The sequence below is a fragment of the Engystomops pustulosus genome, chromosome 5 (genome assembly GCF_040894005.1).
Source record: "Engystomops pustulosus chromosome 5, aEngPut4.maternal, whole genome shotgun sequence".
In the NCBI taxonomy this organism is placed as follows: Eukaryota; Metazoa; Chordata; class Amphibia; order Anura; family Leptodactylidae; genus Engystomops; species Engystomops pustulosus.
The window spans coordinates 75,938,846-76,083,024 of record NC_092415.1 but is presented as its reverse complement, the minus strand read 5'-3'; the positions used below and the strand labels follow the sequence as shown (position 1 = coordinate 76,083,024).

Sequence of the window (144,179 nt, the reverse complement as noted above, 5' to 3'; positions counted from 1 at the left end):
ATTTAAAGTACAAAGTGTCACAAGGAAACAATCTTATATCGTTTGAAAGCTATAACCACTTATAGTGACACAGGGCAGATTTAAAAAATGGGGCCATGTCCTAGAGGCCAAAAAAGGCAGAGTCCTGAAGGGGTTAAAGGAGGTTTTCATATTTGCTTGAGGTTTGTTATTTTGACCGACAAAAATTAGTTACAGTGCACAAATATAAATAGTCTTAATTTTTTCTTGTTCCCAAATCTTTGGGAATCAGTTTTACCATCATCTCTACTGATCTAAGGTTAAAATAAGTGATGACAGCAGATATGCAAACACACGACATGTTCCCACATATAAACGCTTTCTGCCCAACATTGTCCTCACTCGGCGCCCGTCAGGGATGTGTGCACTACCGCGTCACGTGTGACGAGAGGAAAGCTGTGTGATTCAGGTCGCATGGAGTTGGCGGCTGGTGTGGAACAGTGGGAGCCGTTAGAGGAGGCAGGAGGCGGCATCTCCCGCGGTAGTCCCGGGGATAGCGGTCATGTCTCCCAGAGTCAGAGCGTCTGCAGCGGCGCCTCTGTGGGGCTCCTGAATGACGAGGATCCGGCCTGTACACAGTCATGTGACGCTCTACTCCGCTCTACAGCGGCTCAGCTGTCCACCTACCTCCTCCCCGCGCAGCAGAGCTCTGAGGTGAGGGCGTGGTCTGCAGAGGTCATGTGACTACATGCCGCTTATTCTCTCTGGTTGTGTTTACACTGGTAGCGGGAAGGTGCTGCGTCTCTGGGCGCCAACTCGCTGCCAGGTCAAGTGAAATGTTTGTTACTTCCACCATTTTCTGTGAAACGACAAACCATTTTGGGTTGTAACATACAATGGTACAGGGTGGCAGGTACAGCCGGACCCTAATGTGACCCTACTACCATACGTATAAATATACACCATGTGACTGGAGGGATAGTAAGTGTGCTGGGTGTGAATGTACATTACAATCAATGCAACTTTAGATGAACGTCTACAGATTTTGGTAATGTGTGGTAAGCTGCCGTGGCCACAACACAAGGCTGCACTAATTCATATGCTAATTACACACCGCCCAACTTTTGGGCTAAAGAAATAGGGACAAAAAGTCCCCTTTACAGGAACCACACCCATTGTGCCACCCCAAACATAGTATAATACTGACCTGAGGCTGGTGCCACACGTAGCGCTTTGTCTGACGTTTTCAAACGCAGACAAAGCGCTACGTGTGTCATCACCCTAAGGCCGGCGCCACACAGGGCGCTTTGTCTGCGCTTGCAAACGCAGACAAAGTCGCGCCCACCGGGGCGGGCCTCGGCCCGATCGCATCAGCGTTTCTATGGAAACGCCTGTGATCGGGAACGAGCCGCCGGTGTTTTGCGTTAATTTATAGGGAAAAAACGCCTGTTCTAAAACAACATTCATGTGCAGGGGCATAAGGATGCCTTCTATTCATTTTAATGCATGCCTTTCAAAGCGCAATTCAACAGCTGAAGAGAGGTTTGCCTAATTAAGTTTCTGTTAACATCAGCATTTACAGAATACAACCATTAATGCAGGTGTTAACATGTATGTTAACATTGCATTAACAATCACGTACATTAACATTGTTAAATAACATTGTATTAACATTAGTGTTTTGTAAATGCAAATGTTAACATCAATTTAATTAGGCAAATCTTTCGTTAGCTGTTGTACTGTGGTTTGAAACGCATGCATTAAATGCCGCATGTGAATGTAAGCCAACAGGGATGGCCGAGGGCCTTGCCGTTTTTAAGCAATCCGTTTAAAAACGCAGTGGCATGTGTGAACGCGCCAATTACAGGGTACACACAGTTTCCACATGAACACATACAGCAGACACATGATACGCATGAACATACACTGGAATATATGCAGTACACACAATAGATATAATAATAGATATAAACATATGCAGTACAAATACAATATATAGACCTTACATTAATAATTCACATACTTACATGTCTGACAGGACTTCAGCAGGGGACTGGGGACGGCATCAGAGGAGCACCAGGAAGCACAGTGTCCCTGCTCCCCTCTCCCCTCTCTGTCCATACATCTGCCATTTCCTGTATGGGAGGGGTGGGGCAGGAGCCTGGGAGGAAGCAGCAGTAGCTGCTGAAACAAGTCTCTTAGTGCAGAGAGGCTGCACACCCCAGGCACACAGCAGGTTACTGTATAAGGTCCCTTCCACACTTGTTAGTGTGATGCGCCGCCTGGATCTCCCGGCCCGAAAGTTGCAAACAGAACTCAGCATGTCAGTTCATTTCCGGTTTGCAGCGTTCGGGCCGGGAGATCCAGGTATCTCACAGTGTGGAAGGGACCTATCCCTTAAAATCCTCACTCCCTGCCTGGAAGAAAGCAGCTGCAGCACCCCGTGCTATGCATCAGGAACCTGCGGCTGTCTGCTGGAAACTCAGAGCAGATATAAATGGTTACAGCTGCGGACCTCTCCCCTCTTAAGGGCCCGGTTACGGTCGCACACCCTGTGACCGCGATTGTTTCTCCCCTGAGCAGGTGTGTACAAGCTGTATGGTGGCACGATCCCACGGGCTGCACACAGTGCAGTGGACGGGATATAGAAATATAATGCAGGGACGTTCCCTCTGCCGGCCGCCCAGAACTGTACTATTCGCATGTAACTGGCCTTAATGGCCCCCACGTAGTATAATTCCCGTTGCCCCCCCCCCGCCCCACTCCCACATCATGCAAAGGGGTGTCAATTTGCTGGATTGGCTGTTCATTCGGCAAACTAAAACTACTCTCATCTTTAATCATCAACTTCTGAAGAGAAGAGTCAGGTCTTCTTGCCGGCTAGACCACGCCTCCTTCTGTTGACTGGTGAGAGGTAGCAAGAGTCACAAATCGGTCCATATAAAGAGAAATCCACACCAAAAAAACAAAAATATCAATAACAACAAGCCAGTGTGGTGTGTAAAAATGATCCTCAAAGATATAAATTGACTTAAATAACAAATGCAAATTTTATTGAAAACACCAATAAAAACATTTAAAATTGCATGAGTAAAGTTCATACAAGAATGGTTATGATGCAACCAAAAACCCTCCACACAATAACAAAATCCACTTGTGAATATCTATGGCTGGAATAAAGCAAGTTAGCAAATAGATCCTCACTTCAATATGGGCTAAGATAGCCTACCAGTATACAAATCACCACATGCTAATGCCAGTGCCACATATTACCAAAGTTGAGACTGCATTCGGGGGGAGTGTGGGTCCTCTGACTGTGTGGGAATCTGCAGATCTTCCCACCATTAAATGCATCCCACGATGGGTGGGAACAAGTGGTAGTGGGTGGAGCTAGCATTCAAAGGCAGAAAACGTTTGGGGATTAATTTTACTGCTGGGAGATGGCAGATTTAAGCTGGGGTTCAAGTGAGGTTTATTGTGCCTGTTTTTGATGATGGGTTCCCTTGAATGATAAATTACACCTATGCAGTTATAAATCTAGGGTGATTGGTGTGTGTGTGTGTGTTTGTTTCTATATTGGCTTTGAAAGTTCAATTAATTAAAAAAAAATAGATTCTGAAATCTCCTTAAATATTTTTAAAATTTCCAAAACTGTAATATAACAAAGGAAAGGGAATGAGCCTGGTCCTTAAAACAGAACTTAACTGTTCTTAAATGGTGCGACTGGGAAGTACAATTTGTACCCCAGAAAACAAGCCCTTTTATAGCATTATGAATGGAAAGATGAAAAACTTCTGGCTCTTGGAATATGGGGAGCATAACACAGAAACACAAAAATAGAAAAGGGAACCTGTCACTTCCAACCAATAAATTAACCCCACACAGTAACTTATAGAAGGCTGTACATGTGTCTGTACAGCTGTGGTCTAAAAATTAGTTTTGATCCCCATGTCTAGTTATCCAGTCAAGCTCCCCTACTTCCTCACTGCCGCTCTGGCTCGGACCCACACCCATCCAAACTGTCTTAAGCCCATGAGAAATACACTCCAGTTAAAAACTTTGTGCATGCGCGGTGCACCTGTTAGTTCAGCACCGGCCTGCACGTCCACAGCCGGCTCCGCATGTGCCAGTAATGTGCCCAACGTACAGGAACCACATTAGAACATTCTGTACAGCCTACTGTAAGTTACTGTCTGGGGTTTATTTAGTTGGTTTAAGTGCAAAAAACTCTACATAGGAAGGAAACACACAAGAGAGGAAAGTATAGATGGAAGGAGGTCCTGTGTGTCTTTTAACAACACTATTTTTTTGTGTTTTTCTTTAGATGGAGAACTTGGATAAAAACTTGGAAGATCTACTTGTAAGAGTTGATGAGTTTGTTGGGATGTTGGATATGGTAAGTCTGAGCATAGATGATGGGAGAAGGTGATGTGTCATATAATATATATGAACACCTGTATGACTGAATACAGAAATGCTGTCATCCCTGATATGATCGCCCCCTACTCAACTACTGTTTCTTACCATTAGCAATAGCAGAGATATCAATGAATTGGCCCATTAAGACGTACATGTACGTCAGGAAATGCAGTCCAGTTGCCGTACCCCAACATGAACGTCTCTGCTACTGAGCTCGGGCGATTGCGGCTGGACCTCAGCTGTATGTGAGAGCCGGGCTCCTGTACTAACAGCTGGGATCGAGATACTCACAATCCCGGTTGTTATGTTGACTGTGGCATCTAAGGAACAGTGCCGGGTGCTGACTCAGCAGTGCGGCATCCTCTGTGCTGGGCATGGAGGTGCAAACCGCTCCCATAGCTGTCCTGAGGTCCGATGAAGGACCCAAAGGCTGCCGGCAATAAGTGCCTGCTCTATTGCAGCACGATTTAACAGTGATTGTGTCATCCTATGCAGATTGCCACTGCTTCCTGCAACTGTGTATAACACTCTGCTTTCTTTTATACATATATTTTATTTTTACATTTTCCCATCTTTGGTTTGCAATGCATTATCACATGACCATGTCTTCTAGCTCAGTGTGTGCTGTGATTATTCTTCATCAATATTATACATAACATAAGTATGTAACTGTGATAACAAATAGCTCATATAGCAATATGATATACAAAAATATATTTTTGTATATCATATTGCTATATGAGCTGTTTTTAGCCGTCAACATTAAAGGATTGATTTTACTTCACGTGGTATTCTATCGGAAGCTGGATTGAATTTGTTTGTATACCGAGTATAAAATTGTTACATGTCTACCAATTCCAATTGACTCTACAGCTCCAGTTCTACTCCAGTGACAGGAAAACCTTGTGCTTCTGATCTGTCATGATATTTTTAATGTTTCTTTTTCCACAGGATAGGACTGTTTGATTGTAGTTGTCTTTCTTGCATTTATATTCTAAAATACTAGTATGTAGAGAAAAGACTATGCAAATATCTGGTCATCCTGGCAGACGGTATACTGTACACCAACTTCATGCTATACATATCTTGGATAAACTTTACATGTGTTTGCCACTGGACTATTTAAAAGTGATTGCAACATATTTTTCTATTTATTCATGTGGTTCTTTTTCAGATAAGAAATGATACTTCTCAAGTAGTTAATGAAAAAGTGCCTCAGATTTACAGTAAAGCTGCAGAAATGAGAAAATTGTACCAGAAAATTGACTTGCTTGAGGTATGGATTTGGAAGATACTCTGTATAAATGCTGAATTAATGTTATCAAGTTACTTGACAAAAAGTACTTTTAGCACAGCTGGAGAAAGCCTTTGACAACAATCCCAACAGAAGATATATCATGTTTCTGACGCCTTCCTATCGTGAGATATAGGCTGATATATCTATCGGCCCTATCTGTAAAATCCTCTCAGCTTTTCCTGCAGTGGTCAGGACTTCCTTGTTGTGACATCAGGGGCACTGAGGGCATTCACGTGAAGGTGCACAAACAGCCTAGGCAATGAGGACACAGAATCACCGTTACTGCTTTTCCAGAAATCTAGTGCAGAGGAAAGCAGGGAAGACACAGAAAACGGATGGAGAGGAATTGGTTTATTTTGATGATGGATATGGCTATTGGCTCCTACCCAACATTACTTACAAGAGAGGATGATCGCTGAGGGACCGTGTGGTCCATAGCCATTTTTCTCAACCGCCTACCACTACCTGGTTACATCCCAATGTCAAGGGTAGTTATAAATGTAGCGGGTGGGTTGCTTGTCCAGCAGTGTTGGTGGCAAAACGATTATGACTAATGTTATGGGGAGAATCTATCAAATCTGCTCCTTTATTAACTGTCACTGGTGTTCTATATAGAGCTGTCTGCGAATGCGGGTTGGCAAGATGATACAAGAAATATATAGTGGGTGCTTAAAGTATTCAGACTCCTTTAAATTTTTCACTCTTTTTTTTTTTTTTTCATTGCAGTCAAATGGTAATATCAAAAAACTTTCTTTTACTCTTTAAAGAGAACCTGTCACCCTTCTCTTTAACTAACTGATACCCTTCTTTTAGCTATAAAAAGCTTCCCTTACATCCACATAAATCAACTTTTATGTTCTATTCCCTGGCATCAGAGTAGGCTTGTCTTCCTCACCCAGACCCTCCCATCTACTCCTGACCCATGACTCTTCTCAGAATGTCATGTGACCAGAGTTACATCCTCACAGGTCCTTTAGTCTCCTAACATTAGCAAACTTTACACCATGCGTATATCAAATGACATGAAATTCCAGCTGCCCTTCATGGACTTCTACTCCTCCCCATCTTCCATGGAGGCTTCTGTGATTTTATGTGATCAGATACATACGCGAGGTAGATGTTGCAGATGTAACAGGATCTTAGATGATGTCATCCTTGTCCCATAACTTTAAGTGCCCATTGAGCTTTCTGTCTGTATGTTCCATAAAGCAAAACATCATAGCCCTGAGACCTCTTATTCAGGAACAAGGAGCCAGAATAGTGTAATTAAATTTTAATATGCATAACTCAATTAGTGTGAATGACTCACGTCAGGTGCGCTGCATATAAGTTTACAAACTGATTTTTGTAACATTGCTGCCATGGAAAGGAACCATTTAGAAATGCAATGCTTTTTAAAAACATAGTTTTTATTTGGGGTGGGTAAATTTGCTTAACGGGTTCTCTTTAACCCTGTAACCGCTTTCTGAACATTGGACGTAGTAGTACGTCACGGGCGGAAAGGACTTGCCGCATCGTGACTTAGTACTATGTTCTAGTCGTTAACCCCTTACACTCCACGGTCAGCAAGGGTCTTCTGTACTAGCCCGGGGCTGCGGGATCCTGTCCAGGAGCTGGGTCTCCTAGCAGGACCCATGCTCAGTGTGTTACATAACACATTGGGGCACATTTACTAAGGGTCCGCAGCCGCGAATCCGTCAGGTTTTTCCCGAATATTTCCGCTTTGCGCTGTATTTCACTGTATTGTGGCGCACGCGATTTATTTTTGGCGCAATCGCGCCGACTTTCGCGCGACAGAAATCGGGGGCGTGGCCACCGGACAACCCGAAGGATTCGGAAAAACTGCAGAATTTAAAAAGCCATTTGTGTCGCAAGATCAAGCACTCACATACACCGGAAAAAAGCAGGTGAACTTCGGCGGACCTCGGCGCAGCAGCGACACCTGGTGAATATCGGCGCACGGACCTTAGTGAATCCCGGCAGAACCCAAATCAGCGCCGGCGAACCCGCCGCTGGATTGTGACTGGACCGGGTAAGTAAATGTGCCCCATTGTGATACATCTGTATACACTGTGTTATAGGAATAAGAGCTTGAACAAGCGATCAGAGCATCAGAGCTTGTTCAAGCCAACCTGTAAAAGCAAAAAAAGTTAAAAACACTTTATAAAAAAACGCTTTTTAATAAAAATAATTAAATAACGTGAAAGTCCCCTAAACACCATCATTCCCTTTACATACCTAATAAAGTACAAAAAAACACAAAATCATGAATGCCCCCCAAATATTTGGTATTGCCGCATTCGTAACAATCTGTACAATAAATCAGTAACATTATTGAACACTGTAAAAACAAAACCCCCAAAATTTGCCAAAAATGAAAACTTTTCATAAAATCCATTCACAAAAATGTTCCAAAAAAGGACAACTCAGCTCGTAAAAAATAAGCCCTAAATCAGCTTGTCAACCAAAAAATATAAAAGTTATGTCTCCGAAAAGATGGCGATAGGAAAATAAATTAGATTTTCTCTATATTAGGGTTTTTTCAGTAAAATTGTAAAAATATATTAAACTATATAAATGAGGTTTCACTGTAATCGTAGTGATCCCTAGAATAAAGATAGGTTAATTTTATGGTACGGTGTGCGGCCCTCAAAAAATACAAGAAGAAAGGAAACCAGAATTTACGATTTTCTTTCCCTACAGACATTTAACAGTTAATAAAATCTCATCAATAAGCCAATAACAACTAAAATGAAGTATTTGTAAAGTGCATCTCAACTCGCTGAAAAAAGGTCCTTATATGTTCAAATTGCCAAAAAAATAAAGATTGTATAGACCTTATAAAGGGGCATAATCTGCTCTAAATGGTGCAGTTCCTTTCAATGCCCTGGAGTGAGTAACCTGCTGTATGGGCAAACACATATGTTGCACTCATGAGAAATTGGGTATCAAACGTTGTGGAGCATTTTGGTATTTTAGCCACTGAAAATGTGCACATTTTTTGAAAAACACATTCGTTTAGTCCAAAAAATGAAAATTTCTAAATTGTGCACGATTTTGTTTTATCCCCTGTAAAACAATTAAAGCGTTAACAAACTTCATGAAAGTTGTTTTACATACGTTAATGGGTGTTTTTTCTATAATGGGGTAATTTATGGGATTTTAGCGTGATTTTGTGTTTTTATGAAAATGTGGAAAATCGCACCTAAAGCCCCATAACAAAAACGAGAGGATACATAAAAAAACCATGTCCACATAAAGCAGACATTCGGTTAATGTTAGTTATCAAGTTTTTTTTTGGTCTTATGACTATGTATGAATAGAATTTTTCACCAAATATCCGTTTTTCATAAATAAACGCAAAACATACCACCAAAATTTTTCAACTAACATGAAGTACAAAGTGTCACAAGAAAACTATTTCAGGCCTATTTCTCCATAGCCAGTAAGTCTTGGCTGCATGTTGCTAGCACCGATGGCAGGTGTGTTCCTGCAGTTGGCTTCAAAAAGATGGCGACCCAAAGCTGTCTCGTTTTAACCAATTCATTACAATGTGCTAATTGCACATTGTAATGAATTAGGAGGAAGACCCCCATATACTGCCATACTGTGGTATGGCAGTATATGATAGGGTCGATCAGACAACCTAGGGTTAAAGTTCCCTAGGGAGTAAAAAACCATAGTAAAAATAAAAAAAGGTTTAAAAAAAAAAAATTAAATCACCCCCCTTTCCCTAGAACTGATATAAATATTAATAAACAGTAAAAATCATAAACACATTAGGTATCGCCGCATCCGAAAATGCCTGATCTATCAAAATATAATAACTGTTTTTCGAGTCGAAAATGGCACTTTTTTTGCCATTTTGAAAAATATAAAAAAAATCTATAAAAAGTGATCAAAATGTTGCACAGTCCTAGATATTATAGCAATGAACACGCCATCAAAAGTCGAAAAAAATTACACCACCCACAGCTCCGTACACCAAAGTATAAAAAAGTTATTGGCGTCAGAAGATGGCAACGATGAAAACATTATAAAACCTATACAAATTTGTTATCCATTTTATTGCACCAACCCAAAGAATAAAGTAGACCTGTCATAAGGGGCGTACAGTGAAAGCTGTAAAATCCAAGCCCGTTGAAAAAGTGGAATATTAAATATCATCATTATGCAGTGCAATTTGTTACGCAAAAAATAAGCCATCACAGAGCTCTTTATGTGGAAAAATCAAAAATCTATAACTTTTTAAAGGTGGTGAGTGAAAAAAACTAAAAAGGGCCAGGTCGTTAAGGGGTTAAAGTGTTACAAAGTTATAACCATTTATAGTGACACAGGGCAGATTTGAAAAAAATGGGCCGTGTCAGGAAGGTGAAAAGTGGCTTCGGAGTTAAGGGGTTAATGCCGAGACCCTTTTTAGTTTTTTTTTTTTTATTTCCATTTTCTCTCCCCACCATCAATCTATAACTTTTTTTATTTTTCCATGTACAGAGCTGTGTGATGGCTTGTTTTCTACCTAACAAATTACACTTCATAGTGACGGTATTTAATATTCCATGCCGTGTACTGGGAAGCCAGAAAAAAATTCCAAATGCAGTGAAATTGGTGAAAAAACGCATTTGCGCCGTTTGCTTTTGGGTTTGGATTTTACGTCTTTCACTGTGCACCACAAATGACATGTCTATTTAATTCTTTGGGTCGGTGTGATCACGGGGATACCAAATTTATATAGGTATGGGTTTTGTTTTCACAGTTACAAAAATTAAAACCTCCTGTACAAAAAAAAATTATTTTTACTTTTTATTTATGACTGCGAGGGAAAGGGGAGGGATTTTTTTTTTTTTTTTTTTTTTTACTCAGACCCCCTAGAGTACTTTAACCCTAGGTTGTCTGATCCTACAATTTACTGCCATATACAGTATGGCAGTATATGGGGATTTTCCACCTCATTCATTACAATATGTGAATGAATAGGTCTTCGGAAGACCCAAGGTTGTCATGGCAACAGATCGCCCATGTGGCTAGCACCAAGCGTGGATGTTACCGGTAAGTGTTTGCATAGCTGGAATGTCTTTGCTGCATATTGCAGCAGTGTGCTCAGCCCGTGAGCCATCTCCATTTACCCGCAGGCGACTCGTGACATACTACTACGTCACGTGTTGGTAAGGGGTTAATGTACATTATGCACCCCATCTACGTAAATGTAGATATTTTTGCTAAATTATTGAAGAAGAAACCTGAAATATCACATTGCTTGTCAGTCACAAAAGGTAAAGCATGAAACAAACTGCTCCCTTGCTATATGTAAATTAGGTGATACTCACCATAGTTGTTGTCACCTGTCACTTTCCTCACAAAGTCCTCTTTCACATGACAGGCCTCACAGCCACCATATACTAAGGCTACATGCTTACAAACATTTTTCTTGGCTGTGTGCTAGCAAGTTTTTTTTTGTTTTGTTTTTTTTACAGCTGCCCTATTGACTTTAATGGGAAATCTGGGAATTCATTTGAACGGCCATATTTCCATAGCACAGCGTTTGAGCCCGCAGTCTGCGCTTCAAAAGATAGAGCAGGGTAGCTACCTGGCACCCTATGGAGAGGGGAGAGGTGAGGAGCGTTCACCCCTTGCCTCTCCAGCCAGCGGCACGCTTCCCCTGGATTCCAGGTCATGTTCACCAAGCCTTATGTATATGTAGGAATCATCCAACACCAGACATAGCTGTGATTGTAACACTCCAGTGTGCATTGCATCTGGTTTACAGGCCTGATATGTGGGCAGATCATTCAATTTAAAGTGTTCAGGATCTCAGTACTAAAGACACAACAGCATTCGTTGAGGGCTGCGGTCACTATACTTATTGTCAAACATAAGGTCAAAAATGATACAGCACATTTTAAGCCCAACTCCCTTGTTATTTTTGTGCCCCACTGTTATAAATCGGGCACTTTTGTGTTTGTTCCTATTCAGGCCTTTGTGAAAACAGTTGGAAGCAATGTGGCTCAGATGGAGGAGCAGGTTACACAGGCTGAAACCAACCTTGGGACATTTCCAAATCCACTTAAGAAAATATTCCAGAATTTCAGTTCTTCGCCTCTCTTTTCTCCTTCTGTAAGTATAACCGTAGAAGGAATTTCAGAGCCATTTTAACCTGAAACTAGGATGAAATTTATGTTGGAGTAAGAGGTTGTACTAATGCCTTTACAAGCTTCATAGACTCTAGCAAAGGCAATTTTATGCTTTGAAAAAAGTGTCATGTGTATATGCATGAATATGCAAGAAACTTTTCTCTCCCTCAGTTGAGGCTGTGCGCTAAAGTCCATTCAGGTTTCTTCACTGCAGCTCACGGTCCTGATAGGTCATGTGAAGCAGGGGAGATCCCTTCCTGTCCACACTATGCAAGTGAACAGGCTGGGAACTGGTTTGTATATCCGCTTCTTGTTCATTTCACATACTGTACTTGGGTTAAGATCTGAGAAAGGAATAAACAGATAAGGCCTAAATATTATATCCATGTTTTTGTTTTACTATCCAAACAGAAAGCAGCTTCTCCAAGAACTCAACCTACAAGATATGAGCCTCCCACTGTGTTCAGAACTGAAGACTACTTCCCCAGCACCTAAAGACTGCAACTAGGCTCGGGACATTGCCACAGACAATACAGCTTTGCACTTTTTACATCCGACTAATCACTGTTACACATTATAGTCTTCCTGAACAAGAACATCTTGAAAAAAAAGTATTAATTTTGTACATACTGTAATATCAAAGTCTTCCATTAAAAAATTCTGTATTAGTACTGGGCTTTGTTTAACTAGTTCTGTGCAGTTCCTTGATCTTTTCCTCTTTTAAATTTATGAAAACTGTTACTTTGGGAAATCCAAAATCTAGTATTGTATAGTACAGTCACATTAGAGATTTGGCTGTAATGCATATGATGTTACACCAATTAGTGAATATTACTTGCATTGTGATGGCACAGGTCAATTTTTGAAGTTGTGCTGGCAGCAAATGAATTGAAAAGAGCATGTATGAGGCCAAAGCATCCTCAAGACAGCAAACATCCCTCCAAACATCAATCCACCACATCGACTAGAAACTGGCCAACCCCTTGGCTTACCCCCAGCCACATTCACCAACATGGTCCATAATTCCTCCCCCCTCTTAGACCTCACCACACATGATGAACATACCCCCACCTCCATCTCTCCAGGTAACAACACAGGCCTGGAACTCTTACCCCCAATATTCCACTCGACAAAAGCCCGATCAGAATCAACACTATCCATCATTTTTTTCAGCAAGGCTCCATCAAAAGCCAAAAAAGAAAAAATGTCGAAGAGGATGTAGAGGTGGCAAGCCCAAATCCGACCCTGCTGGAACCACAGACCGTAACACAAAAAGTAAAAAAGAACAAAAAACTGAAGTAAAAATTAAGATTTTCAATCTTTCCTCTCATATTTTGAAACAAAATGAGACTTCCCTCCTAACGAAAGGGCTCTCATTTTGCCCAACCACAAAATTCAACGAATTTGATTTATTTAATGACCTCCACTTCTATGTTAGAAAACTGACCCTCACCCGCCACTTCAACATCTTGGCAGAGAAACCCACTGAGAAAGGACCTCACACCAAAGAAAATCCAAGTTCTACCCGACACATCACAGAGGGAGCCATATTGAAACATTCCTCTCCATGGTTGAAAATGAGTTTAGAAGTATAGGTAAAGATGTTAAAATCAAACACAATTTGAAACCTACGGAAAGATTGGCCCTTAAAAGTTTGACGGACAACCCCAATCTAATCATTAGAAACGCAGACAAGGGCGGGGGGATAGTCCTACAAGACAAAGAAACATAATTGTCAGACGCCCTAAGAATCCTCTCCGACAAGGAATTCTATGAGATTCTGCCCATGAACCCCATTATCAACTATACATTAGAACTAAAAGCACTACTAGATAAAGCCACCACATCTGGTATTATCAACAAGAAAGAAAGAAATTACATCTGGGTAGAAACTCCGGCTACCCCGACATTTTATCACCTTCCAAAAGTTCATAAATGCATAAAAAACCCACCCGGTAGACTCATCATATCAGGGATCTCATCTCTAACTTGAAATCTCTCTCACTATGTAGATGTCCTTCTTCAGAAACACGTCACCCAACTGGACTCTTACTTACGAGATTCCACTAGTGTTTTATTAGCACTGGAGAAAATCAAATGGGAACCCACTTACATGTGGCTATCCCTCGACGTCACAGCCCTGTATTCAAATATCCCCCACCAAAAGGGCCTGGAAGCAATCCATTACTACCTAGATAAGGATCCCTCAATGCCCACCCAACAAAGCACCTTTGTTATAGAAGCAATAAATTACATACTCACCCATAATTACTTTTCATTTCAGAATACCACTTACAGACAAAAGGCACAGCTATGGGGACACGGTTTGCCCCTAGCTTCGCCAACCTTTACATGGGTAAACTCGAGGAAGATTTGGTCTATAAGAACAACACCTGGAATTCCAACATCGTACTGTATAAACATTACATAGATGATTTACTCTTCATATGGAATGGCCCCGCCACTTCCATCGTCCAATTCATTAACCATCTTAACAATAATGATTTAGGGTTATCATTCACTGCCTCCTTCTCTCCAACTGAACTTGAATTCCTGGACCTACACTTGTCCATCGAAAATAACCGGATTACCACCAGCACCTATTTCAAACCGGTAGATACCAACAGCTACCTTGATTACAGTAGCGCACACCATAACAAATGGAAAAGCAATATCCCCTTTAGTCAATGTAGGAGGAGACGAAAGAATTGCACAGACACCAACACCTTCAAGAAACAAAGTTTAACTTTAAAAAAGAGATTTAAGGACAAGGGGTTTCCAAAACCACTAGTTGAAGCAGCCTTCGATAGAGCTCTTAATCTCACACAGGTGAATGTTTACGACCATCTAATTCAAACTCAAAACCCAACCAGGAAACCACCCCCCTCCCAACAACTGCCCAACATTCATCACGACCTACAACAGCAACCATTCAACTCTCGGTAAGATTCTCAGTAAACACTGGTCAGTACTTCAGAATGACCCTTTTCTCAATAAGGATCTACCTAGACACCCAAAAATAATCTACAGACGGTCACAAACACTAAAAGGATTATTGGCACCCACTAAACTAAGGGTAAAGAAAAATACAGCTAGTACGATCTCCCTTTTTCCACAAACAAGGGCAGTTTTAGATGTGGTCACACCAGCTGCAAATGCTGCGTCAATATTCAACACCGGAAAAACTCTTTTACGAGCAATCAGACCAGTGAGACCTTCAGGGTGCTGTCACACGTCGCGTTTACCGCATGCGTTTAAAAACGCATTGCAATAGCTGGAGAGTGATTTGCCTAATTAAACAGCTGCTAACACCTGTGTTTACAAAACGCAACCGTTAACGCATGCGTTAACGTCGCGGTTAACGCATGCGGTTGTTAACGCATTGTTAACGCATGCGTTAACATCGTGGTTAACGCATGCGTTTTGTAAACACAAGTGTTAAGAGGTGTTTAATTAGGCAAATCACTCTCCAGCTATTCCAATGCGTTTTTTAACGCATGCGGTAAACGCGACGTGTGACCGCACCCTGAAAATACATCAATTTCTTAACTGCTCATCAACTTATGTCATTTACATGATGGAGTGCACGTGTGGCCCACAATATGTGGGCTGCACGTGCCTCACCTTTCGCACCCGAATGAATGGACACAGAAGTAAGATAACAAATGGCTACACCAAACATAGCGTCTCGAAACATGCTTTAATCTGTCATGACAAAGACATTACAGCATTTAAAGTCACACCCGTTGAATCCATACCCAATGATGGTAGTGACTGTTTTCAAAAATTGCGCAAACGCGAGATGTACTGGATCTTCAAATTAAAGAGCCTCCATCCAGCAGGTCTCCATGAAATGTTTGAAGAAAACTTCTAACGACAGAGAGCGGACTAATTTCTTGCATTAATTACATTTCCCTTTTTTTATCACTTTTTAACCTTCACTTTTTAAGAAGTAGTTTTTAATCACTCCGCCCTTCATGACCATATGATCGACCAATTATCCACCTCCCATATGCTCCTCTCTATATACATTCCTATACATTACATTATCCACTCAAATCAAATTATCAATCACTCAAATATACAGTGCTCCAATTGTCATCATTCCCATCATCATCATAATCACTTCGTTCATCAATTACTTATACATTACAATTTTTCATATTTATATATTTATATATTCTTTCATTTTTTTTATTTATTTAATTATTGTTTATTTATGTATTTCCATTTGAATATCTCCCTAATCATATGCCAGTTTTTATATTTGATTCCTAACTTCAATCTACCTATTCACCACCCAACCAAACCCCTCTATTCTTTGAGACACTGCCCTAACGTTTTTAAATTTATTCTTGACTACTGATCCAAAACAGGCACTCAAATCACTGACCCAGTGATTCGTGCTGCACACCTGGTATGTCTATTAACGCCTTACTGCCGGACGCCATCTTTTCGGCCCCCTCGACACTAGTGCGCATGCGCACATCTCACGCCATACTTGTGTGCGTGCACATGCCAGCGTCGGAGGTTTCGTGGCTTTTTAACTCAGAACGCGAACCTCCACGCGCACACACTGGAGCGATCCACACGCCTCTCCAGCGTTTGGTAAGTCCCACTATCTCACTCCTTAGCATCCTAAACTATAAGATATCCATTTCCTATCTATTTAATTATTAATCCAATTAATTATTTAATTGTTTTTATATTTTTGATCATTGGAATATTTATTTGTTTATTTATTCAGTTACTTCTTACATCATCTATGTACCTTCTTCTGCTGTATGAATTATTTATTTATGAATTTTATTGATATATAATTACTCTTTCAATCATCATGTCTCCAATAATGTTATATGTATGTCAATTTTACTCAACCCCCATCCTCACCCTGATATTTACTTCTATCCTTAACTGTTATGCTACATTTTTCTTATTCTCAAAATGGGACTTTCTATCTATGGGATTATCGTCCTAGTTTATTTTATTCCATAGTAATTCACCTACTTGATAGTCTCCACATCCTCTATACATATTTATATCCACCTTCCTTCCCCATGATCTTCACACAGATCTTTAATCTTTTTGCATTTATATTATATTATATTTTGTGTATATATACCTTTGTCCATCGTCAATTAACAGATCACTCATCCACTTGAAAAAGGGGACCTCAGATCCCCGAAACGCGTTGTGTCTTTTCCGTGTACATTTTAACATCAAAATAAAAAGAAAAAATATTTTGGAAACCAATACCCGGTCTTGCTGTGCGCCATCTGCTCTTGATTTCACTGTACCTAAGACAGCAAGTATGGCTGGTTACATCCTACTAAATGTGGTTCAAGGAAGGACAACTATTAATTTGGTGAAAGAATCATTAGCATGTAAGGTTTCTGGATGCACATGAGAAGCAAAGGCTAGTCTGTCTTTTCTTATCCTACATAAGAACCAATGTAGCAAGAGTTAAAGAGAACCCGTCATGCAAAATAACCCCCCGAATCTAAATAGATTTTCATAAACTGCCATTAGAAAGCATTGCCTCTATGCCTTCATTGTCCCTCTACATGCCTGTAAGCCTAAGCAATGAGGTCCTAAAGGTGTATGCAAATGACCTGTGAAATGTCCAATGAGTCATTAGCATATTCAAGCTGTCCATCTTATTCATGAGTGGGAGGCACAGCCACACCCCAGTGCTTGACTGACAGCCTGTATAATGATGTATAATGGTGTGCTTCCTGGTGCTGGCGCCCCCTGCAGCCTGTGTATGTGTATAGGAGAGATACAACTGCTCCAGGCAGCCATGTTATAGCAGAACATGTCAGGTGTAGCTGATATCTGTGTCTCTGTGTATTAGGAGGATGCAGCATGTCAGCAGATGCAGCACACACACTACCAATGCTTTACTATACATTGCACAGAGACATGAGCAGGGGGAGGAGAGGGGATGGGTAACAGGGGTTGACATCACTACCTCTGCCCATGTGGCCAGTCTCATTTACATAATAAAGAAAAGATGATTTTATAATGATTAACGTATAAATTGACTAGATAAAAGCTGCGATGGATCCTTGTGAGCTGCTCCAACAGGTAGAGGTGACAAGACAAGTGACACAGACCTGATGACAGGTGTCCTTTAAGGCTGGCTGATTGAAAAGATGTAAAATTGGTGTTCACACAATTCTACTGGTAGCTATATAATCATCATCTCCTCAGACTCCTTTGATCTGGGTATTGGCCCTTCCATACAAAAATATCTCTTAACTCCAATATGATGGCCATCCTGATGGAGGTCCCGCTTTGCACAATGCAAATCAGGGAGGCCATGTGCCCCTATGTCATCCTCTCTTACTATAATAGCACTGCTGTGCTACTGTGTCACAGTAATACACTAGGACAGTGATGGCAAACCTTTTAGAGGCAGAGTGCCCAAACTGCAACCCAAAACCCTGCTTATTTATCGCGAGGTGGCAACCAAAAATTAAACCAGTAACTGATTGCTCCCCGTTCAACAACTTTCAATCATATTGGCCTCCTGAGGACAGCAACACAGTAGAAAGATGGAAAATGTTCATCTAATTCTCACTCTTCCTACAGTCCCAAGTAGCAAAGTCACTATCAAAATAGAACTGAAAGCAGCATCTTTTAAGTTGCTTGGAACTGCAGGAAGATTCTTTGAGTCTTGTCTGGTGTGCTGGGGCGATGGCCCGGGTGCTCCCAGAAAGAGCCCGGAGTGCCGTCTCTGGCCACCACTGCACTAGGATTTTCACTAGGATTGGCCATCTAGTTATTGAAAATTAATCTCAAATGGTTTCTAAATATCCGCATTTTAAGAGTAACAATCCTTCTACTGGGCACATGACAGGGCTCAGAAGGGACAATGTGGCATGATGTATATGATGTCAAGAGTACATAATGGTAAATCATCCAGTAAAAAATAACATCCAGGGAGGTGTGATATATCATAAAACATTTCTTTATGCACTGTCCAGGTTTATTGGGACACGTGTCACACTAGTATATGGATTCCCTTATTATGCCCCTTTTTGAGCACTTTTTTGATTCCTTCCCTTGCTGACAGTTTGGAAAACATCTGGAAAGTGCTGCCCTGGTACAATAGGTGTGGTCTCGCTTCCAGATGTACTAGCACTTCCCCTTTTCTGGTCTCCAAAAATCAACTGCTTGACTACCACCTCTTGAAATTCAAGGAACGTTCCCCTCTGGCCTGCACATGGATTGAACATGTATGAATTATACATATCTGCATGATGTGCACGACCAGCTTCTTGTACCACACCCAGAATTTCCACATGCTGTTATATGGCTGAAGCACCAACAAGGCAACCCCTCCCATGTACCTACTACACTCCAATATGCAGGCAGGTTTGGGGGTTTCTGTACTGCTACCTCAGAGGGACAGGGGTGCTGGTGTGCCCATGTATTGTTGTTAACACAAGGACATCTCTCTTGTACTTAACGCACAATACTGAGTTCCCCTAGTAGCGACTTCGGAAGACCTCTCAGATTCCTTCTTACAGTGCCACATGCTGCAGTATGTTTGGGAGCGAGGCACTTGAACAGTGTAGTGCTGGTGAAAAAATTATCTAGGTACGTGTGGTAGCCCCAGTTCAGTAGTGGATGCACAAAACAACAGGCGGTCCCCTACTTAAGAACACTCGACTTACATACGACCCCTAGTTACAAACGGACCACTGGATATTGGTAATTTATTGTACTTTAATCCTAGGCTACAATAATCAGCTGTAACAGTTATCAAATGTGTCTGTAATGAAGCTTTAGTGTTAATATTGATTCTTATGACAACCCAACATTTTGAAAATCCAATTGTCACAAAAGTGACAAAAAAGTTCTGGCTGGGGTTACAATGATAAAATATACAGTTCCGACTTACATACAAACTCAACTTAAGAACAAACCTACAGACCCTATCTTGTATGTAACCCGGGGACTGCATGTACTTTTATAGCAAATCCCAGGAAGGGGGGCATTCTGGGGGGGACTATTCTAAATTCCTTCCCTTCATACACTCTGAACTTATAGGTGTACCCTGATGCACTCTCACACAGCTTTCACGCCGTACCTTGACCTCTTATTTGGCAGGTACTGGCAGAAATTAAGTCTTTCTTTAAAATGTACCAGGGACTCATCAATAAATATGTGAATCTCAGGGGTAAATGCTTCCATAAATGTGGCACTCAAATGGTCTATGATGGGCCTGACCTTACCCAATCATATCTGGGGTCATCTCTGAGTGGGCAACGTGTGTTAACAAAATGTAAAAATATATGTATGGCTTCAAATCGCGTCCTGCTCATGGCCATGGGGAGCATCAGGGTGTGGCGCAATGGGGGTCATTTACTAAGGGCCCGATTCGCGTTTTCCCAATGTGTTACCCGAATAGTTCTGATTTGCGCCGATTTTCCCTGAATTGCCCCGGGTTTTTGGCGCACGTGATCAGATTGTGGCGCATCGGCGCCAGCATGCAAGCGACGGAAATCGGGGGCGTTGCATTTAAAAAAAAAAGTGTCGTGGCACTCGCGCTTACCTTCACCAGGTATAGGTTGGTGCATTCCGGCGGACCTCGGGGAACTTCAGCGCAGCAGCGACATCTGGTGGACGTCGGAGGAACTGCCTTCGTGAATCGCCGGAATACCCGAATCCACCGCACGGAACTCGCTGCTGGATCGCGAATGGGCCGGGTAAGTAAATCTGCCCCAATATGTCCATGCTCCAATAGTCCCTGATTTTGGGCTTTACTACTCCCATAAGCAATACAATGACCCAATATTTCTCCATCTCTTCCACACTGACAGGGGTCCACCTGTGGCGTTATGTGTAAAAGTGGGGTTTTGGGCAATATGCTGAGCAGCATAGATGTGTCTGGGATACTATCATAATAATTAGATTCTCAATTTTTTCACTCATTTCTCGCTCTCTACCTTCAAAAATCCTAAACTTTTTCATTTTTTGGTGTACAGAGCTATGTGTGACAAATTTTACTTTTTTGTGATGTTATTTTTTATTCCCTACTGTGTACAGGGAACTTGGAAAAAAAAATTCCAAATGTGGAAAAATAAAAAAAACTGCATATGCGTTTTTATGACTTTCACCGTGTGCTCCAAATAACACCTTTAATTTATTCTCTAGTGCGGTATGATCACGGTGATACCAAGTTTATACAGGTTTTATGGCCTGTTAATAGTTGCAAAAATTAAATGAATGTGTACGAAAAAGGAAAAAAAACTGCCATTTTCTGACGTTAATAACTTTTTAATGCTTTGGTGTACAGAGCTGTGTGATGCGTTTTCATTGCTATCATTTTGAGGACTGCAACATTTTGATCACTTTTTATTACATTTTTATGTCATGTAAAATGGTGTTCAAGTCGCACTTTGGACATTTGGGCGCCATTTCCCGTTATGGAGGTCATCGCTGGCAATAACAGTTTTTATATTTTGATAGATCAGACATTTTTGGATGCGGTGATACCTAATGTGTTTGTGATTTTTACTGTTTATGTTTTATATCAGTTATAGGGAAAGGGGTATGATTAGAATTTTTTATATTTTAATTTTTTTACATTTTTAGACCAGTGGTGGCGAACCTATGGCACAGGTGCCAGAGGTGGCACTCAGAGCCCTCTCTGTGGGCACCCAGGCCTTCACCCCAGAATGAAGTTCACCAGAAAGGATTCAAAGAATCTTCCTGCAGCATCTTCCTACAATGATAGGCGAATTTGCCCTCCTCCTTTCAACTGGGTTGGTGTCTTTAGGAGGCTGAAAGATTGAAAGTTGTCAAAGAACAAGGAGAAATAAATTACTGCTTAAAATGCTGTGCTGGCACTTTGCTATAAATAAGTGGCTTTTTGTTAAAGTTTGGGCACTCAGGCTCTAAAAGGTTCGCCATTACTGTCTTAGACCATCTAGGGTGCTTTAACCCTGTATTACTGTATTGCAGTATATGGCGTTTTTGCATAGGATTCATTACAAATCTTTTAAAGCCATGCAGCCGCGGGTCTGACAAAGAACCGAGGCTGTCATGGCAACAGATCGCCACCCCCCCTCCCCCGATAACGTTCGGGGGAGCTATGATCGCAAGAAATATGGAGGCGGCGCAGAGTTTAAAGTGCCACCGGTAGCATACAAGAGGTTGACACCACTGACCACGGGTGTTAGCGATTGGTCTTTGCTGCAATATGCAGCAAAGCCTATCTCTGTATGAAGAGGGATCAGCCCGTGAGCCCTCTTCATACACCCTTCATAGCACTGCGGCAGATATATCTGTCACAGAGCGTGAAGGGGTTAAAATAGTCCACAAGTCTGAGCCCTGCCATGTCTCTGTGTATCCCAGTACTGGCAGTAAAATCAGGGACCTGAATTTTCTTGGGTATTCCTCTTGGTCACTATGGGATGACAAATAAAATGGACACTCATCCCCACTAGCAAATTCTGTATAGGAGACAAGCAGACTGTATGCCTGCACTGCTGAAAGTTTCACAGACCTTGATTTTTCCTTACCTAAAAGAAAAACAAAAGAACAAAACAAAAAACAAAAACACATGTCCAACTCCCGCCTCCTCACAGAGTATTACTTATACGGCACAGCGAAAAACACATCCAAAGTGAGTACAACAACAGCCCACTTAGAAGGTCGGTTGGGGGGGTGAGCAGGGGGGGAAATAGTACAGGGAAAAAAAAAAAAAAAATTGACAATAAGGGGTAGTACAAAGGATGAGTATGATCACTCAGATGGCGAGAGATCGCACACAATATGGGAATACACAGGGAACAGGCTAGGGAGGGGAGGATAACAGGTCAAGTAGTGATTCTTTGCAAAACCGTGTAGGACATTATTCTGCTCTCCAACACCACCAAACGCAGAATGGCAGCGCTGGAGAGCATTGGATACTTGGATCTGCCCCCAAGTGTCATAGATCAGTCATTGGCCAGTCTCTTGTCTGACCAGTAGCAGCAATCGACATCGCAGGACCGATCAGAATGGTCTTGTGATGTCATGGGGGGAATTTCCCCTATCTATCCCGGGATACATTGTCGATCTGTTACCCTGTCGCGAGACACAGTGATTTTATATGCCAAGACAGTGCCAGTGGCTGACATATCAGATGCTGAGAGCAAAGTTACAGCGCTCCGCATGGGCAAAAACCCCTTCTTTTAGTTAAAAATAGTTGTTGTTACATCCCCATAAATTAACTTTAAAACTTTTTAAATTAACATCTACAACGCCCCATGTCTCTTCTCAGCAGGTCATGTGACCAGTGTGATCTAAGGTCCTTTACCTTTATCACTTGAAATCACAGCATGCCTCCATGGACTTGTACAACTCCCCATCCTCCATGGAGGCTGCCGTGATTTCATATGATCAGATACATACATAGGGTAGATGTTGCTAACTTAATTGGGTAAAGGGCCTTAGACGACATTTCTCTGGTCCCATAATATGAAGTGCCCCTTAACAGTCATGTTCATGAGGAATTAATGTATACTACATTTGTAGCAGAAAGTTGGGTTTCTAAGTGACAAGAGAAAAACTAGTCAATTTATTTGGCACAATTTGAAAAGGTTTGCAGACATGTAAAAATGAGGATAGACAGCAGCTTATGGCCAAAGAAAACCAGAGTCCCCTTTCCATAGGTCCCTCAGTTACATCTAGAAGGCTTCCAGTCCCCATTATACATGTGACTTCTACATCATTTTGCCTCAACTCTCACATGTGCCACATACAAACCCTGCTAAAAATCACAATATCATGATGCTAACTATTACAGCCTTACACCACCTGGTGTGCTGAACAGTGTAGTGTGGCCCGTTTCTGGCACAGGTTATACTGCAATTCCAGACAGGTCTTGGCCAAGTTTGTCCGGAGCCTCTTGATATATTGGGAGGAGCCGGGATAAGCTCAAAGGATGGCGCACAATGTTTGGAGATGGGGAGGGGTTTATCAAAGTCAGCAATTACATCACACATCAAATGACTGCTCTTTCCAGGAGACCTGAAGTTACATGTGCACTTTTTTTCTCCTAAAGCCAAAGCCTGCTATCTTAGCCCAATACATACAGGTCAGGACACACAAGTTATAAAGTGATTAGAGAATCAGTATATAAAAAAACCCACAAAATTTTTTTTTAAGGTTTATTTTAAACAAAAGGAAGTCCAATTTTCCAAAGTAATATTTTCTTTGTACTACACTTAATACAACAGAGTAGAAATGGGGGAGCCCAACTGGCACCATAGATACATATTCTACAACTAGGGGTTCCTGATTTCCCAAAGTTACTAATAAATTATATAATATTTATATATGTATATAAAAGTGTCCTGTTTTATACATTAAAAAATTAAGTTGCAGAAATCGGAATTAGAATTTCCATACTGGGAAAAAAAAAAAAAAAAAAAAAATTATTGTCAAGTACACCCAAAATAATGTAGAAATCATGTTCCACCCAGTATGTAGATTAATTTATTTATGGTTCTCATACCATTTGTAGAGATGCTAGAGTCATAGTTCAGCACATGTTCAGCTCAGCTGGTAAAGGGTCTCCACAGCGGCACATTGGATGTATTATACATACAGAGGAGTAATCTCATCTTAGATATTTAAAGAATATCCACAAGAAACAAGTCTGAGATGTAGATCCCTTCCCTCTTCTAAAAAAGGTGACTTGGTTACAGTGAATGCATCAGCAGCTATATAGCCCTCTCCTACAGGAGTACTGAATATAGCAGAGTAGAGCCAAAAACAGACCATTAATGTGTGCTGGAGGCATTACACAGTACCTAAGAGTACTGGCTCCTTACCCGGATTTCCCTACATTAGACATGTGCAGATACCTTCCATCATTCTGTTACCTCTGCATAGTAGCCATGAATTACCTCCCCTCATAGGTGCGCACACAATGACAACTGTCAAACATGGTTTTATTTCAAACATGAATAGTTTAAAAAAAAAAAAAACCTCAATTTTTAAAATCAATGTACAGAAATGTACAAAATGGTTAATGAAAAAAAAAAAATGGAAAATTCCTATGGACACAGAAAAGATTATACAACAGACACTTAGAAAGTGCTGTCTTAAAGGGCTGATGAGGGAGAGCACCAGAACAAAGGGAAAACGACAAAATGCAAACTGACCAAAATGAAAAAAAGGGTTAATATCTAAACTTTTTGTATGACGTTAAACACGTGGGAATGCTATCCAGGTGTTAAACAAAACCTGCCACCACGGATCTACCTATTAAGGTAGATCTGTTGGCAGGTTCCTCTAATGTAGAGTATTATAGCCCTTTTTAGGGCCAATTCGTTAGGGCCAAACTTTTATACATTTTGATCCCCCTAATATGTAAATCTTCTAAAGAAGCTACTGGGGCGTGGAGGAACCGGAGCTTGGGCAACACGGCACGGCTACCCCACTCCCCAGTAGCCGCTTGCGTTCCACCTACCAATGCATCTTCAGCGCACAACTACGAGGAGCTGCGTGCACACTCATCTGCAAAGCTGGGTTCTGCGCATACGCAGAGTAGGCTGCTCAGTCTTGGCTTCGCAGACGAGTGCTACCAGGAGCTGCACGCTGAAGATGCATTGGTAGGCGGAACGCAAGAAGCTACTGGGGCTTGGGGTAGACGCGCCGTGTAGCCTCACCTCTGGCTACTACACGCCCCATTAGACTCTTTAGAAAATTTGCATATTAGGGAAATCAAAATGTATAAAACTTCTGGGCCACTAAAAAGGGCTAAACTACTCTACATTAATAGATAGATCCATGGTGGTAGGTTTCCTTTAACAACAATTGCATCTAATAGTCTTCCGACAAGTCTATTTCATGTTCCACTTTTTTGAGGTCAGCCATTTTAAATCCAAGTAGCACTCTATGTTTTTGACCACGGAGCGCTTTCAGGCAGATATAGCGTTTCGTACCAAAAAAGGAGGCAACATCGCTTTTCCACATCTCAAGTACAACAGACAGCAATTCTATTTCTCTCTTGCTGGGGTATGGTTTCTTGTGGAAATACCTGGATAAAAACTCTTTCTTCGCCTCATGAGACACTGTCGCATTAGAGTCTGGAACCAATTCTAGGATATCAAGAGACTGCAAAGCATCCAGAGACTCTGAAGGATCCACTTTAATTTCGAGCCTCCTCCTCTTAGAGGGCACCTGATCTTTTGAGGCATTTGGCCCAGGTCTGTGTGTATTCTTAGACTCATTTGAGGCTCCCTGAGAATCGCCGTTTTGTTTTATTTTAGGCCCATTATTTTCAGCAACCAACTCAGCTCCTGAGGTAATATCTTTCGGTGCATTACGACAACGCTGAAGGTGGATTGAAATGGCCGGCAAAGTCATAGTGCCAGTGTACACACCACAGCAATGGATGCACTTAAAGGCAGGAGTCTTTAGGATTGTATGCACTGTGGGCATTATATGATGTTTTTCTTTCAAATGTGTCTCGTATACCTCAGACCTAGACAAAGCACCATTACAAAATGGACATTTTGAGACTTGCTGATCTTCTGCAGTAGAAATCTGTGGTGCAGGCTGGATTTTTATATACATTGGAGTAGCCGTGTTCGCAGAGTTTCCAGTAACTACAGCAAGGTGCATGTTTATGTCTCCAAGCTCTTCTTTAGTTAAATTAAAGGTAAAGTTAAAATGAGGGAAAATGGCATCTCCATACGCATCAGTTGATAATGTAATACCTTTCTTGATAAAATCTCCATGCACCTTCTTTTTGGCTACATGTAAAATTTTCATATGATAGATAAAGTTTCTCAGTTCAAAGAAAACAGCCTTGCAGTATAGGCACACCATGCCATGCATCAGTAAGTGTTTTAGCAGGTCCCCTTCTTGTGTAAACGTCTTGCAAATGACACAGCGAATTGTGTTTTCTTTCAGGACTTTCAAGAAGGAGGCCTGAGCAGCTATGACTACAGTTTCCTTTGCCTCATTGGTGGTAGAAGATTGTGTTGGTTTGTTAGGACTACCTTCTTGTTTAATGTGAGCAATTTGCATGTGTACCTCGTACACATTTGAGGGGAAGAGTTCACTGCATACAGGGCAGGTCTTCCATTGTTTAGCCTCCTTGCCTAATGCCCCAGGACTTTTTGCAGCAACAGACTTGGGCTGCTTTTTTGCTACAGTCTGAGCCTGCTGTACAACAGGAGGAGATGGAGCACTCGCTGGAGATGTTGAAACCTGCATCACTTTATCAGGCGGTGATGACACTTGTACTGGCACTGTTGGTGGATTAACAGCAGGTATAGCACATGGGCCAACTGGTAATGTTACCGAGATAGGAGCAAGTGTGTACGTGGGTATGCCATTTACTTGCTTTCCTGTTGGAATCAGCTGTCTAAGTATGGGGGCAGTAAGGATTGTGTTTTGAGGAATGCCAGGTTGACCGCCTGGAAGATTGTTAGGGCTCACAGTCTGATTTACAGGAAACCTTACACCAGGATTCACATTTATGACAGCAGACTGCAATGACTGCGGACAGGTTAGAACCGTTGACTGATTTAATGCCAAAGCTTGGTTGATGGGCAGAACGGCAGATCTCACACCAGCCTGAGCACCAGGGATAACTTGGCCTCCTGAAGGAAGGACAGCTGTAGTAACAGGCTGGTTTAAAGGAAATCTTGGGGACAGGAAGACAGATTGGGGAAGGGAAGCTTGTAGGGTAATGCTCTGGTTTTGAGGAAGTTGAGCAGTAACAAAGCCAACCTGAGCAGTAGGAGCAATAGTAGACAAGTTCTGGCCCAAGCCTCCAGCGGGATCAGAGATGTTTGATACTGGTACAATTTTCTGGATGAGGGGATTAGGTGCCCCTAATACAGGTGGTGGATTAGGTCCATTCTGTGGAAGGGAAGTTACTTGGACATCCTTAGAGGCTGCAGGTGCTATAGGAGAGGATTTTGGCAGCAACACTGACGATTTCAGGGACTGAGCTACAGTGGGACTTTTTGCATGGAACTTTCTGTACGGTCTTCTAGTAAGTGGTCGACCAATATCACAAACATCACTTCTGAGTTTCAGTTCCAAATCTCTGTGTTTATCAGATGTTAAAATGTGGTATATCAAAGCATCACGGTTACTGGTAATGAAACTGCATTTTTTACAATAGAACCTACTATCTATACTGATTTTCAGTGTAGAAGACTGTTTGATTTCCTCTTCAGACTTCTCCCCAAAATAGATTTCCAGTTCAGCTTGATGATGGGTCATAAGAACGTGTCGTTTTAAAGTATAATACAGCGTGTCAGAAAAGTTACACTTTCTACAGGAAAATTTGCCTGCATTGCCCGTTTTTGGACTCTCTTTTGGAGACTGGACTTTGCGGACACTGGAGTGAAATATTCGCATATGCTTTATAACATTCTTTGTTTGTGAAGTGTATGGGCAGCTCGGACAGGCAGACATAAGTTCCTGGTCCTTCTCATCTTCATGGTAGCGTTGCAGATGGCTTTTGAATGAAGAGAGCAGTCTAGTGGAAAATTTGCAGAGACTACAGCAGAACTGTTTTGATCGGTAACTCTGAAAAGAAAAAAAAAAACCCCATTAAAAAAGTCATTTTATAAGCTAACAATTGTGATAACATAACCAGAATAGAAAATTTATGTGAAAAGCAATGCATTTGCTTACTCATCTTTGTACCCATGTAAAACTCAAACTTCATACTATTAAATACACAGTGATCCAGTTTTTCTACTCGATCAGTGTTCATAAAAAAGGTGGATTGTTTGACATTAAATGGTTCCCCCTAAGTCCCCCTTGTGCACAAAAAAAAAAAAAAAACCCTCTTTGGCAATGTGTGCACTATTCTCTATGGGGACGTGAGGGAGCCAGAAAAAGGGCTCCTGATGAGAGTCTGCATTAAAGGGAACCTGTGTGCAGCTCTGGACATTCACTATGCAAGATGGGGAAATAAAACAATATATTTGCCATTTTTGGTTATTAGACACTATTACTAGAAAAAAAAAAAAAAAAAATAGGAAAAGGGTAAAAGCAAACACTTTACAGTTATACACTCGGCACTCTATGTTTGTAGGTTACAAACTTGGCTAGACCAAACAAATGAATGAATGGTCTTCTAAAATAAAGGAATAGACACCAGATCACCATGTTTAATACATTTGCAAAATCAGCTTCTGTTTTATGTGTTTGGGCAACAAAATTTAAAATTGAGATTGATATATATATATATATATATATATATATATATATATATATATATATACTAAATATACCAACAAATCCAGCATGATAAACCAGGGACACTTACTCATAGATCCAGGCACCGTGCTGCTATTACAGAAAGTGCAGGGCAGAGGTCACTATAACATTGTTCCAGAAGGATAATAATATTCCTCTCATTATTTTTAGGAGTATTTTTAGCTGTACACAATGTTGATAGATGCTATTCATACAAGTCATCTCTGTCAGTATTTTCTGTGTCTAAATAAATTGAAGCAGTTATAGTGAACTTACATTATGCATGAGACAGACCAGACTGCAGCTGGTGGTGCCAAACCCTCGCCCCTCCCACCCTGTGGCTGCACCACCAGACTGACTAATGCTGCCTACACCAAACGTCCAGCCTGCTGCTAATGCGAACACTGTATGCACCAAACAGCCTCCTCCTTAACCGACCCCATTTTTGAAATTTTTATTGCATGTTCGTAATTTTTTTTACATGTTTTTAGATGCTAATTATGCAGATCACATAACTGTGATCTTATGGTAACATCCCATAGGATCACTGTCATCAGTGATCTTGATACAGACAAGCAGAAAAGATGCACATTGCATCTTCTCTGCATTCATCTGGTCCCTCTTCTTGGGAAATCCCAGTCACAATACAGGATTGGACTGTCTGTGTGACAGCTGGGATCCTGGAGATGGTTCTGTGCGTATGCATTGCCATTGGGACACAGAGGGCGTCTACAAGCCGAAGCTTAGCTGTGCAAGGTAATGTGACTGGAGCATCAGCGGCCAATAGGGAACAATGCTGCTCCAGTCACATGACCAACTACCTGGGCAGCACGAAGCCGGGTGCTTGTATAAGCATTAACGCAATCTCTGGTGCAGGGCGAGTGAAACTAAGACTTACTGCTGCAAGTGCAACAGCCTGAAGCCACAGATTAGAAAGCTTCTGTAACATGGCCATAACCCTCATGGCATAACATTTTAAAACTGTAATTAGAAGGAAAGAAAGACATGGATAGCAAACAAGAGATTACCAATTTCAAGGTGCCTGGATCTAAGAATTAGTGTCCCTGTTTTTTTCATGGTAGATTTTATAATGCATCATTCACATTTACTTTCTACCTTTATAATAATAATAATAATAATAATCTTTATTTATATAGCGCCATCATATTACGTAGCGCTTTACAAATCATAGGAAACAAATACAAATATAATATAACATGACAGAGCACAACATTTGTATGGAACAACAGGAGTGAGGTCCCTGCTCGCCAGAGCTTACGGTTTGTGAGGATGATGGGGTAACACGAGGTAAAAGAATATTTAATGGTCAAGCCATTCTTCTTAGGGAATAGAACAAAATATAATAAATGGAATTGCTGTCGCTTGAACCACTCAGCCGTCATCATATATACCAGGTCCAGGGTGAATGGGACTGCAGAGAAGTCTGGTGCCTGTTGGTTGCTGGATAACAGATGGGAGGACGACACAGGACGGGTTAGTAGAAGAGTTAAAACTTCATGCAGTTAATGAGTGTTATAGGCTTGCCTAAAGAAATGGGTTTTAAGAGCACGTTTGAAACTTTGGAGGTTAGGTATTAGTCTGATAGTCCAGGGCAGAGCATTCCATAGAATTGGTGCAGCTCTAGAGAAGTCTTGGAGACGCGAGTGGGAGGTCCACACTAGGGTAGAGGTTAATCTAAGATCACTGGCGGATCTAAGAGCACGGGTTGGGCGATAGACTGAAATAAGAGAGGAGAGGTAGGAAGGTGCAGCATTATACAGAGCTTTATGGATGAGGGTTATTATTTTAAACTGTATTCGAAAGGAGACTGGCAGCCAGTGCAGTGACTGGCATGAACTGGAGGCATCCGTGTAGCGTTTAGTCTGAAAGACGAGCCTGGCTGCTGCATTAAGAATCGATTGGAGAGGAGAGAGTTTGGTGAGTGGAAGACCGGTTAGTAGAGAGTTACAGTAGTCTAGTCGAGAGTGAATCAGAGCAACAGTTAGCATTTTACAGGTTTCAAATGTGAGAAACGGTCGGATTCTGGAGATGTTTCTGAGATGCATCCGGCAAGAGCGAGCAAGAGATTGAATGTGTGGCTCAAAGGAGAGGTCGGAATCCAACACAACCCCAAGACAGCGGGCCTGATGCTTTGGGGTTATGGTGACCCCACAGACTGATATGGAGAGGTTAGGATAGGCTCTGTTAGTGGATGGTGGAAAGACAAGAAGTTCGGTCTTAGAAAGATTAAGTTTCAAGAAGAGAGAGGACATGATGTTAGAGACAGCAGAGAGACAGTCACCAGTGTTCTGGATTAAGGCAGGAGTGATGTTACGTGCTGAGGTATACAGCTGGGTGTCATCAGCATAAAGATGATATTGAAAACCAAATCTGCTGATGGTTTGTCCAATGGGTGCAGTATAGAGGGAGAAGAGGAGAGGACCTAGGACTGAGCCCTGAGGAACCCCGACAGAGAGCGGAACAGAAGAAGAGATAGATCCAGAAAAGGAGACACTGAAAGTGCGGTCAGAGAGATAGGAGGAAAACCAAGAGAGTGCAGAGCCTTTTAGGCCAATGGAGCAAAGCATCCTGAGGAGGAGCTGGTGGTCCACAGTATCGAACGCTGCGGAGAGATCCAGAAGAATGAGGAGAGAAGAGTCACCTTTGGATTTAGCAGTGAGGAGATCATTGGAGACTTTAGTAAGAGCAGTTTCAGTAGAATGCATAGGGCGGAAACCAGATTGCAGGGGGTCAAGGAGGGAGTTAGCTGAGAGAAAACGGGAAAGTCGAGAATAGACCAGGCGTTCCAGGAGCTTGGAGATGAAAGGGAGGTTAGAAACTGGTCTGTAGTTAGCAGCACTGGATGGGTCCAGTGAAGGTTTCTTTAGTAAAGGGGTAACAATAGCATGCTTGAAAGAAGAGGGAAAGACACCAGAAGAGAGAGAGAGGTTGAAGATTTTAGTGAGGTGAGAAGTGACTGCTGGGGAGAGAGACTGTACCAGATGTGAGGGGATGGGGTCACTGATGCAGGTAGTGGGGCGAGCAGAGGAAAGGAGCCGGGACACTTCTTCCTCTGTGACTGGCTCAAAGGAAGAGAGTGAACAGGGTAAGGTATCAGAGAAAAGTGGATTTATGGAGTTAGTGGACTGAGAAATTACTTCCTGGCGAATGCAGTCGATTTTCTCTTTAAAGTAGGTGGCCATATCTTCAGCCCCAAGGTCTGTGACCGGTGGCTGCACCTTTGGTGTTAGTAAGGAGTGAAGAGTATTGAAAAGCCTTTTGGGGTTGTTAGAAAGAGAAGCTATTAGATTAGTAAAATAGACCTGTTTAGCAAGATGGAGAGCAGAGTTATAGGATTTAAGCATAAATTTAAAGTGAAGAAAGTCAGAGGAAGTGCCCGATTTTCTCCACAGACGTTCGGCACTCCTGGCGCACTTACGAAGGAAACGGGTTAGTGCCGTCTGCCAAGGTTGCCTACATCTGTGTCGAAAGGCTCGAACCGATGGTGGTGCCATCTTGTCCAGGGCGCTTTTGAGAACATGATTGTAATGATTAGTGGCCAGGTTAGGACAGGAGAGAGAGGAGATGGGGGACAGCGATGGCTGCACAGTTTCTATGAGGTGGGGAACACTGATGGCACGTGGGTTCCGGTATGTGTGATAAATGGACTTATTCTGTACAGGACAAGAACTGTTTACAGTAAAAGAGAGAAGGTTATGGTCTGAAAGTGGAAAGTCATTGTTAGTAAAGTCAGAGACAGAAGAGAGTCGGGCAAAGACCAAGTCAAGGATGTTTCCCTCTTGGTGGGTAGGAGAATTTAACAGTATCAGGTTTTTAGTCTTTGGGTGTAAAGTCTAGGCAGGTTGCAGGCTCTCTCAGAATACCATACAATGATAATTTCTAGAACTAAAACTTTAAAGGGGTATTCCAGGAATCAGCATAATTCATATGCAAATGCATACTCAAAATATAAGCTATTGTGTAATTAGTTATTTAATTTTTGCTTCCCTTAGCAGAAAAATGCTGATGACATAGATAGACTGTAATGAAGAATTAAAATGCTACAGGCCCTTTAATTAGTCCGTTAATTTCCTCCGCGCGGTCCGCCGCAGAACAGAAGATGGCCGCTGGTCACATGTCCACATCACTGGTCATGCGATCACCACTATGTTTGGCTGTAGTCAGTTGGTTGCAGTGCATCCAGTACGGCCAGTGTTTTGGTGATGGCAGTTACACATCATTACTATGGTAACAGAGCAAGAAAACCTGTTACATCATCACTGGGAGCAGAGCCTGAGAGGTAGGAGGAGTTACTGGGAACTAAAGGATCATGGGACTTGTATTTTCCTGTGGAAGCCATCTTGTTGATAACTCCACCTACTTTAGAGAGGACATAAAATGTTGTGAATCATAAAATCTAACTATTTAAGCTCCGTTTTGTGACTAATGACATTGAACATTGTTGTATTCATTTATTTATCTCATCATGGGTTGCGTCAGACATTCATATTCCCGGAATACCCCTTTAAGGGGTTAAAATATTGATGACCCATTAGACATTGTGTAGGCAGACAGACCACAGTTCACTGTGTGCTGCCACTTCTACACAGACAGCTGGTCAGCAGGCGGTGGTAGGTCTAATATCTAAATCCTCACTGCAGGAATCAATAATTAGACTAAAAATAAACATTTGAAGTACATTGAATGACAACTTAAAGATAGAATCTTCTTAATGATAAAAAAGGGAGAGTATAGATTTTAAACAAGTTACTGTGAAACTATTGAGGGTCAGAAGAGAATATAGCATACAGATTTTCTATTCTTTGTGTGGGTATGGATAATCCTCATATGCATCTGTCTAGACTGCCTAAAAGCACAGTAACACCATCTACATGGGAAACCAAATCGCAAAAAATGGTACAACCACCAACTTTATTTATCCCATGTCCATAAAATAGGAGATACATACAGACAATAAGGGTTACATTTCTAAGTTTAAAAATTGCTGGGACCCCACTGAGTACTATAAATGGGTATTCAGTCCCCCATGGTTACTAGAAATGGAAATGAGATTAGAGTCATCCATCTGGCTGCAGAAGGAGGAGAAGAGGGAAGCCATGTTGGCTCATTCCATGGACATTGATGAAAGTCTATGGTCATTCCAGCAGTACATGCAACTAGAGCCAGAAAGCAGATTTATACATCCACAAAATCTCTTATTGAAATATGCACCAGCATTACACAAGGCAGTGACATCAAGGGAGGATCTACATTAAATTTTTGCAAAAGATTGCAATGTAAAAGTTTTCTGTTTAATTATACATATATGAAGGACCTGCTTAAAAGTAACATTATTAAAGTGGCTCCAACACTTCTTCATGCAGTGTAAATGTCGCTTATGTGCAAGAAAATCTCAGTGAGCACGTTAAATGGTTTCATAAGTACCTAATTTATCGTGATGGATAAGAGGGGTTTTTTTTGTTTTTTTTTTTAATAAGCAGCTCTTCTACCTTAAGTTATTTCTATAAGAGTTTTCTTTAATGCATTAAATAGTACAATACAGAACTATCCAAAAAAAAAAAAAAAACAACAACTTGTGAATGTTCATTTTTTGATGTCTGCATGTGACAATGCTACTTTGTGTACACGTCCAAGACTCTGCCAGAGGATCCACATGGAAACCTTGGACAGACCCTAATGCAGTTATGGATTAGCAATTACTTATGAAAAGGCATGTTGTGTAACAAAAAAAAAATGCACAGAAAACTTGTAGGAAATGAAAATAAGGAAATCCTAGAGTTAGATTTATGACTATCTGTGCATAAGTGACAGAATAGAAACCTGTTCTACTCTATTTTCCAACAGCTAGTATTAGACATACATTTCTGCGTCCAATAGCTTCCCAAAGCGAGACATCCTCCCATGATGTACTGGAAATGTGTGTGTCTCCTGGATTATTAGTTTCGATTTCCTAAAAAACAAACAAACAAAATATATACATACATATACACATTTTGATACTTAATGTATTGCAAGTGTGTAACTGTGGCGCCAAAGAATTCTCATGCACTATTGGAAGAAGCCAAAACACTACTGTACAGTATTTCAGCCCCATGAGCCCATAGCATCAGTGCTTTCTCTTTACAGTGCATGTGCCCATGTGATTCTACAGATCTTAATAATATGCAATAAAATAAGAGTAACCATGCACCCGATTGCATCAAACACTTAATCAAGTGTTTACTAGCTATCCAGCAAAAATGTAGTCACATTTAAAGGGAGCCCATCACCACATTTTCACAAATACAGCTAGTGAAAGCTTTCCATAGAGCCATATAGACTGACAGCCTTGTTTTAGCTAAAAATAGTTTCCCCATCATCTCCGTTAATCAACTTTATCTTATATTGGCATCAGAGGAGGAAAGTCCAGCTTGACCCAGGATCTCCCTTCTACAACTCTCCAAGTCCCATGCCTCTTCTTAGTACGTCATGAAACATTGAAGGTCCTTTGCCTCCATAGACTGCTACTCCTCTCATGGAGGCTGCTGGGATTTAATGTAATCAGATACATATGGGGTACACTGTACAAATGTAAATGACTTTAGATAATATCATCCTGGTAACCTGACACGAAATAGCCAATGTTGTAACAGAGCACTCTCAATGTACCATATAGCAGCCCTCAGTATTGTATCCACATTGGGTTTTTCCATTCCTCGCTTTTTTACACGTCCATACAGTCATCCGTTTATATGGTCATCCATGCACCATCCAATTTTTGCAATTTTGCAGATCCATTGACTTTCTTCTCTGTGGTCCGGAGAGAAATAGTGAATGGTGCTTTTTTTTTTTTTTTTTAAATGGCCACCACATCCACGAAAAAGAACGTATTACAGTCTATTCAGTTCTGCTTTTACAATGAATATCATATCTACTCTAGTATAAGCAGAGATTTTCAGCACAATTTTTTGTGCACTATAAGTTGAGCGGCCAAACAACAGGACAAAAATCGAAAAATAGAAACTGCCTTTATATTACGCAGACTGGCCGCCCATTTATTAATTTCATCGGGCTTTAGACCAGTACACGGTAGAACTAGACATTTCTCTTCTGTGCCAGATTAATATCCAATGCTGGGTGATTAATCCGGTGCAGTACAAGACTTGCAAGTCATAGTTTGCACCTCCTGTAGTTTGTCTTCCTTTACTGCACCACAATATTGAATTTTCTGGCACACAGGTTATTTCTTTCCCTTCACGTCCCTTTTCGTAGGAGTCAGTATACAGCCCAAAATTGTTATAACACCTTCAATAAAATGTGGTTCATGGCATTGCAGGTGCAAATTCCTGGCATAAACAGATTGATAAATCTTCTCCACTTTGCTCTCACCTTACCATGACCAGGTGTTCTGGCCGCAAACTTGCGGCTGGAACACAGCCCCAACACATTTGTGTTCATAGGGCCTTAAAGTGTTTTACAAGATCCTGTAAACCTCATTTACAGTGAGATGACAGAACAAAAGATGTATAACCTGATCTTGTATAAATTATGACAGCTTTTTTCTATACAACAGCTGACATTACATAGAAAAAAAAAATCACAAGTAGTCAATCTCATTAGAAAATGTACACAATTCACTGCAATATTGCAATATGTACTATAGCAGTGATGGTGAACCTTTTGGAGACATAGTGCCCAAGCTACAACCAAAACCCACTTATATGTTGCAAAGTGCCAACATGATAATTTAAGCAGTAACTTATTGATCCTTGCTGTATCACAAGTTTTAATCGTATTGGTGTCCCGAGTTCACCAATACAATAGAAAGATGGAGAAATTTGGATTGTAGCTTCCCTCCAAGGTCCCCTGAAGAGGAAGGATCGGGGGACCCAGAGTAGGAGGTCCAATAACCATCCTTCTCTATCCACACCTTCTTGCTCCTCCTTAGTACTGGCAGCGCTGAGCATGGCACGTCCTCGACTGTATTGAATCACAGGAGACAGCCTTGAGACCTAGCTGGCAAACTCTGTGTTTTGGGTGAAGGCCTGGGTTCCCACAGAGGGCTCCAAGTGCCACCTGTGGCACCCGTGCCATAGGTTCGCCACCACTGTACTATAGTGTTCTAAAACATTCCATAACAAGAAAGTCAACTTTTCTGTAAAGATCGACAGTGCAAATAACAAAGGGCAGATTCATACAGAGAAGCCGTGCTGAAGTGTTATCATGATTAAAGTTTATAGCTACTGGTCTGCAAGGATGAAGGGACTACTTGTGTAATATAAATCACCAAGATGTTTGTAGTCCCATCTGACACCGGAAACAGGACACTGCATGGTGCATAATCCAAGGACTGACCATGGCAGTGCGGAACAGCCATTATGTGACATTCACTAGCATAGAAATTGGATAATCCCATCCCCTCTATACAAATACGATAGCAACACTGTGTAGTGAGAAATGGAGAGTTAAATAATCCCAGGGTGCTCAGCTCAAAATAGTGAGGCAATCCGACATTCATGAATTGTATGTTAACTTATTACATCATCCTTATACACTGGGACACAAATGCTTTTCTTTGTTTACGGTCAGGAAACCAAGAAGAATATAGTGTAATAGTGTAAAGAAAATGTATCAACAACTTTCTTTTTCCTCAACAGATTATGAAAAGGTAACTATATTTATATAAGCACTCTCCCTAACAAGAGTCTATGTAACGCCTTATACACTGCTAGACAAAGGCTGGTATCACAGCTAAAACGTAGCTGGAGGCGGATTAAACACTTTTTTTTTCACTATATAAAACACTGCTGCCGTTTTTCCTTGGAGAGAAATATTATATATATAAATAATTTTTTTTTGCTCTATCTGCAGTCTATGACAAGCTTGTCTGAACTCTGATAAACCCATGGCCATAGGCAGCAGCAGTCTGTAAACACAATGAGGTCTTTAGAGAGTTTTATAGCCATGCTTTGTTCAGATAAGAGGTGAACATAGGTTGCAACTTCATCTACTGTCAGAATTCGGGGGGCAATACGGGCGTTTTCTTCAGAAGAGTTATAATCCCATCTGTGATAGTGACACTTTCCCTTTAACCCCTTAAGGACGCAGGGTTTTTTCACTCATTTCTCACTCTCCACCTTAAAAAATCCATAACTTAAATTTTTACATGTACAGAGCTGTGTGAGGGCTTATTTTGTGCGTAACAAATTTTACTTTCCCTTGATGTTATTTATTATTGCATGCCGTGTACTGGGAAGCAGGGGAAAAAATAAATAAAAAAAATTAAAAAAAAAATAAAAATCACATTTCGGACATTTGTGCGCCATTTCCTGTTTTGGAGGTCACCACCGGTTATAACAGATTTTATATTTTGATAGATCGGGTATTTTGGGACGCGGCGATACCTAATGTGTTTGGGATTTTTACTGTTGTTTAGGTTTTATATCAGGGAAAGGGGGGGGGTGATTTGAATTTTTAATATTTTATTAATTTGTTAAATTTTTCCCCCTTTTTTTCACAATTTCTTAGACCTTCTAGGGTACATTAACCCTAGGTAGTCAAATAGTTCCTACCATATACTGCAATACTACTGTATTGCAGTATATGGCGCTTTTGCATGCAATTCATGTAAATGCAGAAACCATGGCAACTGATCACTGCCCCCCTCAATGACGTTCGCTCATGCGTCGCCACATTTTAAGTGCTGGCAGCAGCAAAGAAGAGGTTAACAGCCCGTGAGCCCTCTTCATACACCCTTCATAGCTCTGCGGCGGATATATACGTCGCAGAGTGTGAAGGGGTTAAAGAACACGAAGCATTAAACGTCAATGCCATCTTACCCAAGCTTCTCTTGTGGTCTAATGACAGTTTTTAGATACCAATAAACTGTTTTTAAAGAAGATCATTTTTGGAATATGCAGCAGATGACTGGACCAACTGATACATTGCTAAATTTTGTCCAGTGATCCAATGCTGTCAACCCTGATCCTGCCGCCACAACTTTTGGCTTTTGCTTAGTTTAGGCAAGACTCTGTGTCAGTATCAGATAAGCGTCCAAAGAGGTCTAAAAAGGTTGATGGCAGACTGACCAATGCAATGCAAGTTAGTTTTTGGTACTAGTGACATGGCCATGAAAACTACCACTTAACCTTGCTTCCAAGTATTAAATCTCAAAATTTGACAAATTCTGCTCTCTTACCTCAAATTCTTCTCTGCAAGTTTCTAAACCAATCTGCAGTAGCAATTGCTTCACCCTTTTTCTTGCCTTCCTTATTTTCTCAAGATTATTTACAGGTGCTTGGAACATTTTGGAAGCACTAAAGAAAGAAATAAAAAAACATGTAGCATTGCACTATATAATATAGTCACAACTATAATTTCCTTAATAATTGATGACTTCAGAGTCTATTCCCATTAGGGTTAGGGTGCATTGTTGAGATGAAAAGAAGCCCAGACACTGCTAGAATAACAGACAGGAACAAGCCGGTGAGGATTAGGTGGTGGATATATTTAGGTAACACATTTCAACACTGAGGCAGCTAGCCGTAAAAAGGTGACCTGCTTGAACATACCCCTAATCACCAAATGAGGGACGATTTATCCGGATGTTTGTCCCTCATCAATGCAGGGTGGGTTTGGTTTATAGACATGCAGTCTAACCCTCTACATCCACAAAAGCTGCAATATCAGATAGGTGCATCTATAAAATGGCAGAGTGAAAACCTCAGATCGAGGAGATGAATTTTCAGAGAATTCAAATTGCAAAGTTTAGGAACTGTGTAGATTGTTGATCACAATCAAGTTTTCAGTCCTAGAACATCTTTCTTGTTGGCATCTATGATATGCTCTGACATTTGCAGAGGTTATTGCAGGAAGGAAATGATATGTGATCATCAATATCTGTCTCCAGGGTTACAATAGACACGTTCTTTAAATTGAAATTCAGGCTGTAATGGCGCCAAGATGACTGTCAAGAAGGAATCTAGCTAGAAAAGGAAGCAAAGTGTTACCAAAGTCAATTCTGTAGGTTTTTATTTTATACACTGCCGCTCAAAATTTTGGGGATCACTTTTGGTTGCTTATTTTTTAAAGAAAAGCACATTTTCTTAAATGAAGCCAATATTAAAGGGAACCTGTCAACACATTTGCACATTTACAGCCAGTGACAGGTATCTATAGAGCCCTATTAACTAACTGACACCCTTCTTTCAGCTAAAAATAGTTTCCCCTTACATCCACATTTATATTATATTCCCTGGCATCAGAGGGGGCGTGTCCTGCTGGACCAGCCCCTCCCATCTATTCCTCCCCATGTCCCATGCCTAATCTCAGCATGTGACTGCTGTGTTAACTGATGACTCAAGACGACAAATATAGATTGTCCTAACTAGCGGGCCATTGCAGCATGAGGACGATCTATACCGCCATCAGGATCATGCTGATAAGACAATATAGATCACATAAGACAATAAGGCGATATAGATCGTCCTAACTAGTGGGTGGTTTCAACACGAAGACAATCTATGCGGTCATCAGGATCAGAGAGATTGTTCTTTGCCGGGGAGTTTATACTTGATCGCGGCAGTTGAGGGCTTAATCAGGACAGCCAAGGAGAGAGACAGAGGGTGCAGTCACACGTCATGTTTAACGCTTGCATTTAAAATTGCAACAGCTGAAGAGAGATTTGCCTAATTAAATAGCTGTTAACACTTTGTAAACGCAAGTGTTAACAGCTGTTTAATTAGCAACTTTTTATACCCGGATAAACCCTTTAAAAGCCATTCCATGCGACATATTGCCTAGAAACCGAAGATTTTCTACAACGGCGTTTACTACTCCTTCAAAGGAGAGCACAATCAGGCTCTAACCAGAGTAGAAAGAAGTGGGAGGCCCCGCTGCACAACTAACTTGGGCAAAAGAACAGACATTGGACATAGGAAGATTGGGATAAAGAGGTTATTAACAGAAATCTAAGTTTGAGGTGTTTGGATCACACAGAAGAGCATTTGTAAGACACAGAACAAATGAAGATGCTGGAAGATGCCCGATGCCATCATTCAAGCATGGTGGAGGCAATGCGAAGGTCTCGGTTGCTTTAGTGCTGGTAAAGTGGGAGACTTGTACAAGGTCAAAGGGATTTTGAATAGTGAACCTCATCACTCCATTTTGCAAAGCCATGCCATACCCTGTGGACAGCACTTGATTGCAGTCAATTTCATACAATAACCCAAAGCGCTGTCAAATTATATATGAATTATTTAAGGAAGAAGCTGCCATTCTGTCTGTAATGGAGTGGCCAGCCCAGGCACCAGATCTCAAACCCATTGAGCCGTTGTGGGAGCAGTTTGACCCTATGGTAAGCAAAAAGTACCCATCAAGCCGATCCAACTTATGGGAGGGGCTTCTGGAAGCATGGGGTGAAATTTCTCCAGATTACCTCAGCAAATTAACAGCTAGAATGACAGATGTCTGCAATGCTGGAATTGCAGCAAAGGGAGAATTATTGGATGAAAGCTAAGCTTAAAGGAGAAAATTATTATTTCAAACCTTGTCAATGTCAGGACTGTTTTCTATTCAACACATTTGAAAAATAAGTAAAATTTAAGTGGTAGTGTTTAACTGTAAACGCCATTTCATCTTAGGTTATACATTGATGCTTTTCTACTTCTGCACTCTTAAAATTTTCAACAATAGGGGATACCAATGCCAAAATGGTAACACTAGAAAAAGCATCTCATCATGCCAAAAAAAAAAAAAATGCCGTCACATGGCCCCCAAAAAAAGTTAAAATGTTATGGCCTACAAAAGGGTCCAATGATAAAACTAAAATCCTGACAGCTGCAGGGCGCTCCTTCCCTTCTGCCTCTCGCTCTGCGCCCATAAAACAAGTAACGGCCACATGTGGGGGTCTCTGTACTCGGGAGAAAATGCATAATAAATCAGAAGATGGGTTCTCTTTATTTTTTGGAAATGTGTAAATTTTAGGGCTAAATGAACGCAAGACCGACACAATTTGTTCTAAATTTCACCTACATTTTGATATAATTACTCTGAAAATCTCAAGGGGTTAACAATCTTCCTAAAAGTTGTTTCTGATAGTTTAAGGGGTGCAGATTTTTTTTTTTTTTTTTAAATAAACACAAAAGTTATCAGCCAACATTTACCACTAAGATGAAGTAAAACATGTGGGGAAAAGACAATCTCAGAACCGATTTGATAAGTGACACAGTGTTCAAAAGTTCTAACCATATAAAGTGACGCAAGTCAGAATCCCAAAAATATGGCTGAGCCTTAAGCTACAAACTGGCTGCGTCCTTAAAGGGAACCTGTCACCAGGAGACCCATTTTTAGCACTCCCCAGTCCCCACAGAGCATAGTGCATACACTGCCAAAGTGTTTTTGTATAAAAAAAAAATTTGGTTTTACAGAAAACACTGCTCCTTTCCAGCCCCTCCCAATTGGCAACTGCCTAGTCACACAGCAGATGCTAATGAAAGGTACAATATAACATATCTTTTTTTCTGTAAAACCAATTTTTAATACAAAAACACTTTGGCAGTGTATGTACTATGTTCTGTGTGGACTGGGGGAGTTCTAAAAATGGGTCTCCTGGTGACAGGTTCCCTTTAAGGAGTAAATAGAATAGAAAAAAAAACATAAGCACATGAAAAATCTGTGACAAAATCTTGAAATAAGCTGGTTGGGATATGATAAAAAAATGACACATTCAGAGAAATTAGCAAAAGCTGTATTGAGGAACTGCTCTGCAGATGCTTTTTGGTGGAAAAAGAGGCAGAACAACTGAGACTCCACACCTACGTGTGACCAGCCCCTCCTATCACTTCTATTCTACGTGCACCATACATTGCAGCCTCACCCACTACTATTAACAACCAGAAATCATTCTCTATATGTTGAAGAAGCCGTTCAGATATTTTATTATGGACCAAGGGCAATATAGAGAGGGGTAAAACAGAGTGAACTATAACTCAACCTGTCCAGGCTGGGATAAGAGGACAGTATGTTCACAAAGACAAATGTAGCACAGATTTACCCAACAGAACACATGCCTGAGATACAACACTGCTACCTGTGAAGCATCCCCTACTAGATCTCTGGGATCTGTGCCTGCAATACCTAGACCCTTTTACACTGGCCATGTGGGGACATATATGCGATATACATCCACATAGACTTCTATGGATCCCAGCAGCGCTAAAGTCACCACAGACACACGTGTGTACGGAAAAAAAAAAAACAGAGCATGCACGTTTACACCAGTGCAACGTGCGTGTAAAGAAGCCTTCGGGTGATGCCACACATTAGTATTTTGATTCTGTTTTGAAACAGAATCAAAGGGCACTGGGGCAGCAAACGCATGTGATCAGCAATCAGCACCCAGTGTCTTGTAGAGTGTAAATGCAAGACACCGGGCGCCGATTGCATGCATTTGCATACAAACACATATGTGATTGACCGCGGGCCGCCCCAGTGATTTCATGACAAAACGGAATCAAAACGCCAACGTGTGGCATCACCCTAAGTCTGCAGATTTTGTCTTGTTGAAAATCTAAACTTACTGATATCAAACAAACTAAGATACGTATCAAAAACAAAGAGTATAAAGCACTGTGCCACCCTTGTGAACAGCTAGATGAACATACAATGGATTGGAGTATCCCACCAAGTATGGGTACAATGATGCCATGTTGTGCCCATTTACATCTGTACATTAAACGTTCCATTTCGTATGACATCCTTTTATTGCACTGCTAAGTGTAATGCTAAAGGTAAATTATAACCAGCAATCACTTTGGCATCAATTGTATCCTGAGCAGAATCTTCTCCTCTGGGATCACAATCTACAGCAGTAGGAGGGCTAGCGATTGCCAGCTGGCTCTTAGTAGTGGACAGCAGTGCACAGCGCTCTGCCGAGAGATCCTGCACGACTAATGCACAGCTCTGGAAATTACCAATGGCTGTTTTCTATCCACAAACTTGTCTCAGAGTTGCAACCCTCCAGAGTAACCAATTGGCTTCTTACACCCACGGCCTCTCTTCAACTGAGCAACGGCATGGTTTTTTTTCCTTTACCATTTTTTTTTTTTTTTTTTTTTTTTTAAACAAGAGACTGAATTTTTTTTCTTTCTGTTTACAGAGCCAGAAAAGGGCTTGTTATTTGAAGGATTAGTGGTACTTCCTAGTGTAGGTATTAAATATGTACTGGGAGTCTGGAATAAAAAATGTAATACAATTGACAAAAAGTATGGTCGCACCATTTATTTGTATCTACGGCTTTCACTGTGGAGTCTGAATTCCTACTCCGGGGCAGTACAGTAACAGACCATACCATACCAATTAAATATAGGAGGTTCCCCTCCATAATAAAAGGACATCTACAACAAGGATGAAGGATTGTAAACCAAGTACACTGACATACTGGTGTATGCTCCCTCTGGACCTGCCCTTCCTTAAAAACAAAGGCACAAGAAGCTTAAGAAAAATAAAGGCTTTACAAATTATGCAAATGAGGTGCTCCCAGCTCCATTCACATCTATGTAGCCCCTCAGGCTCATTTACTTAATTTTAAAAGCCTTTATTCGCAAAAACAAGGGCATAAAAAGCTTAAAGAAAAGCATACCCTGCCAGAAGGTCACACACACCAGTATGTAGGTGTGCTTGGTTTACAATCCTTAATCCTGGTGGTAGACGTCCTTTAGGTGCAGCGGTTGGTTTACAAACCCATAATCCACGCCATGTATTAGATTCAGATATAACAGCAAAAGGTGCAGATCCTCATCTCCGTTGGTCCACTAAGACCCCTAGCGCCCAGGCGAGCATACAGCTACGTGCCAGAGAGAAAAGAGGCAAATGCTTCTTTTGAAAGCCACTGGCTTGGTCACGGTGTGGTGAGACTGCACATGCTCATTGTTGTGATAGAATATGAAGTATGAATAGTCAGTCCACTTCAACCAGGTAATATCCATACAAAGAGCGGGTGCCATAGACCTCCATGGGGGCTGTGATATGGCTGTAGTAACGACCTCCATACGTTTATATGGAAGAGGCCTTGAGCCCACCCATGACGTGCCATATTACTAGTACAGTGGATCTTATGATGCCGGTAATACGCCATGCGAAAGCTTTGTCCACCGATAGGACAGCAGTCACCTGCCACATTCATGTAGAGCCGTAATGATATGGTAAACCCCATCTGACAGCTGCAGAGGTGACAATGGTGAACATCTCATCACTGCAAGAAAGTCACCAATAACTGGCCAGGATTTAGTAGGAGTAAAACTTATTTGCAGTATTTCTTGCCATTTCAGAACCCCCTCTAATGGGTATTTCCCAGGAAGCTCTTAGGCCCTTTTCGGGACTCTATGGCATCCGTTTGGGGGTTTGTGATGATGCTAGAGTAGTATACAGCCGCCCTGTACCGGGAAGGGTGTGCCTTTAGTATCCATCAGTACCCCCGCCCCTCCACCACATCTATCACCCTCCCCATACACAGAGGGACGATGTATACACCATGTGCGCCCTGCCTGGCGCAGGTCAGCTACATCCCGTATAGACATGTAACTAGTCGGCACAGCCTATGGAGGGGAGCCGGGAGACACTGCACATCCCCTGTATCCACCGAGAACATGGCGCTCCCGTCACACACCAAGGGGAGGGGCCAGCGGCAGGAGCACAGCTGAGAAAAGCCCGCGCTCCGCCGCCGCCGCTCCCCCTGTTATAGAGCCGCGCACACAATGGCCGCACGTGCTGCACTTACCCGGCGCTCACTGCCTGCTGGAGAGGGAGCTGCTCCCAGTTGTGGAGCCGCGGCGCAGGGTCCCGCCTCCCGCCGCGCTAAGGCACAAGCGCTCTGCCCTCCCCCTGGATAGCACCGGTATCAGTCACCGTGTGGGTGGGCGTGCTGGCCAAGAGGCTGTTTGGGTTCCTCTCCCGCCACCGGTGCGCCGTCCCCCCAACTGTCTCACCGCCAGAAAATGGCGGCCGGGTATATAGCTAGGAAGTGACGTCAGGGACCCTATAATCTGCATACGCTTAGAGCACAATCAAACCACGCCCCCTGTGCATTGTAAAATTTAGGGTTCCATTATAGTTCATATTTAGGGGGTTATTCAAGTATTAGTTGTTCAGCATGTTTAGAGGTTCCACAAAGTTCCAACGTGCACCCCCAAATAAGCCCACCCCCGCCCCTGCATTGTGCACAGTGCTGAGCTTACCCACAAAGGTCTCGCGTTGCTTACTCAAATCCAGTGACGTCAGATTGGAGGAGGGACATCATGACATAGTGGTGACGACGATAGGTCACGTGGTTTGCATAAATACCCGCCTCTTTTATGCTAATTCTATGGGTGGTATGAATAAACTCCACCCACACCCTCACAGCCAATAGGAACTTGTTTCTATGAATGAAGTGGGCGTTTTTTTTCTTATTGGAGGGAACCACTCTGGATTATTGGCAAATCTGAAAACACAACACAAATGAGGATAACATGAGGACAGGTCTGTAGGACCTTAAATATAGTCATTATATATTCTGCCTTTAGCAATAGATTGAACTAATTTATTCAGCACAGACATTTATTTGAATTCATTAACATAAAGTCACATTTTTTCTTACAATTTTCAATTTTTGTCTCTTTTGGGAAAAATATTACATCATACAAGTTATAGAATTAAGATATAGAATTAGCAATTTCCCATTTTTTTCTTTTATGTGCACAAATATTACCTTATGCCAGTTATAACTGACCATAGATAACTTTCTAGATACAACCTCATAGCTCTATACACCATAAGAACATATATACCATTATGCAAGCTTCATTGTCTAGATACAACCTCATAGCTCTGTATCATCCTATTCACCATAAGAACATATATACCATTATATAAGCTTCATCCAATGGGAGGTCATTGACTAGATACAGCATTATAGCTCTGTATCATCCTATACACCATATGGCCATATACATATACCATCATGTAAGCTTCATCCAATGGGAGGTCATTGACTAGATACAACCTCATAGCTCTGTACTATCCTACACACCATATGGCCATATATATATATACCATTATATAAGCTTAATTGTCTAGATACAGCCTTATAGCTCTGTATTATCCTATACACCATAAGAACATATATACCATTATATAAGCTTCATCCAATGGGAGGTCATTGTCTAGATACAACCTCATAGCTCTGTATCATCCTATACACCATAAGAACATATATACCATTATATAAGCTTCATCCAATGGGAGGTCATTGACTAGATACAGCATTATAGCTCTGTATTATCCTATACACCATAATGGGAGGAGGCACCTTGTCACAGATGGATTGCACATGGAAAATCTGTCTAACAATAGAAATTGCAATTGTTGTTACGCAGCATTTCTACAAACTAGAAATGTCCTTGCCTGTGAAATTGGAATAGAAATATGCAATTTAATACATTTTATACATTTCCCAGAAATAATTGTAAACTTGTACATACTCTATCATGTCCATGATGATGACTATTTACTGTTCTAGAGAAACACCAACAATACACCGTTCAATATATTAGAGAAGTCTGTTCTCCATTCTAGGTTTTCTTTAGGATTGGATCTATAGAACAGGGAAAAACCTGGTGGCACAGCACTGTAACGTTTCACAGAATTACCACTATGTACCTATTGTGTCCATGTAGATTGTCAGCTAATATCTATATCATCTATATTACCTTATGCCACTAACAATTTACACATATATTCTTAGTGTTTTATCTGACCATGTTACTTCTCTGTAATGTCAGCTATAAAAGAGAGAATTACTAAAGCAAATCAAATTATGGGATGTATCAAGAGAGGAATAGATTCTCATGATAAAGACATAGTTTTGCCCTTATACAAATCCCTGGTCAGACCACACATGGAATATTGTGTACAGTTTTGGGCACCAGTGTATAAAAAGGATATAGTAGAGCTGGAACGGGTGCAGAGGAGAGCAACCAGGATTATTAGGGGAATGGGGGGATTAGAATACAAAGACAGATTACAAAATTTGGGATTATTCAGTTTAGAAAAAAGACGACTGAGGGGAGACCTCATTACAATGTACAAATACCTGAACGGACAGTACAAGGATCTCTCCAAAGATCTTTTTATACCTGGGCCTGTGACAAGGACAAGGGGGCATCCTCTGCGCCTAGAGGAGAGGCGATTCTACCATCAACATAGACAAAGGTTCTTTACTGTAAGAGCAGTGAGACTGGGGAATTCTCTGCCGCAGGAGGTTGTTATGGCCGACTCTATGTACATGCTCAAGAGAGGCCTGGATGCCTTTCTGGAGAGAAAAAATATCATGGGTTATGGGGATAAAACATTTATTTAATTCTTAAAGGTTGGACTTGATGGGCTTGTGTCTTTTTTCAGCCTTATATACTATGATACTATGAAATAAATATATCATATCAGGAATATCATGTTAAAATCCAGTAAAGCAGCATGCTATCCAAGGAAGTATTTGACTCTTGAGGGTGAGTTGCAAAAAATGACCCCCAATTTATAACATAAACAGTCCCCCCTCAAATAAAAAATATTAAATACAGTGCTTACAGATGTATTATAGTGTTTTCAGCGCCACCCCATTTAGTATATACAAGGCTCCCCCCAAAAATAAATTTTAGAATACACAGTGATCTCCTGTAATTAAATTATGTGGTGTCTCTAAAATTATAATAAAGTGACAGTTGTGGATTTGTATAATAGCTCGGTACATAAATACAGCAAAAGAACCAGGGCTAGTTCATAGTATAGCAGCAGAACAAAACTCATGACATAAATACAGCACCAGAACAAATAAATTTGTAAATAAATACAGCACCAAGCATATTATATAAAAAGATAACCAGGATCTGTACATAAACACAGAACCAGGATCCTTACATAATTACTAGAACCCAGCTCAGTACAGAAATAGAGTATCTGGACTGAGATTAGTACATAGAAACATAGAAACAGCACCAAAACTGAGCTTGATACATAACTACAGCACCACAACTAAGACCTATACAGAAAAACAGCACCGAATCCAAGCTCAATGCAAATAAACAGCACCAGAAATTGGCTTCGTACAGAAATACAACAACAGACTCAAACTCCATACAGAATTACAGCACAAGAACCAAGCTCTATGCAGCCTCATGCGCAGCACTCTTATTATCAATAGCATCTGCATCCTAAAGATGCTTATGATATTGATTCTTGTAGAATGCATTCCCTCCTTTCTCCAAATGTCTGGTGCCTTGGATGGGTGCTCTTCTCACACAGTGCTAGAAAGGGCATGATGCCCTCAGGTACTTTACCTGTTGCCAATATATTGTAAAATGTGTATGTCTCCATCAACAGTGGAACACTGTTTGTTTCATAGTTGTCTATAAACTATATTCCTATTTGCATCTAGCTTATGCCCCCACCTTAATCACCCCTATTAGAAACAAATCAGTGGTCTTGGGTGTGAATTAAATTTGGAAGGTAAACGTTTGTCACTTTAAGAAAGGAAGCTGTGAAAAACCTTTCCTAAGCGGCTGGTTAAATCAATTTTATTTCATGCTCTGGTGTCTTTGTACAGCAATTTGATCAACAAAAAGCTTTCCTGTCTCCTTGTACCAAACAGCTCAGCTGTCAAGACCTTATGTTAGGTACCTTAAAGGGAACCTGCCACAAGGAACCTCATTTTCACTAAAAGCAGGTTGCAAAAGCTATTACATCTGGATTGCAAATATTTTTGCATTACAAATTTGTGTGTTTTAACTTAACTTGCACCCACACAAAATCCTGTTTTGAGTTCCAGGTTTGTTTTGGTTTTGATGCATTTAAAAAAAACATGTGACTCATCTGTGCTACTCACTCCTCAGCTCTCAGCCCCCACCTTTGTGCTCCTGTAAAACTCTTCCCCCTACTCATATCAGCTCACCAGACTGTGAGGTCTGTCCCTGTGTGAGTGAAGAGCAGGAGGAATGAGGGAGCATGGGAGAGTGAGGTGACATCACGCGTGACACCACCTTCCTCTCCGAGCATTAAAGAAGAAGGTGCTATTGACGTGCATAATAAGCAGCCCGGAGCGTCGGACATCTTGGCCTCACGCTCTGGCCTGCTAATTATGTCTTTTTTCTAGGCGATCCATGCAAGTGTCAACATTGAAAAAGACCACCACCGGGATCAGAATGAAAAGGAGTCCAGGTGAGTATGTCTGGTTTGTTTTTTTGTATACTAACTGGTAGTTTTAATTTAAAAAATAAATAAATAAAAAACCTAAAAATTCTCCCACTTTATATAAATATAAATAAACAGTAAAAATCATAAACATGTTAAGTATCACTGAGTTCCAAAATGTAGCGGTTATTCCTGGTGTTTAACCCCATAACGGAAAATGGGGCCCAAAGTCGAAAAAGTCCCTTTTGCAACATTTAAACAAATTTAATAAAAAGTGATCAAAAGGCCAGTCCTCAAAATGGTAGCATTTAAAACATCATCTCATCTTGCAAAAAATGATACCACACAGAGCTCTGTACACTGAAGAAAAAGTGATTAGCTCCAGAGGATGGCAAAATGAAGAATTTTTTTTTTGTACAGGTTTTAATTTTTGTAAATGTATGAAAACATTATAAAACCTATATAAATTTGGTATCCCCGTGATCGTACCGACCCAAAGTATAAAGTAGACATGTCATTTGGGGCGCAATGAAAGCCGTAAGAAAATGGTGCACATTTTTTTCCCCACTTTCCAGTACATTGCATGGAATATAAAATACCATCACTAAGAAATGCAATTTGTTATGCAGAAAAGAAGCCTTCACAGAGCTCTCTACATATAATAAAAAATATAGATATTTAAAGGTGGGGAGTGAAAAATAAAAACTCAAACCAAAAAGGGCATGATAGTTAAGGGGTTAAGAAAAGCTACCTTTTGTCATGCTAATGTAATTTATTTTCAAACAAGTGATAGATACAAGGCTCTAGATTGGAAGCAAGCACCACAATGCATAAATCAATCAAAAAATCAAACAGGGCAGGATGTGGGAGTCCTAAAAGAATGATTTCCAACTATGAAGATTCCATGTATATTCAGATTTTCTTGTAACTTCATGCAAAACATCCAAAAGCCTTTAATCATGACTGATGGGGAGGCATTATAAATTAAGAAACAACTTAAAAGTGGAAAATATTAGCTAGAATAATAAAAAATAATGATACATAATAGTGAAAGAATGTCAGAGATGCAAGGTCCAAGCAGATGGGAACCGGAACACAAGACGCAGGAACTCAGGAGCAGGAACACACAGGAGCAGGAACACAGGGTACACGGGAACATACAGGAATGCAGGAACACACAGGAACGCAGGAATATCGCAGGGGAGCTTTCACAATGGCATAGGCACATAAAGATCCGGCAGGGGACACAGGAATGGGCTGAAATATATGGTGGAGGTGTTCAGCCAGCGCACAAATCAGGGGTGCGCTGGCCCTTTACATTTCCTACAGGTGCCCTAGTAGGCGCGCACAAGGCATTTTGCTGGGGAACTGGACCCGGGACAGGTGAGTCACAGGTGAGCAGGGGCACACGGAGGAACACGGGATCCGAGATATCGCGGGAGCACCCGTGACAAAGAACAAAATATTTGAAGGGGAATTAGAAAAAAACTAATGCACAAATGAACCTTAAAAATATTTCAAAAAGTAAAAAGTCTATAATTTATAAATTGTTATGAATTAATATTTTATATATAACCAAAGTACAAATTTAATTGCATAATGAATGGAGTTATAGCATCATTGAAAAAATAAACATCTTTCAACTTTATGGGGGACATTCACTTACATGGTCCCTGTGCAATCCCCGATCTGGACTGTCCGGCGAGGATGAACTCTGCTGTGATTTATGAAGATCGTGTGCCCAATATCCTGCATGTGTCGCTCCCCGCTCAGGTCCGCTGGAGTTCACCTTCTTCTTCCTGGTGCATGAAAGTGCATTGCTTGCAACACAAATTTAAATGTTAAATCCTGCACTTTGTCCGAATCCGTCGGATCATCCGACGGTTCGCCCCTCGATTAGTGTTGTGTGAAAGCCGGTTCAATTGCGGCACAAAACGATCATGTGCGATAGAATCCCCGCCCCGATCCTCGAAAACCAACGAAAATGCGGCCGCAGGATTCTTAGTAAATAATCCCCTATTCCTCCTGCTCCAGAATCTCAGATTTCACATGTTGGAAAATATGATGTGTGAAAGATCTGTAAGAGTATATAGTTTAAGGAAAATGATTTAAAAGATTTAAAAACATATATACAATATAATCTCAATAAACCAACAATTATATCCTTTGCCAAAAGTTGCCAGTAGTGTAACAGAACATATAAAAAATGTGGAATGTATAAACGACAATCACACCAAAGGAACAAAAATTCCACCTCAATAAGGTAACTTGAATTTGTAAAAAATCGATTTTTATTTTTAATATATCTAAAAATCATTTATGCAATTAGACAAATATTGTCCCCTGAGCATTTGTCTAATTGCATAAATGATTTTTAGATATATTAAAAATAAAAATCGATTTTTTACAAATTCAAGTGACCTTATTCAGGTGGAATTTTTGTTCCTTTGGTTTGAATATAATCTCAATATACACAATATAATCTCAAGGCCTTTTGGCTACATTGCTTTGAGTCTACAAATTCACTTACATTTTTACTGCAATCATTTATGTATATCACCTTCCCTTTACACTAAATTCAACCTTAATTAATTCATGTGCAAGTTTGAAATACTTGGTTATGGTTTTCAAATTTATATGGCATCACATTCATCTCTTGATATTACACATGTTCTGCTGGTCTGCACTTTTATTTACTTCATATTCATGCCAAAGTAAACTTTTGGACAGAAGCATTTAGCATAAAAAATATGATAGTGAGATTTCAGACACAACTGGATCCGCCAATAGACTAGACCAGTAATTAACTATAGTTTCTTTTTATTATTTGCTATTGGCAATTGTAGTTGCTGACAATTCTGACCTTATCTCCATCTCTTACTAATATGTTATAAAATGCCCCCTTCTGTAAAAGTGTGTGAATAAGACCATAATTTCTTAAAAGTTTAATTGAGATATCAATAAAGTCTATTCCATCATAACTCAATGTACATGTGAGTTTCATGTTCTTCAAGTTACCATTAAGATTCCCTATAAATTGAGTTTCTCAGAAGATTGGTGCTAGATCATGCAGATATCATCTATGTACCAAGTCTCAAATAGGATTTCCAAACATTATGATCTGACAAGAATAGGTCCCTTTCCCAAAGCCCTGAGAAGGAACTTGGATTATGAGGGAGCACATGGTGCTCTGGAGTTGCAGGAAAATCAGAGAGACTCTCAAGTAGGAGGGGGGGAAATCAATAAATGTATTTGCAGATGTTCACCATCAAATAACCATATCCAGAGATGATATGCCTTCCTGGGTTTGGAGTACGTTTTACGTCCCTTAGTAGATAGAGAAGCCACTTTGGGTTCTAATACCGCTAAAAACCTAATCATTAATCATATCCAAAAGCATCTTATGAAGTTGTACAGGAGAAAAGAGTATTGTTTACAGATACTGCTAGTGGGAACAGCAGGCGGTCTGAATTCTAGTATATGTGGGTCGCCTGCCCTAATGAATTCTAGCCCCTTCCTGTGTCTCTTGCCGGATCTTTGTGCTTCCTGCCTGAGGAATATTTAACCCTATTCCTTGCTACTGTTTGCTAAATACCCATTGTGACACCTGTCCTGATCTCCTGCCTGTCCCTGACCATGATTCTGTATCATGATACTGTACTTCACCTTGGCCACCACCTGGTGGTACCACACCGCAGCAAATCCACCCAGTTTTGTAGCGGGCTCTCGTGAAAATCCTCCGCGGGGACCAGTGTATCCCCTATCTGTTCCCGAAACTGCAGCCATTCAGGCCTATGTAAAGGAGAACCTGCTTGTGAGGGAGAAGGGCTTTATACGCAAGTCTTCTTCTCCTACCATTGCTGGATTCTTCTTTGTGGCCAAGAAGGATGGTTCCCTCGCCCATGCATCGATTATTGCGTTCTCAATAAAGAAAAACCACTACCCACTGCCTCTGATGACACATACATGGTGCAAAGATTTTCAACAAATTGGACCTGCGGAGGACATATAATCTCATTGGCATCCATGAAGGTGATGAATGGAAGACTGCCTTCAATACTTGTCATGCCGTTTGGGCTCTGTAAGGGCATTTTCAGGGATTTTCTCTATACCTGCATCATGGTCTAGACAATATCCTGGTTTTCTCCACAGACCTTGAGTCCCATCGGACTCATGTACGGCAAGTTCTCAGTCACCTAAGGGCCAATCACCTATACGCCAAGCTCGAGAAGTGCCAATTTCACCAAAAGAGTCTTCCTTTCCTCAAGTACATCATTTATGACAATGGACTGCAGATGGAACCTTGCAAGTTAGCTGTGGTACTTCAGTGGCCTCGCCCAGTAGGACTACATGGTTTCCAGAGGTTCCTGGGCTTTGCTAAGTACTACTGGCAGTTTATACCGCATTTTTCCTCTCTCATTTCTCCCATCGTGGCACTGACTAAGAAAAACGATGATCCAAAACTCTGGCCTCCGGCGGTTGAAGAAGCTTTCTTCAAGCTGAAGTCTGCCTTTGCCTCTGCCTCTGTTCTCACCTCGCCGGATACTGAGAGACCATTCCTGCTAGAGGTTGACGCCTCATGGGTTGGTGCAGGAGCCTTTCTCACCCAGAAAGGGCCCTCACTTGCTTCTTCTCTAAGACCTTTTCTGCTGCAGAGAGGAATTATTTAAGGTGATGGAGAGCTTCTGGCCATAAAGCTAGCTTTGGAAGAATGGCGTTATCTTCTGGAAGGAGCTTGTTATCCAGTCTGTATCTACACAGACCATAAGAATCTTCTATATCTCCAGACTGCTCAGCACCTCAATGCTCGACAGGCTCGTTGGTCCCTTTTCTTCTCTGGCTTCAAATTCATGATACATTTTCATCCTGCAGAGAAGAATATTAAGGCCTCTGATGTAATTGGGGAAGAACCGGTACCTAGACATATTGGGGTTTATTTACTAAGGATCCTGCAGCCGCATTTTCGTCGGTTTTCCCAACTTTTCAGGGATTCCGTCGGGGATTGTGTCACGTGTTATCTTTTTGTGTTGCAATAGCGCTGTCTTTCACGCGACAGAAATCGGGGGACGGGCCGTCAGACGATCCGATGGATTCGGACTATGGCGGAATTTAACATTTAAATTTGTGTCGCAAGCCAAGCACTTATATGCATCGGGAAGAAGAAGGTGAACTCCGGCGGACGTGATCGGGGAAGCGTCACATGCAGGAAATCGGCCGCACGATCTTCATGAATCGTGGCAGAGTTCATCCTCGTCTGACAGTCCGGATCGGGGATCGTGCTGGGACCAGGTAAGTAAATGTGCCCCATTGTTCCTCCTGAATAGCTGGTTGTTGCTGCTCCTCTGGACCTACGGCAGCTTCCTCCTGGCAACACTTATGTCCAACCTGCTCTGAATAAAGATACTGACTTGGGGACATTGCTCTTGCGTGGCTGAGCACCCTGGGGTGCAGAGATCTGCCTCTCTCATATCTCGATTTTACTGGTGGCCAGATCTGGTCAGGGATGTACAAGCTTTTGTGTGCTCCTGCACTTCCTGTGCCCGTAACAAGTCACCACGTCTCAAGCCAGCAGGTCTGCTCCTGCCTTTGCCGATACCCAGTTGCCTGTGGACTTATATAGCCATGCACTTTGTTACGAATCTTCCACCATCTTCCGGAAATACCGTTATCTGGGTTATCTTATCACAGACTGGTTTTCTTAGATGTCCCATTTTATTCCTCTGCCTGGTGTACCATCATCTCCTCGTCTGGCTAGCCTCTTATTCGTCTAGATCTTCCAGTTTCATGGTCTCCCTCTACATATTGTATCGGACCAAGAGGTCCAGTTTGCTTCACGGTTTGAGGGATCTCTATGCAGACAACTTCAAGTGAATCTGGACTTCTGCATACCATCTGCAGTCGAATGGACAAGTTGAGAGGGTTAATCAGACCCTGGGCTGCTATCTCTGTCTCGGCCCGACAGGACGACTGGTCCAACTTGTTGCTATGGGCAGAGTTTTCTTATAAATCCTTGGATTCTGAACCTACCGGCTCTGCCCCCTTCTTCATTGTTACCTCCTCCTGCTCCTGAAGCTGATGCTACTGATGTCTTTGAGGTAAAAGAGGTCCTTGATATGGAGACGGTCAGAGGGAAGCGATTCTGTCTTGTGGACTGGAAGGGTTTCGGGCCGGAGGAGAGTTCTTGGGAACCCGAGTACAACATCCTGGGTCATGCTCTCCTGCACAGGTTCCTCCAGTCCAAGAAGGGGAGGCTGAATGGGGGGTACTGTAACGGTTGCTCATGCAACCCATATCCCGGTTCGCAGGTGCACACCTCCATGTGCCCCTGGAGCCACGCCGCAGTCTCACTCACCTTCCCTTGCTCCAGTGGCCGTTTCTGTGGTCCCCGCGCTCCGGCGCGCATGGCCTCATTTCCTAGGGGGCGCGCTGGCTTGGTAAGATTTAGAAGGCCGGCACACTGATAATTGGCACTGGCCAGCCACCTGCCCTGATAAATTCCAGTGCCTTCCTGTGTCCCCTGTATGATCTTTGTGCCTCGTGCCTGAGAAAAATCTTTATCACTATGCCTTCCCCTTGTGACCCCGGTTCTGTTTCTGACTCTGCTCCCTGCCTTGAACCCTTGCCTTGCTCTTGACTCTGATCCTGTGCCGCTTGTCCTGACCTCCTCCCTGTCCCCAACTATGATTCTGTATTTCGTCTTGGCCGTCTCTGCGGACAAAGTCACACCTGTGGAGCGAACTGGTGGTACCAGGCCACAGCAAGTCCAACCCACTTTGCTCTGGTGAAAATCGGGTGCCACTTAGACTCTGCTCACAGGTGTCAGCTTATGTCATCGTCCGACGTGGTACAGAGGGTCCACTACCACCATACCATCATATACATTCTCCTTCATTATGAAGATAGACAAAGCCTGAGTATCTATAAGGTAGTGTAGGGATTCTTGCACCACCTGGACCAATGAGTTCAAATTTTTGGCGGCATTTCCTATTGACATATACCTAGAGATAGCAAGGAATGGCACTATTGATGAGTAGGATACAACCTTTAAGGCGGGTCCTGATCCTTCCAAGACATCGCCACTTTCCAGGCATAATATGGAGTGAAGCAAAAAAAATCTTGTCATAGTGGCCATTAATTACTTCATCAAAACACCCAGGAGACAAACCATAGGGGACATTAAGCGCGGGAAAGTCAAAGTGCCTATTCGGGAACTCCAGGACCTCTGACCAAAGAACAGTAACCTTTCGCAATGCATGAAGGATCCAGGATCGGCCTGACAGCGGAAACATAAGTCATTGGGCATAACTCCTTACAGGGGTGGCATATACCCGATGTAGGGATTTAGACTGAATTAGAAAATCCCTCTCGCTCACCGCAGATTCGAAGTAGGTAAGCTCAACCTCCCTCCAGTCATCATCAGACAGATCAGGGATGTCAACTCTCCAACATTTAAAAGCTTTATCAAAGGGTCTGGTGCCCTGTGCTTGAAACAGAGCATTGACCTGGGTGAGCGGCTTAGGGAGATTCGGGATGCCGGGATCAGAGTTCCAGTTTCGTAAATTTAGCTGTCAGGCTGGTAGAGCCAAACTGGGCCCTGAAAGCATGGTGTAGCTGTGAGTAAAGTAAGGAGGTTATGTCAGGTAAAACATGTCTTTCCCGCAACTCTGTAAGGGCAAGAAATTCCCCATTTGTATTCAGGCGTTGATCGAGGGACTTTACCCCTGCCGCCCCCCACACCATTCACACCTGGAGGAAGAGAAAAGGGGAGAGCCATGGGTTAAGAGGGAGAGCTTGCCAACACACCACAACATTTCTTTAAGGGGGGGCCTGCTGTGGATATTTCTGTAAAGGTAGGCTCTGCTGTTGCCATTTCATTAAAGGGCTTCTCTGCTCTGGACATTTCTGTGGGGGGATATTTCACTATTGGGAGGCTCTGCAGTGAACATTTCTTTCACCCCTTCACGCTACGTGATGGATATAACCGCAGCAGAGCTATGAAGGGTGTATGAAAAGGGCTCATGGGCTGAGCCCTCTTCACACAGAGATGGGCTTTGCTGCATATTGCAGCAAAGACCCATCGCCTTCACCCGTGGTCTGTGCTTGCACCGATCGCGGGTGTTAATTTCTTCTTTGCGGCCAGCAAAGTCGCCGTGGCACTTAAAACGTGGTGGCGCCTGAGCACCATTGGGGAGGTGGGTGGTTGGCGATCGGTTGCCATGACAGCCTTGGGTCTTCGTCAGACCCGAGGCTGCATGATTGTAATGAATCACATGCAAAAACGCCATATACTGCGATACAGTCGTGTTGCAGTATATGGTAGGAACAATCTGACTATCTAGGGTTAATGTACCCTAGAGGGTCTAAGAAATTGTTGGGAAAAAAAAGAAAAAGAAAAGTTTAAAAAAATTTAAAAAATGTATAAAATATTTAAAATTCAAATCACCCCCCTTTCCCTAGAACTGTTTTAAAACATAATAAACAGTAAAAATCACATTAGATATCGCCGAGTCCCAAAATGCCCGATCTATCAAAATATAAAAACTGTTGTAACTGGCGGTGACCTCTGAAACAGGAAATGGCGCCCAAATGTCCGAAATACAACTTTTACACCTTTTTATATAACATAAAAAATGTAATGAAAAGTCATCAAAATGTTGCACAGTCCTCAAAATGGTAGCAATAAAAACGTCGGCTCATTTCGCAAAAAAATGACATATCACACAGCTCTGTACACCAAAGTATGAAAAAGTTATTAGCATCAGAAGATGGCAAATTTTTTTTTCCTTTTTCGTACACATTCGTTTAATTTTTGAAAATGTATTAAAACGCATTACAACTTGTATAACTTAGGTATCGCGACGATCGTACCGAATCAAAGAATAAAGTAGAGGTGTTAATTGGAGCACAGACTGAAAGTCGTAAAAACCGAGCCCACAAGAACTTGACGCACATGCGTGTTTTTAAATTTTTCCACATTTGGAATTATTTTCCTGCTTCCCAATATAATAAATTAATAAATAACATTACGGGAAAGTAAAATTTGTTACGCACAAAATAAGCCCTCACACATCTCTGTAAAAATTAAAAAGTTATGGATTTTTTAAGGTGGAGAGCGAGGAAGGATCTGCTGTGTTCATTTCTTTAAAGGGGGCTCTGTTGTGGACATTTCATTAATGAAGTGTGTTTGCTGCGGGACATTTCATTAGAGTAGCAGCTGCATTTCCCTCCCTAGGTCTTATAAGTCAATAATTTTTCCTAGTTTTTTTGTGGTAAACTTAGGTGTATTATAGTATCCTCTTTTTGTAGTCCCTTTCTTATATAGGCAACAGTAAAAGCAATACTATCAGGAAAAAGGGGCAGCTGCAAAAAAGGGGGGTCTGGGGATGCTGAGGTATTTGTGACCTATTTTTTTCCAAGGGACCATGGTAAGGGGGTTACCTGACCCAGTCCAACCCAGTCCCTGGTAAAAAAAAAAAAATCAGTATAGGCTGCAGTAGTGTCATGGGGCAGAGGAGATAAGGCCTCGGGGCATGGTTCTGAAGGTGGAGGGGGGAGTTCAGCTGTGGAATCAAACTGTACACTTAGTAAGCAACACTGATTGACAATCAATTTCACATGTTGTGTAAATGGAATAGAGAGGTGTAAATTATTGGCAATTAGCAAGACACACTCAATAAAGGAGTGGTTCTGTAGGTGGGAACCACAGACCACTTCTCAGTACCTATGTTTTCTGGCTGATGTTTTGGTCAATTTTGAATGTTGGTGGTGCTTTCACACTCCTGGTAGCATGCGACGAACTCTACAGCCCACACAAGTAGCTCATGCAGTGCAGCTCATCCAGGATGGCACATCAATGCGAGCTGTGGCAAGAAGGTTTGCTGTGTCTGTCAACGTAGTCTTCAGAGCGTGTAGGTGCCGTAGGAGGGCCACAACCCAACAGCAGGACCGCTACCTCTACCTTTGTGCAAGGAGGAACAGAAGAAGCACTGCCAAAGCCCTGCAAAATAACTTCCAGCAGTCACAAAAGTGCATGTGGCTGCACAAACAGACTGTCCAGGAGTTGGTGGATGCTTTAGTCCTGGTCTGGGAGGGGATCCCTCAGGAGACCTGATCAGAAGCAGAGGCGTGGTAGGGAGGTCATACAGGCACGTGGAGGGCACACACAATACTGAGCCTCATTTTGACTTGTTTAACGGACACTACAAAGTTGGATCAGCCTGTAGTATGTTTATACACATTAATTGTTTCAACTTTGTAAAGAACAAGGTATTCAATGAGAATATTTCATTAATTCAGATCTAGGATGTGTTATTTGAGTGTTCCCTTTATTTTTTGAGCAGTGCGTCACATCAGATGAACAACACATGATAAATTAGATTGTTCCATTAATTATTTATTAAAATGAAGCCATTGCTTATAGAATCACCTTTAGCTGCAACAACTTAAAAGCAATTATGTTTCTGTAAGACAATGACTAACATTTGTTTATGCACAGCTTAGGGGGCATTCACGTGTTCAGTTTTTCAGATGCAGTTTTTGACGCCAAAAGCAAGTGTGGATCATAATGGATAAGAACATATCATTAAGAGAAGCTGCGTCTCTTTTTTTCTTCCACTTCTGATTTTTGGCAGGGTATCCTGGTTTGGCATCCTGGTAAACTTTAATATAAGTTAATGTTGTAACCACAAATGCCAGAAGTGTTATAAATCTTTCATGGGCAAACCACTTTAAGGTCAAGACCAATTAACTGAGCCAATGCTACACCTTGATTCTTTTTTTCAGCCATTGGGGCACATTTACTTACCTAGGTCCCTCTTCGTCAGACCCGAGGCTGCATGGTTTCTAAAGATTTGTTACAATGAGGGCCCATGGTAATAAATCCTATGCAAAAACGCCATATACTGCAATACAGTAGTATTGCAGTATATAGTAGGTACGATCAGACCATCTAGGGTTAAAGAACTCTAGATGGTCTAAGAAATAGCGAAAAAAATTTTTTAAAAAAGTTTAAAAAAATGTAAAAAATTTATAAAATATTAAAAATTCAAATCATCTCCCCTTTCCCTAGAACCGATATAAAACATAACAGTAAAAATCACAAACAGATCAGGTATCACCGCTTCCCAAAATGCCCGATATATACATCTATACCAAAATACAAAAACAGTTATTGCTGACAGTGGCCGCCATAACGGAAAATGGCGCCCAAACTTCCTAAATGTGACTTTTACACCATTTTACATTGAATAAAAAATGGAATAAAAAGTGATCAAAATGTCGCACAGTCCTCAAAATGGTAGCAATGAAAACTTTGGCTCATTTTGCAGAAAAAAAAAAGACACCTCACACAACTCCGCACACAAAGTATGAAAAAGTTATTAACGTCAGAAGATGGCAACATTTTTTTTCTTTTTTGTACACATTCGTTTAATTTTTTAAATGTATTAAAACGCAATAAAACCTAAATAAATTTGGTATCACCACGATCGTACCAAACCAAAGAATAAAGTAGAGGTGTTATTTGGAGCGCACAGTAAAGGTTGTAAAAATTGAGCCCACAAGAATGTGACGCACATGCACTTTTTAAAAAAAAATGTTTCCACATTTGGAATTTTTTTGCAGCTTCCCTGTACACAGCATGGAATAATAAATAACATAATGGAAAAGTAAAATTTGTTACGAACAAAATAAGCCCTCACACAGCTCTGTACACAGAAAAATGAAAAAGTTATGTTTTTTTTTTGTAAGGTGGAGAGCGAGAAATGAGTGAAAAAAAAAACCCTGCGCCCCTAAGAGGTTAAGCAACTCTCTACCCCTCAGCTGTAGTAATTCTTTTTTCAAAAGTAATGTAAACGCCATGTGTGAACGTTACCTAAAACAATTCTTAATAGGTGGGATGAGGTGTTTGTCTAAAATGTCTGGTTATTACAAAATTTCTTGCAGGAAAATGAGGCTCTCCCCTAATTGTACTGTCATAACTAGAGATGAGCGAGCACTAAAATGCTCGGGTGCTCGTTACTCGAACCGAACATTTCCCGATGCTCGAGTGCTCGTTTCGAGTAACGAGCCCCATTGAAGTCAATGGGAGACTCGAGCATTTTTCAAGGGGACCAAGGCTCTGCACAGGGAAGCTTGGCCAAACACCTGGGAACCTCAGAAAAGGATGGAAACACCACGGAAATGGACAGGAAACAGCAGGAGCAGCATGCATGGATGCCTCTGAGGCTGCTTAATCGCACCATTATGCCAAAATTATGGGCAACAGCATGGCCATGACAGAGTGACAGAATGAAGCTAGATAGCATCTAAAACATCCAATAATTGACCCTGACACTATAGGGGACGGCATGCAGAGGCAGCGGCAGCAGCGGAAGGCTAGAGAGTGGCATGGCGACATACCCTAAATGGACTCAGGCTTCAAACCAATGGGTAGCAGAGAGGAACCAAAGGAGGTGAGCAAGAAGCGCTCAAATAATATCGGTACATGATAAAAGTTTGCCAGTATATTTTGTGGATTACACAGCAGGGTGGCGACAAAGTTAACATGGAAGCCATGAAAACAATCCAAAATTCTGCCTGACACAGCTCGTTTGATAAGGGGACGATGTATGGAGGCAGTGAACTAGTAGTAGATTAAAGGTGCTGCAGTTAAAACTATGTTAGTTGTTTCTTGGCATGGAGCTGGCGCTCCGCTGCCAGGCGAGCTTTCGCCAATCCAAGCCCCTGTCTCTAGGCTACTCCCCAAACAGCACTTCTAAGAACCTTTCGGATAAGATCAAGTGTAGTAGCGTTCTTATAAGTTTGGGATATGGCGGATGAGGGGAATGTAAACATCTGCGCAAGAAGCGCTGAAATAATATCCGTAAATGAAAAAAGTTTGCCAGTATATTTTGTGGATTACACAGCAGGGTGGCGACAAAGTTAACATGGAAGCCATGAAAACAATCCAAAATTCTCGTTTGATAAGGGGACCATGTATGGAGGCAGTGAACTAGTAGTAGATTAAAGGTGCTGCAGTTAAAACTATGTTAGTTGGATCTTAGGATGGAGCTGGCGCTCCGCTGCCAGGCGAGCTTTCGCCAATCCAAGCCCCTGTCTCTAGGCTACTCCCCAAACAGCACTTCTAAGAACCTTTCGGATAAGATCAAGTGTAGTAGCGTTCTTATAAGTTTGGGATATGGCGGATGAGGGGAATGTAAACATCTGCGCAAGAAGCGCTGAAATAATATCCGTAAATGAAAAAAGTTTGCCAGTATATTTTGTGGATTACACAGCAGGGTGGCGACAAAGTTAACATGGAAGCCATGAAAACAATCCAAAATTCTGCCTGACACAGCTCGTTTGATAAGGGGACGATGTATGGATGCAGTGAACTAGTAGTAGATTAAAGGTGCTGCAGTTAAAACTATGTTAGTTGTTTCTTGGCATGGAGCTGGCGCTCCGCTGCCAGGCGAGCTTTCGCCAATCCAAGCCCCTGTCTCTAGGCTACTCCCCAAACAGCACTTCTAAGAACCTTTCGGATAAGATCAAGTGTAGTAGCGTTCTTATAAGTTTGGGATATGGCGGATGAGGGGAATGTAAACATCTGCGCAAGAAGCGCTGAAATAATATCCGTAAATGAAAAAAGTTTGCCAGTATATTTTGTGGATTACACAGCAGGGTGGCGACAAAGTTAACATGGAAGCCATGAAAACAATCCAAAATTCTCGTTTGATAAGGGGACCATGTATGGAGGCAGTGAACTAGTAGTAGATTATAGGTGCTGCAGTTAAAACTATGTTAGTTGGATCTTGGGATGGAGCTGGCGCTCCGCTGCCAGGCGAGCTTTCGCCAATCCAAGCCCCTGTCTCTAGGCTACTCCCCAAACAGCACTTCTAAGAACCTTTCGGATAAGATCAAGTGTAGTAGCGTTCTTATAAGTTTGGGATATGGCGGATGAGGGGAATGTAAACATCTGCGCAAGAAGCGCTGAAATAATATCCGTAAATGAAAAAAGTTTGCCAGTATATTTTGTGGATTACACAGCAGGGTGGCGACAAAGTTAACATGGAAGCCATGAAAACAATCCAAAATTCTCGTTTGATAAGGGGACCATGTATGGAGGCAGTGAACTAGTAGTAGATTAAAGGTGCTGCAGTTAAAACTATGTTAGTTGGATCTTGGGATGGAGCTGGCGCTCCGCTGCCAGGCGAGCTTTCGCCAATCCAAGCCCCTGTCTCTAGGCTACTCCCCAAACAGCACTTCTAAGAACCTTTTGTATAAGATCAAGTGTAGTAGCGTTCTTGTAAGTTTAGGATATGGCGGGTGAGGGGAATGTAAACAGATGCGCAAGAAGCGCTGAAATAATATCCGTAAATGGTAAAAGTTTGCCAGTATATTTTGTGGATAACACAGCAGGGTGGCGACAAAGTTAACAACTTTGATGTGGAATCCATGAAAACAACCCAAATTTCACCTGACACAGCACGTTTGATAAGGCGGCCATGTATGGAGGCAGCTATATGGACGACTTTTGGAGGTAGCAATGTAGACAACGTGTGGAGGCTGCTATGGAGACAATTCAATTTGGATAGTGCCTGTATGTGGCAGTCCAAAAAAGTTTTCAAACCAGAGGAGCAGGTAGGTGGCCCTCCAGAAAAATGGAATAGATTGAGTGCCTGTATGTGGCAGTCCAAAAAAGTTTTCAAACCAGAGGAGCAGGTAGGTGGCCCTCCAGAAAAATTGAATAGATTGAGTGCCTGTATGTGGCAGTCCAAAAAAGTTTTCAAACCAGAGGAGCAGGTAGGTGGCCCTCCAGAAAAATGGAATAGATTGAGTGCCTGTATGTGGCAGTCCAAAATAGTTTTCAAACCAGAGGAGCAGGTAGGTGGCCCTCCAGAAAAATGGAATAGATTGAGTGCCTGTATGTGGCAGTCCAAAAAATTTTTCAAACCAGAGGAGCAGGTAGGTGGCCCTCCAGGAAAATGGAATAGAATGAGTGCCTGTATGTGGCAGTCCCAAAAAATTGTTTAAAACAGAGGACCGGAAAGGTGGCCCTCCAGAAAAATTGAATAGATTGAGTGCCTGTATGTGGCACTCCCAAAAATTGTTTAAAACAGAGGACCGTGTCGGTGGCCCTCCAGAAAAATTAAATGCATAAAGTACTATACCTAGAGCCAGTGGGCCCTGTCAAAAAACAGCCAGTTTCCTCTGCTTTACTGTAGAAAGAGGAGGAGAAGGAGGAAAATGAGGAGGAGGAGGAGTGGATAAATTATTCAGGTTGAGCTTCCTTCACCTGGTGGAGATTTGAAATTAGGAGAAATCCATGCTTTATTCATCTTGATAAGCGTCAGCCTGTCAGCGCTGTCAGTCGACAGGCGTGTACGCTTATCGGTGATGATGCCACCAGCTGCACTGAAAACCCGCTCTGACAAGACGCTAGCGGCAGGGCAGGCAAGAACCTCCAAGGCGTAGAGCGCCAGTTCGTGCCACATGTCCAGCTTTGAAACCCAGTAGTTGTAGGGAGCTGTGTGATCATTTAGGACGATGGTATGGTCAGCTACGTACTCCCTCACCATCTTTCTGTAAAGATCAGCCCTACTCTGCCGAGACTGGGGACAGGTGACAGTGTCTTGCTGGGGTGACATAAAGCTGGCAAAAGCCTTGTAAAGCGTACCCTTGCCAGTGCTGGACAAGCTGCCTGCTCGCCTACTCTCCCTCGCTACTTGTCCCGCAGAACTACGCACTCTGCCGCTAGCGCTGTCAGAAGGGAAATACTGTTTCAGCTTGTGCACCAGGGCCTGCTGGTATTCATGCATTCTCACACTCCTTTCCTCTCCAGGGATGAGAGTGGAAAAATTTTGCTTGTACCGTGGGTCCAGGAGAGTGAACACCCAGTAATCGGTGCTGGAATAAATTCTTTGAACGCGAGGGTCACGGGAAAGGCAGCCTAGCATGAAATCTGCCATATGCGCCAGAGTACCAACGCGTAAGAATTCACTCCCCTCACTGGCCTGACTGTCCATTTCCTCCTCCTCCAACTCCTCCAACTCCTCTTCTTCTGCCCATACACGCTCAACAGTGAAGGACTCAACAATGGTCCCCTCTTGTGTCTCGCCAACATTCTCCTCCTCTTCCTCCTCATCCTCCTCCACCTCCACCTCCTCCGATATGCGCTGAGAAACAGACCTAAGGGTGCTTTGGCTATCAACAAGGGAATCTAATTCCCCCGTCTCTTGTGAGGAGCGCAAAGCTTCCGACTTCATGCTGACCAGAGAGTTTTTCAACAGGCCAAGCAGCGGGATGGTGAGGCTGATGATGGCGGCATCGCCACTGACCATCTGTGTTGACTCCTCAAAGTTACTCAGCACCTGACAGATATCAGACATCCACGTCCACTCCTCATTGTAGACTTGAGGAAGCTGACTGACCTGACTACCAGTTCTGGTGGAAGTTGACATCTGGCAGTCTACAATCGCTCGGCGCTGCTGGTAAACTCTGGATAACATGGTCAGTGTTGAATTCCACCTCGTGGGCACGTCGCACAACAGTCGGTGAGCGGGCAGTTGGAGGCGGCACTGCGCTGCCCTGAGAGTGGCGGCGCACCTTCGTGAGCAAATCAGACAGATTGGGGTATGTCTTGAGGAAACGTTGAACTATCAGATTTAACACATGGGCCAGGCATGGCACATGTGTCAGTCTGCCGAGTTGCAGAGCCGCCACCAGGTTACGGCCGTTGTCACACACAACCATGCCTGGCTTCAGGTTCAGCGGTGCCAGCCACAGATCAGTCTGCGCCGTGATGCCCTGTAATAGTTCTTGGGCGGTGTGCCTTTTATCGCCTAGGCTCAGCAGTTTCAGCACCGCCTGCTGTCGCTTAGCGACGGCACTGCTGCTGTGCCTAGAGCTACCGACTGATGGCGCCATGCCCACGGATGGTCGTTCGGAGGAGGAGGTGGGGTGGGAGGAGGAGGAGGCATAGTAGGCCTGAAACACCTGGACCGAGGTAGGCCCCGCAATCCTCGGCGTCGGCAGTATATGACCAGCCGCAGGGTCACACTCGGTCCCAGCCTCCACCAAGTTAACCCAATGTGCCGTCAGAGATATATAGTGGCCCTGCCCGGCAGCACTCGTCCACGTGTCCGTGGTCAGGTGGACCTTGTCAGAAACGGCGTTGGTCAGGGCACGGATTATGTTGTCTGACACGTGCTGGTGCAGGGCTGGGACGGCACATCGGGAAAAGTAGTGGCGGCTGGGGACCGAATACCAAGGGGCGGCCGCCGCCATGAGGCTGCGAAAGGCCTCGGTCTCTACTAGCCTATAGGGCAGCATCTCCAGGCTTAGCAATCTGGAGATGTGCACATTAAGGGCTTGGGCGTGCGGGTGGGTTGCACTATATTTGCGTTTCCGCTCCAGCGTCTGGGGTATGGAGAGCTGAACGCTGGTGGATGCTGTGGAGGATCGTGGAGGCGACGATGGGGTTTTTGTGGCAGGGTCCTGGGCAGGGGGCTGACTATCAGCTGACACAGGGGAAGGAGCAGTGGTGTGCACGGCCGGAGGTGAACGCGTTTGTTGCCACTGAGTGGGGTGTTTAGCATTCATATGCCTGCGCATACTGGTGGTAGTTAAGCTATTAGTGGTGGAACCCCTGCTGATCCTGGTTTGGCAAATGTGGCACACCACAGTCCGTCGGTCATCCGGTGTTTCCTTAAAGAACCTCCAGACTTCTGAAAATCTAGCCCTCGCCGCAGGAGCCCTCGCCACGGGAGCTTCACTAGTTGACACATTTGGCGCTGATGCACCAGCTCTGGCCCTGCCTCTCCGTCTGGCCCCACCACTGCCTCTTCCAACCTGTTCTGGTCGAGGACTCTCCTCCGTCTCAGAAGCACTGTGTTCACCCGGCCTCTCAACCCAGCTTGGGTCTGTCACCTCATCATCCTCCGATCCCTCAGTCTGCTCCCCCCTCGGACTTCCTGCCCTGACAACAACTTCCCCACTGTCTGACAACCGTGTCTCCTCATCATCGGACACCTCTTTACACACTTCTTCCAGTACGTCAACAAGGTCATCATCACCCACAGACTGCGACTGGTGGAAAACCTGGGCATCGGAAAATTGCTCATCAGCAACCGGACAAGTGGTTTGTGACTGTGGGAATGGTCCAGAAAACAGTTCCTCAGAGTATGCCGGTTCAAATGGCAAATATTGCTGGGAGGGGGCAGACTGGGGGGGAGGAGGCTGAGGTGCAGGAGCTGGAGGAGTGCCGATTTCGGTGACATGGGTGGACTGCGTGGAAGACTGACTGGTGGACAAATTGCTCGAAGCATTGTCGGCAATCCACGACATCACCTGTTCGCACTGTTCTGGCCTCAACAGTGCTCTAACACGATTCCCAGTAACTTCAGACATGAACCTGGGGAGTGTAGCTCTGCGGCGTTCCCCTGCTCCCTCATAAGCAGGTGGTGTCTCACCCCGCCCAGGACCACGGCCTCTGACCCCTGCAGTAGTTGGACGCCCACGTCCCCGCCCTCGTCCTCTACCCCTAGCCCTCGGGTTAAACATTTTGAAAATGAGAGTTATAACTTGAATTTTTTTTTAACTTTTTTTTTTTTTTGTTTTGTTTTTGTGTTTTTTAGTTTTTAAAACCAAACGATGCTATCCTATTGCTATGGCTATTTTATAGCCAAGTATGAAAGCACACTGCTATGCCAGATGAGATGACGCTGAGTTATGAAAAAAATAAACGTAAAATAAAAAAGGAAATGGCAGACTGTGCCTAATTGAAATACAACCCCGGGCCCTAATAAATTTTCCCACTTCGGTCTTTGCGATGGATATGTGCGTCACTAAGCGCAAAACACAGTGGTCGCAAGTCTGACTCCAAATTGCTCACAATTTACTAGTAGATGCACTGCAGCAACTACAGCCACCAGCAGATCAACCAGAAATCAAATATATATAACGCTACTGTAGGCGTAATTAAGCCGTTTGTATTCTCCTATGGCTATTTTCTAGCCAAGTATTACAGCACACTACTATGCAAGATGAGATGACACTGAGTTATTAAAACAATAAACGTAAAATAAAAAGAAACTGGCAGACTGTGCCTAATTCTACTCAAACCCCTAATAAATTTTCCCACTTTGGTGTTTGAGGTGGATATGTGTGTCACTAAGAGCTAAACACAACGGTAGCAAGTCCCCCTGCAAATTCCTCACAATATGGTACTAGCTGCAAATAAAAAAAAAAAAAAAATTATAACGTTATTGTAGCCCTAAGAAGGGCTTTTGGGTTCTTTTAGAATCACTCCTGCCTAACAGTAAGCTAATAGAACAGCCTAACGCTTTCCCTGAGCAGCAGCAGCTCTCTCCCTAGCGGCATCCAGACAGAGAATGATCCGAGCAGCGCGGGCAGCGGCTAGTCTATCCCAGGGTCACCTGATCTGGCCAGCCAACCACTGCTATCTACGTGTAAGGGTACCACGTCATGCTGGGTGGAGTGCAGAGTCTCCTGGCTTGTGATTGGCTCTGTTTCTGGCCGCCAAAAAGCAAAACGGCGGGAGCTGCCATTTTCTCGAGCGGGCGAAATACTCGTCCGAGCAACGAGCAGTTACGAGTACGCTAATGCTCGATCGAGCATCAAGCTCGGACGAGTATGTTCGCTCATCTCTAGTCATAACCTTTAGTTTTTAGCATGGTAATTGAGGTCTATGCAGTCTCTTTTTTTGCTTTTGCAATTTCTGATTAATTTCTGATCTCATGTATAGCAAATTGTTGGGGTCATTGAGAATATAGCACACCCACTGTTTGGGTAGAGCTCCTTACTAGATATCACAGGTTGTCCAAATGTATTTTATAAAAAGTCTTATGTACATTGCGTACATATGTAACTCTAAGGGTGAAGGCCGATGGGGACTACTACGGTTTAAGAAAGGTATTACTAATGGCGCGGTCACATGGTGCGTTTTGTCCTGCGTTTCATTGCATTTTAAAACGCATTACAACAGCTGCGATGAGGTGATTTGCCCAATTACAATACTGTTAACATTTGTGTTTACAAAATGCAGTGTGAACACAATGTTAACCCATGTGTAAAATGTTAACAAAACAAATATTGTTAATGCATGTGTTAACATTGCATTTACACTGCATTTTGAAAATGCAATTGTTAACAGTAATGTTATTAGACAATCACCTCATCTCAGCTGTTATGATTTCAAAACGCAATGAAAATGCAACCAAAACGCACCGTGTGACCACACCCTAAAAGTGGCTGAACTTTTACACAGATAACACCGACAACAGATATTCCAAGAACATGTTTTATAGACAAATTAATAAAAAATTGGCCATGCATTGCATTTAGTAAATATGTAAATAGTAAAATGAAGCCTTCAAAGAAGAGCGCACCATGCAGGATTCATAGTACCATTGTTATGGCTTGCTGCCCCTGGCATTACATGTCCTAAATGTATACTGTGTTTCCAAATGTGAAAAAATTAGGTTTAAAATAAACTTTATGGCCCAAAGCGAACATTAAAAAGTACACAATAATGGTAAAAAAAGTAAAAAAAATACTTATTAAGAAATGCAGTGGTAGAACTTCCAACATCCAAAAGTGGGCTACCCACTCCGCCTGTGCGACCAGCAATCCATACTTGTAGCTCTAGTTCAAAGTTAATTTTAGGGTTAATAAGAAAAAGGCTAATTCACCTTTCCTTTGATCAATTGACCCAAATACAACCTACCCGTCCTTGCACAAGGCCTTAGTTCTGCATAAGATCCTACTTTTTGTCACACCAACTTATGGCCTAACTGAGGGTTGAGGAGTTTTTTCGGAAGGAGTTGTGGAGATCAAAAACAAGTTGGCAGGGATCCTGGTAAACTTTAATATAAGTTAATGTTGTAACCACAAATGCCAGAAGTGTTATAAAAACTGGAGATATGCTATTTATTGTATGTGGTAACATTGGGGAGGTTCAAAAATTGTCTGGTGTCTGTGACAGGTTCCCTTTACCAAAATTATCCAGTACTAAATGTACAACCACAATTCTATAAACTGTTTGTTAGGTGGACAAACGTGTGTGTATGTTCATTTATACATTTCTTTATTAATAAAAATCAGAAAATATGGATAACATGGAAAATATAGACATTTCTGCACATTTCATGTAGAAGTAACAGGTTACGTTAGATGCTTAGCATTCCCACCATCTTCTTTCTCCTCCATGTCTTCTTTGGCGTGCCCCTCCTGGTTGTCAGAGTACAGGCTATTCTCCATGGCCAATAAATCGTCTTGTGGGGCCATGCTATCATGTTCAGACCACCTTTGCTTTTTAGATTTTTTCTTTAGTAATTTTTGCTTCTTAATTTCTGCAAGCTGTTCCTTCTGCTGTACTGAAAATTCAGTATCGGAGTTCTCGATTTGATTTTCTTTCATTTTTTTCTTGTAATCTACAATTTTCTGGTTAAAGAGTGTATGGTCAATTCCAAACAAGCTTGGAGTAGAGGTTGTCGACAGTTCAGCAACAGATGAACATTCAAGTTCGCTGAAATAAGAAAAGTTTACAATTCCAAATTCGTGAAAATAGAAAAATATATAGCAACACTACTTCAAAAGTTTCAGAAGGTGATGGCAAGCACACAGGAACTGTTTCTACAAGGTCGAGCATTAAATTGCTTACACTTTATCTAACTCTTCATTTTCTGTCACACTAGGAAACTTCAGAAAGCAAATGCTTGATCGCCAACATAATCATTTGGTATAATTAGTATAGGAAAGCAACACAAGATGGGCGTTCTTGCCCATACAATAGGTAATATGAGATAGAATTAGATAAAAACAGCAGCACAGTCCTTAACAGCAATTGTAATGGGTGCTATCCTCTACTCTCACCAGCCAGATTCCATTAGATATCCAAAAATAAAGAAAACGGCGGCACTCCAATGTGGTGAAAAACTTTGTGTTTATTCCACCTCCAGTAAAGTTTCGGCTGTGTTCCCAGCCTTTGTTAAGCAATGTGTGTCAGGGTACATACAAGTATATATAGTCGCCATGCAGTGACATCATACAGAAGGTAAACATCACAATTCTTTTTTTTTTTTATATATATACGAGATGGATAGATAGATAGTTAATCAAACAAACACATATCTATCTATCATATGAGAAACATCTTTACAAAATACAAACAAAAAATAAGAAGATTACCTGTTATCATCACTTGTGATTGTAGAGTCATTATTGTCTCCAAAATCTAAAGTTGCCAATAAATCTTCAATCTATGCAAGTAAATAAAAGCACTAATTTCACTTTGAAATTAAAGGATGCATAATAAGAAATAATATATGTAACATATTTTTCTTGAATGAACACTTTAAATATGGCTACATTTTGGTTCTGGTGTAATTATAACAACATATTAAAAGCTATTTGGGAAAAAAAAAGAAGACTAACAGAGCAGTAAAGCAAAATTAACCATGCTGTTATAAACCCAAATCAGAAGTACTTGACTTCTTTTCTAGCTTCCCAGCACATTGCACGTGATATGAACTGGTGCCACAGGAGGTACAATTTCTCCAGTAGACAAGAAGGTTTGAAATGGTTTTCAGCCATTACTTTCACAGGTTAAACACATTATGGGTTTTGAAAAGCAGGCAGAAAAAATGGAAATGTGAAAAATTGCATTTATGAAAAAGTATCTACTAAATCACATCCGAGTGGTGATCAAAGACATTTTGTCTGCAGGATTAGACGACACAGGGCATGTCAGTCACCATAGCATAGGTCTGCTTAGGTATTGATAATGCAAAATGGTTGGATTTCCAATGAAGCGTTAGTAAAGTTCTTTCATATTTCTTTTTACATACACCAACCAGAAGCACTAGTAAATGTAACCTGCGCCTTCATGCAAGTCTAGGAAAAAGCATCTTATTGCAGATTCCTGAACACAACAATACCTCTTGTCTTCTAGCTTCCTCTTGGTCTTTCAAAAATACAATGGTTGGGACATTTCCAAGTACTTGATGAGTTATCAGGAGATGTCTGAAACACATAGATCAAATCTCTTATGCAGACTAGTCAAAAAACTTCCTAAAATGGTCTAAAACCTTCCATCAATGTGGTGCCTGGCATTTTAGGTGCAAATTACTCAAGAATTCTGGTGAAGACAGATTAACATATCTCCCCCATTCTGCAGTGTGGCAGTGTGTATATTTCTGTGAGATTAGGCCAATTGTCACTATGAAATACTGTTCTAGGGGCTTAACTGTGTAACAGAGTTTCAGAGTGAGTATCAAAAACACATACACATAACTCGTACATGTCAGAATCCTGAGTTTCCTAGCACAATATTGCGTCCATCAGCTCTACCATTTCTTTCCCAGGTAAGAAACACATACCTAGTCATTCACAAGATGCAGCATCTTCTATTTTGGCAATTTTTTCTACAGTACTGGAATAGATAGGCAAGCCATTGACCCACAAGTGACCTGGACATTCAGGCACCATGAAAGGGTTAAAGGGGGGGGGGCATTATCTACAGTGTATCTGTGAAAAACCACAAACACACATTTAGCATTGGTGAGTTGTCTGTGATTTTGACATGTCCATTGACTTCAAAATAAAACAAGTCCCATAAATTTAACACTGACTGACCAGTCCATGAAAAAACATGAACTTCTGAATAGACTCATAATCAATGGTTGCATGTTCTGTATGCAGTGTCTATAATACAATATTATGAAACATAAATTTGTGAATAAGGCATAAGCCTGCATCTTTCAGTTTTGCATTTCAAAAAGCCAAATAACTCATAAGAAAATGCATAAAAAAAAAAAAAAACTCTACCGAAAACTAGGAGCATATTTCTGAAGAACAGTTTCAATATTGGCATCTGTTTCTTTATTGCCACTAGTTACCCAATAAGCTCGACAGACCGAAAAATCCACTGTAACAGACACCTGAAAATAAATGAAAATATATAATCATTACAAATATATTGTTCTACAATCAGAATTACTCATTAGTACATAAATACATATAAATATGAGAAAAGTTAGGATTACAAGCATTCATTTCAGTTTACCGTATATACTTGTGTATAAGCAGAGTTTTTCAGCACAATAAATGTGCTGAAAAACCTCACCTCGGCTCATACAGGAGTAAAAAAAAAAACAAACTTGAGTATATACCCGACGCGAGTATAAGCCAAGGTAGACAATTTTAACACAAAAAAACTGGGAAAACCTATTCACTGGAGTATAAGCCAAGGGTGGGAAATGCATTGGTCACAGCCTCCCAGCATATAGATAACCAGCCAGCCCCTGTAGTTTACAGCCAGCCAGCCCCTGTAGTAAAAAGAAATAATTTACACTGTACTCACCTTTTCGACGTCCCCCGTAGGTCCTCTTCTGCTTCCGATGCCGCCTCGGTCCTCTTCGGGTATTCACGTTCGACCAGCACACAAAATGTTGCGGCTCCGCTTCAGTCTTTTCCATAATGCTCCCGTTACTGTGGCTGCTCTTCTTTCTTTTGTCTGCTGTAACAGACATGGGCGCGGCTCTACAAAGCATCGGGGCGCCAGAAGGGGAGTATGCAAATTTTTTTTTTTTTTAAATGTGCTGGGCAAACTGGGGGCTCGCTAGCTACTACAGGGGGCTGGCTGTTTACGACTTGGAGGCTGTGACCAATGCATTTCCCACCCTCAGCTTAAACTCAAGTCGATAGGTTTTCCCAGTTTTTGGTGGTAAAATTAGGGCCTCATCTTATACCCGGGTCGGCTTATACTCAAGGAAATACGGTATTTTCAGTTTTCAAGAACATAACTGTGTACTAAAGGCAAGACATCCACCTCAGGGAAATACAAGGTACAATCATAGAAAACGGACAACCATTCTGTTTGAACTACTATTCCTTGATAAGAGTTGAGAACTGACACTGACTGACTGTGTTGTTTTTGGTAGATTACTGAGTCAGTAGCTCCTCACATTTGACTCTCCAGCTTCAGAACAGTCAATTTTCTACATTTATAGCTCTTTGGACAACCATGTAGGTTTGTTCTTATAGGGGTTTTCCCATGATAAATCATTTTTAACCCCTTATGTTACAAATTTATTCAGTTTTAATGATGTTTTAGCTCCTATCACTGAGTGATAATCAGTTTAAGATTCCAGAGTGTGGGTGGGGACTCTCTAAGCAGACAGGTTATGATTAGAGATGAGCGAGCACTAAAATGCTCGGGTACTCGTTATTCGAGACGAACTTTTCCAGATGCTCGAGTGCTCGTCTCGAATAACGAGCCCCATTGAAGTCAATGGGAGACCCGAGCATTTTTCAAAGGGACCATGGTTCGGGAATAAAATGTGTTAATTAACTGAAAAAGAATGTCTTCTGATAAGTTAGCAGATGTATGCAAACATCTGCAATCTATTCTTCACTGTTCCGTGCGTATATTATCTCCCGACAAGTTAACAGATGTGAAGAACAGTGAAGAATAGAATAAAAACAGTGAACACAGGATGATTTAAGTGAAAAACGCAGTGAAGAATAGATTACAGATGTTCTGCACATCTGCTTACTTGTCGGGGTGATACGCTGTCCCGGGATCCGCTCCTCTTCTTCCACTGAAGTCTCCCCCGGGCTGCTGCCCGATGTCTGTGTCCCCCGGGCTGCTGCCCGATGTCTGTGTCCCCCGGGCTGCTGCCCGATGTCTGTGTCCCCCGGGCTGCTGCCCGATGTCTGTGTCCCCCGGGCTGCTGCCCGATGTCTGTGTCCCCCGGGCTGCTGCCCGATGTCTGTGTCCCCCGGGCTGCTGCCCGATGTCTGTGTCCCCCGGGCTGCTGCCCGATGTCTGTGTCCCCCGGGCTGCTGCCCGATGTCTGTGTCCCCCGGGCTGCTGCCCGATGTCTGTGTCCCTGCTGCTTGATGTCTCCCTGCTGCCGTTCCGCGCATATCTTCCGACAGGTAAGCAGATGTGCCGAACATCTGTAATCTATTCTTCACTCTGTTTTTCACTGTGTTTTTAACTTAAATGATCCTGTGTTCACTGTTTTTATTCTATTCTTCACTGTTCTTCACTGTGTTTTTTTAATTAAATGCTCGATCTCGAGCAGGGGAAATACTCGTCCGAGCAACGAGCCGTTTCGAGTACCTTAATACTCGAACGAGCATCAAGCTCGGACGAGTATACTCGCTCATCTCTAGTTATGATCCATCTAGTGTTGTATTGCTACACATGCAGCAGGAGATGGTCCATCTTTAGTTCTTACCTGGATTTTGAGTGTGGAGGGACAATGTGAATTTAAAAAAAACAAACAAAAAAAACCTTAAATTAAAGAAATATTTCACCTAATCACCAGTAAAAAGAAGGATGGCTTATTCTGTGTAGAACTTGGAATGCCACAAATTACCTTTGACAGTTCAATTTGAAGATCAAACACTTCCTCATTGACTTCTGATGTGCTCAGTAAGCCGTTTAATGCTTTATGCAGGATTGAATTGAGAATCTTAATACGTGCATTATTTCCTCGCTTTTCCTTCTGCTGTGCCTTCATCAAACTCATTAAGCCATGTGGCTTATCCTGCAGGCAATACAGTAAAATAAAACATGTAAAATTCTTCAGATACAAAGTATAATTACAGAGATGGAACCACTAGAGGTCACAAATAAACTCCATCTGAAAGTCAGCAGGGTGACCCTATCACCCACCCTCTAATACCAAGGATTAGGGGTGTTGGACTAGATCACTGAAGTAATTTACCAACCAATCCACGATTTATTTTGTCTAAAAAGAATCTAATACTAAGATGCATCTTATAGTTAAAAAAAAAATAATACTATATTGGGAGAACTGCTATATATTCTGCTATATTAGTGTAATGGGGTGAAAACTTGGGTGATAGATAAAGTACATACATTTATGCAAGCTATTAAAAGTGAAGAAAGGTTTGCTCAAAATTACACACTTCTTCAAAAACAGGTCATGACAAAGTTGGCCTTGTTGTGTAGTCTGAGTTTATAAGAATCACATCAGTTATTTCATCAGTATTTTTAAACCAGTCAGTGGCAGAGGACTGTTAAAAAACTGACCATGCCCTACCCGGATTCCATGAACTGAGGAGATGGGATGTGTAGGATCTCAATGCAGACATCCCATAGCACACCAAGTGCTGAAAAATGCTTGTATCCCAGTCCTGCTGCTACTCATAATACAAAATAAGATACAAATGACACAGATCTCTAGGAATGCTACATACTTTTTATTGAATGTGTTTAATACAATCCAATAACTGTGCAGAATACAGCAGCATTGCAGTGTATGGAATTTATTACAATTGCATCTGGTTTCTGACGCTAGGGGAATGGCTATGGGATTATTGCTGGGGTAGATCTTGCCCATGTGAAGTTACCCTAAAACTATCTACAGCTTTGCATGGTCAAGGTTGCGCCCTTTAACGTATACTTTAACCCAGTCTTCCCCAACTAGCGGTCTGCGGCCCAACCTGGTTTCGGGCTGCAGCCAACCTCTGTAAACAAAAAACAAAAGACAATACCTTCCCCATTCCCCTGCAGCAGTCTTCTTTTCCTTTAATTTACATGTTAACGCACTGCTCTATTTACGGTGAGCGTCATGATGTCATCACATCACGTCTGCCGACAATAGGATTTTAAGTGATATTAAGTGGGAAAAGTGATATTGGAAGCAGAGGATGGGGGCAACTTAAGGAAAGGAGACATGGGAGGGGGCATGCTGCAGGAAAGTGAACAATATAAGCTAGGCACACAGGCAGTTAAAGTTTGTTTACAGCTGGCCCCTGGGCAAAAAAAGGTCATCAGGGTGCGGTTAACCATTTCACGACCCGTGACGTAATAGCACGTCACAGGTCGGCCGCGGGTGCATGGAGAGGGTTCACGCGCTGAGCCCTCTCCATAGCCGGTAAGTCTTTGCTGCATATTGCAGCAAAGGCTTACCGGTAACACCCGCGGTGTTTTCACCTCGATCGCCGCCGGCAATGCTGCCGGCAGCTTCAAAAGGATGGCAGGGCGTGGGCGCCACCATCTTTTCGAGGATCGCCGCTCCCCGTGACATCATCGGGGAGCGGCGATCCGTCGCCATGGTAACCTCGGGTCTCGCGAAAACGCGAGGCTACTTCGGGTTAACCCATGCATTACAATGTGCTATCAGCACATTGTAATGTTTGAGTAGTAAAATCCCCATATACTGCCATACCCGGTCATGACGTGGTGAGCATACAGTCTCTCACCAAACATGGACCTGGCGAGATTAAAAAACAAACTGCATGAACAGTCAAAGCCAGAGACCTCTAAGCTAACAGTTTATAATTTAGTATATTTTTAAGTATATTTTTGTTTTTTTTACTAGTCCATCTAGGAGAAAAAACAAAAACATTGCAGTTGGTCGCCCTTACGGCACTCTGTGACAGATATAAATAGTTTGGAAATGAGGGCCATGGACAAGTCTGAACTAAACTGGCCCCCAAACGCTGCAATTGGCCAGTTAGACTTGCAAGAAATTGCAATTATTCATGAGACTACGCTACTTCACGGGGCACGGCTCGTCCACCGCTGAGTGTTTTTAGGTTTTTAGGAAAAACGACACCACAAAATGCAATAGTTGTTAACATATGTGTTTGTTCACATCTCATTTACACTGCGTTTTGTACACACAAATGTTAAAGAGGACCTGTCACCTACAAAAAAGGCACTAAGAGCTGCTCACTAAGGTAAGCGGTTCCTAGCGCTAGCCCATTTTTAGCAGTGATAAACTGCTAGCTTTATCGGAACCCTCCAGTAAAGCTAAGAGACAATGCCGCGTAGTACAATATAAATGCTGGACCACGCTTAAAGCTGTCTGTCATATTCATGAGGGGGAGGTCTGAGGCGCTACCTCTTCCCCTCACCGCCCTGCTCACTCCATAGGCCGGCGGTGACTTTCGAGCTTCATGCGGCAGTCACCACCCCCAGCCCTGGCCCCTCGTGAATACGCCGACCGCCTTGAGCTCTTGTACTACGCGGCAGTGTCTGCTAGCTTTATTGGAGGGTTCCTATAAAGCTTACAGTTTACCACTGCTAAAAATGGGCTAGTGTTAGGAGCCGCTTACTTTAGTAGGTAGCTCCTACCGTTTTTTTTTTTTTTTTTTAATTATAGGTGACAGGTCCTCTTTTTAGCAGTAATACAATTAGGCAAATCTCCTCCCTTCAGCCGTTGTAATGTGTTTTTTTAAAACAAAGATAAACGCAATGTGTAAGCGTGGTGGCAAGAGGTCTAAGCCTCTTCATGTATCCAATGTGATAAGGGCGTGGCTTGTATCGGGCTGGACAGCACTATAAGTTGTCCCCTAAGAGCCTAATAGCTGAGAGCGATCCCTCTGCACTTATGAAGTCTAGGTCGAAAATGACATATGACTCCAGCACTGGATGTCGTTTCGTTCAATCTTTATTCCCATAATTTTGCAATGATCATAGTGACACCCCATCTACCAGCAGGGTACTCAGCCGACGTGTTTCAAGACACTCTTAGGGCACGTTCACACGTTGCGTTTTGACCTGCGTTTTCATTGCGTTTGAAACGCATATACAACAGCTGAGGAGGGGTGATTTGTCTAATTACATCACTGTTAGCATTTCCGTTTACAAAACGCATCGTAAACGCGATGTTAACCCATGCGTTAACAACGTGTTAAACGGCAATGTAATTAGGCAAATCACCTCTCATTAGCTGTTGTATATGCGTTTCAAACGCAATGAAAACGCGACCAAAACGCAACGTGTGAACGCGCCCTTAGTCACATGGCTGATTGATATTGTGTCACTATGGTCACGCGCTATTGTAAACATTGCAAAATTACAAGAATAAGGACTGGCCGAAACGACATCCAATGCCGGAGTGATATGTCATTTTCTGCTCAAGTTAACAACGCAAAGTCCGGACACATTACATGAGCGCAGTGTCCCTCCTGTTTATTAGTTTTTAAATTAGTAGCTATGAAATCTAGACAGGACCTTGCAGGAGACAAGAGATACTTACTGGTCTCATAAAAATTGCAGTGTCATACCAAGGTTTCTTCCTGCAGGAAAAAAAAAAAAATCAGCACCCTGTCATTTCTATAAGGCCACCATAATACATGCACGATACAGGATGAGACCCTGTAGTAACACCGCTGGCACCGGCAGGGGGCGCTCTACTTACTTAGACTTGGGGTTGAATTTATGGAGCATGTTCTTGGCGGTCAGTACCGGGGAAAGGTGAACACATCGTGTGTGCTGGTGTGTGCACCCCCGGCCGGGACTGGGGCGTAGTAGCAGGACAGTACTCGGGCATGAGGAGACACGGAGCAGTCCAGAGACTACGGCTCCAGACGTCCTCATGGCTCTCCGGCTCTGTACCTTCTGCAGATCGGCAATCGTCTTGTGTGACTGATCAGACCTAACCAGAAGATACTATAGTGTGTGCATGGCCAGCAGATGGCAGTGTCCTAGTGGATCTATAACTATACATATGTGCGTATATGTCTGTATGTACTGTCTGCTGCTCCGTAGTCACGTGACGCTGTTATATATGACGCTATATATATATATATATATATATATATATATATATATATATATATATATATATATTATTATACTGTTTGTATTTCACTTCAAGGAATGATAAAAAGTGGACCCCTTCTGTATTTCTCATGGGCCAAGTTAACACACTGTCATTAACCCCTACGGGACTCAGCCTCTTTTAGCCTTAAGGACGCGGCCCCATTCTTCAAATCTGGCCTGTGTCACTATAAGTGGTTATAGCTTTGGAACGCTATGAGATATCCAGGGGATTTTGAGATTGTTTTCTCGTGACACATTGTACTTCAAATTAGTTTAAAAATTTGGATGAAATCTTTTGCGTTTAGTTATGAAAAAAAACAAAATTTGCCAAAAATTTGGAAAAATTCTTTATTTTCAACGTTCTAAATTCTCTACTTTTGATGCAGATAGTCATAGCTCCCAAATAAATTCATAACTTACATTTCCCAAATGTCTGCTTTATGTTGGCATGGTTTTTTAAGATTCCACATATTTTACTAGAATGTTATGAGGCTCAGAATTTAGGTATCATTTTTCACATTTTTTGTAAAATCACCAAAACCTGTATTTAGATGGACCTGCTCAACTTCTAATTGACACTGAGAGGCCTAAATAATAGCGAGACTCGTAAATTACCCCATTGTGGAAACTACACCCCTCAACGTATGAAAAACCACTTTTAAGAAGTTTGTTAACGCTTTACGTGTTTTCTAGGGGTTAAAAAAAATGGAGGTGCAGTCTGCAAATTGTAATATTTTTTCACAATACACTCATTTTGGGTGGAAAATTAAACATTTACAATGGATTAAATGAATAAAGACTCCACAAAGTTTGTTACCCAATCTCTCCCGAGTGCACGGATACTCTACATGTGGTGGTAACCTGCTGTATGGGCGCACGGCCGGGCATAGAAGGGCCATCCAGATCAGATTTGCTATGTCACATTGTACAGGCTATAATTTTTTTCTTTTTTTTTAATGTGGACCTATAGGGGCTTATTTCTTTTGCCAAATGAGATGCACTTTTCTGGTACGTAATTTGGGGGAATCTATAGGCTATTTGGTGAGATTTTATTAACTCTTTGTTGGTGGAGGAAATGAAAATCTTCACTTTTCAGGAAGATTTTTATGGGGTTTTTTTTGGCTGTTTACCATACCATAAAAATAGTATATTATTTTTATTCTATGGGTCGCCACGATTACAAAAAGACCTCATTTATATAGATTTTTTATTTTTTCCCATTTTTACTGAATAAAAAGTAATTTGGCAAAAATGTTGTTAATTTTAGCATCACCGTCTTTCATATGCATAACTTTTTTATTTTTCGCCTCAAAAATCTGTTTAAGGGATTGTTCTTTTTAGTGGTTTTATTTTAGAGTGCATAACATTTTTTAAATCCCTTTTTAGAGCATTTTTATAGGGTATTAATTGAAAATGATCTTTTTTCTGGAGCTTTTTTTTGTTTTGTTTTTTACGGGGTTCACTTTGCGGATCTAATAATGATTCTGTTTTATTATGCAGATTGTTACAGACGCAGGGATACCAAATATGTGGGGGTTTTGTGTATTTTATTCAATTGTACTGAATAAAAACCAATTTGGAGAAAATCTTGTTCATTTTAGCATCACCATCTTTTCATATGCATAACTTTTTTATTTTTCGGCTGACAAATCTGGTTAGGGGCTTATTTTTTGCGAGAAGAGTTGTTCTTTTTAGTGGGCTTATTTTGGAGTGCATAACATTTTTTAAATTACTTTTTAGAGCATTTGTTTTATAGGGTATTAATTAAAAATGATCTTTTTTCGGAACGTTTTTGCGTTTTTTTTCTACGGCGTGTACCGTGCGGGTCCAGTAATGATTCTGTTTTATTATACAGATTGTTACGGACGCGGCAATACCAAATATGCGGGGTTTTTTGTGTTTTAGTGTTTTTTATACTTTATTAAGTGTTTTTATAGGAAAGTGACATTTTAGGGGCTTATATTTTAATGCATTTATTTTTTATTTATTCTAATGTATTAACTTTAGTGTTTTTGACTTTTTTTTTTACTTATACATACTTGAACTTAAACCAGTGATGCTCTGATCACTGGTTTAAGTTCAATACACTGCTCTACAATACTATTTTATTGTAGAGCAGTGTAAACTGTCTGAGCAAGCTTGCGCATGCTCAGACAGTTTACAGTCAGACCCGGAAGGGGTCTGACTGCCATGGAGACCGGGCAGCTCCGGGGCACATGCCAGTCCTCGGAGCTGCCCAGAAGTGGATCGGATTCCCCGGTAAGCGACACGGGGGATCCGATCCACAGCGCAAAAACCCTTACACGCCGCGGTCATGTTTGACCGCGGCGTGTAAGGGGTTAACACCCGCGATCGGAGCCGGCTCCGATTGCGGGTGTTAGCGCAGGCTGTCAGCTGTACTAGACAGCTGACAGCCGCTGCTTCTGGTACCGGCTCCGTTCGTGAGCCGGTGCCAGAAGCAGGACGTTATAGAACGTCCCCGTGCGCTAAGCATCTAGCCCCGGGGACGTACTATAACGTCCTGGTGCGCCTAGGGGTTATGGAGGTCAGCAATAGGAATAAATTCGGAGCTTTTTAATCAATTCCTCCTAATTCCTAGGGAGGGGGGAGGAATTAAGGAAAAGACCATTTGTGCTGTTTGACTGCAACCCCCCCCTCCCGACGCACCTGAGTGAAGGTTCTTCTCAACAAGGGACTCTAGAGCCTTTTTTTTAAATATTGGCACCACAATCGCCTTAGATTGGCTGAATGTAGACATTATCCAATGTAGTATATTACAGGATGCATCACCCGCCGTGGCACTACCCACTAAGTATCTCTTGATCTCCAGTCAACAACATTTTCAACATATAGGGGTCCATCCTGCTCTGACCCATTTTTTTCGCATTGATATACTTCAAAAATGTCTTAGGATTTGTTTTGCTATGTTTGTCCACCTATCTTTCATTTTGTATTTTGGCTGATTTTTATTTCCTTCTTGCAGAACTTAGTAACCGTATTTTTATTATTAAAGGCTTCATGTGACCTGTCAGATTTATATTTTTTGAATGCCCTCTATCTTGTACAGGCAGTTCCCTGGGTTACATACAAGATAGGGTCTGTAGGTTTGTTCTTAAGTTGAGTTTGTATGTAAGTCGGAACTGTATATTTATCATTGTAATCCCAGCCAGAACTTTTTTGGTCTCTGTGACAATTGGATTTTAAAAATGTTGGATTGTCATAAGAACCAGGATTAACAATAAAGATTCATTGCAGACACTGTTACAGCTGTTTATTGTAGCCTAAGACTAAAGTACAATAAATTACCAAAATCCAGAGGTCCGTTTGTAACTAGGGGTCGTATGTAAGTCGAGTGTTCTTAAGTAGGGGACCGCCTGTATTGCTCTTAAAACTATAGCTGTAAGCCATGCGGGGTATAATCTAGCCCGTCTATAGTTGTTTCCTATTGGAATAAATTTAGAAGAATAATGACCCAATCTTTGACAAAGGCCATCTGCGGTTGAAACGTATGTCGGGGAGTTACACCAGGTAGTATTTTGCCCTTGTGATTTATGATCTTCTTATCTGTAATCGTAAATTAGTTGCTTTGTCAGCTTTGCTTTGTGTAGCCATTAAAGACAAGGTGTATAGTTTATTATCCTAGTACAGATGATACTGTATTCCATGTTTAGCCCTGCCTGTGCATCTATTTAACTGGTTAAGGACCGGGCCCTTTCCTGTTTTTTCATTTCCATTTTTTACTCCCCACCTTCAAAAATCTATAACTTTTTTATTTTTACACGTAAAGAGCTGTGTGATGGCTTGTTTTCTGTGTAACAGATTGCACTTCATAGTGATGGTATTAAATATTCCATGCCATGCACTGGGAAGCGGGAAAAACATTCCAAATGCAGTGAAAATGGTGAAAAAACACATTTTTTGTGGGCTTGGATATTACGGCTTTCACTGAGCACCCAAAATGACATGTCTACTTTATTCTTTGGGTTGGTACGATTACGGGGATACCACATTTGTATAGGTTTTATAATGTTTTCATACATTTACAAAAATTAAAACCTCCTGTACAAATTTTTTATTTTTATTTTGCCATCTTTTGGCGCTAATAACTTTTTTATACTTTGTTGTATGGAGCTGTGGGACATTTGATATTATTTTCAATGATATCCTTTTTAGGACTGTACAACCTTTTGATCACTTTTTTTTTTTTTTTTTTAAATTTGTTTTTATTGGCAGTAAGAGTACAAATAAAGAGCAGGAGCGCAGTCCTTGTAACATTGAGTACATACAGTCAAACATAAATCGTAATAAATGACAAAATATACTAGTATGCAACTCTTGGTGTCCTTCTTCGTGTATTCGCCCCCGCTCCCTCCACACTCTCACCATTTTTATGTAATTTTAGAAAACAATTACAAAAACCACTAGGGAGACCTTAGACCCAATTAAGTGCCCATAAGGAACTCCCTAAAGAGACATAGGGAGGGGAGTGATAGAGAGTAATAGGGTAAGGGGAGTAAGGGAACGGGATAGGGTTAAAGGGGGTAGTCAAGTAGGCGAGCAAGAGGATAGAGGGAGGCGCCCAGGCCGGGTGGCAGGAGAACAACCGGAGCAGTCCGGAGAGTGGGACTGCCTCGGATCTTTATAAGAGTTGTCTATACTCAGTCGATTGCTGAAAGAGGATCCATGGTTGCCAGGTTTTGCTAAATTTCGCACGAGTGCCGTGTAAGGAAGACGTAAGGTCTTCCATACGCATGATGTCATTTACTTTGTTAACCCACATAGTCAGTGTTGGAGGATTGGTTTGCTTCCATAGTGCTGGGATGCAAGAACGGGCAGCCATTATCAGGAAGTGTAATATTGATTTCTTGTATGTTTGCGCTGAAACATCACAATGATGGAGAAGTAGGAGGGGAGGGTCCAGTTCCACAGAGTCTCCACAGATCAAGGAAATGTAGTGTTGCAAGCTTTGCCAAAATGGGGCAAGGACCCGACAAGACCAGAACACATGGAGGAAGGATCCTTCCTCTTCTCCACATCTCCAGCATGTGGGGGGCACCAGCGGGAAGATCGTGTGCAGTCGAGTAGGTACCCTATACCACCTAGCCATGAGTTTATACCCCGCTTCCTGGTATCTCGAACTGATTGAGGCGCAATGGCAAAGTTCGAAGATGCGCTCCTTCTGCTCAGGTGTAAGTGTGACATGTAAGTCTGTTTCCCATTGCCTTAAAAACTGAGGGCCTGGGTCGTCCGGTACGGCTAGAAGACATGAATAGGAGGAGGAGAGCGTATGTCTTACAGTCCCAATGCTGGAACAAAGGCTTTCGAATGAGGTTTGGTTTTTAGAAAATTGAGAGCAAGGAGGAAGAGAAATTAAGTAGTGTCGTAATTGCTGAGCCCTCCATGCCCCCAATGGGCATGGGTCTGTGATTTCCATGAGCTGCTGAGTCGTTAACCAGGCTGAGTCTTTGCTGACATGCTTAGCCCTAAATTTACCCGCCCGTCTCCATTGGTTAAATACGGGGTCGTCACAACCCGGACTAAAATCAGGGTGGCCCAACACTGGTGTCAGTGGGGAGTGTTTGGGCAGTAGTCTTTCCCGAACGATCTCTAACTGGCAATGAGAGAGAGTAGGGCCAATCGTTGGGTGTGATTTTAGAGCTGCGTTCCTTTCTAAAGACAGCCAAGGTATCACCTGTAGTGGGGTTGTCGTGTAGGACTGCTCCAGCCGCACCCAAGGTTTCAGGTCTGCATTACAACACCAATCAAGGACTCTGGCCATATGAGCGGCCGAATGATAACCCTTGAAGTCCGGCAACCCAATCCCCCCTGCTATCTTTGGGCGATATAAAGTGGTACGCTGAATCCTAGCGGGCTTACCCGCCCAAATGAATTTATGTTGAATGGCATTCAGGGAACGAAAGTAGGCCTTTGGCAATTTGATGGGTAGTGCTTGAAATAGATAAAGAAGACGCGGGAGTATGTTCATTTTAAGTATGGCACATCTGCCAAACCATGAAAAAATCCCTTTGGTCCACCTGGAGCAGTCCTCTTGTATTTTCTTAAGAATGGGTAGAAAGTTAAGCGTGTAGAGCTTAGATAAATCGGCTGACAATTGAGTCCCGAGGTAAGTAATGCTTTGCGGAGCCCACCTAAAATTAAAGGACCCTCGCAGTGTCTCAACCAGGGCCTCTGGGAGGGAGACATTGAGGGCCTCAGATTTGGACCAGTTAATGCGGAAATTAGACAATTGGGCAAATACTTGTATTTCCTTCATTAGGTTAGGGAGGGAAACCTGTGGGTTAGTTATGAAGAAGAGCAGATCGTCGGCGTAAGACGCTATTTTATATTTAATCCCTTGGGTCTCTAATCCGGAAATATCTTGATTAGCTCTTATGAGTCGGAGGAAAGGTTCCAACGAGAGGACAAAGAGTAATGGGGACAACGGGCATCCCTGTCTGGTACCATTTCGTATCTCAAAGCTGTCAGAGAGAGTGCCATTCACGCGGATGGAGGCTGAGGGGCTGGAGTAGAGCGACATTTTGGTTCGGATACCGAACGCCCGAAGGACCTCGGACATGTAAGACCAGTTTACTCTATCAAAGGCCTTTTCTGCATCCGTAGATAGGAGCATAAGTGGGATTTGTTCCATTTGGGCCTTGTATATCAAATTAATGGTTTTTGTGGTGTTATCCCTCGCTTCCCTTCCCAAGAGGAAGCCAGCTTGATCCGAGTGAATGGAGCTCAGAAGTAGGGGAGCAAGTCTCATTGCTATTACTTTCGCAAACAGTTTGAGATCCTGGTTCAACAGCGAGATTGGTCGGTAATTTGAGCATTGGGTAGCGTCTTTTCCTGGTTTAGGAATGACAGCTATGGTTGCTCTCAGCGCGTCTCTAGGAAGGGATGCTCCCGAAGCTAACTCATTGAAAGCCTTTGTCCAGTGTGGTTCAAGGAGGCCTGAAAACTTCTTATAATACGGTAAGGAGAAGCCGTCAGGCCCCGGGGCTTTGCCCGATTGAGTCTCTTTAAGGGCCAGTTGGAACTCTAAATCCGTAATGGGGGCTTCTAGGGCTTCTGCCTCCTCCTCAGAAAGAGATGGTAGAGAAGAGTCAGATAGGTAAGTCTGAATCCTATCTCGTAGTGCATTTCGAGCTGAAGCTGTGTGAGGTTGGTCAAGATTGTATAGGGATTGATAATAGTCACGGAAGGTTGCCGCAATATCCGAATTTAAATGTTTAGGGAGTCCCGATGGTGTCATGATTTTTGGAATGTACGCACGCGATCGTTGAATACGTAGTGCTCTGGCTAGGGATCTGCCGCATTTGTCGCTATACTCATAGAAGTGTCGGCGACACTTCGCCAGGACTCCCTTTGCTTTACCGATTAACAGTGTTTTAAGAGAGTCACGTGCCTCAAACAGGGAAGTTCGAAGATCGTCGGTGGGCGTACGCTTGTGGGACGTCTCCAGTGCTCTAATTTTGTCTAACAGGGTAGTTATCTCTTTAGCCCTTTCCCGTTTTCGCCGGGCACCGTGTGTAATGAGTAAACTGCGGATGTTATGTTTATGGCCTTCCCAGGCAATACACGGGTCAATCCCCTCTTCTGTGGTCCTGGTAAAATGTGTCTGTAGGGAGTCTTGGATTTCGTCTGCGATGGCACTGTCGTCTAAGAGGGATGTATTCAATTTCCACTGCCATTGGATGTCAGATATGTCCGGAAGGTTAAGTACCGTAGAGACCAATGCATGATCCGAAAACGTGATATTGTCAATTTCCGCTTTCTGGATGAGGCCCAAATCGCTATGGCGAATTAGGAAGTAGTCCAGTCGGGAATACACGTTATGCACTGGAGAGTAGAACGTGTAGTCTCTGTCTCTCGGGTGCATTAGTCTCCAGGTGTCAATCAATTGATGGTCATGTAATAAACCTCTCAGTCTGCGTAAGCTATGCTGCGACAAGGAGGAGGAGCCCGAGGAAGTATCAATGCTGGGATCTAGAGCAACATTGAAATCTCCACCCACTACTAGGTGCCCCTCAGCAAAATCCTCTATGAGGTCCAAAAAGGAAGTCATTGCTTGGGCTTGTCCTGTGTTTGGCAGATACAGGGAGACAAATGTGTACATACTGTCCACAATTTTGCCCTTAACCATAATCACCCTCCCTTCCGAGTCGCAGCATGAATCTACAAATGACCACTGCACTGAAGCCGCTATGAAAATTGAGGTGCCCCTCGCTCTTGGGTCAGAAGTATAACTATGATAGGCATTTGGGTACCTCCTGTCTGTGAAATTGTACGGTCTAGCCTCACTAAGATGGGTTTCTTGTATAAAGGCAACCTGGATTTTCCTTCCTTTCAACATATTGAACAAGATAGACCTCTTTTCAGGACTGTGCAGTCCCTTTACATTAAGGGAGCCAAGTATTAGTTTGTCTCGTCTGTCCTCCGGCCTAGACGCCGCCATAGTGGGAGGAAGGGGAGATATTAGGATAGCAGGGGTAAAAGGAAGGAAGAGAGGAATAAAGACAATAGGAATATGGGGAGGTAAGTTGGGTAAAGTAGGAGCGACCTGCGGTCCCAAGGTTCAGAGGGGGGTAAAGGGATGGGTTAGGATACAGGAAAGAAGCAAAAAAAAAAAAAAAAAGGGGTCAAACCCTAGATCCCTGGAAAATAAAGCCAGGAAAACAACTCCCCCTACCAGGAGGAGAAAGAGTGGGGAACGTAGAAGGCAATAGCGCATGGCTCCATTACCAACAGGCATAAATGAACAATTGCAATCTTAGAGCGATCGACTTCTCTCACCCGCCTTTAGGTGCAATATTAGATCCAAAGGCCGGTGGGAGAGGCTCAGTACTTAATTTCTGAATAATAACTATAACACCTACTATCTTTCGTGTAACAGAGAAGTTTAGATTTTGTACACACTGGGAGGTATTTTGCCCAAATCTCGGATCATAACGATTACCTCTACATATAAGGTACCCCAAGTGGATCCATACGGATAGTGTCGCAACGGTGGGAAGGCATAGACAATACACTTTTACAGATGGCGTTGTATGCTGAGTTTTAACAGGTAACTTCCCAGGGTGGACAAAATTCACATAACAATATACACAAGTTGACATCATTTAGTCTGTAATCAATAATTGACTTCTGGGGCAAGTTATATCATATGACTATATAAGTAATTAAAAATATATGCCACTAGATGGCGGCATAATCCAGCAAGGGCTAGATCTTGTATTGGCATAAAAACTGAAGGAGGCCTGTGATGGAGAGGCCAAACCCAGAGGGATATTGGTGTGCACTGGGTTCAAGGCCATGGGTTCCCCTAAGGAGGGTATTGGCAGGGGCTGCTGGCTATTTTGTACCTGTGGCTGGGAGAGGGCATCCCAGCCTTGTTCTCCAGGCTGCACGGTCAGCGGGTCCTGCGGCGCCGGCTGCGCCACATCAGAGCGGGGGCTGTGTCCGGGCGCCATCTTGGGCGCACGTGCCGCTGCTGGAGGAGAAGAGGCCGCGCTCTGCGGCTGCAGAAAGCGCTCCATTCCCGGACCGGAGGCTGCCGAACGGGGGCCTACAGGGGTCACCAACCTCCCTGCGTTCCTGCCTCTCCTGGCAGACATAGTTTGCCGCGGGTGAGTCCCTCGATCACCGGTAATGGCGCCTGAAGGACGGGAGCTCGTGCAGGGCACGTCTTCACGCCGCCATTACCAAGCCACGCCTTTTGATCACTTTTTATAGATTTTTTTAAATATTTTTCAAAATGGCAAAAGTGCCATTTTCGACTTTGGGCCCTATTTTCCGTTGCGGGGTTAAATGCATTGAAAAACTGTTAATAGATTGGGCATTTTCGGACGCGGCGATACCTTATGGCAGGGATGGCTAACCTATGGCACTGGTGCCAGAGGTGGCACTCGGAGCCCTTTCTGTGGGCACCCAGGCCATCACCAGAGATGACTCCAGGTATCTTCTTGCAGTCCCAGACAGCCCAGGACTTGCTGTGCACAGAGCTATTTTAAAGTGACAGCTCTACCTGGGACTATTTTCTGCTTTATTGGTGTCCTCAGGGGCTGGTATCAATGAAAACTGTGACAGAGCGGGAGTATAAATCACAAATCAAATTTCTATGTTGGCACTTTCCGATAAATAAGCGGGTCCTGGTTGTAGTTTGGGCACTCGGCCTCTAAAAGGTTTGCCATCGCTGCCTTATGGGGCAGATTTATCAAGCTGTCTGAAAGTCAGAATATTTCTAGTTGCCCATGGCAACCAATCACAGCTCAGCTTTCATTTTACCAATGCTCATGAATATTTCAAAGGGGAGCTGTGATTGGTTGCCATGGGCAACTAGAAATATTCTGACTTTCAGACATCTTGATAAATCTGCCCCTTTGTGTTTATGATTTTTACTGTTTATTTATATTTATGTCAGTTCTAGGGAAAGGGGCGTGATTTTAATTTTTAGGGGTTTTTTATTATAATTTGTCTTTTAAATTTTTTTTTTAATTTTTCTTTTTACTATTTTTCAGACTCCCTAGGGTACTTTAACCCTAGGTTGTCTGATCGATTCTATCATATACTTCCATACTACAGTATGGCAGTATATGGGGATTTTCCTCCTCATTCATTACAATGTGCTATCAGCACATTGTAATGAAGGGGTTAAAACGAAATAGCTTCGGATCTTCGGAAGAAGACCTGATCGCCGCTCTCCGATGACGTCACAGGGAGCGACGATCCTAGGCAAGATGGCGTTGCCCATGCGGCGCTATCTTTGTGAGGCTGCCAGCAGCGATCGCTGTGATATGCAGCAAAGACTTATCGGCCCGTGAGCCCTCTCCATGCAGCGAGAGGGCTCACCAGTTAATCTGCAAAATGTGAACTGCTGACTTGTAGTTCTAATAAAGATTTCATATATTTTTGAGACATAAATTGTTATTAGACTGGTTTTCTCTCAATGTTTGCGGTGTTGGTATATGGTTTTGATAAATGTGGCCTAATGTTATTTCTGCCATGGTGTGTCATTAGCTTTGCTCCAACATGATTTAAGACCTAGCCCAGATTCATGAAAACCGAATATCAAATTAAATTGATTAATCACCCGGCACTAAACTCAAAATAACGAAAAGTGACCTGGTCTAAAGACCTTTCCTTATGCATTGTACATGTACAATTTGTCTGCATTTTTTTTATAGCCAGAGATACAAAGAACTTGGGTTGAAGAATTGCTGATGTGGTGAAATCTACATTACAGACACTGAAAGTTAATCTGTAAAACTTTTTCTTCAAGAGACTTACTAGCTTACACAATACCAACAAAGTCCAAGGGTATCACAGATGTGCAAGTCAAGTGTCTGGTAAGTGCTTATTGTGTAGGTATCACTTTTTATAATGTATTAAGCCTCTCCAGGTCATGAAGATCATATAGAGCAATAGAAATTCATTGTAAATGACCAGTACAGACATCATAATAATGGATAATCTGGAAAAAGAGACATAATTAGGAGGGTGGGGAGGGATGGGAAGGGTAAGGAAGACACAAGAGGGAATTGGGAGACACATAGGGAGTTAATGAACAAACAGATCCTGGAATCCCTGGGAGCCAAAGAATCCACATTGTCATGTTCCTGCCTGGATCTGCAGAGTCATCGGCCACCATCTTCTCCATTCTACAAATATTTTTATGATGTGTTTAAGTGGTCTGTTATATGGGCCTGCATTATCAGATTAAAGACAATTTACTACTGGATGATAAAATCCACTCATTATTATAAGTTTTGCAGTGCTGTCATACAGAGGTGACACATAGGGGAACTAGTTATGTTAGAGGGGTTGCCAAGAATCGCAGGGATAGATTTATCATTAGGTAGGTCTGTTTGTCCTACGCCACTGAGGGAACTGGAGCGGACTTGCGTCAAACTTTTCACAAACTTGCACTTTATAAATCTGTTTAGTGCCTCTGGATTATTTTGATAAACCTGGAGTAAGTTGTCTGAAGTGAAACATAGAGTGTGTTGGAAATGGATGCATTGTTACAAACTGACTGATCTGCAATGATACATGTGAACAGCTCCCACCTCAGACAAGTCCCCCCCACACAGATTTTTTTTTTAATATCTGTCAAGTATTATTACACAAGTATCAAAGATCAGCAGCAGGAGGGGTTTACTGCTGTCATAAAACTGTAGAGGGATTGAAACCTGCCTGCATTAACCTCTCAACCGCGCAGCCTTCACTGTTTTTTACCTTACTGTCTTTTTTAATCCTCCACCTTCCAAAAGCCAGAACATTATTCTGTTTGTTTATAGATTAGAGCATAATTTGGTAGAAGGAAATGGAGGAACTTCCATATGCTCTGATGTCCTACAGTGGAGGATCCAGGGGTTTTCCAAAAATGTATGAACCTATTGTAAAGAAGCACTTCCAATTGCTCTACATGGAAGAATTTTCCAAGAATAAAAATGTGTATGCTACAAAGATACAAGCTTTGCTGGTGTGGTGGCACCTGCCTGCAGTTGACAAGGAACTTCTGGAATCTCTGCCTAATCTGAAAGTCATATCAAGCTCTGGAGCAGGGGTGGATCATCTGGACCTAAAGTTGATCACAAGTTATGGTATAGTGGTCACAAATACACCAAGTGTTGGAGATGATTCTACTGCAGATATGGGAATGGCATTAATGTTGGCATCTGCCAGAAATGTACTAGAAGGTAAGTGATTCCAGTATATGTTGTATGGGAATCTCAATATCTTTACTTTTAGGATATTAATATGTTTTATATGTTTCAATGAACAATATTTCTTTAAAATACACTTCTTGGGGCACATTTACTTACCCGTCCCGTCGGAATCCCCGAGGTGTGTTGTCCGACGATGATTCGGAGCTGCCATGATTCACTAAGATCGTGTGTCAAATTTCCTGCATGTGTCACTCCCCCCTCAGGTCCGCCGGAGTTCACATTCTTCTTCCCGATGCGTCACAATTTTGAATGTTAAATTCCACGCGTTGTTCGAAATGTCAATATGTTTTCCTATTTTTTTGTGGTAAAATTAGGTGCCTCGGCTTATATTCAGGTCAGCTTATACTCAGTATATACGGTGTATTACAGGGCTCATTTTCTTGTGTAGGAAAATGACATTATAACCAAAGGTTACTGGTATAATTCCACTTTTCTAATACATGAGCTCAGCTAACATGTGTCATCAGAATGTAGTAGTTCTGTGTTGTACATAAAAATAGATTTATTATTACAAGCTATTTGATTATCTGTTTATCAAAATGTTATTTAGTCACAACGTTCCTTAATTATGGGAGGCTACCACTTTCACCTCTTAAAGGGGTTTTGCCAACTATCCCCTATTCACAGAATAAAGGTTAAATGGTAATGACGTCCAGAGAAGGGGAGTCCCGTTTTCACTAATGGGTTGAGTGGCAGGACCCCGCCTCTTGTTGCACTATTCAGTTATATGGGAGTTTCAAACGCTGCTCTCCGCTATCTCCGCCAATCCCATTAAATGTCCATGGGAGTGCCATAGATAGACAAGTACTGTTCAGTCATTTCAAACATTACCATACAATTGAATGGAGCGTCAGGACACATGCCTATCCCACAGCTCCACCCATTAGTAAGAATGGAACCCGAATTCTCCGGATTACTGGTGGTCACGTTCTCATGATCGGTGTGGGTCCCAACAGTCAAACCACACGATCAACAAATAGTTAGTACAACCCATGACAAGCTTATACTGTGCAATTCGCCTATTAGTAGGTCCTGAAAAAGCTCCATGTTTATTCTTGGTAAACACTATACCCACAGGAAACAGAATGGCATGTTCTGAAGAAACTAAGGAATTTGATTTCAACTGGGTGGGTGATGATATCACAGAAGCCACACTGGGCATCATTGGAATGGGAAGCATTGGCTATTGTATAGCTCAGCGTGCTAAAGCTTTCAGGATGAGAATTCTCTACCACAATAGGAACAGGAGGTAAGGTCAATATGACTACCTTTTTATAAAACTAGCAACCATTGAAATAACCAAAAAATGTGTAAAAGTAAAATTCATTTCTTATACCAGACATTGCATTGTGTGGAAAGTAAGATGAAAACTTGTCTTACATTTTTCATTACAAACACTGGTGAAATATGGAGGTGTATGGTGTGTAATAAAAGAGAAGCTGCTGATCTAGTTTTTACCATTTATTATGTAGCCAGGGAAAGTAAAGGTAGGTATCACGCAGGGATTTTAAACATACAGTATTTCCATCGGCTTATAACACCCATCCACTCTCATAATGACCCTGTGCGAGCTGGAGCTGAATTGCATTTATGGATGTGACACCAGTTGCACAACTAAATATCACCATGTTTCCTCCGAAAACTTCACTTTACAAATATGCAAATGAGGCTGAATTGTTTTTGGAAAACGTGAGCTGATTGGCCTAAATGGATAAGGTTTCACATGAAAAAATATATTAGACACCAGGCTCACCTTGAATGCTCAGCAGAATAAGTCATCAATGCACACTATCCAACTTCCTTGAGCGTGTCAATTTGTTCATTGGTTTTGTCTCAAGATAGAAGCGTCGGAGTGCTCGTCTGAAAAGTAGACACAACGGGGCACATTTACTTACCCGGCCCATTCGCGATCCAGCGGCGCGTTCTCTGCACAGGATTCGGGTCAGGCTGGGATTTAAGATGGTAGTTCCTCCGCCGTCCACCAGGTGGCGCTGCAGCGCCGAAAATAATCTTAACGCCCCGGAATGCACCATCCCATAGAAGGTGAAGGTGAGCGCTCCCCAAGCGACACAGTTTCGGTTTTTAAATGCGGCGGTTTTTCCGAATACGTCGGGTTTTCGTTCGGCCACGCCCCCCCGATTTCTGTCGCGCGCATGCCGGCCCCGATGCGCCACAATCCGATCGCGTGCGCCAAAATCCCGGGGCAATTCAGGTACAATCGGCGCAAATCGGAAATATTCGGGTAACACGTCAGGAAAACGCGAATCGGGCCCTTAGTAAATGACCCCCAACGTGTCTTAAAAGGTGTGAAGAGAATAGGTGAGTATAAACAGGGTAAGATGGGATTTACGGATGTCAAGAATGGGGTCAAGATGACAATGTCACTCTCCCTGGTACACCCTGAGTCCAGCTTCTCTGATACCCTGAGAACCTAACCTCGGAGTCGTGGTCCTATTTGGCAACAACCCCGACAGGAACCTGTCCCTGGCTGGATGGCCCTATTAAACAAGCCTATACCACCGGAGTGGTTCCCGTAAAAAGATTGAAAAGAGTCTGGTATACAGTTATAGACAGTATATAGTCCTATGGAAATTCAATATACAACGTAGGGATCAGAGCGACCGAATCCCGACAGGACCTGTTTCACCCTTCCAGGGCTCATCAGGGGAAAATTGCGATGCGCCAAAAGGTGTCCCTTTACTGTGGGTAAGGGAAACACAGGGGTAATCCGTCCCTTAGTCTAAATTGCTGGTACGGACTGGTGGTCAGGTGGGGGCTGTGGGGGCCCAGTTACAGCGTCCCCATGCATAGCCTTGCAAGACCAGTAAAAAGATCACTTCTTTGTATGTATTTTTCTGCCTTAAGAATATAAGTGATCACGGGTCATTAACCATTATTGACCACGTTCTTTGGATTATTCTTTTTGAATTGTTTTTGGACCCAGGAGTGACATGGCTGAAGGAAGAAGGATGAGAGAAGGTGCTGGGTGGTGGACGTAGGGTGTGTTGTTATTTCTGTGGAGACAAAGCTCTCAGGTGATCTGCTTAAGTCCCCCAAACCACGTCAGCCTAATTAGCATATTCCTAAAGTAATGTTTTAGCATGAAAGGAGTAGCTGGAAAATAAAATCAAAGGTATGGCAGACATGTGGGCATAGCACTGCATAGCATGGGTAAATTGTGGTGACTGATGCCTTTTTAACAGAAAAATAAAAATTCCTGAAGATTGACTACTTTATAACAATCTTGAACTCTTCCCATCTAATTCCTCATAGCTTTATAGTAAGTGTCTATTAAACTTCGTTTTGTTCAACCTTTCATTATTTCTTTCACAGATCAGTTAACAATTGCTCTGCCAAGATCAGCATTCTCAAAGACCGTGAATGCCAGGGATATCCAAGCTTTGTGCTCTGCAATTTTTGTTACTATATTGACATTATGGCTTTGTGGCCTTAAGCTCTCATCTTGTAAACTGAATCTTAGATTTTATTGCATGCATACAAATGAATGTTATATCTCATTCAGAAATGTGTCTATTATTCATATTACAAACTGCGGCGGACTATTAAAATTGAACTGAAAATTAAAATTGGCACATTTCATCTGTAGAACTAACACCATATTTTTGAAACAGGTCCCAGGAAGATGAAATGGCTGTAGGTGCTGAATATTGTAGCAACATGGCTGATTTACTCAAGCAGTCTGATTTTGTAATGGTAGTTGTCAAATTGAACCCAGATACGCACAACTTAATTGGACGAGATCAACTTCAGCAAATGAAGCCAACATCCACCTTTATTAATATCAGTAGAGGTATGAGACTCTGATGTGTAGCAAACCTTACAGAATTCATTTAAGTAGCTTCCTTAAGTTAAACATAAAAAATTAATTTAACATGTGTTGTAGCAGATTAGCCATTTCCCGCAGACAGCTTCTTGCTACTCACTGTGCACAGACACAAAAGTCTATGGGGGTTATTAATGAGTGGTTTTGTTAGGCTTTTTTGGTATAAAAAAGTTGAAATTAAGTTTTTTTGCTACTTCTCACTGCTAAAAAGTTGAATCGGACCATTTCTTTAACCCCTTCCCAACCCGCACTATAAGAAGATAGGTAAGAAGTGACTTTCCTATGTGTGCTTTACTATTACACAGGGCTCTGTAAACCAAATCTCCAACTCCTACTCCTTAATTTCCCGAAATGGTCACTGGCTCCGATTTCCCGACTCATTTTCACGATTTCAACTCCACAGTCCTGTTTTCCTGTTCACTCAAGCAGTGCTAGAGATAAATGCGGACATTCCTTCACAGTGCATTATTCCTCTAATCTATAGCAGAGTAGCTTCACTCCTAAGCATGTACATAAAAGGCAGCACACATTCGTTCCAACTAAAAGAGGGGCCAGGGTGCACAAGTCGCACCAACAATCCATATGCAGCCTATGAAGACATGAGCTGTGGTCCCTAACCTGCTGACAGTCCAATGAGCATAGCTCATGTTACATAATGAGAAAACGTTCATTGATACTTGAGGCTGGGTAACAGTGAGTGCAGCTGAGAAGTTCTCACTGCTCCCAGGTGCACTCCTGCCATTCCAGTCTGTGTGCTCACAACTGACAGGGGTTGAATGTGTTGAGGTCAGGACCTAGAGCAGACATCTGGATATGTCAAACCGCTCAAAAGTTATAACTACATAAAGTTATGTCAGATTTGAAAAAAAAGGTCTGAGTCGGGAAGGTGCTAAATGTCTGTCATTAAGGGGTTAATTAAGTTTATTATCATGTGCACTATTTATGCAATTTTGTTAAGCATACAAAAACATGCATAAGATGAACATATAAGAAATTCCATACCATAGAAAAAAGATCTTTTATTTTTCAGTTTTCCCATATGTAAAATTATAATAAAACAAATTCCTGCTGTATTCTTAAACTTAATTTCAGGACAGGTAGTTGACCAAGATGCCCTGGTTGATGCCTTGAACAACAGAATAATTAAGGCTGCTGCTTTAGATGTCACCTACCCAGAACCACTTCCAAGGTGAGATGCTTAACATAGAAAATGGATATTAATGATGGTTCTTAATTTTTAGCCACTAATTAAGTGATTAGATTGTATGACTAGTTATGCGATTACAATTTTCTTTAACCATTAAGTGGCATGTAAAAATATGCGTCATATATTAGGTCATCCACTGCAGCTTTCCAAAATACTATATAGTCTTAGTGGCGTCTCCCAGATTTTGCCTGGAGTGTAGGGCATGTCACTTCTTGTGGGCATTGATTTCAGTTGGTAGTTTGACCTGGGATCTAAATGGTGGGGAACAGAGCCCCAGTGCCCAAGAGAGAAATATAGGGCAGGGATGCAAAGGAAACAGAAGAGGCGCAACTATCGTGTGAATAAGTTTGGCACAATAATGAAGGTATAAGAAAGGACTCCCACCTTGATTTGGATGATATGAGCGTTATAGCAATGTAGATGAACGTAGCTGCCGACCTCGAGGATCCACGTTCACTGATGGACCAGGATCCAGGAACGATGTGTAAGTATCTTTTTACCCGAAAGAGAGGTTGGGATGGCGCTGCGTATAAAGTCCACGCGGAGGTCCAATTCGTTAAAGGAATCCGCTTTATTAATGAAACATAAATTGCGACGCGTTTCAGCCCCGGACTGGGGCTTTCATCAGGCATTCCTTTAACGAATTGGACCTCCGCGTGGACTTTATACGCAGTGCCATCCCAACCTCTTTTTCGGGTAAAAAGATTGATTTCAGTTGGAAAGCCACATATTTTCCTTACAGAAAATTTATGGCTAAAGACGACACAGCGGCGATAATATCACACCATTAATGATGTTAGAATTGTTGCTATAATTAATATATGTCAGAAAATATATAATATGTGAAATATTTCTTCTTCAGAAATCATCCTTTGCTGACAGCAAAGAATATTATTGTGACTCCACATATTGGAAATGCAACAGATTCCACAAGAAGAAGAGTTGCTGGAAAAGTAGTACAAAATGCTTCTGATGTACTTAAAGGCCTACCAGTAACGGGATTAGTGGCAGCGCCATAACTGTGTATTCAGCACGCCCGAAATACTGATCATGGAATTACTGTACTGCTATAAAGTAACAACACATGTCTTAATAAATATGGATATTTCATCTGGGGTTTCTAACATTTCACTTTGTAGTTAACATTGACCATTTAGACTCTCATAGTAATAGTCAGGAATATTTTTTCTCCTATACTCAGTATAGATTGGGTAAATTTAAGTCTGTTTACCCAAAAATGCTGAGCCCAAGTAATCACTGTGGTAAATTGAGTATACATCTGACAGCTAAGCTTCATTTGTAACAACTGGGACAGTGATAACCTGAACACAAGATTCTTATATGTACTCAGGATAACAAAATAACACATTCTCTAATACACTGTGTGGGGAATTGCTCTGGTAGATGCTTTGTAGCAGTGCAGGAAGCAGGGACACACGCAGAGTTAAAGTCCAAACATCAAGTGATTATTCACACTTCTTTGTCAAAAATACAAATTCAGCCTTGGCTTAGGCACATAACAAAGTACAAAATAAACCCTGCCCGGCTGGGCACTGCCTAATACAATAACAGCACCTAACTATACATGTACCAGGCTGCCTGGCACACGCTCTTGGCTAGCAGTAGTACAGGAGGCACTCAGTTACCTTTGCTGTGTGAACACGGTCCAGCCTTCAGCTCTCCAAGTAGTGCCTCTCCTACTGCTTCTGGCCTGCAGACTAAATCAGGCTCTAACGAGGTCTGTGACCCGATCCTGTGGGCTATACAAAAGCCCAGAACCGAAGCCCGGATGGAGTAGAAGTCCCACTACCAGCCTACCCCAACTCCATAATAAGCAGGCCCAGTACGGACATTACAAAGGTGTCTATGCTAGCTAGGCCAACATAGACCAAACTGACTTCTCTGGAGATAAATGGAGTACCTGCGGAAAAGTTGTTTCCTAGAATGATGGTTAATGCAGAGAAATCCAGGGCTTTTACCACACACCCTTCATCTGCCTGTATGACAGCGGTTTTCCCAAATGACACCTCTTACTTTCTCACAACTGTTATAAGCAAAAATACAGTGTTTCACAAATATAATTCCAACCTGTCCTGGTGTATACAATTTCAGATGCTGCGGGATCTGTCTGCAATTTAGAAGTCTAGAGTCGGGCAGAACATATTCTTCTCCTTTCAGAAAAGAGAATACCATAGTTAACGGCGTTGTCTGAGACTGTAAAAAAAAAAAACCTTGGTGGCCCAAAGGGAGTTCTCTAACTTAACTACTTTGTGACCAATGGTTATTGGTGGCTGAATGTTCAGGTTAATTTTTGAGGTTTGCTATGCTTGTGGTAACACAGTACAATTACACAGTAATTTTCCTTATAGTAACGTATGTATGCAATCTTGGTTTTAGTAACGTGGTTATCTTAGTTCTGGCACTGTAGATATAATTTGAAAACCTTAAGAAGAGAAGGAAATGAGTAAAACATAGATAGGAAACTAAAGAAGGGAAGGAGGACAAGTATAGCAGGCATAAAAAAGGCCATGTTCCCAGACTCAGCTTTAAATACATGATTTCACTCTGAATGTTGGAAAATCTCAGTCAGAGACTAACCCGTTCTCTTGGAGACAAGAAAGGAAATGGAGGAGGATCAGCAGAAGAAAAGGCCCAGATTGGGCTAGAAAATTTGAACCCATACTGTACAGTCATGGCCAAAAGTATTGAGAATGATTCAAATGTTAATTTTTACAAAGTCTACTGCATCAGGTTTTATAATAGCAATTTCCATATACTCCAGATTGTTATAAAGAGTGATCAGCTTAACAGCAATTAATTGTAAAGTCAATATTTGCCTAGAAAATTAACTTTTCCCCCCAAAACATATTTCAACTTCATTGCAGGCCTGCCTTAAAAGGAGCAGCTAACAATGTTTCAGTGATTGCTCCATTAAAGGGAACCTACCACCATGATTCTACCTGTAAATGTAGATTGGGTGGTAGGTGGATGAATGGGACGTGAGGATAGCCCTTTTTAGGGCTAATCCTCACGTCCCGGCTATATTTTAGTAAACTTTAATAAGCGGGTATATAACATTTTTTAAGCGGCTACTAGGGCGTGGAGTAGCGTGGAGGACATGAGGCTACATTTCATCCTCGTAGCTGTGCGCCTTTGTCCGAGTACCCGGCGTTCTGTGCATGCGCAGTAGTGCCGACCTCGAAGCTATGGCCGCGCAACCGAAGGCCTGCGTTCTACGCAGAACACTGGGTACACGGACGAGTGTGCGCAGCTACCAGGAGCTTAGCGCCAAAGAAGAAATGGTAGGCGGAGTAAAGAGGCTACTGGGGCGTGGAGTAGCCGCGACGTGTAGCCTCATGTCCGGCTACTCCACATCCCAGTAGCTGCTTAAAAAAATTTACATACCCGCTTATTAAAGTTTACTAAAAGATAGCTGGGACGTGAGGATTAGCCCAAAAAAGAGCTATCCTCAGGTCCCATTCATCCACCTTCCACCCGATCTACCTTTATAGGTAGAATCCTGGTGGTAGGTTCCCTTTAACACAGGTGTGGGTGTCGATGAGGACAGGGCTGGAGATCAATCTGTCATGATTAAGTAAGAATTACACCACTGGACACTTTAAAAGGAGGCTGGTGCTTGGCATCATTGTTTCTCTTCTGTTAACCATAGTTATCTCTAAAGAAACACGTGCAGTCATCATTGCACTGCACAAAACTGGCCTAACAGGGAAGAGTATCTCAGCTAGAACAATTGCACCTCAGTCAACAATCTATCGCATCATCAAGGACTTCAAGGAGAGATGTTCCAGTGTTGCCAAAAAGGCTCCAGGGCGCCCAAGAAGGACCAGCAGGTGCCTGGACCGTCTCTTAAAAGTGTTTCAGCTTCGGGATCGGGCTACCAGCAGTGCAGAGCTTGCTCAGGAATAGAAGCAGCCAGGTGTGAGTGCATCTGCAAGCACTGTGAGGTGGCGATTCTTGGAGCAAGGCCTGGTGTCAAGAAGGGCAGCAAAGAAGCCACTTTTCTCCAGAAAAAACATCAGGGACAGAATGATATTCTGCAAAAGGTACAGGGAGTGGACTGCTGAGGACTGGGGTAAAGTCATTTTTTTCTGATGAATCCCCTTTCCGATTGTTTGGAACATCTAGAAAACAGCTTGTTTGGAGAAGACAAGGTGAGTGATACCACCAGTCTTGTCTCATGCCAACTGTAAAGCATCCTGCAACCATTCATGTGTGGGGTTGCTTCTCAGCCAAGGGAATCTATTCTCTCAGTCTTGCCTAAAAACACATCCATGAATAAAGAATGGTACCAGAATGTCCTCCAAGAGCAACTTCTCCCAACCGTCCAAGAGCAGTTTGGTGATCAACAATGCCTTTTCCAGCATGATGGAGTACCTTGCCATAAAACAAAAGTGATAACTAAATGGCTCAGGGAACAAAACATAGAGATTTTGGGTCCATGGCCTGGAAACTCCCCAGATCTTAATCCCATTGAGAACTTGTGGTCAATCATCAAGAGACGGGTGGACAAACAAAATCCAACAAATTGTGGCAAAATGCAAGCATTGATTGTGCGAGAATGGACTGCTATCAGTCAGGATTTGGTCCAGAAGTTGATTGAGAGCTACCAGGGAGAATTGCAGAGGTCCTGAAGAAGAAGGGTCAACACTGCAAATAATGACTTGCTGCATTAACCCATTCTAACTGTCAATAAAAGCTTTTGTTACTCATAATATGATTGCACTTGAATTTCTGTATGTGATCCAAACATCTGACAAACACACATAAAAACCTGAGGGCAGCAGATCATGTGAAAATATAATATTTGTGTCATTTTCAAAATTTTTGGCCATGACTGTATTGAAGCAATGAAACGGGGGTCTTGTACCTCTATATAGTCCCAGAAGTAATATTACGAAAATAGTTATGGTATGGTATGTCATGTCCAGACACCATAAAAGAAGAGGTGCATCAATGTTAAAACTGAAGCCCGTTCCACACTTGCGAGTGTGATGCGATGAACTCACATCACACTAGCAACGCGTTCTGTCTGCATCTCCCGGCCCGAGCGCTACAAACCGGAACTGAACGGACAGCGTTCGGGCCAGGAGATGCAGGCAGCATGCGTTGCAAGTGTGATGCGAGTTCATCGCATCACACTCGCAAGTGTGGAACGGGCCTAAGGGTTTAAATAAGGTCAGTGACCACCACAGGAAATCTTTTACACTTTCAAGTAGTACATTTTCTCTCCTGGACCTAATTTCTAGGTTTTAATCAGGAGCAGAATCCAACTTGTCCTAGCAAGTTTCCTTTATCTCAGCGATGGCGAACCTTTTAGAGACCAAGTGCCCAAACTACAACCAAGACCCACTTATTTATCGCAAAGTGCCAACACAAAGGGCCGTAGCATAAGCTACAATGATCATGCAGATCTGTCCATACCTGGAGTCCTCTCTGGTGATGGCCTGAGTGCCCACAGAGAGGGCTCCGAGTGCCACCTCTGGCACCCGTGCCATAGGTTCGCCACCACTGCTTTATCTGATTCTGGTAATTCTAAAAACGATGGCTTCCACTTTTAGTTCCAGAGTCCAAATGTCTACTAATATCGTATATAGTATTTTTTTCAAAGAAGAAGTGATTATAGTAGTAGTCTTGTATAGCTCCATGGGTTGAAGAACTGTATTAGGTAAGTATGGATTGGGGTGTGGGGCCCATGCTTGTGTGAATCACACATAACTAAACTGCACCATCAGGATGCCTCATCCTTTCTTGATAGTATTTAGTCATGAGTGTTCATCATTGGTAAAGGCTCCAGCCTAGGAGCCTTCGAAGGGGAATCCTGTTGCAAGCTGAGATATTCACTGTTGCAAGTTGGCTGTGGTGTGCAAAAACCTGCACCCCTCATGGTCTTCGTGCCATCTTTAGAAGGACCCTTAGAGTGTGTGCCCTTTCATTAGAAAAATATTTTGCCACCCCTTTGTGTCACTAAGTAACCGGCTGTGTCTCTGAGACTCCCACCGATAAGCAACTTAGGCCCTATCCTGTGAATAGGGCCTAACTTGCTATGACTGGACAACCCCTTTTGAGTACAGTTTGTTTACCATGCAGATGTAATGCAGTCTTCTCTTTGCCCACTGTGTTATTCTTCCTGGTTATGCTAAACCTTAGTCTACTCCAAGACAACCTCCTACATTTGTTGGCTATTTAAGGCAGCTTCTTCCACTGGAAGATGCCCTAATAAAGGTCCCTAGCTTGCTAGTGTGCTGTAAAGTGTTTATTTGCACCTTTTTTTCAGACCTAAATTGGGCTTGTGTGCCACTTATGAACCTTTGCCACCTACCCTGATCATGTACCTCCTCTCATGTAAATGACATCATGTGCCTGACTTCAGGAGATCTGATCAATGATGTCCCTGGACACAGGACCATCAATTACAGTGATGGCGCAATTTAAAGGCGGGAACAACTTGACTTCAGTGTTAAACTCTCCGCCTCCTTGACTTCATAAAATTAATTTACATTTTACTTCAAAGTCGATTTTCTGGATGATGCCGCCACACCAGGCCATGAAAAAAACATAATCTAGAATCTACTCAGCTGCTTGACAACGTATTGCTAGTGGTTTATTAGGCAAATTTCTGATGACAGGTTCCCTTGAAGGATAATAGAAGTTACTACTAAGCATATTTTGGCTCATTCATGTAATATTAAATTGTATGGCAATCACCATAAATATGTTGCAACATTTTAAAAACAAAAAAAGTAACGATGGTTTTCATCTATTACTTCAAATAAACATGAACAAAATGATTCTTTGTCTGGGGTCCATTTTGATAATTGCAGTTACATAACTTTCTTTCCCAAGTAACCAACAGTATTAATGTGAAATAGACTGGAGTGTAGTATAACTATAATAGGAAAAAAGTGAATAAAATCAATAAGATAATAAACGTGTGCAGAAAGGAGTATCCAATGTCCCGAGAAATGAGGGTCTATGTTTACCATGTTCTTGCAATATAATGATTGATATAAGAGACCTTCAAGGACCCAATACATATATTATTTCATGATAACTTCATAGGAAACAGGAAGGTTGTTTATAGCATCGATCACATTCTGGACCATATCCTCCATCATAATACGTCTGGCATGGAAGGTTGCAGTGCCCATGTGAGGTGTTAAAATAACATTTCTGAGCTTTAGAAGTGGGTGATCTCTAGAAGAAATGTAAATGAATAGGTTATAGATCAAGCTGACATCCGAAATGGAAAATGTGAAAAAGTCTTCAGTTGCAGCCAAATATTTTCTGCACTACTTGGTCCATTTACTAATCTGTAGTGTATATTATGTGTAACCCTCAGAGATGAACATCAGCCCTTGATCTTTGTTCAAATTTATACATAAACCACATTCTGTTTATATGACTTATCTTAAAGGGGTTGTCCACTTTAACCACATTTCAGTAAATAATCAATATTCTTTGTGGAACGAAAAGTTATTCAATTTTTTAATACACTTTCTGTATCAATTCTTCATGGTTTTCTAGATCTCTGCTTGCTGTCATGCAACAGGAAACTTCATTCTTTACTTTCTGTAGATAAGCACTTGTCCATGGTCATGTGATGTCACACAGGTGCACAGCTTGTTAGCACAATGTGATATAATGTGCACCTGTGTGACATGACATGACCATGGAGCGAAGTTTACAAAGTATTGCATGTAGTGCAGCCGTGTGCCATGTGGTTTTTCACTGCTCTACTCAGTTTCATAAATATTTTAAACCACACTAAAAATACACCAATATTGTTTGAATACGTCATATGTCCTAGCAGGGTGGCATATAAATCCTCAAATTAGGGGATAGAACATTGGCTCAGTGGTACCTAGAAACACAATTCTTTTTACCTATGAAAGAGGAGAATCTCTTCTGTGTTTCTAGGTATTAGGGAACCGAAGATATTCACGTAAGAATTTCGGGTGTGATTTTTATAACTCCGGCATATTAACAGTTAATAACTCCGGCTTCCTGACACCCAGAAACACAAATGTATTTTCCTATGAAGTGGGAAGATTCTCCTCTTTCATGGGAAAAAAGAAGTGAGTTTCCAGACGCCAAAGATATAGCCACGTGAAGTGTGGGCCCCCTTCCATATTCTTTACAATCAGGCTGCAAGGATAATTTGGTGGATGTTGCATAGAGGAGTGACATGCACCTCACAGATAATATAAATATTGAACATGTCCAAAAAGTTACATGCAACACGAAAAGCACACACGTTGCTGAATAAAGTTTTTATTTCACACCATCCTCCATTATTTATACCTATGTTATGGGGTTCTAACTCAAATTTTTATGAATTGCAGAGGGTTCCGTTATTGTGTGGATAATACAATGGCGCACATCTAAAAGTGACTTTTGTTATCACATTAGCTTGGTTAATGGATACAGGCAGTCCCCAGGTTACGAACCAGATATGTTCTGTAGGTTTGTTCTTAAGTTGTATTTGTATGCATTTTCAATGCATTTTTTGTCTAATAATTTGTGTTTGTCATAAAGTTACATGAGGGTGGTACAAGCTGTCAACTGTTAATCAAGGCAAATGCAATCACCTGGTTGTCCGCTTTCAAAAAATATATATGTTTTAGGGATGCCTTTGTTTTATTCTGTTTTATTGCTATATTTTGCAAGTTGTGACTGTAACATATAACTATGAGACATCTCTGAACTCGACATATGTTCATCTATTCCATTTAGGAGATGTAAAAGTAAATATTTTCTGTTTGTCGCACATTTTTTTGCCATCAAATTCTAGGTATTTTTAATACAATTTTACACCTTGAATCAAAATTTCATGAATTTGTCTATAAACTCTTTAATCCTTTTTTAAAAATGGTGCAATTGTCTGCTTTCAGAAAACATATGGTTTGTTGGGGTTTGGTATAATTCTTTTTGCTGTAATTTTGGTTTTATCTATAAACGTCAAAGTTGTAAAAATTGCTCTAGCCAATAATGAGACAAAATTTCCAGAAATACCTGCCAGTGAAAGGGTTAAACAAAACATATGCATTACTGTACATATGATGATATTCTATGTCAATAATCCTTTATAAAACAGTACATGATTTGAATTGGTTTAAAGGGTTAGGGTTAGAGATGAGCGAACACTAAAATGCTCGGGTACTCGTTATTCGAGACGAACTTTTCCCGATGCTCGAGTGCTCGTCTCGAATAACGAACCCCATTGAAGTCAATGGGAGACTCGAGCATTTTTCAAGGGGACCAAGGCTCTGCACAGGGAAGCTTGGCCAAACACCTGGGAACCTCAGAAAAGGATGGAAACACCACGGAAATGGACAGGAAACAGCAGGGGCAGCATGCATGGATGCCTCTGAGGCTGCTTAATCGCACCATTATGCCGAAATTATGGGCAACAGCATGGCCATGACAGAGTGACAGAATGAAGCTAGATAGCATCTAAAACATCCAATAATTGACCCTGACACTATAGGGGACGGCATGCAGAGGCAGAGGCAGCGGCAGCAGGCTAGAGAGTGGCATGGCGACATACCCTAATTGGACTCAGGCTTCAAACCAATGGGTGTCAGAGAGGAACCAAAGGAGGTGAGCAAGAAGCGCTCAAATAATATCGGTACATGATAAAAGTTTGCCAGTATATTTTGTGGATTACACAGCAGGGTGGCGACAAAGTTAACATGGAAGCCATGAAAACAACCCAAAATTCTGCCTGACACAGCTCGTTTGATAAGGGGACCATGTATGCTTACAGTTCATGCCAGTCGCTGCACTGGCTGCCAGTCTCCTTTCGAATACAGTTTAAAATAATAATAACCCTCATCCATAAAGCTCTGTATAATGCTGCACCCCCCTACCTCTCCTCTCTTATCTCAGTCTATCGCCCAACCCGTGCTCTTAGATCCGCCAGTGATCTTAGATTAACCTCTACCCTAGTGCGGACCTCCCACTCGCGTCTCCAAGACTTCTCTAGAGCTGCACCAATTCTATGGAATGCTCTGCCCTGGACTATCAGACTAATACCTAACCTCCAAAGTTTCAAACGTGCTCTTAAAACCCATTTCTTTAGGCAAGCCTATAACACTCATTAACTGCATGAAGTTTTAACTCTTCTACTAACCCGTCCTGTGTCGTCCTCCCATCTGTTATCCAGCAACCAACAGGCACCAGACTTCTCTGCAGTCCCATTCACCCTGGACCTGGTATATAAGATGACGGCTGAGTGGTTCAAGCGACAGCAATTCCATTTATTATATTTTGTTCTATTCCCTAAGAAGAATGGCTTGACCGTTAAATATTCTTTTACCTCGTGTTACCCCATCATCTTCATAAACCGTAAGCTCTGGCGAGCAGGGACCTCACTCCTGTTGTTCCATACAAATGTTGTGCTCTGTTACAATACATTTGTATTTGTTTCCTATGATTTGTAAAGCGCTACGGAATATGATGGCGCTATATAAATAAAGATTATTATTATTATTATTATGGAGGCAGTGAACTAGTAGTAGATTAAAGGTGCTGCAACTATGTTAGTTGGATCTTGGGATGGAGCTGGCGCTCTGCAGCCAGGCGAGCTTTTGCCAATCCAAGCCCCTGTCTCTAGGCTACTCCCCAAACAGCACTTCTAAGAACCTTTTGTATAAGATCAAGTGTAGTAGCGTTCTTATAAGTTTAGGATATGGCGGGTGAGGGGAATGTAAACAGATGCGCAAGAAGCGCTGAAATAATATCCCTAAATGGTAAAAGTTTGCAAGTATATTTTGTGGATTACACAGCAGGGTGGCGACAAAGTTAACAACTTTGATGTGGAATGCCCTGTAATAGCTCTTGGGCGGTGTGCCTTTTATCGCCTAGGCTCAGCAGTTTCAGCACCGCCTGCTGTCGCTTAGCGACGGCACTGCTGCTGTGCCTAGAGCTACCGACTGATGGCGCCATGCCCACGGATGGTAATTCGGAGGAGGAGGAGGTGGAGGAGGGGTGGGAGGAGGTATAGTAGGCCTTTGAGACCTGGACCGAGGTAGGCCCCGCAATTCTCTGCGTCGGCAGTATATGACCAGCCCCAGGGTCAGACTCGGTCCCAGCCTGCACCAAGTTAAGTGTAGTAGCGTTCTTATAAGTTTGGGATATGGCGGGTGAGGGGAATGTAAACAGATGCGCAAGAAGCGCATGATGCGCATGGAGCTGGCGCTCCGCTGCCAGGCGAGCTTTCGCCAATTCAAGCCCCTGTCTCTAGGCTACTCCCCAAACAGCACTTCTAAGAACCTTTTGTATAAGATCAAGTGTAGTAGCGTTCTTATAAGTTTAGGATATGGCGGGTGAGGGGAATGTAAACAGATGCGCAAGAAGCGCATGATGCGCATGGAGCTGGCGCTCCGCTGCCAGGCGAGCTTTCGCCAATTCAAGCCCCTGTCTCTAGGCTACTCCCCAAACAGCACTTCTAAGAACCTTTTGTATAAGATCAAGTGTAGTAGCGTTCTTATAAGTTTAGGATATGGCGGGTGAGGGGAATGTAAACAGATGCGCAAGAAGCGCATGATGCGCATGGAGCTGGCGCTCCGCTGCCAGGCGAGCTTTCGCCAATTCAAGCCCCTGTCTCTAGGCTACTCCCCAAACAGCACTTCTAAGAACCTTTTGTATAAGATCAAGTGTAGTAGCGTTCTTATAAGTTTAGGATATGCCGGGTGAGGGGAATGTAAACAGATGCGCAAGAAGCACATGATGCGCATGGAGCTGGCGCTCCGCTGCCAGGCGAGCTTTCGCCAATTCAAGCCCCTGTCTCTAGGCTACTCCCCAAACAGCACTTCTAAGAACCTTTTGTATAAGATCAAGTGTAGTAGCGTTCTTTTAAGTTTAGGATATGCCGGGTGAGGGGAATGTAAACAGATGCGCAAGAAGCGCTGAAATAATATCCCTAAATGGTAAAAGTTTGCCAGTATATTTTGTGGATAACACAGCAGGGTGGCGACAAAGTTAACAACTTTGATGTGGAATCCATGAAAACAACCCAAATTTCTGCCTGACACACCTCGTTTGATAAAGGGACGATGTATGGAGGCAGCTATATGGACGACTTTTGGAGGTAGCAATGGAGACAACGTGTGGAGGCTGCTATGGAGACAATTTAATTTGGATAGTGCCTGTATGTGGCAGTCCCAAACATTTTTCAAACCAGAGGAGCAGGTAGGTGGCCCTCCAGTAAAATGGAATAGATTGAGTGCCTGTATGTGGCAGTCCCAAAAATGTTTCAAACCAGAGGAGCAGGTAGGTGGCCCTGCAGTAAAATGGAATAGATTGAGTGCCTGTATGTGGCAGTCCCAAAAATTTTTCAAACCAGAGGAGCAGGTAGGTGGCCCTCCAGTAAAATGGAATAGATTGAGTGCCTGTATGTGGCAGTCCCAAAAATGTTTCAAACCAGAGGAGCAGGTAGGTGGCCCTGCAGTAAAATGGAATAGATTGAGTGCCTGTATGTGGCACTCACAAAAATTGTTTCAAACAGAGGACCGGGTAGGTGGCCCTCCAGAAAAATTAAATGCATGAAGTACTATAGCAAGAGCCAGTGGGCCCTGTCAAAAAATAGCCATTTTCCTCTGCTTTACTGTACAAAGAGGAGGAGAAGGAGGAAAATGAGGAGGAGGAGGAGTGGATCAATTATTCAGGTTGAGCTTCCTTCACCTGGTGGAGATTGGAAATTCTGAGAAATCCAGCCTTTATTCATTTTAATAAGCGTCAGCCTGTCAGCGCTGTCAGTCGACAGGCGTGTACGCTTATCGGTGATGATGCCACCAGCTGCACTGAAAACCCGCTCGGACAAGACGCTAGCGGCAGGGCAGGCAAGAACCTCCAAGGCGTACAGCGCCAGTTCGTGCCACATGTCCAGCTTTGAAACCCAGTAGTTGTAGGGAGCTGTGTGATCATTTAGGACGATGGTATGGTCAGCTACGTACTCCCTCACCATCTTTCTGTAAAGATCAGCCCTACTCTGCCGAGACTGGGGACAGGTGACAGTGTCTTGCTGGGGTGACATAAAGCTGGCAAAAGCCTTGTAAAGCGTACCCTTGCCAGTGCTGGACAAGCTGCCTGCTCGCCTACTCTCCCTCGCTACTTGTCCCGCAGAACTACGCACTCTGCCGCTAGCGCTGTCAGAAGGGAAATACTGTTTCAGCTTGTGCACCAGGGCCTGCTGGTATTCATGCATTCTCACACTCCTTTCCTCTGCAGGGATGAGAGTGGAAAGATTTTGCTTGTACCGTGGGTCCAGGAGAGTGAACACCCAGTAATCGGTGCTGGAATAAATTCTTTGAACGCGAGGGTCACGGGATAGGCAGCCTAGCATGAAATCTGCCATATGCGCCAGAGTACCAACGCGTAAGAATTCACTCCCCTCACTGGCCTGACTGTCCATTTCCTCCTCCTCCAACTCCTCCAACTCCTCTTCTTCTGCCCATACACGCTGAACAGTAAAGGACTCAACAATGGTCCCCTCTTGTGTCTCACCAACATTCTCCTCCTCTTCCTCCTCATCCTCCTCCACCTCCACCTCCTCCGATATGCGCTGAGAAACAGACCTGAGGGTGCTTTGGCTATCAACAAGGGAATATTCTTCCCCTGTCTCTTGTGACGAGCGCAAAGCTTCCGACTTCATGCTGACCAGAGAGTTTTTCAACAGGTCAAGCAGCGGGATGGTGAGGCTGATGATCGCGGCATCGCCACTGACCATCTGTGTTGACTCCTCAAAGTTACTCAGCACCTGACAGATATCAGACATCCACGTCCACTCCTCATTGTAGACTTGAGGAAGCTGACTGACCTGACTACCAGTTCTGGTGGAAGTTGACATCTGGCAGTCTACAATCGCTCTGCGCTGCTGGTAAACTCTGGATAACATGGTCAGTGTTGAATTCCACCTCGTGGGCACGTCGCACAACAGTCGGTGAGCGGGCAGTTGGAGGCGGCGCTGCGCTGCCCTGAGAGTGGCAGCATCTGGGCTGGACTTCCTGAAATGCGCACAGATGCGGCGCACCTTCGTGAGCAAATCAGACAGATTGGGGTATGTCTTGAGGAAACGCTGAACTATCAGATTTAACACATGGGCCAGGCATGGCACATGTGTCAGTCTGCCGAGTTGCAGAGCCGCCACCAGGTTACGGCCGTTGTCACACACAACCATTCCCGGCTTGAGGTTCAGCGGTGCCAGCCACAGATCAGTCTGCGCCGTGATGCCCTGTAATAGCTCTTGGGCGGTGTGCCTTTTGTCGCCTAGGCTCAGCAGTTTGAGCACCGCCTGCTGTCGCTTAGCGACGGCACTGCTGCTGTGCCTAGAGCTACCGACTGATGGCGCCGTGCCCACGGATGGTAGTTCGGAGGAGGAGGTGGAGGAGGGGTGGGAGGAGGAGGAGGCATAGTAGGCCTGAAACACCTGGACCGAGGTAGGCCCCGCAATCCTCGGCGTCGGCAGTATATGAGCAGCCCCAGTGTCAGACTCGGTCCCAGCCTCCACCAAGTTAACCCAATGTGCCGTCAGCGATATATAGTGGCCCTGCCCGGCAGCACTCGTCCACGTGTCCGTGGTCAGGTGGACCTTGTCAGAAACGGCGTTGGTCAGGGCACGGATGATGTTGTCTGACACGTGCTGGTGCAGGGCTGGGACGGCACATCGGGAAAAGTAGTGGCGGCTGGGGACCGAATACCGAGGGGCGGCCGCCGCCATGAGGTTGCGAAAGGCCTCGGTCTCTACTAGCCTATAGGGCAGCATCTCCAGGCTAAGCAATCTGGAGATGTGCACATTAAGGGCTTGGGCGTGCGGGTGGGTTGCACTATATTTGCGTTTCCGCTCCAGCGTCTGGGGTATGGAGAGCTGAACGCTGGTGGATGCTGTGGAGGATCGTGGAGGCGACGATGGGGTTTTTGTGGCAGGGTCCTGGGCAGGGGGCTGACTAGCAGCTGACACAGGGGAAGGAGCAGTGGTGTGCACGGCCGGAGGTGAACGGGCTTGTTGCCACTGAGTGGGGTGTTTAGCATTCATATGCCTGCGCATACTGGTGGTAGTTAAGCTAGTAGTGGTGGAACCCCTGCTGAGCCTGGTTTGGCAAATGTTGCACACCACAGTCCGTCGGTCATCCGGTGTTTCCTTAAAGAACCTCCAGACTTCTGAAGATCTAGCCCTCGCCGCAGGAGCCCTCGCCACGGGAGCTTCACTAGTTGACACATTTGGCGCTGATGCACCAGCTCTGGCCCTGCCTCTCCGTCTGGCCCCACCACTGCCTCTTCCAACCTGTTCTGGTCGAGGACTCTCCTCCGTCTCAGAAGCACTGTGTTCACCCGGCCTCTCAACCCAGCTTGGGTCTGTCACCTCATCATCCTCCGATCCCTCAGTCTGCTCCCCCCTCGGACTTCCTGCCCTGACAACAACTTCCCCACTGTCTGACAACCGTGTCTCCTCATCGTCGGACACCTCTTTACACACTTCCACTACGTCAAGAAGGTCATCATCACCCACAGACTGTGACTGTTGGAAAACCTGGGCATCGGAAAATTGCTCAGCAGCAACCGGACAAGTGGTTTGTGACTGTGGGAAGGGTCCAGAAAACAGTTCCTCAGAGTATGCCGGTTCAAATGCCAAATTTTCCTGGGAGGGGGCAGACTGGGGGGGAGGAGGCTGAGGTGCAGGAGCTGGAGGAGTGGCGATTTCGGTGACATGGGTGGACTGCGTGGAAGACTGACTGGTGGTGGACAAATTGCTCGAAGCATTGTCAGCAATCCACGACATCACCTGTTCGCACTGTTCTGGCCTCAACAGTGCTCTACCACGAGTCCCAGTAACTTCAGACATGAACCTAGGGAGTGTAGCTCTGCGGCGTTCCCCTGCTCCCTCATCAGCAGGTGGTGTCTCACCCCGCCCAGGACCACGGCCTCTGACCCCTGCAGTAGTTGGACGCCCACGTCCCCGCCCTCGTCCTCTACCCCTAGCCCTCGGGTTAAACATTTTTAAAATGAGAGTTATAACTTTATTTTTTTTTTTACTTTTTTTTTTTTTTTTGTGTTTTTTTTTTTTTTTTTTTTGTGTTTTTTGTTTTTTTTTTAGTTTTTAAAACCAAACAATGCTATCCTATTGCTATGGCTATTTTCTAGCCAAGTATCAAAGCACACTACTATGCCAGATGAGATGACACTGAGTTAGTGCCTAATTGAAATCCAACCCCTACTAAATTTTCCCACTTCGGTCTTTGCTATGGATATGTGCGTCACTAAGCGCAGAACACAGCGGTCGCAAGTCTCACTACAAATTGCTCAGAATTGGCTAGTACATGCACTGCAGAAAGTACAGCCACCAGCAGATCAACCAGAAATCAAATATATAGAACGCTACTGTATGCGTAAGTAAGCTCTTTGTATTCTCCTATGGCTATTTTCTAGCCAAGTATCAAAGCACACTACTATGCCAGATGAGATGACACTGAGTTAGTGCCTAATTGAAATCCAACCCCTACTAAATTTTCCCACTTCGGTCTTTGCTATGGATATGTGCGTCACTAAGCGCAGAACACAGCGGTCGCAAGTCTCACTACAAATTGCTCAGAATTGGCTAGTACATGCACTGCAGAAAGTACAGCCACCAGCAGATCAACCAGAAATCAAATATATAGAACGCTACTGTATGCGTAAGTAAGCTCTTTGTATTCTCCTATGGCTATTTTCTAGCCAAGTATCAAAGCACACTACTATGCCAGATGAGATGACACTGAGTTAGTGCCTAATTGAAATCCAACCCCTACTAAATTTTCCCACTTCGGTCTTTGCTATGGATATGTGCGTCACTAAGCGCAGAACACAGCGGTCGCAAGTCTCACTACAAATTGCTCAGAATTGGCTAGTACATGCACTGCAGAAAGTACAGCCACCAGCAGATCAACCAGAAATCAAATATATAGAACGCTACTGTATGCGTAAGTAAGCTCTTTGTATTCTCCTATGGCTATTTTCTAGCCAAGTATCAAAGCACACTACTATGCCAGATGAGATGACACTGAGTTAGTGCCTAATTGAAATCCAACCCCTACTAAATTTTCCCACTTCGGTCTTTGCTATGGATATGTGCGTCACTAAGCGCAGAACACAGCGGTCGCAAGTCTCACTACAAATTGCTCAGAATTGGCTAGTACATGCACTGCAGAAAGTACAGCCACCAGCAGATCAACCAGAAATCAAATATATAGAACGCTACTGTATGCGTAAGTAAGCTCTTTGTATTCTCCTATGGCTATTTTCTAGCCAAGTATCAAAGCACACTACTATGCCAGATGAGATGACACTGAGTTAGTGCCTAATTGAAATCCAACCCCTACTAAATTTTCCCACTTCGGTCTTTGCTATGGATATGTGTGCCACTAAGAGCTAAACACAACGGTAGCAAGTCCCCCTGCTAATTCCTCACAAAATGGTACTAGATGCAAATTAAAATAAAAAAGTAGAACGTTATTGTAGCCCTAAGAAGGGCTGTTGGGTTCTTTGAGAATCACTCCTGCCTAACAGTAAGCTAATAGAACACCCTAACGCTTTCCCTGACCAGCAGCAGCTCTCTCCCTAGCGGCATCCAGACACAGAATGATCCGAGCAGCGCGGGCAGCGGCTAGTCTATCCCAGGGTCACCTGATCTGGCCAGCCAACCACTGCTATCGACGTGTAAGGGTACCACGTCATGCTGGGTGGGGTGCAGAGTCTCCTGGCTTGTGATTGGCTCTGTTTCTGGCCGCCAAAAAGCAAAACGGCGGGAGCTGCCATTTTCTCGAGCGGGCGAAGTATTCGTCCGAGCAACGAGCAGTTTCGAGTACCCTAATGCTCGACCGAGCATCAAGCTCGGACGAGCATGTTCGCTCATCTCTAGTTAGGGTCAATTAGCATCTTATTATGTACAGAATTTATACAGAGGCATCCAGGAAAAACTTTTATGTTTATGTTGAGACTCTGGAAAATGGCAAATGCAGGGCAAAAAAAAGCAAAATGGTAATTTAGAAACCAGTAACTTCATTGGACACTGGAAGACCATTAACAGCATCCATCATACTTTGGACCATTTCTTCCATCATTAGGCGTAGCGCACCTCGTGTTGCAGTGCCCATATGAGGAGCTAATACAACATTGCTCATTTTAAGCAGTGGGTGATCTCTGTAAAAAAAGGTGAAGCTCATTACAAAGAAACAAAAGGTTCTTTCACAATTTAATATTCCAGACAAAATTATGTATTAAACCAATAATTTCGCTTGAAATAGGGAGCCATCAAAAAACAATAATGCTGAAAAGGTTTATAATTAACCCCTTAAAGAGGACCTGTCACCCATAATTTTGGCACTAGGAGCTGCTTACTAAAGTAGGCAGCTCCTAGTGCTTGAACAAACGCCACAGTGTTCGAGGGATAGCGTTACCGGAAACCTCTGGTAACGCTATCTAACACTTCGGCGGGTACAATGTAATCGTCAGACCACTTGGAAAGCTGTCCGACGTATTCATGAGGAGGCAGGGTTGGGGCATGGTTAGGGCCGGTGACTACCACATGACGCCCGCCGTAGTGTTGTAGTCACCACATGACCCCCCCGTAGTGTTAGATAGCATTACCAGAGGTTTCCGGTAACGCTGTCCTTCTAACACTGCGGTGTGTGTTCAAGCACTAGGAGCTGCTTACTTTAGCAAGCAGCTCCTAGTGCTGAAATTTTGGGTGACAGGTCCTCTTTCTGGACGCAGCCATTTTATAGCTTAAGGCTCAGCCCCATTTTTTGGATTCTGACTTGCGTCTCTTTATATGGTTATAACTTATCAAAGTGATTCTAAACTTCTTTTTTAAAAAATTTGCCATTTTTGTAATTCGAAATCATTGCGTTTTCAGGCAGATAGATTTACCACCCAAATAAGTTGCTGAATTACATTTCCCATATGTCTACTTTACATTTTCATCATTTTTGAAATGTCTGGATAATTTATTTTTATGTCATGCAGCTTACAAATCGAATATCACTTTTCCGGATTTTCAGAATTGACTATTTTGGAGATAAATACAGTTTTGAATGACATTTTACATATTTAGCATTAAAGCCCCCTATATAACCAACCCATTTTCAAATCTGCACCCCTCAAACTATCAGAAACAGCTTTTAGGAAGATTGTTAACCCCTTGACATCTTCATAGTAATTGAATCAAAATGGAGGTGAAATTTAGAATGGTCAAATTGTGCCGGTTATACGTTCATTTAGTCCTAAAATTTACACATTTCCAAAAGAGAAAAAGAGAAAACCCACCATACAATTTGTTCTACAATTTCTCCCAAGTACAGAGACCCCCCACATGTGGCCGTTACTTGTTTTATGGGTGCACAGCAAAGCGCAGAAGGGAAGGAGCGCCCTGCAGATGCCAGGATTTTAGTTTCCTCATTGGCCCCTTTTGTAGGCTATAACATTTTAGATTTTTCGTTATTGGGGCCATGTGACTACTGGATGAGATGATTTTTCCGTTGTTACCATTTTGGGGTTGGTATCCCCTACTGTTTTTGAGGGCAGGAGTAGAAAAGCATCAATTCTGTACTGGATTTTTTACCTTTTTCTTTTTTTTTGTGTTCACCGTATAGCCTAATAATCATGTTATCTTTATTCTATGGGACGATACGATTACGGGGATACCAGACTTGAATATTTTTTCTTACATTTTACTAAAGTTGTCAAATAAAACCCCAATGTGGGAAAAATCTATCGTTTTTGCATTGCCGTCTAAGTGGCATAATATTTTTACTTTTTTGGCTACGGAGCTGGTTGATGGCTTGTTTTTTTGTGGGACATGTTGTACTTTGCACCAGTATCATTCTGGAGTACATATGTTTTTTTGATAACTTTTTATAGCTTTTTTTGTGGGAATGAATAGGTAAAAATCATAATTTTTTTGAGGGTTTATAACAGTTTTTTTTAACGGTATTAATTGAGCGGGTTCAATAATTATTTACTGTTATTCTATGGGTTGTTACGGACGTGGTGATACTATATATGTGGGGTTTTTGTTATGATTTAGACTTTTTTTTGCGTTATATGTCTCTTTATATGTTATGGGGATCATGGGCATTTTTATTGATTTATTACTTTATTTTTTATTGAATAACTTTTTTCACCATATTTCCACCATGGGACATGAACAAGCAGCAATCATCTGATTCATGCTTGTTCATGATAATACTGATGTATTGCAGGGTATTAGCAGTGTATGAGGCACATGCATAGGCTGACACTGTGCCTGTAAGATGACGTCACTGACCGAAAAGTCCCTCTCCGACCGCGGGTGTTACACTGGGGTGTCGGCTATTAGTTATAGCCGGCACCCCGTGTTTCCTGATGCCGGTTCGGCTCAGATCTTGAGCTGAACCGGCATCGGCTCTGCGTCCGATATATTGGACGCTGAGGGCTAAGTTACTGCACTCAGCGTCCAATATATATCGGACGCAGAGCACAAAGCGGTTAATGGATTCATTTGTGGCAATTAGCAGAGGCTCTTACAAAAATAAAAACAGAAACCATCCTTACCTCACTCCTTTCCTCGGTTCCTGAGTGAACAATGTAGGATAAGTAAGGACAAGTAGGATAGTAAGTAGAATGAGGGGACTGCTGCCGCTCTCACATCATCACAGTACAGACATCTTTTAAGAAGATAATTAAGAATGATAAAAACCCTTTCTGTGTGCAAATTACTTTTACTTTCATTCTAATTATGGATCTTTTGGATGGAAATAAAAGCCGATTGTACATAGCACAGCAAGGCCGGGTTATGTCATGGACTTTCATGTCATGTCCTTTCCGTGGCCACAGACAACCACCACTGAAGCAAATCATAGGCTGCAGCTGTAATGTGAATTTCGGAGGGGCACAAATGGGACATTAATGGCCACAGAATATTATTTCCTGTCAAGCATTATTGCATTTTTCTCAAGCAGTAAAGGTTGCTATGGAAAAAAAAAAAAAAAAAAAAAAACTTACCTTCCATCTCTATACTTTCACTAGTCAACAAACAGAGGCTTACGGCAGTGATGTCATGTCAAAATCATGTGACCACTGCCCTCAATCACTCATATAATCAGTGTTTGGCTGAGGCCAGTTGTGTGAATGTGAATATGACATGACACTACCGCTCCATTCACTGTTTGCAATCAGATTGGTCGGGGATCGGATGTACCGTGCTGCATCTGAGTGGTAAAGTATAAGCTTATTATTTTATAGCACTTTCTGCTGCCCCAAAAAAAAAATAGACTTGGACAGCATCTGCACTATAACATAAGGAGACAATCTGATGTATAGCATATTCAATGAAAGAATATAAATAATCATGGAAACCACTAAGGGTTGGATGACTTGAAAAAACATAACTGAGTGAAGTTGGGCAACCCACCCCCCACCTTGTTCAAATCTAACAAAATTGGTGTCAAACGTTTGTGCTGGTTTGTACAGCAGAAATTTTCATTTTTGCCGGTATCGTTTTTAAGTTGCTAATAAAAGTTTTATTGTGTCAAACTGGTGTCAAACATTTGTGCTATGTTTGTGGTGGTTTGTGAAGCAAAAATATTCATTTTAAATGTATTGATCATTATTTCCAGAGGTCAGCCTTCAAAGAGTACAAAGTGTTTGATAGCACCCCCTGGTAATCAAACCATTGACCAGTGTCACTAGGTTTGTTTTTTTAGCAGTTCATCCTAAACACCTTAACTTATGTAAACACCTAAAAATACCTAAATATGATAGCAGCACAAACAAACATTTTTGCTGCAGAAACCAGCACAAACGTAACACAAACATTTGACACCACTTTTGTTTGTTTAGGTTACTGGAGGGGGGGGGAGGGCTGACTGATCTTTTAACCTTTACAATTTTGTTAATATCTTCAAAACAAAAGCAGCACAAACAAAAATTTGAGCAGCACAAACATAGCAGAATTGATTGGCACCACCAGTTTTGTTTGATTTGGGTAATATGATGGCGCTGCTTGACCTCTGGAAACTTTTATTAATATCTTAAAAAGGATAGCGGCACAAACAAAAGTGTCTGCTGCACAAATCAGCACAAACGTGTGACCAATTTTGTTAGATTTGAACAAGGTGGGTGGGGGGGCAACTTCACTCAGTTGAAAGACATAGGTGGTTCAAAAATTACTTTTTAATACTATGCAATAAATAAGGATTATGTTATCGTACTTTGAATGTTACTGGATATTTTTCATTATATGGATAGACTTATTTTCCCCAAGCCAGAGGGTTGTCCCTTAGACCATCTGCGTGTGTTTCTGTGATTTATCCAGTGTGTCCAAGTGCATTGAGAGGTCAGTAACGTTTTTGTCTCTCTTTTTTTTTTCTTCCAAAAGACATTTACAAAAATACATGTAACGTGAACATGAACAGAAGTAAAGTTATATGTACCTTGGCAGTGGTTCTGGATAAGTGACATCTAATGCAGCGGCTTTGATCTGACCTGTCTCTAAAGCTTCCACTAAAGCTTCTTGGTCAACGACAAGTCCTAAGAGCAAAAATATTAAATGATCATGTAGTGTAATATAGGCCTATATTTATAATAATACAATTATTTTATTCTGCTGTTACAATTACAGAATACCAATTAATGTAATGTTTTATTAGTTTTACAAACTCTGTCACCAAAATCTACTTACACAAACTAACTGCTTTGTTATGTAAGGATATTCCCACACATTTCACCCATATCAGTTTTTATTTTCCAGCTGTTCCATCGTGCACTTGAAACATATGCAAATGAGGATGAAGTTCTTTTTGGGGGGGGGGGGCACCAACAGAACACATCAGGGCCTTGACTTCACAGAAAAAACAACACCCGCTTCAGATTTCACGAGAAAAAGCCACACTGCCGCACCCTAAAGCCTTCTCCCACCCTTCCACATTTGGCTATGTTGCTCCTAGGTCCAGCTAAAGTTTTGCCATGGAAGGAACGGCTGTACAAAAAAATCATGGGTACGTGTGGCATATACTTATACTTGTATATTTTTTGTGTGATTATCTTTTTTTTTCTAATTTTTAGACTGCGGTACAACTCGTATATAAATGTAAATTGCCTCCCACTATGTTCAATTGGCAAGGTAACTTTAAAACTAGGAATTAGCAGCGTGTTAGTAGCTACTTTATCTCTATCATCTTCATCTATAAGCTGTTGGCTATTAGGTGTCGGCCTGAGAGAGAGGAAAAACAAGAAAACAAGAGAGATAGAGAGTCCTCATAGATGAGAAATTATTTTCAAAGGATAAATACAAAATGAATGACATTGCATCTGGCATGGCCCTTGGGGAAAATGTGCTTGACACAAGTGGTCTAAAAAATTGCTAGTTTGGTTCCTGACTTGATAAGTAAGATAGCACGTGAATAAGTACATCTTCCAATGGTAGAGTACGTTGGCTGGCAGTGTAACAACATAAATAATTCAATAGTTATACTAATTATTTCTATAACTGGCCACACACCTCTGCTTATATTTATCAACATAGCCGATGGCTTCATCATCTGAAATTCATGTTTTCCCATTAACTTTTCTGTTTCTGGACTGAGGTTGACAACAAGCATCACATAATCCGACTGCTGCAGTAAATCATCCAGTCGTTCGCAATAGGAGGCTCCCACTGATTTTTCCTCCTCCGGCCTACAAAACAATATGTATTTCACATGAGTGAAACATAGCTGTAGGGCTTATGAACACATGATGAACACAAATATCACTCCAAGTCATTTCTAACCAATGACTAAGCAATAACTAAGCAATGAATATGAAATTATGTGCTTTATTATAAAACTAAAATTGCTAATTAAAAAGGCAGGGACAAAATATATCACAGAAATTAACCAAATAAACCATTTATGAAAGGACAAGATGAAGGGTTGTAAACCAAGCACACGGACACACTGGTGAGTGCCCCCTCTGGCAGGATCTGCTCTGCTTTTAGCTTCTTAAGCCCATGTTTTTATGGAAAAAAGGTTTTAAAGAAGACCTGTCACCAGAATTTTACCATCATAACTAATAATGCCTGCTGAGAGGCACTATACCTTAATAACAGTAGTTTTTCTGATATGCAAATTAGCTTTTCTGACTTATGTCTGCTGGCTTTGACTCTTCTCTCTCCTGGGACGCCAGTAAGCCATGCCCCCTTATTGTGATTGACAAGCTCTGCTTTGCGTTACATTCATGCCATGTGACCAGAGAAACATCATCTCAGGTCCTTTAGCTACCTAACATTAGAAAACTGTACCCATATTGTACTGTATATATCTGATGACATGCAGTCACAGCAGTATTGATTAGAAATCCATGGAGGCTGCTGTGATTTCATGTTATCAGATACATACAGTATATGGGGTACATTTTGTAAATGTAAAGGGAACAGGACCTTTGATAAAATAATCCTGGTCACATGACATTAACTGCTGAATACTAAGAAGGCATAAGCCATGGGGAGGAGTAGATGCAAAGGACAGGCTGGACAAGACACACCGACTTCTGCGTGTAAGTTGATATAACATAGTTCATTTATGTGGATGTGAAGGAAACTATTTTTACCTAAAAGAAGGGTTTCAGTTAGTTAATAGGACTCTATAGAAACCTGTCACCAGCTGTATATGTGAAAATTTGGTGACAGGTTCCCTGTAAAGGCTTCATAGATGTCAATGGAGCCTGTAGCCCTTCATGCTAATTTGCATAATTACAATTTCTTTTTTCTAAAAACAAGGGGGCACACACCAGTATGTGTGTGTGTGCTTGGTTTACTGGAGGCGCCTTGAATTCCCTATATATTTAGATATCAATCGTTCTGAGTAAGGGAGAGATTGTTTTCAGCATTCAGCTTTCTGACTTTAAAGATTTTTTTTGCACAGTACAACAAAGTAGATTTTCTAGATTATGCCACCATGTTGGGATACCCCCTAATGACTAGGAATATTGTAACACTTAGTTGTCAATATATACAATTAATTGTCTAGGACAAATAACATAGGAACAAAGATAATTACTCCGGTGTGTGATCCCGACTTACCTGCGGTGCCTATTGTGATACAGAATTTTCATTTCAAATGCTTTGGCTCTCTGAGCAATTTTGTATCCGATACGCCCCATTCCAACAATTCCAAGTGTCATCCCTGTTATATCTCCTCCTACCCAGTTGGCGTGGAATCGAACAGTGTTTGGGGACACTGCAATTTGGTGAGCTGTACACAAAAACATAACAATAAGTCACTTAAATGTCAGGGACAAAGAAATATGTGTCCAAAGAAAGCAGAACACTTAAAGCGCAACTGTGATTTTAGATGATTTTTGATATTGTGTGTGTGGGGGGGTTGTTGTGAACATTTTTAAATATACTTGATTAAGAGATTCTGTATAAAAGAACAGCAGGGAACACATATATAACTGTCTCTCCAGGTTAAAGTAAATGTTTAATTTAAAAAAACAAGCTTAAAAAGAGTTATTATTCTCCCCTCACACGGAAATATTATTATTATTATTGTTTTTAAAGTCTATAGTCCAGTCTGAGGTAGGGAAGGTAAGGGTAGTTATTTATAGTCTGGGGTAGGTAAGTAAAGAAGGTTTTTTTTAATTTACTCAAATACAATGGTGCATTCAAGCAGTGGTATACAAATACTATAGTCCAACTGTATCTTAATTTCTTAATACGACCACCCTTGTACTGGAATAAGGCATTCATTGATGGTGGAATTTCAACAACGTGATTCTCAAACTGCAAACATGTGAATCGGCAGAAGACCCATATATACTCGAGTATAAGCCTAGTTTTTCAGCACAAAAAATGTGCTGAAAACCTCTAACTCTGCATATACTCGGGTCAAGGAAAAAAACAAAAAGTGAACTCACCTTCTGATGCTCCAGGGCATCCATCGCGGATCTGACATCGGGTCCTGGTCCCTCACAGTTTTCGTGACGTCAGTTGCATCAGCACACACTATGTCAGCTTGAGGCTGACGTCATGGTGCCTGTGACGGACCGGGAGTGGCTGGAAGGCTATATACTCGAGGGGGCAGGCAGGCAGGCTATATACTTGAGGGGGCAGGCAGGCTATATACTTGAGGGGGCAGGCAGGCTATATACTCCAGGGGGCTGGCAGGCTATATACTCCAGGGGGCTGGCAGGCTATATACTCCAGTGAGCTGGCAGGCTATATACTCCAGGGGGCTGGCAGGCTATATACTACAGGGTACTGGCAGGCTATATACTCCAGGGGGCTGGCAGGCTATATACTGGGGGGGCTGTGACCAATGCATTTCCCACCCTCGGCTTATACTCGAGTCAATAGGCTTTTCCAGTTTTTTGTGTCAAAATGAGGGGTCTCGGCTTATACTCGGGTCAGCTTATACTTGAGTACATACGGTAATTACTTATAGTGCTGCAGATTCATCCTGCATGTTACATTACATTTCATTCAACATTTGTACAAAAACTCTTCGGCATGTTGACAGTATGCTGTTGTCTCTGAAGTGTTCTACAAATGATACCGTATTGTCATTTTCTGCCAATCTCTTGTGTCTCAGAAGATCTGGATCCCCTTGTAAATGAGCAAATATACATTACCTTCCATAAAATTCCTGGCTGCTACCAGTAGTAATGTCATTGCCAAGTCTGCTGTGGAGTTGGTGACAGCATGAGGTGTATTGGCCACCTTTACACCATAGCTTGAAATCATCTTTATGTCCAGGTGGTCCACTCCTGCTCCTGCACTTGCTATTACTTTTAGTCTAGGAAGAGCTTTTAGCAGCTCGCTGTTAACATCTGGTTTGTTTGCCCAATTAAAGATACACACAATTTTATCAGCTAAATGTTCCTTATTTTCCTTAAACTCTTTCATGGTAATTAAAGAAAAGCGTTCCTTCAGAAAGTCCACATGTTCTTCCATAACTCCAATAGTTCCTCCAATCTCCTCCACTAACGCTCCAGGTAACTCTTTATTCATCCTGTAAGGGTCAAAGGAAAATAAAGAAGTCAAATTTTTTTGCTTGTTACTTCCTAGATTGAGTCAAATGGTTTTTTTTTTAAATTAAAGCTTTAAAGGTTTTTTAAAATTTTAAGACAAAACATATACAGTATACGCAATATTTAAAGCTATACAAGGTCTACAACAAGCTAAGGGTACATTCACACAGCGGTATGCCCGCCGTGCTGGAGAGGAGGAGGAGGCGGCCCCTCCTCCATCCATAGAGAATAGCGGCGCAGGGCCGCACACACGCCAAAAGATAAAGCATGCGGTGTGCAGGCCGGATCTGCGCCGCGACGCTATTGCCGTCTATGGGGACGTACATGCGGCCGCAAATTTGCGGCCGCATGTACGTCCCCGCAGACCGCCATGTGAATAAGCCCTAAAGTATGTTTCTCTGAGACGCATCTATTTAAGGATACCAGCCACCTAAAGAGTCGTGCTTGGATGGGACACCAATATCATTCAGTATACTTCACCCATGCCCGAGGGGTTAGTATCATGATACACCGTAACATTTTCTTCCAATGTGGCAAGCAGTTGATTCATCAAGAGGGATGGTATATCTGTTTGCAATGTACTATATGCAATGTAAAATGTGTTATTACTGCAATCTATGTCCCCCGCCCCTTTAACGCTGCATTGATCCAGAGAGTGATCCACGGTGCTATTGGTGTTAATTATAGGTGTTTTTAATAATTACCTCTACCCGTACTGGGGCAAATTTTGCACTGGTACTATCCCATCTAAGGTACTTTCCCTAATTCTAGAGGAGATTGGTCTGCGGGCAGGTCCCTCTCTAGGAACGACCTAGCAGTAGGCACAGACCTACTGCTCCCCAATGTCCAAGACATCCAATACCTGGCCATAAGAATATTGGACCACTCACCGGTGGTTGTGTCCTTATTATTGAAACAGAAGGGGGGGGGGTCCACGGGGCGGATTATGGAAGGTAAATCCCTATCGGCTACAACTGGTGGGGTGGGATCATCCCAGCCAAAATACAAGAGTACTACAGCTTTATTGAAGGGACAGTGCAAGAGGGAGCTAACTGGGACTCTCTAAAGTGCTTTATTAGAGGCTCTCTACATCAGGCTATATCTATCCATAAGACCAGATCTTGGGCCCTGACTCTTGAGATGCGGGAAATGGTGCAGCTGACTGAAGGCAGATATGTATATAACCCTACAGAAGGGAACCATGAGGAGTGGCTGGCAGCCCAGGTGACATACTCTGATCAACTACTGTCTCAGCATCTAATAAGTGGTACTTCAGCAAACAGTGTTTCTTTGCAGAGGGGGAAGCAGCAGGCCATTTGTTAGCAACTATAGCACATGCATAACAAGGCCCAGCCCACATTGCATGCCTTGAAAGGGAAGACGGAGTCAGGGTGATGGATGATGCAGACATACTTCATACTTTGCACACCTATTACAGGCAATTGTACAGTCCTACAGTTGGGGACTGCTGGGAACACATGGTGCGATATGCAGAGGAGCTACCGGTTACTTCTCTCTCTGAGGAGGCGAGACTGTCATTGGAAAACCCACTGAGGAACTAAAAAAGGCAATGCGGACCATGCACTGTGAAAAAGCCCTGGGTTTAGATGGACTCAAGACTGAACTATATAAAATGCATAGTGAATCCTGCTTCCCAGGCTTCTCAAAGTTTTGGAGCTGGCCTACAAAACTGGGAAATTGCCCAATTCCATGTTAGAAGTTATAATAGTCGTTCCCCCCCAATCTTATCTGTTGGAAAATGTGTCGCTGTCAAATAAAAAACATCTGATTAAAAAAAAGACCATGTATAACATCATACAAAATAATCTAATATTTCCCTTCCCCGTAGTCAAATATGTGTTTTGAACAAAATATGCCTGAATGGATTATCTTCCAATTAATGTGTACATTACCTTGTAGTTCTATGTGCTTACAATATGCTGCATCACAGCCCCCTCCCCCGGATGAGTAATAGCTGCAGTATCCAACCCAGAGCTTACTACAACACTTCAGGATGAAGCACCAAGTACGGTTAAGTTAAAGTTCATCATTTTTTTCAATCCTGCTGCTACTTACTACACACAATAAAATCTTGCACCGCTCTCCAGCCACAGTCAGCAATTCTGTTTCAAAACTGCTGATAGATTCTAAAATATAATATCCTGTTAAATATTTGCAGCAATATTTACCTGATGTTTGGATCTGAGGAAATCTTTAACCATCCCTCCTAGTTAGTGTATAAGCATATTCATATGCATATTATTTTACTTAAACCCTAAAAGATGATATTTGTTCTTGATTGGGTCTCTTGTTTTGACCTTACTCCCGATTACACATAGGATACTAAAGACAATGCTAGGGACTAGAGTAAAAATTCCAATTGCACTGCAATCAGTGTTAGGTTGCAAAAAGTTAAGATTTCCGGTTACAATATGTATGTATAATGTATGTTACCACAATACATTTACATCAAGTTTACAAAGTGTTTGCAAAACATACATATTAATGGAATATTTACAAATAGTGATGTTAACACATATGTTAAGAGTGATGTCATTATGCAAATCTCCTTCTCAGCTGTTTTATCGCGTTTCCAAATGCAATGTAAACGCCACGTGTAAACGCAGCCTTAGACCTGACAGATGTTTCTGTGGCAATATCCTATATGTAGTTTTAAACTGCTGTAATGTTATACTACGGGGCTGGGGATACATGGTATTTTGCTTTTGAAGGGCAGACTATTCAAGCAACGAAGATCAGACCATGAAAGTGCAGGTAGGGAGGGATTGCAGAGGCTACTGGTGTGTGTCCGCCCCACATTTACATTTAGATAGATAAAGTTTAGCTTAATTAGAAAGCATTATATGAATAAACTAAAAATCACAAACATGTTAGGTATCGCCACGTCCAAAAATGTCGGATTTTTAAAAATACAATAACCGTTATTCCCCATAATGGAAAATAGCGCCCAAATGTCCAAAATGTAATAAAAAGTGATCAAAAGGTTGCATAGTCCTCAAAATGGTAGCAATGAAAACGGCATCTCATCTCATAGAAAATTACACAGCTCCATACACCGAAGTATGAAAAAGTTATTAGCGTCAAAACATGACAAATTTTTTTTTTTCTCTGTACATATTGGGGGAAATGTATTAATCTGTCTATAATAATAATAATAATAATTCTTTATTTATATAGCGCACACAGATTACGCAGCGCTGCACAGGCATGTCAAATTGGTCCCTGTCCCCATGGGGCTCACAATCTAAACAACCTAACAGTATGTTTTTTTTTTTGAAGTTTTTTTTTTGAAGTTTTTTTTTTTCTATGACATAATTATGTTGTAGTTTGCACTAAAAAACTATCTGAACCACATTTATAAAAGGGTTTTAGTCAGTTTTCTGGCTCTCCTACAACTAGCATTTCAAATGCGGCATGGGCTTAAAAAGGGGGCGTGGTCTCGCTGCAAAAAGGTCAGTGTGCCAAATACTGCTTACTCATCAGTCTTTCAGGCGTAGAGTAAGCCAACTCATAGGAGGTGCAGAGTATGGCTAGTCAGTCTTATACTGCACCAAATTCATTATCCAGCATTAAACACTTATATGAATCTGTTGCAGCTCTAGTCGTACTTTGCACCTCCTATTAGTTGACCTTTGGACACTTTTTTATAAATTTCCCCCATGTTTGCATTTTTTTTCAAATGTATTAAAACACAATAAAACCTATAAAAATTTGGTATCACTGTCATCGTACCGAACCGAAGAATAAAGTAGATGTATCATTTGGAGCACACAGTCTAAGTTGTAAAAACTGAGCACACAAGGAAGTGACGCAAATGGGTTTTTATTCCAATTTTATCACATTACCACGTTTGAAGTTGGAGAGCAAAAACTGAACAAAAAAAAGCTGCGTCACAAAGGGGTTAGTTGATCTCTGATGGTAGGTTTCCTTTAAAGGGCACCTACCACCACAAATCTACCTATAAAGGTAGATCGGGTGGTAGGTGGATAAATGGGACGTGAGGATAGCCCTCTTAAGGGCTAATCCTCACGTCCCCGCAATTTTTTGGTACCTTTTATGAAACGTTTATGCTAATTTGGAGCAGGCATGGAGTAACCGCCTCGTGTAATCTGAGATGCGGCTACTCCACGCACCAGTAGCCGCATCTCAAATTACACGAGGCGGCTACTCCACGCCCCGGTAGCCTCTTTTCTCCTCCTACTTACCATCTTCGGCGCGCAGCTACGAGCATGCGCAGAACAGCAGGCCCGCGCCTGTGCAGCCCCGGCTTCAGAGCAGTGACCGCGCAGGCGCGGGCCTGCTGTTCTGCGCATGCGCAGACTGCCGGATCGTTGGACGAGGGCACGCAGCTACGAGCAGCTGCGCGCCGAAGATGGTGAGTAGGAGGGGTAAAGTGGCTACCGGGGCGTGGAGTAGCCGCCTCGTGTGACCTCAGATGCGGCTACTCCACGCCCCAGTAGCCGCATAATAAAATTAGCATAAACGTTTCATAAAAGTTACCAAAAAATTGCGGGGACGTGAGGATTAGCCCTTAAAAGGGCTATCCTCACATCCCATTTATCCACCTACCACCCAATCTACCTTTATAGGTAGATTTGTGGTGGTAGGTTCCCTTTAACTACAGTATCAGGCTTTGATTTAACACAAGATTGCCACCATGACAAAATGTGTTGTCTGGTACAATTTCGGTGAAAAATTTCCAGCAGGTAGAAGGATAAATGAATAGAGTGAGTACAACAGCATAGATCACAAGTACAGTAGGGGAACGAAAACTAAGTACCAATCCAGCTTTAACCCCTTACCGACGTGCGCATTGGGTGCTGGTGCATGGAGAGGGCTCACGGGCTGAGTCCTCTCCATAGCCGGTAAGTCTTTGCTTACAATGTGTTAATTACACATATACATGCTGCAGATATACTACTGGGGCATGTCTTGATAATCAATAAGCAAGAACTGCCTGTATCAGGGATCATTTAAAACATTCATAATGTTTTCAAATCCTTTTACAAATTATTAGGCTTATGTATAGCACAGAGCCCTATAGACAATTTTTCTCTAATGCAGGCTAAGACACAAGGTGAACCCCGAATGTGTGCAACTGGCCAGGTCACAACTACCAAGGCTGAAATCTGCATTAGCAGGTCTGGCATAGCTTAGAGTACAGCAACTCAAGGAATATGTGTAGCCAGCTGCCCATAGTTTGTACATAAAGGGTAATACACCTAAGTCTATTAGAGTGCAGAACGAGAAATCCTATTTGTATGTCCCCAAGTTCTTGTAAAACAACAACTCCAAATGGTCTTTTGACAATTTTACTTCTAAAATCTACACCTAACGCGTTTCCCTGTCATCATTTCAAACAACAGTTCATCAGAGGTGTCTTGGAAATAGTTGAGCGCAGCAGTCAGAGCCCCTTACAGTTGTTCACTCAAAGTCTCAGAACTCTAACTTCTGCGGTAAAATAGAGAGCGTTAGTGGGGGTCATTTACTAAGGGCCCGACTCGCGTTTTCCCGACATGTTACTTGAATTTTTCCAATTTGATTCAATTTTTCCTGAATTGCCCCGGGTTTTTGGCGCACGCGATTGGATTGTGGCGCACCGGCGTCCACGCGGCGGAAATCGGGGGGGGGGGGGGGAGGGGGTCTGGCCGAAGAAACAGCAGCATTTTTAAAAAAAAGTGTCGCTTGACAAGCGCTTACCTTCACCAGGAATAGGATCGTGAACTCCAGCGGACTTCAGCACAGCAGCGACACCTGGTGGACGTCGGAGGAACTGCCTTAGTGAATCGCCGTAAGACCCGAATCCACTGCAATCCAACGCACCACTGGATCGCGAATGGACCGGGTAAGTAAATCTGCCCCAATATCTCCATCCCAGCATAAATATTACATATTGAGAAATCCAGTGCTCGAGGTATCCACCTCCTCTCATTCAGCACTGGTATAGCCCTATGTAAGTCCGTGTCCTGCAAATATCTACGTCGATTCACTGGCTGACTGAATATTTCAACACTATCTCGGTTGTCACTCTTGTGTCTCAACATTGAACATATACTCGTGCTCAGACATCAGACTTATTGGGGCAGATTTATCAAGCTGTCTGAAAGTCAGAATATTTCCAGTTGCCCATGGCAACCAATCACAGCTCAGCTTTCATTTTACCAGTGCTCATGAATATTTTAAAGAGGAGCTGTGATTGGTTGCCAGGGGCAACTAGAAATATTCTGACTTTCAGACAATTGATAAATCTGCCCCATTGTGAGAACACAGCGCTCATCGCCAATCAAGCGGCATTGCGGTTCAGTGTTATGATAACACATTAGTCTTTTCAGTACCTTACTACGGTCTAACTATCTTACTATATTTTGCACACTAAGCTAACTCATAGTAAGGCGCCAGCTCTGGTGTGGCCGCTAGTATGGGGCATATGTGAAGGCGACCTAGATACTGGCTATGAAACGATAGCCATGACTAAGTGGTGACCCCTGAAACGCGTAGGCTGCTTGTTTCTGAACGTTTTTAACCATGTTACTAAATAAAGAAGATTGATTTTCGTTATTGAACCATAAATAAAGAAGATTGATTTTAAAGACTGGATGCTGAGCCGACTTTTTGGAAAAACTGCTTTATATTAGTTATGTTCTTGTACATGGTGGGCAGTATTATAGTAGGGGGCTGTCATTTCAGTTTTTTATCTCAGGCAACAAAAAGGCAAGAATCAGCCCTGTGCAGCAGATAACAAGTATGAATACCTGGCTGGCTGCAGGCAGGGTACAGTACTGGGGTTTATCAGAGCCACTGCGTGCCGCCAGTTATTCCCAATTATTACCTGCTGCACAGGTTCACACAATTTCCATCATTATTATCATCTTGTATTGTAGTCTGTTCAAGGGTCTGTGTTACTTATTATTCAAATACAGTATTATGCAGTAGTGGTTTCTGGGGGGAATTTGCGCTCTATTGTGGTTTTTTTTGATGCATCAAGGTTTTCTGTTAATAGTCCCACACCCTGAAGTGTAGCGGTAATGGTAAAAAGTTTTTTTCCAATTCCACCACATTTGAATTTTTTTCATATTTGCAGTACCGAAGCCCTCCACGCTTATTTGCATAATTTTAAAATCCTTAAAAAAAACAAAAAGGGAAGTTAAAAGGAGCAGAATGTGCAAGAATGGGCACACACCCACCCATGCCCCCAGTATATAGCCAGCACACTCATGCCCTTCAGTATATAGCCAGCCAATGCCTCCTAGTATATAGCCAGCTAGCCCCTGCCCCTAGTATATAGCCAGGCCACCAATGCCCCCTGTGTATAGCTAGCAAGCCCAGCACATTAAAAAGCTCCAATGTCCCTGCAGGTCGTCTTGAATTTTGTGGGCAAGCTGAGACAGCTCTGTTCGCGCTGGCCACATGCACATTATGATGTGTACACGGGCAGCGACAGGTCCGTGTGTGACTGCTATGCACACAAAATGATGCCTGCTGACATCCCGCTGGTGCACGGCAAGCACGAACAGAGCTGTCCCTGCCGATCCACAGGATTCAAGATGAGGATCTGCAGGTCTAAAAGAAACAAACATATATGCTTATGATACACCTAACCCACTCCATTCTGAGTGCATTTCATCTACATTGTAGGACTGTTATATATATATTAGATATCTGCCTTGCAGAGTTGGGGTCCTGGGATCAATTCCCACCCAGGTCAACATCTGCAAAGAGTTTGTATGTTCTCTCCGTGTTTGCGTGGGTTTCCTCTCGGTACTCCAGTTTCCTCCCACACTCCAAAACATACTGTTAGGTTGGTTAGATTGTGAGCCCCATGGGGACAGGGACCAGTTTAACATGCTTTGTGCAGCGCTGCGTAATCTGTGTGCGCTATATAAAGAATTATTATTATACATACCCATGCATTTTGCCCTTTTTCCCCCCTTCACACACAGAAGTAGAAGTAGGAACATTTGCTCTTTTATATTCACTCATTGCTTTACCCCTACACACTGCAATAAAAAGTCAATGCGAGGCTGCACCCTTCTATAACTTTCCTTTTTAACATGATATCCTACCTTTGTTAAATCTAAAATAGAATAATAAAATAATAGACAATATTACCTGATGAGTTTAGATCTCTGTCTTGCTGCCGGATCAACCTTCAAATGAGACATTTGCTTACTCAGCATGATGCAAGGGTCACTTCTATCCACCCGTAAAATAGTTTGATTCTGGTTAATTGTGTAACAGCTATACACCCTCCTGCCTCTGTGTGCAGAAAAGGCAAACCCTGTGCGTGGAGCTCGCATGACAGTGCTCACCCAGAGTTACACAGTCTATATTATTAGGTTTTTAACCCCTTAAGGATGCAGCCAAATACAGTTTTGAATGAAAATTTACATATTTAGCATCAAATCCCCCCATATAACCAACCCAATTTCAAATCTGCACCCCTCAAGCTATCAGAAACAGATTTTACGAAGATTGTTAACCACTTGAGATCTTCATAGTAATTACATCAAAATGGAGGCGAAATTTAGAATAGTCAAATTGTGCCGGTTATACGTTCATTTAGTCCTAAAATTTACACATTTCCAAAAGATAAAAATACAAAACCCACCATACAATTTGTTCTACAATTTCTCCCGAGTACAGAGACCCCCCACATGTGGCCGTGACTTGTTTTATGGGCACACAGTGAGGCGCAGAAGGGAAGGAGCACCCTGCAGCTGCCAGGATTTTACTTTCCTCATTGGCCTCTTTTGAAGGCTATAAAATTTTCGCTTTTGCGCTATTAGGGCCATGTGACGGCATTTTCTTTGCGGGACGAGATGCTTTTTCCAATGTTACCATTTTGGGGTTGGTATCACCTATTGTTGAAAATTTAGGAACTTCTTTTTGAGAGCAGGAGTAGAAAAGCATCAATTCTCTACTGGTTTTTTTACTTTTTTTTTGTGGTGTTCACCGTATAGCCTAATAATCATATTATCTTCATTCTATGGGTCGATACAATAACGGGGATACCAGACACGAATATATTTTCTTGCGTTTTACTAAATTTGTAAAATAAAACCCTATTGTGGGGAAAAATCTATCATTTTTGTATTGCCATCTTCCAAGTGGCATAACTTTGTTACGTTTTTGGCTACGGAGCTGGTTGATGGCTCGTTTTTTGCGGGACACGTTGTACTTTGCACCAGTATCATTCTAGAGTACATATGTTTTTTTGATCACTTTTTATAGCATTTTTTGTGGGATTGAATAGGTAAAAATCATAATTTTAGGAGGGTTTATAACAGTTTTCTTTTACGGCGTTCATCATGCGGGTTCAATAATTATTTATTTTTATTCTACGGGTTGTTACGGACGCAGTGATACTATATATGTGGGGTTTGTGTTATGATTTAGACTTTTTTTTAGTTATATGGCTCTTTATATGTTTTGGGGCTTTTGGGCATTTTTGGTGATTTATGACTATTTTTTTATTGAATAATTATTTTTTTTACTTTTTCACTTTTGCCACCATGGGAAATGAACAAGCAATCATCTGATTGCTTGTTCATAATAATACCCTGCAATACTTATGTATTGCAGGGCATTATCAGTGTCAACCTATGCACTTGCATAGGCTGGCATTATGCCAGTAAGATGACGTCACAGACGCCATCTTACCGGCAGTTCCTGCAGGTAACACTGGGGTCCAGATCGGACCCCAGTGATACCGTAGCAATGATCGGTGCCCCCCGAAAATGATTCGGGGGGGGGGGGGGGCGATCGTGGGGGAAAGACACCCCAGATGCATGTTAGATGCCGCGGTCGCGATGACCGCGGCATTTAACGGGTTAATCACCCGTGATCAGAGACAACTCCGATCGTGGGTGTTACACTGGGGTGCCGGCTATCAGTCACAGCCGGCACCCCGTGTTTCCCGATGCCGGTTCGGCTCAAATCTTGAGCTGAACCGGCATCGGCTCAGTGTCCGATATATCGCCACTGAGCGCTAAGTCACTGAGCTCAGCGTCCGATATATAGGACGCTGAGCGTTATGAGGTTAAGATTGCCATGTGTTTGGGAAGGGGGGGGGGTCGGTCAGTAGTGCCACTTCTACACCCATAGGTGTTTTTTTTCCCCCATGAAAAATTAGGCTCTTATAGATGCCACAGACACCAGCCTGGCCAGTATGTGGCCCTACAATAGTCACAGTGCCACCCCAACGGTATCAGTATGTTTTGCTTTGGGAAATAAGCATTTACTCACCTTTACCCGCTCCCGTGGGAGTCTTCTTTTCACCTGTGCACAGCAGCTGTATGCGTCGGCACTGAAGATGGCAGACATGATGAGATGACATCATCACGTCTTCTGACTACAGAACCAGTGAGTAGAGAAGCAACCGACCAGAGCCCTTATGTATTAGCACCGCATAGGGGCGTAGGGTGGAGAACACAAGGCCTTGTGTGGCCTAAAGTGTTATGGCGCAGCCTTGGTTCGCCACCTTTGAATTGGTAAAAGTGTTATCACTTTTTACTACCTTAAAGGGAACCTACCACCACGAATCTACCTATAAAGGTAGATCGGGTGGTAGGTGGATCAATAGGAAGTGAGGATAGCCCTTTTAAGGGCTAACCCTCACGTCACCGCACTTTTTGATAACTTTTATTAGCTTTATATGCAAATTTTGTTATGCGGCTACTGGGGCGTGGAGTAGCCGCAGCTGAGGCAACACGGCGGGGCTGCTCCACGCCCCCAGTAGCCTCTTTACTCCTCCTACCCACAGTCTTCGGCGCGGAGCTCCTTAAAAGGGCTATCCTCACGTCCTATTGATCCACCTACCACATGATCTACCTTTATAGGTAGATTCGTGGTGGTAGGTTCCCTTTAAAATACATTCAATTTTCAAACGCAGACATTTCTAGCCTTCTTTCATATGAAGATAGAGAAATATAACCTGATTCACTGTTTATTCATAAATCCTGTAGATAATATTGTCTACCATTACCTTTCTCAGTGATGGGAAACAGCTGACTCCATCTGAGCTGCCTTTTACCCATCACTGGAAAGGACATTTTTCGCCCCCTAGTGTTCAGATCCAGAACAGACATATTTTTAATCCAGGTCACAGTGGTTTAACCAAATTCCATACTTTTAAAAGTACCGAGTATTTACCAGTGATGGCAAATAACTTCATTAGAGCCTATTTCTAGTAATTTGTACTATGATAATATTTAGTTCTACTGACAGGGCTAAATTCGCATTCTTAGAAAGTTCCCATACTGAAGAAAGACCTTTTCCATGTCAGTGGTCTGGATGGACCCCTAGTCTCTGTTAGTATGCAGAAACCAGTAGTGAAGCAAGAAAACAGGAGCGCCAGAGGAGGTGAGTATTAGTAGTTTATTTGTCTTTTTTAAGCCCCACGTCAATTTTTTTAATTCCCAGACAACATCTTTAAGAAATGAATGAACATGATCTTTATTTTAGACATGAACTTAATGGGTGAATTTGATTTTGAAGGGGAAACCTGTTTAACAAATGTCTTTCACCTGTTAAATTAACAGTTTTTCAGATGCAGTTTTTGATGCCCAAACAAGGTATGGAGTAAAAGTAGGAGGAGGAGTAGCACCTTTCAATTATTTGTCCTAACCCATTATGATCCACACCTGCTTTTGGGTTCAAAAACTGCATATGAAAAACTGAACTCGTGGACGCACCCTCAAAGGTTTTCTTTAAGCCCCACATTAGTATTGTTCGCAAACTAGCCGGGAGAATGGGAACTAGAACGGGAGTCGGTGGCTCACCACACCCCTTGTAATGTGGAATGGGGTGACTGGCTGGACTGCGGCTCCCTATTATACATGTAATAGGGAGCCGTTCAGAAGCCAGGAGAGCCGGCTCACTTTAGTGAGGGGAGTCTAATGATCCAGATCACTCAGAGGAGCCATATTTCCCATCACTAGCCCCCATCCCCTTTACTTTACAGTCTGCCAGCGGCCCCACATTATATCATCCTCTAGCTCCCCCTCCTCAGCCCCGTCAAAACGCCCCATGTACCTCCACAGCACAGGTAACAGCCACTACTGTGTAATGGGTTTCCTACTACCAATGGCCGCCACGGCTTTGGAATCACGTGATGTCTACAGTCCTGCCTTGTATAGTAAGTAGCCAGTACCCTTCCTCCATTTCCCTTGGTCAACATGGCGGCAAGATTCAAGTCTGACAACTTCCGGGAGGTTCGTGTCTGGGCTGTGGGCGGGTTTTTCTTGTTGCTCGTGTTGTGAGGAGAGGGAGAGCTCAGTGATCGGTGGAGGCCTGTGTGCTCGGTGCTGGGAGGTAGGTGTTTGCACGGGTAGTAGCTGGGTATGTAAGTCATTGAACGGTGTTGTCCCCCACGCGGTGCAGTGCCGGGCCCGGGGTTATGTGATAGGAGTGTCACGTGACCGGGGTCATAGAGCGGCGCCAACATGCAGGACAGTGACCCGGCCTGATGCTTCTCCGTGCTGGGTGATCTAGGCCCCCTGCTCCCGGGATGAAGCGTTACTATTATAGAAGAGATGAATGGCTCTGCACAGCCGTCCCTCATGTCATTCATACATTTATATAGTTTGCTATATTTTATTTACTTTGTACACGCAATATAGGGTTACAGTGTCTCCTTTTTTATGCCTTTTTTTTTTGTCACCTAAAAAAGGGTAACAAAAATCAGCCAGGATGTCGTATATGCTTCCACATCTGCACAATGGCTGGCAGGTTGACCAGGCCATCCTTTCTGAGGAGGACCGCGTGCTGGTTATCCGCTTTGGACACGATTGGGATCCAACGTGTATGAAGATGGATGAAGTTTTGTATTGCATTGCAGAGAAGGTCAGTATGAGGTTATATATACAGCAGGCTACAACTGCTGTTATTGTCATTAATTCGACTGTAAATCATACACAATGGCAACTCCCCCCCCCCCCCCCCCCCCCCATAGTACAATTGTTTGAAGTGAAAGTTTTGTGCAGACAGACCATAATTCATGTTCATTATATGCACCAGGGACATTATCACAATGACCTGGGCAGTTGTCACCTCTACTTGTTCTGCTGTGACCATTCGGATTCCCTTTATTCCTCAAGACCTTTCTTATATGGGGCTTGTGGGCAGTTTGCTCTCATATATATATATATATATATATATATATATATATATATATATATATATATATATATATATATATATATATATATATATATATATATATATATATATATATATATATATGAATTCTGTAGTTACACTGATGGAAAAACATTGCTTGTTTAATCCCTGAACTAAGTGGTTTTGGTCAGAAAACAATTATAAAATTAAGGGCCTTGGGAAAGCTGGGTGCCCTGGCTGCCGTACATAAACGCGTTACTTCCACATACACAGGAGCTGCCTGAAATGTGCAGACAGGACTCCTCAACCTGAGGGTACATTCAGACAGCCATATCCCCGCCCGTATCCAGGACAGGCATACCGCTGTACACTGGGGAGGAGGAGGTGACAACCCCCCCCCCCCCCCCTCCATAGAGAAAAGCAGAGCACGGCCACACACACAGGGAAAGATAGAGCGTGCTCTAACCGTACCGCCGCCATTGCCATCTATGGGCATGTATATGTGGCCGCATATATATTTCCCCCCAGACGGCCTTCTCAATGCACCCTGAACTTGATGACTTGTACACAGCAGCTGGCGGGGAAGGGGGGGGGGCAAGGCTAAATCGGTGCATTATTAGCATAAGAGGAGCGACAGACCCTCTTTATCATAATTTTATAATAGCTTTTTTAGCAAAGCCATTCATTTCAGGAATTATACAACATATATTTCTGCATCAGTGTAGCTACAGCATTCTCAAGGTGTGGTTGGTTCATAAAAGTGAATGGTAGATTTCCTTTAAAGGACACCGGTCATCAGGTCTGTGTCACTAGTCCTGTCACCACTACCTATTGGAGCAGCTCACAAGGATCCATCCCAGCCTTTATCTAGTTAATTCATACATTAATCATTATAAAATCATCTTTTATTTATTATGTAAATGAGGCTGGTCACCTGGTCAGAGGCAGTGATGTCACTCTTGTTACCCCTCCCCTCTCCCTGCTCATGTCTGTGTGTAGTGTGTAGTAAAGCATTGCTGGTGTCTGTGCTTTATCTGCTGACATGGTGCATCCTCCTAATACACATGTGAGACACAGACATCAGCTACACAAGTACCTGAATTGATCTGCTATAACATGGCTGCCTGGAGCTGTTGTATCTCTCCTATACACACACAGGCTGCAGGGGGCGCCAGCTCCAGGAAGCACATGGGGGAGGCTTCATGAATACTCATGAATAACCTGGACAGCTTGAATATGCTAATGCTTCATTGGACATTTCACAGGTCATTTGCATACAGCTTTAGGACCTCATTGCTTAGGTTTACAGGCATGTAGAGGGACAATGAAGGGCTAGAGGCAACAATTTTAAATGCACATGTGGGGTACTTCTACACTCCGGAGAAATGGTTTTACCAATTATTTGGGGGTTATTTAATTTTTTATCCCTTGTGGCTTAGGGGTAAAGTTACCTTTTATAGGAAAAGTTTCCCCTTTTCCTTTTTAGGGCCTAATTGAATCAAACATCTTTACAAGCAAATACACATATTGAACCTTGCTAAATTCTCCAAGGGTGGTACTTTCCAAAATGGTGAAACTTGTTGGGGTTTCCCCTCTGTCTTATACCACTAGGACTCTCCAAATACATCCTGACACATGTAAAGGATTTCTGTCAAATTTGGCTTCTAAAAGGCCAACGTCCCCTTCTAAAAGGCCAAAGGCCAACTTTCCCTTCTGAACCCTACTGCCTACCCTCTAGCCTTGGGAGAAATAGTTTTGCACATTTTGGCGGGTTGTTTCCTCTTTAATACCTTGTGGCTTAAAAACAATTGCCGTAAAAGTGACCCTTTTTTTGGAAAATTTTTCTTATGGGGCATAATTGAACTAATTGGACCATTCAGGCAAATACACAAATTACACCTTGCTAAATTCTCCAAGATCATTGGGCACGTGCTCTCTCCATAATGGTGTTACTTGTTGGGGGTTCTCCTCTGTTTTGTACAACTAAAGCTCTCCAAATGCATTTGGCTTCTAAAACACAAACATCCCATGTTTCTTTCTGAGCCCTACTACATTGTAAAATGCATTTTCCTTTTTAACCCATCGTGAAAGTGCAAGTTTTAGTGTTTAATAAATATATAATTACATTTCTGTAATTTCACTTCCATTTATTTTTCACCCTCATGAAACGCTCATAGGGTTAACAAACTTCCCAAAGGTTGGTTTGAATATTTTGAGTGGTGCCGTTTCTAAAATGGTGTCATTTGTGAGGGGTTTCTGTCTTGTAAGCATTATAAAATCATTTCCATCTAAACTGGATCTCCAAAAATAGGTTTTGATTATTTTTGTGAAAATCTGAAAAATTGCACCTAAAGTTATAAGCCTCCAAACATCCTAAAAAAGGAAAGGATGTTTGAAAAATGATGCCAAGTTAAAGCAGACTTATGGAAAATGTTGGTTATCAAGTTATTTTGGTAAAAAGTTTTTTTTTCAACATTTTCACCAAATTTCTGCTTATTTTATAAATAAATACTAACCATATTGCTTAAATTTCTCAACCAACATGAAGTACAATGTGTCACAAAAAAAATCTTAAAATCACCTGGATAGGTTACAGCGTTCCAAAGTTATGACCACTTGTAGTGATACATGTCAGATTTTTAAAAAATGGGACGTGTCAGGAAGGTGCAAAATGGACAAGTCATTAAGGGGTTAAAGGGGTTATCTCTGCATTGGCTTGATATGTGAGCAGTCCTAATCCTATAGCAATCAATGGAATGGCAGATCTTGACACAAAGACCTCCCTTGTGGTCAGTCATTTTTCCTTATACATTGTTCATTGGTAAAAAGCTTTAAATAAATGCTCATATCTGTAACTAGTAATGGCCCTATAGGTGGGCACTGTCGTTTTTAATTTTTGTTATCCCCAACCTGCAGCTCTTGCCAGAAGCTGTACTGTATGATATGCGTGTACCTTATAAGATGAATGTTTTATCTCTTTTCTTCAGGTAAAAAACTTTGCTGTGATTTATCTGGTGGATATAACAGAAGTACCTGACTTTAATAAAATGTATGAGTTGTACGATCCCTGCACAGTCATGTTCTTTTTCAGGTAAGTTTTAATGATTCATGTATAGTTCTGTGTAGTAATATACTTTGTCCTTCCTCCTCTATGTATTCTGTATCTTCTCTTAAATATACATCACAAGATCTTAACTGATTTCACATGGTAAACAAAATATGACAGAATATTATAATGCCTAAGAACAAAGGGCCTGTGTCTCCCTTTACAATGCATGACATGTTGATCCTGCCCATGAGTAATATTGTCCTTATGTCCTTCCCACAGGAACAAGCACATTATGATTGATTTAGGGACTGGTAACAATAACAAGATCAACTGGGCAATGGAAGACAAACAGGAGATGATTGACATTGTGGAAACTGTATATAGAGGTGCCAGAAAGGGCAGAGGTCTAGTGGTCTCTCCCAAGGACTATTCCACCAAGTACAGATACTGAAGATGTTGCTGGACTTTGCTTTTGGTGCTTTTTATACATATTAGTTTTTACTATACTGTGTCATCTTGGACAGTAGGAACTGTCATGAGCTCAAGTTCAGAAGAAATAATAAAGTCTACTGTTTATACCCTGTTTAAAATGAGGACTTGCTATGAGCTTTACAAGCTCCCCTATCCGAGAGCTGAAGAATCCAAGGGTTCACACCTTAAATATCTTATTTATGTCTATGTTCTTTGTATTGTGTTTAATAAATCTGAAATTTGTAGCTATTGTTTGAGAAACATTTGTCTCATAGGGTTATCTTTCCATTCTTAACCCTCTTGTTTTTGAGGTGCTGAATTTATGTACTGTCTATATATGGAAACTCTAAAGAGATCAGCAATATTATACACATAAAATCGCACAATTATTACAAATGTAACAAAGATCTAAAAAAAATTTGAAAAAAAAAAAAAACCCACACATCTTCGGCCCTTTATTTTCTTGTCTGTTACTTTTAAACCAATATAGTTTATACTTCTTAACCCGTCTAGAGAGGTTATACCAGCTTTCCTTTTCTAATATTCATCAGTCTACCACAGGCTGCCATTTAAATGCTGCCATCGGAAGGGTTAATATCCACGATCAGTAAACTGACCATGGGTACTTAGTCAAACAGACTAAATATAGCTGTATACATGGATGGTTCTAAATTTACCCCTAAGATGGTAATGACCTACTCATTATTTGCCGGAATATAACAGGACATTGCCAAATCAAGTTAAGGACATCTGGAGTTATCACCAATATTCATCCAAAAAAGGTCTAAGGGAGTATAATTCTGTGTTTCACATTAAAATAAATTGGGTTCTCTTTGTACGAATCATATCTCGGTGTACTGAGAGTGCCTTCGGCACAGTACAACAATTGGGAAGAGGAGATTTGCCTGATTACATTGCTGTCAACATTGTGTTTACAAAACGCACACGTTTTGTAATCTCAATGTTGACAATGTAATCGGGCAAATCTCTTCTTAGCTGTTGTGATGCGTGAACGCACTCTTATGAATTATTTTCCATTTATCTCCAATTAATTTCTAACACTGTTAAGTTTGAATGTGGAATGTATTGTTTTTAAAGGAAACCTACCACTTAAGTGGTAGGTTTAGACACATATACATGGCACCAGCTCAGGGTGAGCTGGTGCCAGAGCATATTTTTGTTAGGGGAACAAAGCCCGTCACCGGCTCTCCAGCACTTTAGAATCCGGCGCATGGTGCGCCGAATTATAAGTTAATATAACTTATAAAACAGCGATAGGGGCTTTGTTCCCCTAACAAAAATATGCTCTGGCACCAGCTCACCCTGAGCTGGTGCCATGTATATGTGTCTAAACCTACCACTTTTAAGTGGTAGGTTTCCTTTAATGATTCTCTCTTCAATCTAAGATCAACAGCAAAGAGACAGATCTTATTAATTCCCCCACATCATCCTCAGATGACCACCTCATTCCTGAGTTTGATAAATATTTAACAAAGGTGGGGATAGAGGACAACCTTGCCTAACGCAACATGACACATCTATTTCTGATTTTATTTAATCTATCACTAAGAGGCAGACTATTGCTGGTAACTTCTTGTTAATCTAATATATAAAGTTGAGTGTATGTATGTCCACTAAAGGAATCTGCACTGTTGCATTTACAATTACTAAAATTTGCACAGTCGCTCTCTGTGACTCGGGGAAAGTCATAGACTAGGTTTTAAGCTGAAATTTTCATCTTGCGCTTTCCAAAATCCACTTGGTAACCATCATATAAAGGAGCGATTGTCTGCTGCTGCTGTGGCAGCTAAAAGCTGAGCTGTGATTGGTCGCTATTGTAAAAATGA

The 144,179-nt window shown here is 42.3% G+C and overlaps 6 protein-coding genes across 16 annotated transcripts; 3 read left to right on the top strand and 3 right to left on the bottom strand.

Annotated features, from left to right (window-relative positions):
* The first annotated feature begins 350 nt into the window (after positions 1-350).
* LOC140132944 (biogenesis of lysosome-related organelles complex 1 subunit 4-like) lies at positions 351-12,473 on the top strand. Its single transcript, XM_072152413.1, has 5 exons — positions 351-672; positions 4,283-4,354; positions 5,552-5,653; positions 11,645-11,785; positions 12,214-12,473. The coding sequence occupies exons 1-5, from the start codon at positions 433-435 to the stop codon at positions 12,295-12,297; spliced, it is 639 nt and encodes a 212-aa protein (XP_072008514.1). The 5' UTR covers positions 351-432; the 3' UTR covers positions 12,298-12,473.
* A 12,265-nt stretch (positions 12,474-24,738) lies between these two features.
* Positions 24,739-46,356, bottom strand: ADNP2 (ADNP homeobox 2). Of its 5 annotated transcripts, none has more exons than XM_072152410.1 (4): positions 46,272-46,356; positions 39,236-39,353; positions 34,919-35,008; positions 24,739-28,359 (listed from the first exon to the last, which is right to left on the bottom strand). In XM_072152410.1, the coding sequence occupies exons 2-4, from the start codon at positions 39,341-39,343 to the stop codon at positions 25,630-25,632; spliced, it is 2,928 nt and encodes a 975-aa protein (XP_072008511.1). In that variant the 5' UTR covers positions 39,344-39,353; positions 46,272-46,356; the 3' UTR covers positions 24,739-25,629. The 5 variants fall into 5 exon arrangements, with proteins under 5 accessions (XP_072008511.1, XP_072008508.1, XP_072008510.1 ...); XM_072152407.1 differs by lacking the exon at positions 46,272-46,356 and adding an exon at positions 45,943-46,188; XM_072152409.1 differs by lacking the exon at positions 46,272-46,356 and adding an exon at positions 45,815-46,059.
* A 24,964-nt stretch (positions 46,357-71,320) lies between these two features.
* Positions 71,321-80,730, bottom strand: RBFA (ribosome binding factor A). Its single transcript, XM_072152406.1, has 7 exons — positions 80,445-80,730; positions 80,283-80,322; positions 76,644-76,814; positions 74,083-74,195; positions 73,194-73,278; positions 72,445-72,515; positions 71,321-71,782 (listed from the first exon to the last, which is right to left on the bottom strand). Exons 1-7 carry the CDS (start codon positions 80,621-80,623, stop codon positions 71,419-71,421), a joined length of 1,023 nt encoding a protein of 340 aa, XP_072008507.1. The 5' UTR covers positions 80,624-80,730; the 3' UTR covers positions 71,321-71,418.
* Positions 80,731-84,305: 3,575 nt separating this feature from the next.
* On the top strand, positions 84,306-99,740 carry LOC140132941 (glyoxylate/hydroxypyruvate reductase B-like). Its single transcript, XM_072152405.1, has 7 exons — positions 84,306-84,376; positions 92,035-92,196; positions 93,148-93,549; positions 94,657-94,828; positions 97,212-97,390; positions 98,516-98,612; positions 99,493-99,740. Exons 3-7 carry the CDS (start codon positions 93,174-93,176, stop codon positions 99,647-99,649), a joined length of 981 nt encoding a protein of 326 aa, XP_072008506.1. The 5' UTR covers positions 84,306-84,376; positions 92,035-92,196; positions 93,148-93,173; the 3' UTR covers positions 99,650-99,740.
* Positions 99,741-105,215: 5,475 nt separating this feature from the next.
* Positions 105,216-137,870, bottom strand: LOC140132939 (probable 2-ketogluconate reductase). Of its 5 annotated transcripts, XM_072152398.1 has the most exons (7): positions 133,803-133,931; positions 125,274-125,653; positions 123,724-123,895; positions 122,164-122,339; positions 121,097-121,193; positions 116,725-116,825; positions 105,693-105,845 (listed from the first exon to the last, which is right to left on the bottom strand). In XM_072152398.1, exons 1-7 carry the CDS (start codon positions 133,868-133,870, stop codon positions 105,829-105,831), a joined length of 1,011 nt encoding a protein of 336 aa, XP_072008499.1. In that variant the 5' UTR covers positions 133,871-133,931; the 3' UTR covers positions 105,693-105,828. The 5 variants fall into 5 exon arrangements, with proteins under 5 accessions (XP_072008498.1, XP_072008499.1, XP_072008497.1 ...); XM_072152397.1 differs by lacking the exon at positions 116,725-116,825 and having other exon boundaries at positions 105,216-105,845; XM_072152396.1 differs by lacking the exon at positions 105,693-105,845 and having other exon boundaries at positions 116,240-116,825.
* On the top strand, positions 137,577-142,593 carry TXNL4A (thioredoxin like 4A). 3 transcript variants are annotated; one of them, XM_072152404.1, is made up of 4 exons: positions 137,577-137,829; positions 138,364-138,536; positions 141,800-141,903; positions 142,141-142,593. In XM_072152404.1, the coding sequence occupies exons 2-4, from the start codon at positions 138,384-138,386 to the stop codon at positions 142,310-142,312; spliced, it is 429 nt and encodes a 142-aa protein (XP_072008505.1). In that variant the 5' UTR covers positions 137,577-137,829; positions 138,364-138,383; the 3' UTR covers positions 142,313-142,593. The 3 variants fall into 3 exon arrangements, with proteins under 3 accessions (XP_072008505.1, XP_072008504.1, XP_072008502.1); XM_072152403.1 differs by having other exon boundaries at positions 137,824-137,905; XM_072152401.1 differs by lacking the exon at positions 137,577-137,829 and adding an exon at positions 137,869-138,005.
* The last annotated feature ends 1,586 nt before the right edge of the window (positions 142,594-144,179 follow it).

Bases quoted from the DNA above. Each gene is read 5' to 3' on its own strand.
- LOC140132944 (XM_072152413.1), top strand. From the start codon at position 433: ATGGAGTTGGCGGCTGGTGTGGAACAGTGGGAGCCGTTAGAGGAGGCA. The intron at 4,355-5,551 runs GTAAGTCTGAGC...GTTCTTTTTCAG, and splicing joins TTGTTGGGATGTTGGATATG to ATAAGAAATGATACTTCTCA. The intron at 5,654-11,644 runs GTATGGATTTGG...GTTCCTATTCAG, and splicing joins AGAAAATTGACTTGCTTGAG to GCCTTTGTGAAAACAGTTGG.
- ADNP2 (XM_072152407.1), bottom strand. From the start codon at position 46,085: ATGCAGATTATAGGGTCCCTGACGTCACTTCCTAGCTATATACCCGGC. The intron at 35,009-39,235 runs GTAAGAGAGCAG...TTTGTTTTTTAG, and splicing joins CTTGCAGAGAAGAATTTGAG to GAAATCGAAACTAATAATCC. The intron at 28,360-34,918 runs GTATGTCTAATA...TTTTCTTTTCAG, and splicing joins AAGCTATTGGACGCAGAAAT to AGTTACCGATCAAAACAGTT.
- RBFA (XM_072152406.1), bottom strand. From the start codon at position 80,623: ATGAGGACGTCTGGAGCCGTAGTCTCTGGACTGCTCCGTGTCTCCTCA. The intron at 76,815-80,282 runs GTAAGTATCTCT...TATTGCCTGCAG, and splicing joins CTGCAATTTTTATGAGACCA to GATAAGCCACATGGCTTAAT. The intron at 74,196-76,643 runs GTAATTTGTGGC...ATTTATTTTCAG, and splicing joins TTCAAATTGAACTGTCAAAG to GTGTCTGTTACAGTGGATTT.
- LOC140132941 (XM_072152405.1), top strand. From the start codon at position 93,174: ATGGAGGAACTTCCATATGCTCTGATGTCCTACAGTGGAGGATCCAGG. The intron at 93,550-94,656 runs GTAAGTGATTCC...CTATACCCACAG, and splicing joins TGCCAGAAATGTACTAGAAG to GAAACAGAATGGCATGTTCT. The intron at 97,391-98,515 runs GTATGAGACTCT...ACTTAATTTCAG, and splicing joins CTTTATTAATATCAGTAGAG to GACAGGTAGTTGACCAAGAT.
- LOC140132939 (XM_072152397.1), bottom strand. From the start codon at position 133,870: ATGCTGAGTAAGCAAATGTCTCATTTGAAGGTTGATCCGGCAGCAAGA. The intron at 123,896-125,273 runs GTAATGTATATT...TTTTGTGTACAG, and splicing joins AGCCAGGAATTTTATGGAAG to CTCACCAAATTGCAGTGTCC. The intron at 122,340-123,723 runs GTAAGTCGGGAT...ATTGTTTTGTAG, and splicing joins TATCACAATAGGCACCGCAG to GCCGGAGGAGGAAAAATCAG.
- TXNL4A (XM_072152404.1), top strand. From the start codon at position 138,384: ATGTCGTATATGCTTCCACATCTGCACAATGGCTGGCAGGTTGACCAG. The intron at 138,537-141,799 runs GTCAGTATGAGG...TCTTTTCTTCAG, and splicing joins TGTATTGCATTGCAGAGAAG to GTAAAAAACTTTGCTGTGAT. The intron at 141,904-142,140 runs GTAAGTTTTAAT...TCCTTCCCACAG, and splicing joins ACAGTCATGTTCTTTTTCAG to GAACAAGCACATTATGATTG.